The sequence below is a fragment of the Thermobia domestica genome, chromosome 16, assembly GCF_964235325.1.
Source record: "Thermobia domestica chromosome 16, izTheDome1.hap1.1, whole genome shotgun sequence".
In the NCBI taxonomy this organism is placed as follows: domain Eukaryota; kingdom Metazoa; phylum Arthropoda; class Insecta; order Zygentoma; family Lepismatidae; genus Thermobia; species Thermobia domestica.
The window spans coordinates 180395790-180539968 of NC_137469.1; the positions used below are offsets into that span (position 1 = coordinate 180395790).

Genomic DNA, 144179 nt, shown 5'->3' on the forward strand with positions numbered 1-144179 from the left:
TATTATAGCCTCCAATACCGAAAAAGTTATTTTTCGATACTTGTCCATCTGTTCGTCCCTCCATTCGCTACTCTTTTCTGTGCACTCGCCTAGAGGCCATACCGTTCAACTTATCTGCACCAAATTTTAGTGTAAGATCTTCATAGTATTTCCTATAGCTTTTTTATATCCCTCCTACTCCCAAAACAAGGGTAGTTTCCTGTACGATGAAAATAGAACAAAGATATTTTCTCATACCAGGCTCTAACGATCTTGTTTTTTTCTTTTTTTATAAATCAATATTTAATTAGCAACCCTATTTTGTGGTATAAGGCATTTATCTGAGAAAAAATTTACAAGGGGTATTATATACTTAGGGGTAAGTTTTTTCTCAGTAGTTTTCTCAAAATGGACTCAAGTGTTTTCGTTCATATTTCATAAATAAATATTTCTATAATAACTTAACAATATGGCATAACTCGTTTGTCCTAAAAAAATGCGAGGGGTAGATTATTCTTGGAGTGTGTTGTCTGGGCGATTTTCTGAAAAACGACTCAAAAGAGTTTATTCATATTTCAAAAATAAATATTTCGTTAATAACCGAACAACATGGCAAAACTCGTTTGTCCTGAAAAATATGCGAGGGGTAGTTTACTCTTGGAGGTGTTTTTCCTCCACAGTTTTCTCAAAAATGAGTCAAGCAATTTTGTTCGTACTCAAAAATTAATATTTCATTAAAACCCTAATAGTATGGAATAACTCGCTAACCCTTAACCCCTTGGGGATCTTATGGTACATTTTGTACCATACGCATTTTTCATGGTACATTGCGTTATTTCTCTTCTATTTGAGCTTTTTCGTCCGTTTTTTTTTTTTTTTTTTTTTTTGCTTTTCAAGTCCAGAGACATTGTAGGAGAAATTACGTATAGTTTCAGACCGTCCTGCGTCCAGACATAGGAGGTGATGACGTCATAATTTTGAAATAGAAATTTTCCCTTATGAAGCCTATGTTCATTATTTTTGGGGGGGCTTATTTTTTCACGTAGAAGATTGAAATTTTGCACAAACATTCAGTCCACTGAGTAGTATTTACCAGATTTTTTGTTCTGATGTCAGTGCTAAAACAAGGGGGAACCAGAGGGCATTGTGGGAATTTTTGATAAAATCTCTCCCGCCCTTACTATTCAGGATAGAAACTTGAAATTTGGCACACACATTCAGTATATCAAGTACTATTTATCAGATTTTTTAAATAGCTACGTTCGTACAGGGGGTACAGGGGGGCCAAATTTCGAGGAAAAAATGTCGCCCCCGAAATTTTCACTTTGACATTTTCCCCGCTTCTGGTATATGGTATGAGCATGCAAGTGGTACCATTTGAAAGCCCACTCTATTCTGAAGAGAATGAGGTATGAACCATGATCCTAGGATAAATAGTGACGATGCGGTAGCTGCTTGACTGAAAGTCTCAAAAATAGCTCAAAAAGCCATGATCCCTAAAAGGTTAAAGAATCCTCAAGAGAGAGTTTATTCGGGGAGTTATTTTTCCCTCTCCATTTTCTCAAAAATTACTTGGACAATTTTATTCATAATTCATAAATAAGTATTTCATTAATAACCCTATATTTTAGTATAAGTCATTTCTATGAAAAACAATTACGACAGATAGTTTATTTGGGGAATCAAGGTTTTTCAACAACTATTGCATTAATTGCTCTATTATATGTCTAATGAAAATGTGCTCAAAGTGTGAGTTAGTTTTGTAGTGTGGATTTTCTTCAATCGAAATTTTTTATTCGATAATCTAACATTCGATGTATTTGAATAATACGATAATTTTATTCGTATTATCCAAATACACACTTCAATAACAACTGCGGCTTAACACAGTTAAGAAATTGAATTGAAAAAGTTTAGTGCGGTCGCCCTGTAATTGAATATTTTTTGTTAAACTCCCTAGCTTTTTGTAGTAAACTCAGGCTTTTATTTTTCGAGCGACGAATGAGAGAAGAAAATATGGTGATTGTGAAAATATTATATCAAATTCAGATTTCAACGGATTTACATACTTCATGGCGTCCACATACCAAAAATGTGATTTTTGGATACCCGTCCATCCGGTCCGTCCGTTCGGTACATTTTCCTGTGCACTCGCCTAGAGGCCATACCGTTCAACGTACCTACAACAAAGTTTAAACTTAGGGTTTACATAGTATTCCTACAGGAGAATTTCCAATTTTTTTCCTACCGCCTAAAATAAGTGTGGTTTACTAACAGCCGAAAATCGAAGAAACCTATTTTCTCCAAAATGGTTTTAACAATTTTGTTTATTTTTCATTAATGAATATTTAATTAACAACCCTATATTTGCAGTATCAGATATTTCTCTTAGAAAAATTTACGAGGGGTAGTTTATTCTTGGAGGTAACTTTTTCTCGACGATTTTCTCAGAAAAGACACCGGCAAATTTTGTATACATTTCATAAATAAATATTTAACCATGCAACATGGTATAAATCAATTGACCTGAAAATATATATGAGTAGTAGTTTATTCTTGGAGTTGAATTTATTCCCAGTGAGTTTCTAAACACGAGATGTTGGCAACCCTGTATTTCGAACCCGAAGCTGAATTCGAAAACTGCAAGAGAACCATTTGTCTTCTTTTGATGTTACGAATCATCTCCCGAAGTTTGTGGACATCTTTCAGGTTCACCCTTAATGAAGCTTCTTTTCGAAAAGTTAACTCTAACTTTAGGACTCACATTATCTCACATTATCTTTTTTAAATCACAAATGCCGTTATTAATTTTAAGGCAGAGAGCTACTTTTGAGAGAATATATCTTGAAAAGTAATTCTAAAACTTAGACTTTTGTTTTCGAGACATTCCAGACAAGACGAGACATTTTAAAAGCTATCTCGTGTCCAAAACATTTGTCAAGCCTTATTTTGGATGTCACAAAGCGCATCTCGTCTCTTTCTCGAGACATGTCTTATCTCATGCGCATTCGTTAACACTTGGAAAGGATTATCTTTCTACTCAAAGCATTATTTTTATAATGGTTGCATATTTATGATAATTGCTGTCAACATAAATTACAGTCCTTTCAGTTGAATTAATTGTTTATTATTATTATTGAAATAAAAATAAATGGAATATCTAGTTTAACGTTACACGATTATGCACCTACGCTAAGGGGGAATTATGATGAATGAAATGGTGAAATGAAGAAAGTGGGAGGAATATAGAAAATCCCAAGAAAACCCATGCACACGGTATTTGTCCACCTCAAATTTCACTTGGCGCGAAGTGGAATCGAGCCACGGACCCCATACACCAAAGGTAAAACTTTATTATTATTATTATTATTATTATTATTATTATTATTATTATTATTATTATTATTATTATTATTATTATTATTATTTTATTAATACTAATAATAATTGAAGCGAGCTTAACGAGTTTCAATCGTCCGACTCAACCAACGTTTGGGTGCCTGTGCGTTCGTCTGCTCCATGACAACTTCTCATAAAAGACATTTCATTTTAATGAAACTAGTAAGTGCCTTCTTTTAGCTTTGCGAAGTAACTATTGCTTGGAATTTGACTCTGCAAAATATAATAGGTAAACTTAACCAAATGGTGCAAGTTTCCAATCATGTATACAAAACAATTTTGCAATGTCAACTACGTGAATCTTGCACCATAAAGAAATGAAATGAAATTTTCTAGTGTTACGTCCCACGGTTATGCCGGTTAGGCTAAAGGAGACGGTGATAATGAGAGATGAGTGAAATGGTGGAGTGAAGAAAGTGGGAGGAAGCGGGAGAACCCCGAGAAAACCCACGCACACGGTGTTTGTCCACCACAAAGTTCACTTGGCGGAAGCAGGGGTTGAACCCGCGATCCCAAGAACCAGAGGTGAACGCTCTACCAGTGAGCCACCGCGGCACTTGTTCCATAAAGAAGCCGGAATCCCTACACCGAAGAGCCCTACGAGATTTGATCATTGTCCACACGGACTGAAATTGTCATTTGAAGCCAAGACTTTAATATGAAGCCAATAATTTCTTTAAAATTGACGAAAAATTGGAAAGTTATAAACATTTTCATATTTTTGCCTTTTCCCATAAGGGAGCTGTACCCCCTATACTGGAGAGCCCCCCTCCCGAGATTTGATCATTGTCCACTCGGACTGAAATTGTCATTTGAAACCAACTGTTCAATACGAGCCCAAACATTTCTTTAAAATTGACGAAAAATTCGAAAGTTATGAACATTTTAATATTTTTACCTTTTCTCATAAAGCCTACAATGAAGAACCCCACGAGATTTGATCATTGACCACTTGGACTGAAATTCTCATTTGAAACCAAAACTTTAAAATGAAGCCAAAAATTAAACTTTTACATCGATTTAAACTGACTGGGTTTCGGTTCACCTCACAATTATGTTTAGTTTAGTTAAGTGGTAATTTGTGACAACTTTACATCATCAAAAGAATCTTTCACTCCCCCTTCCCGTAGGAGTTCGTGCTGGATCCGCCACTGGACATATTCTTTTTGTCACCCTTGGTTGTGTAGGGCGGCCTCGAACAAATAAAGAAGAGGTAATATTACAGTCAAGGGGCTCTATAGATATATTAGGTGTTTCTTTTGCTACCTAACCATAACGGCCTAGGGACGTCTTCGGTAGAATAAAAAATGCTACGTGATATTCCATTCACGAAGAAGGAAAGGATACTCTAAATATATTTCTTGTTCATTTTGTCTGCCCTGCTTATCAGAAATTACTTTCTATTGGAAGGGAACTGAAATGAGAGGGGCAAAATAAAACGTCGTAACCCCTCCTACATGGTTGCTCAAATAATCACTAAAAAAGCATTTTAAACTAAGATATCTAAGATTTAAACTAAGATACTAAGGTATCCTTACATTATGTAAGGATGGCATATTCATTATTATTATTATTATTATTATTATTATTATTATTATTATTATTATTATTATTATTATTATTATTATTATTATTATTATTATTATATGAATGTTTTTGGAGCACCGAAATTTTGTGAGACGAACAATGGTACGTAGAGGTTTAAGATGGGTGGTCATAGGGGAGGGAAAACAGGACGTTTTTCTGTCTGACTCTCTAACGTAAAGATTATGTGCTGAAGGTAAGAAGTATCATCATTCTACAATAGGTTGCTTTTACGTAGAATATCAATTACCTGAGTTTTCCTCCTTCGGGCTACTCATCTCATGTGGTAAATTCAAAATTTCAATTCAATATAAATACATTGTAAAACTTTTCCGTAATTAAATATATATTGGGAAAATTAAACATTTAATAGGGAAATCTGTTATCAAAATATCTAAAAACAAGTAGATAGAAGACTGTCTAGTGAGAAATATTGTGAAACTTTATAAAATCTTCCAAATTAGAATTAGCATTTACTGGGAAACATTCCTTATGCGCCAGCGGCCATGTAGTGAGCAGTAAACACAGGGCAAATAATTACGAAACTGTTTGCAAACAAAAATAGGGACGCTAATGTAAGTGCGACATCTACGTTTTCTCTTCTTTTGGTATCGTCATGAGTTTTACACATATGTTACAATTTGATTCTTTCCCAGATAAAAAAAATAAATAAGATAACCATAGTAATAAAAATTATAACAGAACTTCCATGGGGTTAGAACCCACTACCTTCGGCATACAGACTCGTTGCTTTAACTAACTGAGCTAAAGTGGTAAAGGTTTCTTAGGTAAAGTGAGTCTGTTCCCGTAAAGACTATTTTCATTATGGTCGCGCTACCAATTCGCCCTTTTCCATAGATAATTTCTACTTTTTGCCCTATCTTTACGTTAATACTTGGCATATATTCATATATTTGAAGTTTGCAGATAATGCACGTAATACGACATATTAGGAACATTTCGTTAAAAGTTTCGTTTGTAGATTTAATCCACATTTCTCTCAATGACATAGATGTCGCTGCTTTGTGTTGAACTGCAGAATTCCTTCGTGTTCTTGAAAATTTCCTACTTTTGCAGAGTTGGTTATTCTCGAGATTTCTGTCGATTTAATGTTTTTTGCTTCTAATGTATTTATTTTAAGCTAATATCTAACACAAATATTAGAAACGGGTTTGTTATTAACCTGTCCTGCTGGGGGACACCTTCCGAAATTTCGAACATATAAAAAAACGGAGATATTTTCAGAAAACTTCAAAATAAACAGACGGTCATTTATTTTGTTCATAGTAGTATATTGCGTGCAGCATTTAGGGTGTGTAACATTTTTTCTTTCAGTCTGGTGAATCAAAATGAGATTTAAGCTCATGCCACTGACTAGCTAATCTTGTAACTGCGGTTTCTATTGGCAACCATCTCCTGTCACAAGCACGAGGAATTTTTAAGGGATCATCACCGTCGTTCATTGTTCTGTAAACTTCACGTTACATCTGTTGACGTGATGTAGATCGAGAAAACCAAGTATACGTTTCACTGACTATATACCGGTAATCTAAATTTCTTGGTAAACACTCTGTTATTGCTGTAGATGAATGGAGTGACAAAAACAAATTATCATGAATCAGGTATGGAACGCTCTCTTTTAAAATTTGGTATTCCCCGTTGTTGATTCCCACCATTACACTTGCCAATACCCTGTAGCTTGTTTAAATCTAAAGTGAATTCACTAAGTGTTTGTTTTAATGTTGCCACAATCCCGTGGACATCAAAACAAGAAAGCTCAGCTAATTTCAGAATGAAGAAACTACGTTCTTACACTTTTTACTGTAATAAATAATAGCTATACCGAGAAATTTTGTAATGTTAATCATCGTAGATTCATCAATAAGAAGACTGAGCATACATTCAGCCATGGGCGGCGATTAGGGTGGGCAAAGGGGGGCAGTTGCCCCCCACTTTTTTGAAGCAACCCATTATTGTAAATACCGTAATTTTATTTGGAAATATAAAGTTTTTGTATGTATTACTGTTTCATAAAAAATGGTGCTATATAATATTTGCCGTTGTATGAGTACATATTGGTTGTCTTCCCGTGAAGTTAAGAATGCTACAGGAATTGCATTTTAAGTGCGACGGAAAACAATCCAAAAATTCGAGCATATTTTCAATCCAGAGGTATTGAAGCCAAACCTGCTAAATTCCTTTTCAGTTTTGTCAGGAAACAAAGAAGTGATGCCCTTAGGTTTCAGAATTGTTGAACAATTTTCTTGTTTAGTGGTCCCTACTTAAAATAAATCAATGAAATCAACCACTAAACAAAAAAAGTTGTTCAATAATTCTGAAAACATGAGGGCTTTCTCTTCGTTCCCAGACAAAATTCAAAAATGGATTTAGCAGGTTTTGCTTCTATATCCCTTTCTTATAAGGGCTCGATATGTTAGTCAGCCGCTTTGAAACTAATTGAGAATACATTTTGCAAAACAAAAAAAATCACAAGTTATTCTTTAATTGCACAAAAATTGACAATTCCTAAAATGTCTTCTCTTCTTTCTAAAGTAAGGAATATTGATTAAAAAGAGAGTAATAAGAAACAACTACATTTTCCATTATTTTGTAATACAATATACGAGTGAAGTGGTGTGTGTTTAGGGGTGTAAGTGTATATACAATTAAATTTAGTGAATTCAACATAATTCTAGCTTTCAGGACTATTTTGTATAACTGGAGTGTGGAGTGATTCTAAGTATTGTTGTGTTTTGATGTGTTCCAAGAAAGTGAAAACTGCACCTAATGGCAACGAACATATTTTGGGAAGCTGCAGAAGTATTTCCTTAAATGTCGTAGCACATACTTGAAGTATTTTCTAAGAGTAATAACATACATTTAATAGCATATCTGGAATTAAAAATTAAGTTGTTCAATTACCCCCAGTTTCAGTATATCATCTACAAAACAAGACTCGTTATTCATTACTATGATTAATATTGTCCTTTCTATGTATTTGGTTTGCAAATTTGTTATTAAATAATCTGATTACACAATTTTCCAGACAGAATTTTAAGATGTTCATGAGCAAGGAATCAAATCTCTTCTTACACTTTCGTTATTTAAGAGTACAGGTACAAAGGTCTATTTGCGTTAGTCTTGTCAATTTACTTAATAAAATATGAAATACAATATATCTTATTTTAACTGAAAGAATATAGTATCCTATTAGTTATACAACCTTTTGTCAACTGAGGTGTTAGAAACAACCAAGGAAACTAAGATTGATATACAAATATTCAGATCATATCCTGCCCCCTACTTTTAACGTCCAATCGCCGCCACTGCCTTCACCAATGTCCTGTTTCAAAGCATTCACAAAATGAGGTCTTAGTGCGTTTTCTTATAACAGCACTACATTTAGTACGATGCATATGTAAATCTTTCGCAGCACTGCTATCTTTGAACTTCGATTTTTACAAGTCATTTAGACGATCACACGCAAGTATTGCACAATTTGCTGAAAGCAAGACATCCTTCTGCATTATTAATATCTAAATTTGTCAGCACTGGCTTAAAATGTAATTTTGTTTGAACTACCCGAGGCTAAGTAGAAGTTGCAGTTTTGTGCTTTTTGGTTTCACAATGATTTACGAGATCGGAAGAGTTGCTCGTAAACTGCTTCGACAGTATTTACAAAACGCTCTTGAAGTATCACTTCCATAACGAACATTCCACCCAACAAACTTCGAATCGGTAAGCCACTCGTCTCGAAATTTCTGAGTATATTGACACAACTTTTCCCATTATATATTTAATATTTACAAAAACAGTTCAAAATCAACTAAGTACATAATCTCCACTTCCACCTGCATAAAACCACTCAACTTACTTTCCAAATATAACCAATACAGTATACAAATGATTAACTACTCACATTACTATGCCTTACTAAACACTACTAGGTACCGCTCCTTATTTTAATCTAACAATACTAGCACGAAGCCAGTCTTTGTACTTTTTGCTCCTGGCCTACATGGGTCGTTACTCACATGTCAATAAGGAAAACCCCTGGCGGTAAGGTTGCCAGTTGTTTCCGAAACGATGATCTGTCTAGTATTCAAGATGATGTTATTTCTTTCACTAGTGGCATGGAAAAGTAACTTCATTCATTTTAGTAGGGAAGGAAAGAAGGAAACGTTTAATATTTGTTACCTCTGCAATTACTAAAGTAAATTTAACGAAGACTGCTCTACGAACTCTTTGCAATTCTATCTTGCATAACAATAAAATAATATTGCGAGTCTTTTCCTTTACACGCAAAGTTGTGAATTCGTTAGCAAAATTTTCAATTTCCACTCTCTTTATACTGGTTGAAGTTGTGAGTTAGGGAGGAAAGGGGTAGAAGTGCAGATCAACAAAGACCTTGCAAGTTGCAAAGCGTGTAGGGGCTGCGAGGTTTTATCTACCTTCTTATCGGAATAGTCAGTTTCTTTCCAGGGTTCCAAGTATACGAGTATAAAGTTGTCGAACGCGTTTTGTTCTGCTAGAGACGTATTATCAAACACACCACCATTGCAGACTTTCAATTAAATTTCATCTACTATATGCAGAGTCTTTTTTAAGTATGATTAGAACCATACGAAAGAGCTGATTACTGCAGGAAACATATGTTAGTCGAAGTTTCTACTATGACACTGATCATTCCAGAAAACGACTCTGCATAAGGTCCACAATATTTTTTAAAAAATGATGAAGACCAAAAATACAGAAAGTCATCTTGATTCACAATCACAGAAGTTCACGAACCACTAGGTTTTAGCACTAACCACCAAATGGAAAATTTGCCCACTTAACAGGTGCTCGAAACCACCAGATTTGGTGGGAAAACTACTGTATTGGCAACGCTGGAGAAGAAGAAGCAATTTACTCTCTTCCCCGTGACGTCACACAAACACCAATCAATTCACATCGCCAAATAGTGTCAAACCACCTAATATAATATAGAATGAAGATGTGGCGAAGATGAGGAAGTGTTGAGTATTAGATAATTAGGATATATACACTCGATCACATGAAAAATTTACTTTTAATTTTAAAAACCTCCTTGTGAGATACACAAAAGCAATTTTACATTTGCTGCTGATAGGATGTGTGTCTAAGGGTCGTAATTTGTTAATTATTACTTTTTTTTGGAGAAGAAGAAGAAGAAGAAAATAGGAAATATGCTGACGTGAAATTAAATATATTTATAAATCAGGTTAGTGAATCACTGGAAAGATTTCTTACTCTTACGGCCCTTCTCATTGTTCCATAGGATTAGTGGTGTAGTTTCGCTATACGGATCTATAGATTGTAAAATACACAAAAAAATATGCGGAAGTGTTTATCTTGGTCATTTTATTGGTAATAGTATACATGAGAGGTAATAGTATACATGAGAACCCCCTGTCTTCCGTGCGCGAGGATACTTCATTTTATATATTTATACGTTACAAATTAAATCATTGCGTTGTCTTCATTATATGTGCTTAACATTCTATTTTTACTTTCTAGAATAAATTTTGTTGATTTCGATTCGAAAAATGTTAAATATTTTTAAATTTATATCATGATGCAGACCAAAATCCTTGTTGCATATAATGTAATGCGCTATAGCATATAAAGTACAAGGGCAAATAGGTACGTTTTTTTTTTTTTCGTATCAGTGGATAAGTAAATGAAAGTGGGTTTGTTACCCCCTTTCTAAGTTCGTAGATACTCAATGAATAATCCCTAAAAGTATGAGCGTCCAGCTTCTTCTGGAACTCGGACGGTCTTACGTATACTATATCTTTTCGCGAGCAGAATCCAACAAGCCCCTGCAGGTTTTCTAACCCGTTCCTATGCCTAGCTCTACTACCAACGCGTCCTGTATACAACGGGTCCTCATCATCTTCTGTGCGCGTGGATACTTCCTACTGTTGCACTACGTATAAAAATGATTTTATTACATTTACAAGTGGTAATAGAACACGCAAGAAACCCAGATCATGTTGTATTCACACTCCAACATGAAGTGTGAATACACCGTGTTCTGCGTTTCTTATGTGTTCCATTACCACTTTTACATCAAATAAAATCATTAGTGCAACAGTAAGAAGCATCCACGTGCACGTGACATGCGATATGTGTTTCAAATGCCCCACATATACACAACGTACAAGGGCACATTATTATTTTTCGTATACTATATTTAAAAAAATCCTAGAAAATCATCTTTACGTACAAGGGCCATTTCAAGAATGCAATAAAAATAAGGGAGGGAGTACCAAGCGAAAACGCGCACAGAATAAGTACAAGGGGCATATTATTGTTAATCAAGAAATATAAATCATTGTAAAAGTTAATGCCTACAATGACCTACTGAGCAACATACAAGTGCTTACCGCCCACATGATGAAATTTTCTTAAAATATTAAAATGTCAATCCACAGAAAAGAATGACTCATTAAGTAGAATAAAACACTCTATTAGCAACATTTCAAAGCACGAATATAAATACAGATAATAATTGTACATCTTACATGTGTTTCTACTGCCATTTTATTAGATGCTTCCTCCCAGCGTACTTCCATCTACATTCAGAAAACAAAGCACAAAATACATAAATGTGCGCAGAACCATAAAAAAAATGGCAACTCCACGCAGGCGGAACCTCTAGCTAAAACTGCAGGGCCCACAAGAAAATTCCCGAAAATGCAAATTACCAGTAAGTGAAAATAAACAACAAAAAAACAAACTTCGCGTTGCGTTCAGCTCACAAAAACATCTACGCAATGACTCCAAACCTTCACGCAAACCTTTACGGAACAAACCTTCAAAACCGGTAATCAATGACGGTGGACCTGCTAGTACTGCATACAATTCTCAAACAGTTGAACAGAGTACGCCGTCGATCAAAATAAATACGGAGTACGATGACAAAGGTGAAATACGTCTCTTGATTTTATATTCGTATCACCAGGAAACGGAACGACACTCGCTTCGTTACCCCTATTTTACCCTTAGTTGGTAACATCCAAAAAATAAGCTATAACAGTAATATCCGCCTGAGAGACGGACACACACAATTGAGACGTTTGAAGCCAAAGTGGTGTAAGTCAGTTTCCAATAAGGTATAGTTACACCCAGAGAATTCATTTTACGTAACAAAATTCATTAACTGAATAGTGAAGCACGTCTTAATTCACTTGTGTATGTACCCATGAGTTCAATACAACATGCGTCACTGCTGAGAATCTATTTCTAAGCATATATCTTGTAGAATTTAATCAACACATATTTGTATCTCCATAGAATATGCCTTCTGGGAATTAGAAATGATCTGATTAAAACAAACACACTGCTGCTGCAGGATTCTTTCTTTTTCTTAGTTCACGAGAAGCTGTATCGTGAAACCTAAGAGCCACCAGCAAAACTTTACATCTTTTGAGAGAGACGGTAGCACGAAAGCATGAAGTCCAGTGCAGTCAGTTGAAAAAACTGACACCAAGTTTTCAAGCACTGATTTGAAAATCTTAGCGTGACATAATTAAAATCTATTTCTTGGTTGCTGACATGACCAGTTGTGGATAAATGATCTTGTTCAGGAACATACGAATCATCGGATCTGTAATCATAATCACTTTCTGATTACAGCCATCTCTAATTGTTCTATAGCCAGTTGTAGTATAGCCCCCTACTCCTTTGTGGTATACCTTTTCTACTTGACATCTTAAAATATTGATTTTCGAAACGAAAAAAAAAAAAAAACACACACACACACAAACATTAATAGTTGTCAGTATAAAGTAATATCCGTCACTTAGACGGACAAAATATATTACCTTTACAGTAATATCCGCTTGCGGGACGGCGTATAATAACTTTATATACTTCGAAGTTTGCGCGACCACCGGCACGACACGCGACCACCGGCACAAAACATCATGGTCAACCCACAACTAAAGCATAGGTGAACTGTCAGATCAAACCGTGAATATGCGTACCAACTCTGAACAAAAAAATATCGTGTATCCGCCTGGGAGACGGATATTACCAACTAAGGGTTAAGTTCCTAGATGTTCAATGAATAATCTGTAAAAGACTTCACTTCGTGCGTCCTCGGGAAGTCATGAGTACGTTACGTAATCTATTAGTCCTTTCTCTCCCGATCTTGCGCGTGTAAGATCTTTGGTTTTCCTTACTTCACAAAATACAGCTGAGCGAGCGAAAGCGGTTAGAAGCCCCGCAGGTCTCGTGTTCTATCATTATTTCGAATCTTGAAGTATTATCCGATGAGAAACTTAAATTTGCTTGTCTCATCACTTTTACTGTTAAAGAGTGCTATGAGAATGAGGATATTCTGTAAAGATTTACTGAAATGCGCGATCACAAATCAGTCAGTATTTCATTCAAAGTCTTTGTTTGACCAAAAATTGAATATTGCTCACCTACATGGAATATGGTCTGTTTTTCAAACTTATTCCGTTTTGATTCTGTCTTTAAATTTTTTTTCTTTGTCATTGCCAAACAAAGAGTACCATTATTGCGTAGTCTTAAACAGAGCTCCTGAGCAAACTCAATATTTAGACTACAGTGAATTAACACACATGCTGGCGTATTTTTTGTTCCTTCATAAAATTATCAAAGGTAGAATTAGTTCCAAATTAGTGGTCTTCGTTCGCGACATTAACGTACTTTCCCGCTTTACTCACAGTTACTTGCGTATGTAAACCCAGATTATCAATTATACAAAGTTCCTTACACCTTAGGCTATCACCATTGTATAATATTTTGTCAGATGTTGATACTTTTGAGGGATAAACATTTGAAAACAATTTTAAGTCTGTAAATATGGTACATGTCCTATGCGTATATAAATATTTCCTTAGTAATTCTTTTTATTTAATTTTTTTTCTTTTTTCTTGTTATTTCTTATATACATTGTTTCAGTGTAAAGTATGTCGTGATTTTTATCCAAAACATTTTAAATAAATGACAAAATTTATCACAATTTAGACATCGGTCAGGAGCCGTGAAACGAGTTTGCGCAGATTATAAATGCTATCCGGTAGTAGTAACAAACTAAGATGTAAAACACAAACGAACTTGTGGTGAGTATATAACTTGTGCGTGGTTAGTAATCATTTCTTTTGAAGTACCAAAGTTCACCCTACCGAAGACAATTTGGTCAAAGTTCAGGGCACCCAGAAACAAAGTGACACCATTTATTCCCTTACCGAAAGTTTTAACTAACATCAATTAGTGACTTTCAGTGAAGGAAAACAAAATAAATAGTTTCGTTAAGTTTTGGGTTAGTTATGATAATGGGCACAAGTTATGCCATAATCTTGCATCAAAACAGATGTTTTACTGAGCTGCGCGAGACAAACACATACAACATATTCATATGTGACATGAAAATAAACGTTTCTAGATATATGTTTTATGGCACCTGAAAAAATATCTCTTCAATGACATATGCAGTTTACTCACTCTTAACTTTCCTTTCGTTTGATTTTAACATAAACCAAAATTTATTCCACAGTTATTGAAATTTTATTTTCACGAGCACCCAAGGAACATTACACTATTTCAAATACTTATTAATTGATCTAATTCAGCTTTTGGCCTTGGTAAAGGTTACGAACGCAAGAACCGGCGGTAAAAGGCCTGTGGAATATTCGAAAGTTTTACCTGTGGTGAGAATTCCTTTGCAGTTAATCAGTGTGCTGCGCGTAGATGATCACTATTGTGTCTTTTATAAACATTGTTGGTCGTGTGTATTCCTTCGGATTGCGGTGCTCTTCCTAACCTTAGCGGATCTTCAAGGCGAGTAGAATCTAAAACATTACATTATTAAAATAGTAATGCAAAGGACTTTTACGTTATTTAACCACTTTGTGGATTCTTAGCTAAAAATTTTGTCTACGTTTTTTTCTTTTACTTATGATAACACACGAGAATATTTTTCTTTTTACTTCATGTAACAAGATGATATCATTTGGAATCTGCGGTAAATGAATATCAATACGTAGGGTCTTTCTCGGTTCCAACAAAGGATAACTAACGGATATATTGTTTCTGTTAGAGTTAGTTCCATTGGAATTTAAACATTCTGCAGTTAAATATGCTTCTGCTAAATAAATAATATACACAAAACAGAATTATTAATACTTATTCACGTGATAAACTCTCAAATATCCCACTTAGTCAAATACTAATAATTAGGACAATCATAAAGCATAAAAATCAGTGAAAGCATAATGGAATTTTTCACCTATGGTTGATACCATATTTCTGATTTTGACCACTTTGCATATCCAAGTTTGCTAATTTAATAAGCATAATAAAGAGTAATTTACAGAAATAAAGCATAAAGCATAATAGTTAATGCCTTTTATTCCAGAACCTTGTTCATGTGTACATTAATGAAAAATTGTTAATATATTTTGTACCGAAGAAAAGGAAAGATCAACAAAGGCTGTTATAAATGCTTTAAACAATGGAAATGAACTGCCATTTGCGCTTAAGCGTAACAAGGGAAAGTTCGATTATTCCTCTCCGCACCTTCCGCTGGGAAGGACTTTTTTGTTTCTTCACTGTAAAAATAAAATCTTCCAGCTTTACGTCTGACAGTAATGGCGATTAGGCTAAAGGAGACGGTGATGGTGAGAGATGAGTGAAATGAAAAGTGGGAAGAAAAGGGCGAACCCCGAGAAAACCCACGAGCACGGTGTTTGTCCACCACAAACTCCACGAGATGCGAACTAGGATCGAACCAAACACCCCAATCACCTGAAGTGAATGCTCTACCACTGATCCACCGCACCCCCTTTGCTTACCATGTGTTAAAAGGCAGATAAGACTGTTTGTGCTTATTCCAAGATAATGATAAAATCAATAGTATATGCAACATCAGAGGGCAATAGAATTTCCACTGACCATTTCAGAGTAGAAAGTAGTAATTTTTTTAGCACTCTTTGTTCTGAATTCTTAAATATGAGAATCGTACTGTGCAGGTGCATGTTTCTTCTTCGAAACACAGCTTAAGGGTAAACTGTATAAATGAGGTAGTATGTTGTACTGATGTAATTTTTAGTGGGAAAAATGAAGTTTCATATACTTTTTTCAATGCTTGTGTAATAAAAGCGAGTAAAATGTACACATATGTAATAGAAATGGGTAAAAATGAAGTATAATTCAAGGAGCGGCATATTAAGGCATAATTTAGGAAAAAGCATAATAAAGCATAATGTAAGGAAATATAAAGCATAATATACAGCTGTATAAAACGTAAAGTTGGTTGAACTACTAATTATTTTTCTAAAACAAACAAACGCAGGCTTCATTACAGTAGTTGGTATATTTCATAGGTGGGTGTTTAAGAACTCATTCTTGACTCAAAAGCTTTACCAAAGTTGCAGTAAAAGTAGTGCAGACGAAATTCTCGGAAGAATGATTTAACGGGAAGGTGATCCAATGATGAGAAATAAAATTGCGTGTACAATGAAATCGAAATCCATAGAGCAAAATGCTTTTAGCATCATTTATTCCTTCATAAGTAGCCACTAAACAGCAGGAATGCTATGTAACTGAGCCAGGCAGTTCGAATCTAGTGAAACCGTACGACAACTCAGGTGTGCATCCGTAGGAAGAAGACCTGCATTCGCTCATACGCGATAACTGTAAAAGTGTGTGAACAAGGTTTTCTGCAGAATGCTCTGCCATTTTCTTAGAGTAATGTTTAGTTGCTTAAGGCCAGGTTTTTTCTAGAATGCAAAAAATTACAAGTTCGCTAATTTCTGTTAATATTTGGTTAGGTGAAATTCTAAATATTTGATCCCCTTCTTCCAAACATAAATTTTTCATATTAGAACTATTAGGTCTCGAAACTTAGGAGTGCAAAAATTATGTACACTCATGTACAAAATTATTGGCGCATATCTATAAATATGTTGTTGCAGAAATATAATTTGACAACGAATTCTCGGGGTATTTCTTATAACATTGGTATGTGTATAATCGGCAAAGACATGTATGTGGAAAATTTCATGTGAAAAGAGCAGTAAATAAGAACAATAAAACGAAAATTAAACTTTCTTGTCTATTTTGTAACATTTTATTCTAATTTTCCGTATTTATAATTGTTTTCCAATGAAATTTACCACAAACATACATTTCCCAATTATACACATAGTATCAGTATTAAAAGTACTCTGCAAAATAATTATCAAATTATATTCTTACGAGAAGACAGTTATAAATATGCGACAATCATTGGAACGAGTGTACGATACATAACTGCAGAGCTAAAGGTTTCCTCTTTCTTTTTGTATATAATGTTATATATTGGTAGAGTATGGCAATATTAGAAAGTGCACTACTTATTGGATAAAATTGAGAAATAATAATAGAACTAATAATAAAAATAATAATTTAGCAAGACAGACATGCAAGAACGAAGACTTGTATTAGATTACATCTACTGTATTGTATGTATTACTAATAGATTTTTAAAAAAAATATTTTCACTCTACACTGTATCGATTCACGAACTTTTGTCATAAATTAGAAAAAAGCAAGTTTCGTTAGATAGTTCGAATTTTGTGGTGGAGTTTTGTGTAAAGTATGTTTTCCTGAGATCAGCTTAGTAATTGAATACGTTCAAAAGCTTTCTGTGTGAGGCCTTTCGTTTGTAAAGTTAGTCACTCGCAAGTAATTTTCACATACTCAAAAGGAATAGTTTGCTGATTGTATTTCTGTTGTACAGTATACAAATATCGAAGCAAACGATTGGAATGTATGAAATAGCTCTGCATGAAAAAGAATTCTGGCACTTTCCCCTAATTCCTGTTCCCCATTTATGAGTAAGACATCCACAAACAAATTTTCTCGACATTTTTGTCGTAAGAAAACATCAACATGGCTTTCTGATACACCAATAAAATAGTGACGAACGCTTCCGCATTACCTAGTAACTAAATTACACTATTTGAAATCTAAGTATAATCCAAAATTGCTAGGTGAGCTCATCCGTGGCTAAGCAATTAGCGTACGCTCCTTTGGCGTGGGAGACCCGGGTTCGATTCCCGGCGGGAGCTCATGTGGTTCGGATTCCACGTTAATCAGTAGGTCCACGTCTCATATAGCCTCGCTGCTAAGAGGGGCGCTAAACTAAAATCAACTCAACCCAAAGTTGCTAGGATTTCTGTACAAATATGAAAGAGAACAAAATACATATTGATTTGAAAGATGTTTCTATGTGTCATCGAAGTCTATATTTTCGGCCGCTCTGTGTATATACGTAATTAGCACTCAGTGTTAATATGTCGTTCGAGTAAGTAACTGTAACAATTATGAATTTAGAATGATTCTCTCTGAGATTGGAACAAATTCTGGGAGAATACTGGTAACCCTGGTTAGGTTGTATATGAAAAAAAAAATCGGCTTTGGGCATTTGGTAGCTCTGGCAGATGGCATGCACTGTGTCATGAAAAGAAACTTCTTTTACGGTTTTGGGAGAAGTTTGTGTAACAACTTTTTTTAGAAAGTACCAAAAGTTACGTTTGGCTCGCACCAATATTTATAAAACACAAGTAAAAGAGTATTGTTTATTTGTAAGTTAGAAAAACTGGCCGTGCCAGTCGTAAAGAGGAAATAAAAACTATTTATGTGAGTAGGCCTCTATTTTTGTAAAATACATTTATATTGAAAATTTCACTAAGTAAAACGTTATATAGTTCGGTTAATTAAAAAAAATAGAATTTTTCGTTAACACCGATGTACCGATAGCACTGTTCAGTGTTAAGATTTGGTGATATTGACGTTGATATTTTAAATATTGAAAAATATAATTACATCGCAAAACAAAAATACTTTGAGAGTGGATATCGTTTTGTGTCATGTTTCAGTTCAGTAATGTATATCGTTTACCTACGCGCGTAATATGTTTGTTCTTTCAGTAATTTAACGTAGGTATGTAATATACTGTAAAAGGACTAAGTGAATATTTGTCCCATTACGTCCTATACAAGAGCTCTCTAGATGCACTTTGATTCGTGTCAGCGTCTTCTGTGGGAAAGATCCGTTCAACTCTGGTAAGGAGTCATGTTGTTAGGACCCATCATTAAGGCATAAATCCATGTTTCATGTAACATTGGTACAAAAATGCACGCCATACACCCATACAACTAAAAAATACCATAAATTACTCGAAAAAATATCCAGCGAAAATTAAATAATGGAAAACTGGAAATACGGAAAAACGGCAAGACATGTGAATTTAAAGGCAACAAGAGGACAAAATAAATTTAAATAGAAGTTACTAGTTGTGATGTATTTGAGTTAAGACGAAATTTTGTAGAGAACATGTTAATTTGTATTTAAAATATTAGAGTAGGTGCTGAAAATGTGATCCACTTTTAAGTGAAAGGTATGTATCACATTGCTTTCATATACTAATCTAGAATTATAAGCTAGTAATGTAATTTTAGTATTGGCATTTTTGTCTTTATGCAACAATGATCGTACGTTGAGAATTCGTAACTTTATTCAGAAAGAAATTAAAAAAAAAACTCACAAATCCTCCTGCGGGAAATTGTAGGTGTAACAAAAACAAATATCATAATGTATATGAAACAAAATACTGCCGTGTAATATACTTGTATGTAAATTAGAAAAATATACTATGTTTTGCTTTAACAAGATAGAAAGGAAAGAAAATAACGGATTTTGTATTTCGTTATTTCGGTACATTTTTGTATTTTCGGTAATTAAGTATATTGATAGTTTTGTACGAGTTGTACGAAAATTTCGGATACTTTAAAATACTAGTTTCAGTACATTTTACATCTTCAATCTGATCCCAAAGAAATCTGCTACCAAATTTCATTTCATCTAAATGGAAATTATCGTTATTTTCTCGCGGCATGTTCATAAATTTTGTTTAAAGTAATAATATTTCTTTTATTGTTTTCAGATTTGTTTGTTTCCCTTTAACATTCAATACTGAACTTTAAAATCACCAATTTTAACAGTTTTCATGGTTGCAAAATGTCTTTTCATTTTTTGAACTTCCCTAGTAATAAAGTTGAAGTGAAAACAGAAAACATGCCTATTAAAGTTGAAGTAAAAACAGAGAAGGAGCCATTTGAGGAATGTAGTTATATACTATGCGCTAGTAACAGTAATGATAATAAAGATCCTCTTGCAATATCTTTGGAATGTAAGGAACGAGAAAGTGCAATGGAAGAAGAATATATCGCTTCAGTAAGTAATAAGGATAAAACAATATCAGATTGGAAACTCACTTCGGAAGAAATATGTCCCGTCAAGTGTTCATCAACGGCTGAAATACTTATAAACAAGAAATGTTTCCAGACTATCATCAGGCCAAAATCACCTGATTTTACTCACAACACGGAACAGTCAGGGAGTCACATCTTTGCCACTATTGTAGATCAGAACAGTGAGGAAGGAGACGTTGAGGAAAATGATCGAGAAGCAGCTGGCAAGCCTCAGGGCCTCAGGTACGTTTAATGTCTTTATTTTACCACACCAGACTTACGTCTATTTAAATATTTATTTTTATCACTTGCAATTCATAATTAAATATTTCTTTTCAGTTTCACTTAAACTGTCGTGAGTTATTCTAATTGCAAACATTTGAGTACATAGAAGAACGCAATTTAATTCTTACAAGGGAATTACTTGAAGTGGTACGTGGGGATCTGCATGTGTAATATATTGTTGTAGGATCTCACCGAGTACAGCTTACATGTGAAATATTTATTTATTTATTGGACACCTATTACAGGAAAAGAATATTCCCATTTACAATAGGCTTACATAATTACAAGCTTTATAAATATTGAAACACACAACAAAAGAAAAAATAAAATAAACATGCAATTAACATTACGAACATGAGAAAACACAAGTAAGAGATATATTTGTATTAATTCCTTCAATAAGAAATGCAAATATACAAATAGAACCTAGTAAAGACTATGAAATCAGCCCTTCGTGACAAAAAATGAATAAAATGCAAACAAAACATTACAAAAATATAAATATCCAAAATACAAATGTTGAAATAAGATTTCTGTCAAGAAGCAGAAATGTTTTCATTTAATAGAAATACTCTTTTAATTTCAAAATACCATAATCAATGTCAGGTTCGAATTGAGAATCTCTCTTAATCAAAAATTATATTTAAGTGTTTTTACATAGACTGAATAAGGCATAGCAAAATCTAAGTCGACATTCTCCTCTATCAGCTTTTTGTATAATCGACAAATTCTCGTAATAGGTGAGTTTAAATGTGCCAATGTTTGAGACCTGTTGCAGATAAAAGGTAATCGATTTCTTAATTTTTTTGATTTTATATTAAAATTCAATAGCTTTAGGCACTCTGAACTGTCGACAATTCCGTTCACTAATTTGTAGAGGAAAATTAGCTGCGAGCGCTCATGTCTAGTTGCCAATGAGCTACAACCAAAAATACTCAGAAGAGTTTTGTACGATACCTTTGCTTCATAAGAATTAATATTAAAAACCTTATAATACAGATATCTGAAAAATTTGTTTTGGATACGTTCAACCTTGTTAATATAGTTTTTGTAATAAGGAGCCCAGACTATAGAAGCGTAATCAAGTCTACTTCTAACAAGGGTATTAAATATAGTTATTAAAGCATCCATATTGTGGAAGTCTCTGGTGTTCCTCATTACAAATCCCAAATGCTTAAAAGCCTCATTACATACTTTCTCAATATGTACATTAAAAGACATCCTATTATTGATAATAATTCCCAAATCATTTACATCTTGGCATCTTTTGATATTTAAATCTTAATCTTATAATCAAAATAAGTGGGATTATTTTTTCTTGAAAAGGTTATTGCAGTACATTTATTGATATTGAAATGCAGTTTATTTTTAAGACTCCAGTTATAACAGCTATTTAAATCATCTTTAAGCTTCCAAACATCATTAGGTTCTCTTATTTGTCTATACAGTTTCATATCATCTGCGTACAATAAGCAATTTGAATTTTTGAGAACAGACGGCGAATCATTGATAAATAATACAAAAAATAAAGGTCCTAAGTTAGATCCTTGTGGCACACCTGAGTAAACATCAAATAAAGTAGGTCTTTGATTATTGAACACCACATATTGTTTTCTGTCTTTTAGGTAAGATGAAATCAATAGAAGCAATTGTTCTGAAAATCCAAAACTAGAGAACTTCATAATTAATATATCCTGATCCAATTTGTCGAAAGCTTTTGAAAAATCTGTATAAATTGTATCAACTGAATGATTATTATTGAAAGAATCTGATATATACTGAACGAAAGTAACAAGGTTTGTAACTGTTGATCTCCTGGGATAAAAACCATGTTGATAAATTGATATATATGGTTTAACATGATTAAAAATTTTATTATAAAGGATGTGTTCAAAAACTTTAGCTATTGTAGAAATTAATGAGATTGGTCTATAATTTTCTATTGCTGTAGGATTTCCCTTCTTTAATATAGGACGGACTTTGCTAATTTTCCAAACATCAGGATAGAGAGAAGTTTTTAATATGAGATTATAGATGTGACATAGAGATATCTTCAGAACTTACCCACATTCCTTAACAATGTACGAAGGAATTAAATCAGGACCAGAGGTTTTAGACGACTTTAACTTTTTAATGGCATTCACATAATCTTGTTCCGTAATGGAATTGATCACAAGACAGTTATTAACATTTAGGATGGGAGAATAATACCCATTATAATTTGGACGACATGAAGAGTAAACGCTTTTGAAATATTGAGCAAAATTATTGGCAATGGCAGAATCAGAAGTAAGTATTTGATTGTTATATACCATATGACTGACTTCTAAATTATTACTCTTTTTGCTCTTAAGGTAATTCCAAATGCATTTAGGGTTTCTCCTTAAGTCATTTTCTGATTTCCTTAAATAAAGTTCGTAAGCCCTATTAATAAGAGTTTTAGCTTGTTTTCATAGCTCCTTAAATTTATTCTAATTATAAACTGAAACATGCATATGTTTTCTATAGTAAATTTTTTCTTTAAGTATACTAACAATTTCCTGCGTAAACCAGCAGGGGTGACGGCGCCTTTTGAATATTTTCTTCTTGGGCACATTACTATCGATAATAACATTTAAAATATTATAAAAGTAATTTACTGCTAGATTAACATCTTTTATAGCAAGTAACTCTGACCAGTTTTGTTGCCTTAAAGAACTATATAAATTAAGGAAATTAGCTTTACTAAAGTATATGCAATACAAGTAGTATGTTTGATACGCGAATAGTGTTATTAAGGTACAGTTGACAATGTAATGAGGGATGATGTTTATCTTCTTCTAATAAGGGATACATATTTCTAGATATGTTAACTTCCAACTCAACACTAGAGAGAACTAAGTCAAGAGTTTTACCATACGCATTCTTTACTGAGTTAATTGATCTTAAATTATGAAATGAGATAAAGTTTGCCAAGGACTTACAGATAACGTCACCATCTAACAAATCAAACGAGCAGTCTATAATTGAAGGAATATTAAAATCACCAACCATAACAATATTATGAAATTGTATATGAACTATTTGTTCAATTTTTTCAAAGAATTCAAGATATTTTTCCACTTTAGTATTCGGTGGAAAGTATACAACAATGACATAAATATATTTAGTTGCTATTTTAACTTTTATACATGTTGCTTCAACATAATTTATAGCAATTGGAATTTCAGTAACATTATAGTTCCTTAAAATTGCTATAAGTGCACCTCCATCTTTGTGAATTCTATCATATCTAAATACATTATACCTTTCATCAATAAATTCATTATTATATATACCGTCAGACAACCAAGTTTCGGTAAAAAGTATTATGTCGAAATTACTGGCAGCAATACGCGTGTACAGTTTATGTAATTTGGTTCGAATACCCCTAACATTTTGATAATTTAAAAAGAACGTCTGATCATTGCTGTTCATATTTTACGTTAAACTTCTGACTTCATCAATAGTAGTGAGAGTATATACAAAGGAGTCATCAGCCTTTTTCCTTAATTTGATATTACCCGCATAGTCAACCCAGAGGAAAGCAAAGTTTTTCTCTCTTAACTTTCCTGGCCTCACTAAAGATTATTCTACGGTGTAATGTTAAACTCTGGTTGACATAAATAGTCCCACCCACTGATAGACCCAGATCCTTACAACTGAGATTTCCTTTCACTTTTCTTTTTGCAATAAATTTATTCTTATCTAATCTCCTAACAAATCTAACAATAATACCTGGTTCTGGTTGGCTGGGAGATTTCTTCCTTGAATGAGGCCTATAGGGGACGTTCCGACCATTTGAACATCAGAATAAGGCAAGCTCCGAAACACCAGGAAACGTGGACAAAATTTGGAAGTATAATGAAATTGTTTTCAGACTTTATATGTGTAGTAAGTTTAAAAGGTAGCTGAATCCGAATCTGACATCAAATGTTTACAAATTAAATAGCGGATTCAACATGGCGGACACACATTACAAGAAGCAAGATGTTGATCTGAAATTAGTCATATAGAGATATTTGACATCGCTATTTATGCATCAGCAACCAAAAGTAAATTTCAAAATGGCGGATCAGAGATGGCGAGCAAAATGTAAACACTGCTATGGAACGGAAAGCTAGTAGATAAGAATTTTTCGTGGTCGAGGAGTACGAATCCAATAGTAAAAGGCAAAATGTAATACGGCAGACAAAAGTTGCAAAATTACAGAATGGACAGGTATGTATCGAGTCAAGCCTGGACTCCGTCTTGATCTCGTCGCGATTTGGAAAAATACATCTCGGTCTCGAATTAGAGACGAAATGGAGATTAGTTTTGGTGTCGGTACCAGCCCTACTGATGAGAGTGGGCATTTGTCATACATATGGCTCACATGTGTACACAGCATAATGTGAAACCGGAAAGACAATTATCAATGTATAACGATGTTTTAACGCGCAATTTTCAATTTCATTGTTCGAATTTTCAGATGATATCTGCAAATAAATGTAACATACCCTACAGACGACATTGAAGCAAGATCTTACATATACAAACTGTACTCGTTGCGAGATTTTCAACGATATATAATGCATGCCGATCATCGCGTATCTTAATGACAAGGGGAGGAAATTTATAGTAAATAAATTTTGTTTATGATAGAAACCTGTACGTATCATGAAACGTTCATATGTGCTATAAAACCTGCCCTGCATTCCGTGCCTCAATTTTGGAATTATTCTATAGCAAAGACGCTCCCTGTTTATTGTAAAACATCACCTACCCGTACTTGTCCCGTTAAGGGCTGTAGGTTTTTCTGCTAAATGTGTAACAATCATATGTCCGTTCTGCACACATTTTTTGTCTTTTTGGTCCGCGACATTGGATCAGTAATATTACGTTTTAAACCTTTAACAATGAATTCGTACTCAGCGACCACAAAAACCTCTACACATTTGCCTTCAGTTTTATAACAGTGTTTTGTATTTTGTATACCATCTTGGCTCCACCGTTTCGAATTTTACCTCTTGGTATTCGATTCATAAGTAGCGACGTCGAATATCCCTATAAACCTAATTTCAGATCCATAGCTCTTTTCTTGTAACTTACGTCCGCCATGTTGTATCCACCATTTGATTTGTAAACATTTGATATCAGATTCGTATTCAGCTACCTTTTAAATCTATATATACCACGCCCCAAAACAATTACATCATTGTTTCCTATTTTGTCCACATTTTATGGTGTTTCGGAGCATGCCTTATTCTGATGTTCAAATAGTTGCTACACCCCTTACAGGCTCTATTGAAGCCAGATATTTCATGTGAGGTGTACTCGGAGAGACCTTTCCAACGATATATAACACATGCTGATCCTCGAGTACCACTCGAAGTATTTTCGTAGTTAGACGTTAACCAGATAAAAGTAGTTCATAGATTAAGTACATAGTCTGTTTATTGAATTGTGGAAGGAGGTGGTAAGTGCAACAAGGCTGATCTCTTTGTTGACCAACTGACCTGGGTACACGCATACCCTAATAATCCGGAGCTCTTTATTGCATATAAACTTATGTTCTTTCAATCAAATTTATTTACATAAAAGACTGAAAATCAAGTGTTGCATGGATTTCTGGGTATATTGCTCACCTAGTCAAATAAATAATTTAGTTAATTATTGATTGGTATTCACATAGATTTTCGTTTAAATATTCGTTACCATTTTGTATTGCAAACAGACATATGCTTTTTTGTTTGTTCCTTTATCTTAAAATGTGGAATACGTTTGACAATGTTATACATTTTTGTCTGACGTATTAAAATAATAAAGTATTCAGTACTAGAGAGTATTAGCCATACAGGTTCCAGGCGTTTTTTTACTTTACAATCTTTGTTTCAGGGTTGAAGTCATTACATTGGGATGTTATAAATTAATCTCGAAACGTGTTTGTTATTTAGATATACTTGGCGGCACTTCGGTGGATTTATTTTTAGCTAATTGAACGTGTAAAACATCGAAATTAAATATCTCCTTGCCGTAAACGTCGCCAACATCTAGTGGCCCGGTAAATGTCGATCGTCGATATGGCGACGCGTCGAAGGATTCCAGCTTGTGTACCGGTAGTTGGAAAGCTTCGTCGAGTCGGAGCAGATATCTAAAGTCTGTATTAAAGTTACGACCTCGTAGCAGCGAGGACTTCATATTGATGGGTGCTTCATCAATTCGTCGCGGAGAATTGCAATGGGACCGACACGAACTATTGCCAGTCATGAGCATGCAATTACTATTATATTTCTTTTCCTGACGATTTGTTACTAAAGTAAGCTCCAGAGGTCAAAACCAATCTGTGGCAGTACATCATGAAGTGAAAAATGTTGTTATATGTACATATAATTATATGAGTCTAGCTGGCAACTGTCGCCGATCATTAGAAACTAAATATGAGAGCACTATGGGATAAAGTAAATAGAGGCGTGCCATTTCGTAATAAAATCACATGGCTAATGCATTTTATCTTATCGTAAACTGATATTGTCTAATATACACGGTTAAAGGAGCACTGTGAGTAATTAAATTAAAGAGATTTGAACGATTTATCCCTGTACAGCCGATGTTTCCTTTATAGGCTCCGTAGAAAAGTTGGAAGAACACAAAGCTAGTAATCATCAGGTTGCTGGTTCGCGCCCAGCGTGGGTTTTTTTTTAACTTTTGTAAAAATGTTTTTTAAATTCAGCTTAATCTAAACAAATCACACATACAGGCGATTTGACTTATTTTGGGAATTATTTTGTGGTTCATTAGCGTTCCGTTGCGTCTCTTCCGGCTGTGGTATAATTTTCAAGCTGGAAATGGGCCCACAGTGTATCGTCGCTGCAGGGCCGCCAAGTTATGGCGAGATGTAGCTAGTTGACCATCGGTGGTCCAACGACGCTTACGGCTTGGGGGACCCTATTAACTTTATACCTTCCAGCTGTTATGAGTAATTATTGCTGAGTGCATAGTAAACATCATGCTTGGAACCCATGCGGTTACTTATTATTATTTTATTATGACCATTTTTATTAGGTGTTGTTTCTTTTATTGTTCCCGGGACTAATGAGGTGTATTGTTTGTAATTTGTTTATACTTAAGTTTGGACCTGAAAATATTTCTTCCATGTTTCTCAATCTTCAGATTTGATTTTTAATTTCCAGTATTTTCTTCTAATTTTTAAATCATCCATCAGTTGCATTGTTCTTCCTGCTCCTCGCCTTCCTTTCGTCTTTCATTCTACAGTAGTATAAAGAAGATAATTTCTTCCCAAGGTGTGTATAATTCAATTGGGCTTCCTACAAAGGAAACTGGCTAACTGCGAAATTTAGAATATGAGTTATACGTTCAATTAATTGTTATTCACGGTTGAAATTGTTTAGAATTGGAAACTGTACCTTTTGTGCAATTTCGCATACAATTCTCACACACTAAGAAAGAAGGCAATAAATTCTTATATGATCAGGTTCTGTAATCCTTATTTCTCTGAATTTCAATTGTAACAATATAACTCTTAGTGAAGAATTACGGATTTTCAAATCTTTAAGTTTGTCTCTATTAGCTCTAACAATAGGAACTTTTGGGGTTGTACTGTATGCATTTTCCTCCATAACATATTGATTTCGTTCGTTTTAGCCGTATGGGAAATATTTTTCTCTACTCAACTTCTCTATAATATTTTTACTATTCAAAGTAGTAGAAGAAGTAGTAGTACAGTTCACTTCGATATTTCTGATGATGACGATCTTCACTCGTTACTTATTGGATACGATTGTTCTGAGATCATTTTCTTTACAAGCCACCACAAGGATATTTGCGTTTTTATTTGGTAAAATGTTTAGACATGGTGCTAGCAAGAAATTTCTCCTTAATAAGTATAAAAATTCTTACTTATTCAGCAGTAAGCGAAAAAACAAAATTAAGGAAATGTTTTGTCTTATTGGTGTAACGTTTATTCTAACTTTCTTCTAGATTTGCGCTCAGTTGGATACTCACGTGCGCACTGAAGGTTCTCTAGGCTATCGAGCTCTAAACTTCAAACTATATCGCGCAAAGGAAATAATTATAAATAAATAAAAGTAATGAATTTATACTAATGAAGAAAAAAGAAAAATTTAAAATGTCAGAACCTTCCTCGCGCCCTAGTCAACCTGGGGAAGCACAGTTCTAGCAGGATAAAACTTGAGTTTATTTTATTTCATACCAAACTATAATCAGAATTTATAGTTATTTATCTTACTAAGCAAGGGAAATAATTTTATTTAATTTCAATGACAATTACTTGGATAAAGAACATAAACAAATTTTATCATTATTGAACTTACAATGTCGTAACTCTCCTTCTTGCGCGGGGAGAAAGAAGAGAACGTGTTAAAATTGTGTTTTGATGTAAATATCTATTAAGTGTTTATCTTATCAATTTGAATATATCACAAAGTCCCAATAAAACCAACATGAAGGCACCTCTTAGATTTACAAAGTACGACTTCTGGTCAAGGTATGGTTAGTTAATTTAATACAATTATAAAACGATTGAATTTATTTAAGCAAATTCAACAAAAGGTTTCAAATTTCTAATATCCTGTGTTACATTTAGTAACTCATAAATTTTCTTTATTAGCGGAATTAGTACTACAAGTGAGTTTCATATTGGATATACTAAAATTTTGTTTCTGTTTAGTTTAAAGATTCCACATCGCAATTCAAATTTATAACATCAAGATTCAAATGAAGAGGGATGATAAACTTCTTGGCCCGCTGACATATATAAATAAACTATTGCAAGCTTCATGTAATATTCAGTAGTGTTGTTTACAAAATTACATACAATCCTTGCTCACTAGCTAATTAATGGCAGAATACAACATGGAACTGGCAGCGATGGAGATAGAGAATGACCGGATCAAAAACTACACTGAAGAAATTGCAACCTTCATTGCGAGCTTGATAACCCGTCCGTTTCAGGTGCAAAACTTCTCTGCATACACACCATTTCTCAATTTAGTAATCGGGGGCCGCGGTGGCTCAGTGGTAGAGCGTTCACCTCTGGTGCTAGGGGTCTCGGGTTCAAACCCTGCTCCCGCCAAGTGAACTTTGTGGTGGACAAACACCGTGTGCGTGGGTTTTCTCGGGGTTCTCCCGTTTCCTCTCACTTTCTTCATTCCACCATTTCATTCATTACTCATTATCACCGTCTCCTTTAGCCTAACCGGCATAACCGTGGGACGTAAAACTCAAAATTTCATTTCATTTTCATTTCAATTTAGTAAACAATTGCGTCCATGGCCTCTCATTCATTTAAGCTTTTAAATTAAATTTTAACCATAATCTTTCACGATTATTTATTCATCGCAACGGCCAAACTGCACACTACTGAGGCAAACATGTTTTATAGAAGTTCACTGTTAAGGAAGCTAATTTCCTAAGATGCCGGGTAAACTTATAACAAAATGAATCAACTAACGTCACCCTACATTAATTTTATACAGTATACCATCGTTACGGTAAACTCATCGAATAACAACATTTATGACTTTGCCACTTCGGAACCATACGTTGCATCAATATTATTGACTCAATAACTAACCTAATCATAAAAAGTTTACCACACTACTAAATCTGAAATAATATAAAGAGGTACTAACCGTTACCAATTTAATACTTAAAAAGTGAAATATTCAGATAGGATTACGTAAGGTGGGCGCGAAGTGAGGGGGGAGGGAGGCGGATCCCATCCTCCCGGCGACATTATCATTATTCATAAAAAGAATCCAAATGAAACAATTTTCTATATTAACCATTTTGAGCTACAGTAGCTAGGAAGAGGCCAAGACATTAAGTTTCAATCTCTGTTTTTTTTTTTTTTTTTTTTACATTTAAAATTTAGTATAATTTTGGAAAATGTTAATGTCCTTATCAACGGTTACTTCCAATGACAGGCTGGACAAAAATTTTTAACTCCTAATTCTTAGCAATGACAATTCTATTCATCCTAAGTCACGTGACCTCCATTGCCCATTTACCTTCCTCATTAACTTCCAGGATTTTCCCCATTCACGAATATTAAAATGAAGGTTATCTTTAGTTCCAGAATCGTCAGCTCATGTAACTTACAGCATCCTCCTGACAACCAGTCCTTTTACTATGAATTAAGTCTCTCCACACACAGTAAAAGGGTTACCACATATCAGAAATTTGACACTTTTACATTTTAAACTCTAGAAGTTAGTGGCTCACTCTCCATCTAGCCACGACACAAAGGGTTACTTCATAGAACTACATGCTCTTCCTTTACAGTTGCGAACGCCAAACTAAACTTTGAATTACTGTTCCTGAACATTAAATTTTTAGCTACAAACCACCATATTTTCTTGCTCCCTATATGCGAATCGCGCTTTTGTCCGCTTCTTCCTCGCAATACTTACGTGTGATTGGTGCGAAATTTACCGCTATAAAATTCTAAACTTTTACTTGTTATTCAATAATATTTTACTTCATATAAACTTCGTTTAAAATATTATGGCTGCGATAATATTTTAGACACAAATAAAAAACAAAAATAATTCTAATTTCGTACCCGTTTAGTACGTTCTTCTTGGTACAGGTTTTTAAATTGGTTTCGTAAATATGTTTTCTCGCTAGGTGGGAGTACTATCACGAACTCTGGCTATAAACAACTGAAACACGCTTTGAGTCGGACTCAACGAAACGTGCTATTTTGTGTCCTAAATTTTCTATAATGTTTTCCTCCTTTTTGAAAATTATTATTATTATTAAATATGAGCGGAAAAGAGACCATCCCATTGGTCAGACAGGAAGATTAAGGCAAGAACGTGGTGTCCTTTAATTGACCTCAGCTGAGTTTGAGGCATTGCATGCAAAATTGCTTTTCATCTCTACAGTAACAAATAAGACAAAATTATTCGAAGCCTCTGTGAGTAAGACACGCACAGACTTCACTATTTCGACTCGAAATTACCTTACATATATACGAGCCAAACCATCGCTGAACTGCATTATAGTCTATCAGTAATTTGTGTACTGTCGGGAACAGAAGCTGAAGTGTGAATTCATCTTGAAATACAAACTAATCAAGGTATTGTGAATTTTCCTTCTATTACTGTTTCGTTTGTAATAATCCACCTGGATTCTACGCTTTCACTGGGAGTAACAAACCAGAGTCCTTCATACGAAATGGGAAAGTACATCATTTTGAAATATTACTAAAGGCACTACCATTTCAGAAGCACTTGTATCTCTAAAACATTTTTCAGCTGTTTTCGAAGAGGTCAAAAAGGCTTTGCAGGTATTCATATGTTTCATACATGGAAAAAAGAAATATGATGTCACCAAACCTCGTTTGAATATCTGTTGCATATATTAGCCTCGAAATTCGTGTAAGCTATTTGGGGATATAAAAGCAGGTGAACTATTGTTATTTTTTCTATGTAAATCATATTCGGCAACTATTATTTTCTGGTTAATTATGTTACATATGTGTGGAAATTACTATGATTTCAAATACAGTGCAGCGGCATTCTGTCAGAGCAATGGATTAATGTTTAGTGAGACAATACACAAATATGTATGGTTAACTGCAGGAAGCTGTTCCGATTCTTTAGATGCAATTACTGGGCTTAACAACGGTTGGATTGGATTATATTTAAGTGTAGCGTCCAGTTGAGATGCGGGGCTATATGAGACGTGAACCTACAGCCCAAACTGTTATATGAACCACATAACCTCCCACTGGGAAAGGAACCCGGGTCTTACTCGCGTACGCCAACTAGTGGGGGCTTGTTAGGGGAACGAGGACAACGAGAAGTAAGCTGCTCGATATAACTATTCTCTAAATGAATCATTCATATATGTATTAAAGTGAGTAGCTTTGGAAGCCTATGACCGATATTTGTCCTTCAGTCTTCAAGTAAAATTTTCATTCATGCCAAAGAGTTTTTGCGTGCACTATTATTGTAATTGTCATGTTTAAATATCTTTCCGATAACTCTACATATTCAATTCTAACACTTGTTTCACGTTACCTGGTATATCATATTGGTTTTAGTTCCATTCTCGTATTTCTTTTCCGACATCAAGCAAAAATTCCAGCCTTTTACTACCCACAGAGTAGGTTAATTAGTAGAACTCCCCAACCTATTGTCTTCCTTTAGATAAGATTCGTACGAAAACAATATTGTGCGAACAGAATGCTATAACTAGGAGTGTAGCTTTCTGTTTCTTGTTTCCGGATACCGCGAACACTCTTCTGTTAAGGAGATCAATGCTAATTATGCGATAAAAGTGGTAGCATGTTACGTCTTTCGTAGCTGTACACAATAATGGATATACATGTGGTAAAGATTTATATATTAAGTTTTCCTTTCAATTCGTTGTAACAACTATTTTCATAAATTATTGATGTCATCATCTTAAGTTCCAATGCCTGTAATTATCTAATAATTTCCTATTTAATAATGTTATCCTGATAATTCTCTTTGTTGTGATTTTTGTGGTTGAACTTACTACATACAAGCTTTTAAAATGAAAACATTACTTCAGCATTTTTTGCATACACCAAAAAAATATATTGTAAACATACATACGTATTAATTTTCTTGTCTATTTTGTGATAACTCTACACCAAATTTCAAACGAGATATATTCATTCATTCTAATGGAGTAGATTCCTCATGTATTCTTGTATGCTAATGCCAATTTTCGGAGTAGATCACTTTTACATATGTTTAGAAACTCTTTTCTGTTACTTTTCTATAGTCTTAATCAACTCTGTTCTTTGTACTTTTTCTCAAAAATGAAAAAGAAACACATATGTTTTGTACGGACGAATTGTCCTAGGTTTTGACTACGTGTCTAATTTCAGACACTTTCCTGTTTCTCTGTCGTATTGGTGGTGTTTTATCACTACAGATAAAGCAGCATTTCACTTTTAGGTTGAGCCATCCTGTGACGTTAATTTTGGTCAAATTTAGGATTTAGTTGCGTTTCTTATTCAGATATACGTTCGATTACTTGGTATTACTTCGTATCTGTACCTCTAATTACAACCTGAGCTCCCTCGTGGCTAAGCGGTTAGCATACGCGCCTTTGGCGTGGGAGACCCGGGTTCGATTCCCGGCGGGAGCTCATGTGGTTCGGATTCCACGTTAATCAGTAGGTCCACGTCTCATATAGCCTCGCTGCTGAAAGGGACGCTAAACTAAAATCAACTCAACTCTAATTACAACCTAGCCACATATTTTATGGTATGATTTTTGGCAGAGTTGGGATCTGAAGACAACAAGTAACTCGTTAATGTTCCTGTCTGATCAATAAGACAGTTCTTTCTTACTTTCCTTTGTCCGTCTATGGCTGGGACGTGAGAACTTTCCTGCTGACTTCCATTATATATATCCTCTTTTAAACCATTAGGAGACTTGAGTTTTAAGATTGAATTGATTACTTTTGCTTATGCAACAACGATATTTCGAACGATATGTTCTGCTCTTTTCGTGGGTTCCGAATCACACTGGAACTTGCGTAATTGGCGTGTAAAATTGTAAAGTTTTCCCACTCTTCAGCTAACAAGGGAAACCACTCTTCAGCTAACCAAACACGTGCCGTGCGTACTACGCTTCTACCATTGTACAGTATTACGAAGGCATAGTTTACACCACAAATTTAAATGGGGAGGGGGTGAAATCGTACTGAGAAAACACTAATAATAAACGTTGTTCATTGTCGGAGGTCTGCACCGAGGAAAATTTCGTAACGTTTGGAGCGATATAGAATTTCCTCATTAGCCATCTCTTGAGAATGTCACTAGTTCATACAATCCGGAAAATATAAAATAGCCAATAGTATCGAATGTCGGAATGTGACGTCAGATATTGCTAACTTCTTTCGAAGGCTATGTGCTCCATCAGTGTTTGAATAAGGGTTACGATTATGGGGAGTATGTGTTAATCCGTCACTCGTAAGTAGTTAACTTATAATATTAAACAATGTTTATAATGTGTTTGAAAGGAAAGAATATTTGACATATTCCAAAATACAATATCCTATCTGTTGATATAAATATATGAATATATATATGGTTAGGGTGTTTGTGATACACTCTGTCTAGAAAAGAGCGTAGTCACATAGGGTGTGTCTGTTTTCAGATAATATTTCGATCAGTTGGACTGGCTAGTGTCAATAAAACTAACTTCTTTAATTTTATTTACAAACGAGTCTACTGAACGAAAGAAAAACAATGTTTCATGAATAGCATTCGGATATGGCAGCCTGATTTCAGGCAGTGTTATAAAACTAACCTTATATTTGGTTCCACCTATTTTAGAAAGGAAGAGGACCTGAATTAATGATTTTGTCGTTTAAGGCAACACGGTTTCCGTATCGGTAACATAATTTCAAGGTAGAGAAAATCAGCTATTTTCAGAAATTATAAAGTATGTTTTTTTCCTCCTTTTTAATTGAAAAGTTTTGATTTTACTGGAAGATTGCCCTGACATTAAGTACTTGAGGAGTTGTATATGTTAAAGATCTACAACAGGGAAATCTTGTTTTGAGAAAATTGCGTGTATACATTTCAAACACAGACACACACACACACACACACACACACACATATATATATATATATATATATATATATATATATATATATATATATATATATATATATATATTATTTAACGTTCGTACATGTGCACCCTACAAGAGAAACATACATTTATTCTCTTTCTTCTACAAAGTACAAAGAAACTAAAGGTTCGTTCCTCTATAAGTACGTACGTTTAAAAAAAAGGCTTTTATAAAACTACTTTTTTTTTATGAAGAACAACTTTTTTTGCGATTCTCTTGTATATGTATCAGAACAGTCGTATAAGTTTTGTGATAAATGAATAAAAGAGCATAATTACAAAGTAAGGAACACATATAAAGTCAACAGAACTATATATGTGTGTAACAACAATACATTAAATTAGTCCATGTATTATGTAGAATCTGGAACTGGTCTTGAAACAGTCCTTTGTACCAGAAACAGTCAATGCATTATTCGTAGCTGTTAAAATCTACTCATGAAGACCACCCTCTCCATCCCCCATGTCTAGCTTGACGGAACACTTACTCGTACCAAACAATAGCATCTTTTTCCACAAAGCGGACAAACTCCGTACGTATAGTCTCCTTAGGTAAATTCGGTTGCAATGGTTGACATTCTAACGTAGTACCTACAAACATATTCCACTTATTGCTACATCGTTGTTTAGCCGTGATGTGAGGTGGAAATTTTCTTTTATGTTTTTCCGGAAAATTTTCCTTTGTTGATAAATACCAGTGATCAAGTAATAATTCCTCAGTATTTATAAAATTGATTGAATTCATGTATAGAAATATTAAAAATTGAAAGTTCGTTTAAACAATCTGATTCAAATAATTTAAACAACAATTGAACAAACGTTCAATTAAGCTGGATTACAACACACTGTAACAAACCCAGGCTATCGTATTATGTAGTTAGTTATTAATACGCAGAAAAGAAGAACAATTAGTTTTCAAAACGAAGTTTTGAGGGAGGTACTAAGAGTGACCTGAATTAAGATATTTACCTCGCTATAAATACAGTTGATCCTTACTCTCATGCTATTACAACAGTAATGTCTAAGATAAGTGAGGCACGTCGTTTACGTCAGTAATACTCATAAGGATTGTAAAATTCTTGTTAAACTGTTATTTAGCAGGTTTAGAAGTTCAAAAAACCATAACAATATTATACAACAGGATCGTACTAAACTGGGGTAATAGGAATCTAGGATGGCTTGGTTTAGTCGATGTCGATATTCAGTAAACAAGTTGTATTTCTGAGTCTATGAACCATCGACTTCAGTTAATCGCGGGCTGAATGAGTTTAGTGTATGATCCAATGCGTACTAATGTTTTACCGTAAAATGTATATTCTATTTTTTTCAGGTTTTAACATTTCCTGCTAAAACTACACACTGTAAATTACAATCGAAACTTCAGATGAAGGCCATTGCTGTTGCTTTATTCAACTCTTTTTCGGTTTCCATTCATACTCTCGCAAATGTATGCACAATAAGTTTTTTATCTGTTTGTAGGAAGCGAATCACACACCTGATCATGGGGGAACACGGGTTCGATTCCCGGCGAGAACTCATGTTCGGATTCAGGAGCCGCGGTGGCTCAGTGGTAGAGCGTTCACCTCTGGTGCTAGGAATCCCGGGTTCGATCCCAGCCCCCGCCAAGTGAACTTTGTGGTGGACAAACACCGTGTGCGTGGGTTTTTTCGGGGTTCTCCCTTTTCCTCCCACTTTCTTCATTCCACCATTTCATTTATTACGCATCATCATCGTCTCCTTTAGCCTAACCGGCATAATCGTGGGACGTAAAACTCAAAGATTTCATTTCATTTCATTTCATGTTCGGATTCCACGTTAATCAGTAGATTCACGTCTCATATAGCCTCGCTGCTGAAAGGTACGTTAAACTAAAATGAACTCAACGTATTGTTCCCAGTTCAGGATATAAAACCTTTGAGTTTTATGTCCAACGTTATTGTAGCTCCTCGATCTTATTTTTTACTGGAGTGAAAAGTTGATCAGTTTCCGCTCAAATTTATAAAGAAAAGAACTATCTGTGATAATACAAATGAAATATCTACTTTCAGAATGCGTTGGTAAATATAGGGAAAGAATGGATTTTGTAATTTTTTCTCCCTCAAGTGTATGTTTAATATTATCATGTTATATATGAATCCCTTAAAAATACGTAGATATACTTACAATGTAAGGTGCTCCGTTGTAACACGCCGATTGTGATAAGACTGAACAGACATAGTTATGATCGAAAAAGAAGCGAAACATGTGTAACTATATCAGCCAAGAAGCGCATTGAAAGGTCAAATACGAGCATAAAAATGGGGTCCAAAATCAATTATGTTGAATACTGCGAGAACGAGAAAAGATATCGGAAAACGTTGAACGTACGAAATACTACCCATAGTCGATGCAAGGTATTGAGATAGAACGAATCCATGCGAAGAAAGGAAAACATCCGGAAATGGACAAATCACGCGTACAACATTGTCACAAAATGCTAAAGGATGAGCGAAGAGGGTGGCAAGGAGCAGAAACAAACAAGGAACGAAAACAGGAAATATTACTCATCGCACGAGTCTCTGCATTTGTTTTCTAGTGGCGCTGATGTTGTGTTTATGTTTTGGCACTGGGAGTTTTGGGAGGGAAGGCAGGAATGGTTTTCTGTATTCCTTTATAGGGTTGCCAGGACGTCTTACTACAATGTAATAGGCGTTATGCCTCAGCTAGATCTTCCGCCGTCAAACACCCCCGTTTCCCTCATAGAGTACAACATGCATATCATTTCCCTATTTTATTCTCCTGCCGGCACCATCAACACAGTGTTATGCGCTACTGAATGAAAATGTTCGTTTGCCCTTTTGACATTCGAGTAATAAAGGAAGAGGGAAGGGAAGCGCTTCCGCACATTTCGTGGTCAACCGAACATACGGTATTTGTGCAGCCTCTCCTGTTTCTATGGCAGCAGCGTAGATGTCTTCATATTCCATTCACTTAAATCAGAGGTGTGGCCTACTCATCTCTTGAAATAAGATATTTCCAACTGCTGCCAAGGTTGGTTATTTGGACGCCTTTAGTGTAACTCCTGATCGCTGTATCGGTAGAGTAGTAAAGTCTATAGACACAGTCCATTTGTTAGTTTTTTGTGTTGTTTGTGGTGTGTTGTTATGTTGTTATTTTGTTGTGTTAAAGTGATTATTGTAAATACAAGTGCAAAATAGAAACGCCAAATAAATCCCCACGCAATATAAGTCGGTCTGATAATAAAAGAACTATATGTAAAGTATTGAAATTTTGTAGAGAAGAAAAGTACACTGACTCATATTGCCATTAAATAAAGCAACAGAAAGAGCTGCGAGAGCGGTAGGCAGAAGTGTGAGAACTGTTATTAAAATTAGTAAAGAGTGTAAAAGGGTAGAATTGTCTGGGCAAAAGATTTCTACTCCGGGTGAACGGCGACCGCGAGAGAAAAAGCATTCACTCGATAGTTTTGAATAGTGTGTTGTGAGAAGAACATTTCTTGAATTGTACGAAGCAAAGAAGGAAATACCAACAATATATATATATATATATATATATATATATATATATATATATATATATATTAGCAGCACTCAAAGAGAAAATTAATTTTCAGGGGGACATGATACATTTCGGAGACCTATAAAGTTCTTGGGTTTCCGTTTACGAAGTGTAAAAATAGGCGGCTGGTTCTGATGGAGCGCAATGATATTGCTGCATGACGGGCATTCTTTTTACGAACTTAAGATAAACGAAAAGGGGCCAAAGCTGACAGTTGTCTATACTGATGAAACTTGGGTACAAACGCACTATACTATGGAAAAATGTTGGCAACATGGAGATATCCCTGGAGCTCACGAGAACAAAAGTGCAGGTCAGAGGGTTATCGTAGTTCATGCAGGGGGTGAAATGGGTTTCATTGAGGGGCCTGGACTTACATATTCCTCTAAATCGAAGTTAGAGAACTACCATGATAAACTTAATGGCAACATTTACAAGAAATGGCTGCAAGAAAAATAATTCCAAACCTTCCACCAGGTTGTATAGTTGTTTTTGATAATGCACCCTACCACACTGTACAGGAAAATAAAACGCTCACGAGTGCTAACAAGAAGAATGAAATTTTTACCTGGTTAAAAAATAATATCTCTCGTGCCGTATCTCACCAAATGAGAGTTATTATCAATTGTGCGTCACAATAAACCAGAGCCCTTATACACTGTGGACAGAATCCATCAGGAGAAGGGGTTTACTGTTCTAAGGCTTCCACAGTATCATTGTGACTTAAACCTAATAGAGCTCATTTGAAATATGGTAAAGCAGAAGAAAGCGTCAGAAACTCGGGCTTTATGTCATTGACAACGCTGAAGGAGCTGACTGGACTCTGCATAAGTGAAATTACAAAGGAGGACTGGATAACGCATGCAAGTATGTGAAGGAAATTGGAGAACAATATTAATTGCGGGATGCTTCGATGGAAGAAGAGATAGAAAGAATCGAAGTCTATTTAGATTCAGATAATAGTGATGAAGAAGAGGTTGATATGTGTGCGGTTTCCGCCGAGAGTGATAGCGGAGGTAGTAGTGATGGTAGCGATGATGATAATTTTCGTGGTAGCACCTCAGATAGAGCTGACAGTGGAAGCTCAACAGAAACAGCAAGTCAGGAGGAATGTGAAACATCTCTTTCAGGGTTTCAGCCTTTGTTTTTGTAAGGTGATTCTCATCTTGCTCTAAATGTAATAAAATTATGTGTATTCTTTCCACCTGTTTACGCTTGATATAGAGTATTTTATTCAATCGTACTTTGCACAGTACGCATATTGAAAAACCCACAACTGAATTAGGGAGGGTGGCTGATGCTACTAGGCCTTCCTTTTTAATATAGTGATATCAAGCATGGTGTTATCAGGTGTTAAGATAAAGACTAATATTGCACTTCCTGTCTACATATTGCCAAAACTTTTCAGGGGAGGACCCCAAACTCCCCAAATGTGTAAGGATTATTAAAATATAGCCTAAAATTGCGTTTCCAGTTTACACAATGGGACACATTTTCTGGTATGAGCCCGGACTCTCCCCGAAACGAAATCCTAGCTACGCCCGTCATTAAGATGTATATATTTCTTAAAATTAAGGGGAAATGGCTCCCCACCCCGGGCCGCGGTGGCTCCGTGGTAGAGCATTCACCTCTGGTGCATGTAGTCCCGGGTTCAAACCCTGCTCCCGCCAAGTGAACTTTGTGATGGACGAACACCGTGTGCGTGGGTGTCCTCCGGATTCTCCCTTTTCCTCCCACTTTCTTCGGTCCACCGTTTTCATTTATTTCTCATCACCACTGTCTCCTTTAGCCTAACCGGCATAAACGTCGGATGTAAAACAAAAATTTCATTCCATGATTTGCTCCCTGCTCTCACAAAATGACGCCCCTGATTCAATATGCTCCAATTGTGATCCGCATTCTTACAACGTTTGTTACAATTTGTCACAAGAGGCAGGTATTGTGCAGTCATGTTTAAAGACTTATTTCTCAGAGGCTCTACTTTTAACCCTAGATAAAATTTCAACAATTTTTATGTATTGTGTTGTTTGTATTTTGGCTCGCGAAATGAAAGTAAATATTTGATTTTTAAAACATATTGAGCTCCTGCTTAGCCGAACTCTAACGCACGCGATGTTAAAATGCGTAGTTCATGGTTTAATTTCGCTTGGAATCACTATTTTCTGCTATTGACTCATTATCATTAGGCAGTTGGGAACTTATGTGAATTAAGAGGTAGGAATCTCTGGACGAGAAAGCCAGAAACAATGGCGGCTGAGAACCGATACACTGGCCACGCATCACCCAATTGAAAATGTTACGTATGGCTAGCCATAGCCCATTTATGGGCTGAAGCCCCGGAACATTTATTGCTTTTTCTTCAACTTAAAACGAATGAGCAAAGCGTACTTTCAGGCAAAATGTCATCGGTGATACGTTGACTGTGTATCGCCTCTTATTATTGTATATATTAGTCGATGCGTTTCTTCGACATGGCAATTATTAGTTCCATTTCTCCACGTATTAAGTTAGTGCGTCTGTGGCAATTAAGTTAACCATCTACATATTTCAATGTTTGATTCCATGTGAAATAGTTCTACATATTCCTCGCAAAACGACTTGAAATATGTACACACTACTCTCACACAAAATTGATTCTGTTCATATCCTTTTAATTTTATCGAAAACTTGACCATAAAAGAAATCTGTAGAAACTAGTACCTCTGGCAACCCTGCCATGTTGCTCTTGTCATTTTTAAACAAGGAAGTTAGTTCCCAACTTCTCCGCATGAAGAGAAAAATCAGACTAGTAATACATGTTTTTGCTTTGGGTCCATACATCGATAGTATGCGAAAGACAGAGATTCATCTCAATGCATGAAGACGGGAGAGTTCGCTGGAAGGATGCAAACACATTAGTATAGGCAGCCAGCGATGCAACACTGTACAGTGGGTTGCGTAAATATGAGAACCTCAAATTGAGTTGGAGAGAAAATTAATAGATGAAGGAATACAAGGTGAGGTGATGTCGTACATCATGACACGTGCAGGCACTGTAATGAAAGAAAGAACGCGTTGAGGTTGAACACAGAAGTAGGTGTTAATAGTCAAAGATTGTCACGCATTGTACGTAATACGAGCTAGATTGTGCACGCAAACTTCCCAAACGCAAAGTGTGGAGCCACTAATGTTTGTATGTCCTTTTGGTGGATTTGCTAGCGGAGGCTTGTCCGGGAACATACTATGTTCTAAAACCACAAGTGCTATGGAAAATTTATCTCAAGGACTATGCTTTCGGCATCCTGGAAAGTCACATGACAAACGAACACATGTATGTTGACATAAAAGAGGACGTATTATCAAGTAATAGATCAGTTATCTCGATTATGCATAGTGAAGATGAAATGGAGGAGTGAAATGGCCCAACCATCTTCAACGTACAGACAAGGTGAGTCAACAGGAGTGACACTGTCAACGTGGAAAATGAGTAGAAAGCACCATCGTTTTGGAAACCTGGAAAGAATAGAGAGCTACTTGGGAAAGCTGTACAGAAACACTTCAAGTGTGTCAAATGCCGTAGAGAACTATATAGATGGAAGAAACAGATAACAGAAAGTGGAATCAGACATGAAAATCTATTCGTGATAAACTAAACTACGTATGAGAAATTTACAACAGTAAACCAGCGCATCCAATTGTACATGACACAGATATGCAATGTCGGGCACTAGAAGCAAACCAAACAACGGCTATTGTTAATTTCAAAGCTTTGAATAAATCATTATTGCGCTCTATGTACATCACGATATGGATTAACGCAAAGGCAGAAAATTTGTATCAGAATTACAATGAAGATCAAGGAATTGCGCATATGCGCCAACACTTTCGTCCTAAATGTACCTTCTCTCATTACAGATCATGGCCAGGATAGTTTAATAATACAAATCAAAACAGTTTTACTTTGGAATTTCACTCTGGACGTTGTCTGGCGTTACGAGGCGAGAAGAATATCACAGCAAAAATGCAATCTCTACCGTCCATTGCACATAGCTGCACAGTGCAGCTTGTTATATCTGCCAGTGGAAAGTTACCTTCGCCCATGCTCCTAGTATTGAAAGAGCTTTATTGTCTGTTTGAGCCACGGATTCAACAAACAATATGCCGCCCACGAAACTTATATATTTGTACACTTTCATATGTGAAAGCCACAAAACATTGTGACAAAATTGTGCAATGATTGGACTATTTCCGAATGTTTTGCTTTCTTCGCACGGGTGCATTTAACCTTCTTACTTTGAGTTGACTATAGATAGTGTTTCGTATATTCAATGCTTTCCAATATCTCTTTTACTTCTCGCTATATTCCACATTATTTCATTTTGTTCCTATTTTTGTGTTTCTATTTCATCCTTTCAATGTCCTTGTTCACCAATATAAAAAACATATCGCTTCTTGGTCATCTCTATATCTGTTCAATCTTATAAAAATCGGCATATTAGAGTGGAGTACACTGCGTTGTTCGTAAGGAGTGTCCAGAAAGTTGTTCTCATTAACATTTTAGTGTAATAACTCCAGAATGAAACATAATATGAATGTGAATTGGGCAGGGATAAAGTTTGGTACATTCAGTATTTTTCCGAAGAATAAGATTACCTCCTTTAGGTAATGGAACACATGGGAAGCAGGTAAATACCGTAACTTAGAACAAATATGATTAAGAAACTTTGTTTTCCGTATAAGATTTCTCATATCCTATACCAGTAAACCTGCAGTTTTAGAGGTTACCCATGTTAAAATATCGAAACATGTTTATTTAGTGTGTGTGTGTGATGTATATCGGTTTAGAGCTGAAAATATTTAGCAACATCTGAATAACAACATAGTTTTCCAAAAATTTTTGGTATTGCGTGAAACTATAACCACTAAATTGCATACAATGGGTGATGCATGTCTCTACATTATATGTTAATTTTGTATGGTGTCTGTATTTTATTACTAAGGATACTACACAATGTGCCCATTTTATTCCATAAAGCGTAGAGCACTCGCCCACGAGTTTGCACTAAATATTTTATGTATCTAATTTCACCACCCTGCCATAATCCTTCTTCAGATACCGTCTTTGGGTGTACGATTTAAACCCGTACTATTACGCTCAGGATGTTCTTTCTAATGAACGTAAAAATAAATAAATAAAAATAAATGAAAATAACCGTTTGAAGAAAAGTGCTGCATCCAGTCTAAAATTTAATTTCAAGGGATTCACCAGTTTTTTGAGCTAATGATACAAGACCCAAGACCCAAATGTCAACTTCATGTATTGGGAAATAACGTGCTCATCGCCACATTGCTCTTTCTAAACTCCACTTCCCAAAAATTAGTTGCACACGGAACTTTATTATAAATTATAAGGTTATGTGCTAAGGTGTCTGTCTCTATAACCATTTCAGTGATAGTAAAATAACAAAAACCTAGTTGAAGGTAGAAACTCAGCCTTTTACAAATAATTTTTCATACTGTTGAACCTGATTTACTTTTTACGTATAAAGTATAACATTTTACTTTCATTTTTTTCCAATATACAGAGTTGAGAAACATTGTGGAAAGAGATTTATTAGAAAATCATACTTGGCAAAACATATGTTAATGCATACAGGTGCAAATCCTCACAAATGCCGAGAATGTGGAAAGGGATGTAGATCTAGTTCACATTTGGCAAGACATTTGTTAATACATACAGGCGAAAAACCTCACACGTGTTTAGAGTGTGGAAAGCGATTTAGTGAAAAGTCAAATTTACGAAGACACATGTTATTACATACTCTTAAAGGAAATCACACGTGCCAAGAGTGTGGAAAATTATTTGCTGATAAGTCAAAATTGGCTACGCACATATTAATACATACTGATGCAAAACTTTTTATGTGCGAAAATTGTGATAAGGGATTCAGCGTAAAGGCAGTTTTGGCAACACACATGTTAATTCATACAGGTGAGAAGCCTTACATATGCCAAGAGTGTGGGAAAGGATTTAGAGTTAAAGGAAATTTGGCAAGGCATATATTAATTCATACGGGTGAAAAAGCTTACACGTGCTGTCACTGTGGAAAACAATTTAATGATAAGCCTCACTTGATAAATCACATGTTAATACATACAGGTGAATAAACTCTCAAATGTCTACACTGTGGTAGGCCATTTAATAGCAAGTCAAATTTCGCAACAGATATCTTAAGACATACTGGTGAGAAACCTTATATGTGTCAAAACTGTGCAAAGGTATTCAAGCAAAGGTCTGCTTTGGGAATACACAAGTTAATACATACGGGTGAAAGGTCTTACATGTGTGACGAGTGCGGACATGCATTTGCCGTTAAATCAGCTTTGGCAACACACATGTTAGTACATATTTGTTAAAGAACTCACATGCCAAGCGTGTGGATAGGGTCTTAATAAAGCGTCAAATTTGCAAACGTACATGTTAAGACTAATGGATACCTGAAACGTGGTGAAAGTGTAGAAACAAATTTAGCTTAACATCACAATTATAAACTTATGAGTCAACAACACACATGAAACAGATCAGAAATGCCAGTGATGTGGAGCGAAATTTTAGCAAAAGCATATTAAGATATCTGGACAACAAACTTGTTACGAGAGAAGTATATATATGCTCGCTAATGTTGCTAGATTTGATCTGCATATGAATGATAGATTCGCAGATTCAAAAACCTTATAACAGCAAAGTAAAAATTTTGTTGAATTTCAAATATTGCAAAACAAGAAATAACTCCCACTCGTCAGAACTCCATAGGCCTCAACATTCTTGGAAAAGACTTGTTATAAAATAAAATTTCAATGTTGGCTATAAACGATATACTACTGACTTTATCATGTCATTAAAGGTCTAGGTATTTTTCTGCTGTGTATTATAATTCGCAACTTTGTTCCACTATGGAGTATCCAAATGATACAATGGACGAGAAATTTTATCTCGAAATGTTGTAACTAACGCAAAATTTTGTTTTCAATCCAAGTCGATTTGTGAGCAATATAAAACGTTATATTATTTACATAGAAATTATTAATTCCACTAAGTATTTTTTTAAAATTATATTTAACGCCTTTTCAAGCCTATTACAATTCTAGAAGCAACCCTACTTACACAGAATTTTTTTTTTTATTTAGCGCTTATTTTTGCAAATAGGATAAAAAATTTCAGGATCAGTAGAGTTTTTCAAGTGGCAGGCATATTTATGGTCATTACTATTCTGTCGTTTGACTGAGTTGAGTTAGTAAAACCTTGGGGAAACTTCACTCAGCATACCACAGTAAGAACTGCCATACGTATTTGACATAGACAGGGTTTGAGAATAAAATTTAAGTAAAAAAAATCTCACTTCTTACAATGGAACCTATCATGAATTAATGCGTTGCATCATAAAATATACTAAATTACTTGCATTGCTTTTAAAACACAATCGTTTCCTAATTAAGCTATCGTAGTATTTAGAAACCGTTATATAATATTTCCCTGAATTTCTAAACTCCTTAGCGTACTTATTACGTTATCTGAATAATTTCTCAAATTTTTCTGGTTTGTTGAATTGCATTTTAGTGCTTTTCACAGCTTTGAGAATATATGACACGTGGACCCACAGCTTTGCGTAGTATAAAATGAACATGATTACTCTGATCATATCACTACGAGTGAGCTCACTTCATTCTTTTTTATAGCTTTCTGCCAGTTTTGTAACCACATTCGCGAATATGTAATGGTGCAGTTGTTATCTGCTCGTTTGAAAGCATAAGACGATATATTTTTTCTTTGAACGTTTACTATCAACCATATAAATAAAAAACGAAAATAAATGAGTAATAAAAAGTACATGTGCTGCACGATATTGATATTATGTAGATAATTTGCTAGTAATTTGGTTTGATTCTGTGTTGGGCCACCGTTCTATAAAAAGTGATTTTTTTTTAATATATTGACTGTGTATTGTCCGTTTTCCTAGGATCTTTACGGATCCCTCACTACTTCGTTTTACTTTTGAAATACCAAGATATGGAGATAATTTGCTTCGAGTCTTTGGTGGACCACACATAGTATTTTCCACTCATTTCCTTAAAAAATTTATACATTGACTCCGTTTATGGTCTGTTTCCGTAGAATCTCTATTTATCCTACACTTGTTCTTTTTCCGTTTGTAAGATGACTGTATGTAGATAATTTGTTAGTGGTTTAGTTCGATTCTGTGGAGGGCCACTGATGGTAATTTCCATTCATTTGCATAAAAAAACTTATTTTATTATATATTGACTTTGTTTATTGTCCGTTTTCCTTAGGATCTTTACTGATCCTCCACTTGTCCGTTTTACCATTTAAAGAACATTATAGATTGATAATTTACTTGTAATTTGGTTTGATTCTGTGGGGGTCTACTGATAGTATTTTCGACCCACTTGCATAAAAAAGGTACTTTTTATATATATTGACTAGGTTTATTGTCCGTTTCCGTACCATCTTTACAGAAACTTCACTTGTCCGTTTTATGCTTGAAAGACGATAGGATGTAGATAATTTTCTAGTAATTTATTTCGACTCTGTGGGTGTCTGTTGATAGTGTTTTCGATTTATTCACATAAAAAAGTTATTTTTTAATATATTGACTCCGTTTATTGTCCGTTTTCGTAGGACCTTTACCGTTCCTCTAATTGTTCGTTTTACGTCTCAAAGATGATTGCTTGTAGATAATTTGCTAGTAATTTGGTTCGATTGTGTGTTGAGCCACTGATGGTCATTTCAATTCATATGCATAAAGATATTTTCTTATATATTGACTCCGCTTATTGTCCTTCTTCGTAGGATGTTTACACATCCTCCACTGTTCGTTTTACGCTTTAAAGATGATGATATGTAGATAATTAGCTAGTAATTTGGTTCGATTCTGTTTTGAGTCACTGATGGTAATTTTCAAGCATTTTCATAAATAAGTTTGTTTTTTTTTATTGACTCCGTTTATTGTTCGTTTAAGCAGGATCTTTCCGGATTTTCCATTTTACGTTTGAAAGATGTTAGGATGTATATAAATCGCTACTAATTTGGTTTGATTCTGTGGGGGGGAGGGGCATTCGTAGTACTGTCGATTCATTTGCTTAAAAAAGGTATTTTTTAATATATTGACCCCGTTTATTCTCCATTTTCGTGAGATGTTCAGGGATCCTCAACCTGTCTGTTTTACGTTTGAAAGACGATAGCATAAAGATAATTTGCTAGTAGTTTAGTTTGATTCTGTGTTAGGCCACTGATGGTAATTTCCATTTACTTCCATAAAAAATGTTATTTTCTTATACATTGACTCCGTTCATTGTTCTTATTCGTAGGATCTTTACGGACCCCTAGTCGTCCGTTTTGCTTTTGAAAGATCAAGATATGGAGATAATTTGCTTCGTGTCTGTGGTGGATCACACATAGTATTTTCCACTTATTTCCTTAATTTTTTTTAAAATATATTGACTCCGTTTATGGTCTGTTTTCGTAGGATCTCTATTTATCCTACACTTGTTCGTTTTCCGTTTGAAAGACGATTGTATGTAGATAATTTGCTAGTAGTTTGGTTCGATTCAGTGGTGGAACACTGATGGTAATTTCCATTCATTTGCATAAAAAAGTTATTTTTTTTAATATTGACTCCGTTTATTGTCCCTTTTCGTGAGATCTTTAGGGATCTTCTACTTTTCGTTTAACGTCTAAAAGATGTTAGTATGTAGATAATTTAGTTCGATTCTGTGTTGGGTCACTGATGGTAATTTCCATTGATCTGTATAAAAAGTTATTTTTTTTTATACATTGACTCCGTTTATTGTCGGTTTCCGTAGGATCTTTAGGGATCCTCCACTCGTCCGTTTTACGTTTGTTAGATGATAGTATTTAGATATTATGCTGGTAATTTAGTTCGATTCTGTGTTGGTCCACTGTTGGTAATTTGCATAAAAAAAGCTATTTTTATTATATTGACTCTGCTTATTGTCTCTTTTCATATGATGCTTACGGATCCTCTACTTGTCCATTTTCCGTTTGAAAGTCGCTTGTATGTAGATAATTTGCAAATAATTTGGTTCGATTCTGTGTTGGGTCACTGATGGTAATTTCAATTCATCTGTCTAAAAAGTTTTTTTTTATATACTTTGACTCCGTTTATTGTCAGTTTCCGTAAAATCTTTAGTGATCCTCCACTCGTCCGTTTTACGTTTGAAAGACCATAGTATGTAGATAATTCGCAGGTAATTTGGTTCGATTATGTGTTGGGCCACTTGTGGTAATTTCCATTAATTTGCATAAAAATTTTTTTTATATATTAATTCCGTGTATTGTCCGTTTTCGTAGGATACTTACCTGTCCTCCACTTTTCCGTTTTCCTTTTGAAAGATGATGGTGGTAGATAAATGTTTAGTAATTTGGTTCGATTCTGTGTTGGGCCACTGATGGTAATTTCCGTTCATTTGCAAAAAAGAAGTAAATTTTTATATATTAGCTCCATTTATTGTCCGTTTTGGTACGATCTTTACATATCCTTCACTTGTACGTTTTACGTTTGAAAGATGACAGTATGTAGATAATTTGCTAATAATTTGGTTTGATTTTGCGGGGGGCACTGATGGTAATTTGTATTGTTTTATGTACAATAGATTTTTTTTATTCACTATTGAATATCTATGTTTGTTGTCAGTTTTCTTGCGGTCTTTAAGACATATTCAGTTTTTCGTTTTACGGGTCAAAGATAATTATATGCAGATTATTTGTAGTCAATTTGTTTCGATTTTGTGTGAAGGTAACCTAGTTATGTGTTTTCGTACCTAATTTAACGAACGAATTTTTTTGGATCACTGGCTACCCTCCTTTTGTGATTTTTGGAGCTGGCAGAAGTCTGCCAAAATCACCGCGGTTAAAATAGTTTGCTACGAAAAGGTTTTTTTTTTTTAGTATTAGGCGTTTGGGGAGTTATTCGGGGGCATGACGGACATTGGCCTCCAACTTTTTGGCAAAATATAAGATGGATACCTACCAAAACCCTCGAGACAACCAAAAGGTCTTTCCCCCAGCAGACAATTCCTAGCTCCGCCGCCTATGATAATACGACACACTTGTTTACTTCGTACGTTGCTTTTCCAGAAAGAACTTCGGTCTTCCAATCAAAAGAGAGCTTCATAACTAAAATAATATGTTATGTGAGAAATACTAAAAGTAGCAACTGTTCCACTGAACACTATCTCAACGGTAGCAGTAAATCATGCACTAGCAAACCAGTACAATACGAAAGAAACCGCAATCATTCATCTCACACATAACATAATCCCTTATACTTCTTCTGTGCCAGATTTCACCATTGATAAGTAATATCTAATGCCCATTACGCATCACCATTCAACGTACGAAATTATATTCCATCTTAAGTTAATCTGTTTAGTAGCCAGTATTTTTGCTTAATTCACTTCACTCAACTCCACTATTTAATTCACAAAATCGAATTGTTCACCAAAAACCTCTGTTGTTTATCGGACACACACAGTGCAGCCTGTATAAACTAGTTCTGGAATGATGGCATTTGAGAAGTAAAATACATCATTTCGGCTTTATCGTATACAGTACTACCAAAACTTTGAACCATATGCGTGCGCACGTGGAGACAAGTGGGGCCGATCGACCCACCTAATGTTTTGGCATTGCGTTTTATTCGATATTTTTTTAAATTTTCTGAGCTAATAAGCATTATATTTCACTAAAACGGGCCCAGAAAGACGTCTGTAATCATCACTGTACAAAGTTACATATTGAACTTCGTAATACTCGACCAAAATTTCCAGATTTAAATATTTCAGTCTTTGTTCCGTTTGTTTCCTTCCAGCAATATATTAACACACACACACCTAACACAGTATCTGTAGGCGCCGACTTTAAAAGGGGGCAAAGCTTTCCTTTTCCCTCTCTCCAATCTAAAGGCAGAAAGCTTTTGCTCTTATAATTTGAATGTAGAGTAAACTTCCTTTATCTCTTCTTCTTTAGTGTACACAGAGATTGTTTCCAAAATGCGTAAAAGGCATGTCGTAGGCTTTATCTATCTTCAGGATTGGAAATTCCGCCATTTGAGAACTTGAAATGCAAAAATGTGTCATTATAGGCAGCTTCCGACTGTCAGCTTTCAATGGAACAAGGTATGACAACTATTTTTATCCTTCTCAACACAAAACACTGCTGGTCCTTTTTCAGAAGAATGTTATAGATCTTTAAAACTTTCAGGTTGAAAGAAATTTCACCTTTCGGCATCTTCACCGTAGATAGAGTACCCATGATCACTATGGGTCACGGACGACTGGCTAAAACCATACACATATTGGCCTTTTGTTGTCACAGTTTCCCCTAATTCTTGTTTGATTTCGTGGCATTGAAACTAAGAACAAATATACCGTGTTTTCCTGGAATTTCTTACCCGGGCAACAGCACTTTTTTCACATTTCTGACTGGGTAGGTGCCTCATTTATCCTACTCATTACCAGTGCAACTGTTCGTGCAGTTTGTATGACAGAAGAGTATGTAGAACGGAAGTATATAATCCCTCTTGAGTGTCAGGTTATAAGTCAAGTGTACACGATTGGGACAATGTGACTATGTCAACGTTGTCAACGACTATTGTGACTATATCATATACAGTATTTGCCAACACATAATAATAATAATAATAATGGCCGTTCTATATTACGTAATCGTAATTTTGGCTATTTTAGACCCCCCTCCCCCTTGTAATCAAAAGTAATTAATCATCAGACCCCTTTCTCTAATATTACGTAATCAAAAGATAAAACTACATTCTCAAAATACATTTTTAAGATTAAGTTACACTGAACTGTTCTAAAAGATAGGTACAGGGTGCGGCAGCGTTCATAGCGTAATTTGACTTGCGTAGTACAATGACGTACTGCATGAATGCGCGCCAGCTCGTGCCGCATTCGTCTACCAATGAGCTGCCATTTCGAGTGTGAGAGATATAAAGCGGTGGAATGCACAGCATCGTGCCTTTGCTGTTGAAATTTATTTCAAGAATAACGACTCTGTTTTTGCTACCCATCGTCTATTTCGGCAACATTCCAACTTGGGACGTCATGCGAAAGTTCCAGATGCACGGAACGTTGTGAGGTGGGTATGTGCATTTCGAACAACAGGTTCTGTTGCAATGGCAAACCGGGAAGAAGTGAAAGAACTGTGCAAACAACAGAAGCTGTGAAAAATGTTTGGGCTGCAATATTGCGTAGCCCAAAAAGATCTGCTCGTCGTCATTTTCAAACTGTGTATATGTCCGATCGCTCATTCAGGAGAATATTGCACGAAGATCTCCATTTTCACCCATATAAGCTGCAGGTTGTTCAGGAAATTAGGTCTCGCGATTGGGTTTTACGAGAAACATTCTGCTTAACCATGCGTGATCTACCTCGCCAAAATCCACATGTTTTGCACCATCCTGACGTCAGATGAAGCTCATTTCGATTTGTGGTTCAGTAAATAAAAGAATATGTGTTTATTGGAGTGATGTAAATTTCCCAACAACAGGTAGTTCGTTCTGCAGTTACGAAATACATAGTGTATCGTTTGCAAAAATGCGTCCGTCATTGTAATTAAAGACTGAAATGTTTGTGTTGTTAGTGCATCAGCTATACGAATAATTTGTCGCTAGGTTTTTAACCAAATGGATAGAGTACGAAGAAAAAATCAACAGATGAGGAGTCTATTCCTCTTACAGGTTCCCTGTCTAGGTCATTGAATCGTTTTCCCTCAAAAACGCTTTGAACATTCACTATTTGTCAACATTTACAGAAAATAAGCAAAAAAGTACACGTTTCCCCATACTCAAAAATAACTTAGGATAATGCACAGCAATAACTCTTAAAGCAGCTACCTTCTTTTCATTTATTATATCTAAAGTGCGCATTTATTTATACAGGGTATCGTGTTGCTATGATATTCCGCGACAATTTGTCACCAACAGGAATGTCATGAATGGCACTGAAACTTCCAGAGATGGTTATACACTTAATTGCTTTCGCTGAACTTATTGGTATGAATGAATAATCAATCTAGAGTTTAAATTAATGAATGGACAGTAGCCTACGGAAATCTACCGATATTCTTTGAATCACTAACTCTGGTTTGATGTTTTTAAGCACTGTTAGCACTAACTACTTGTATCGAAAAAAAACTATTGGTAAGGTGGACTAGCATAATATGACTATGCCACAGAGGAACGCAAAAAAAAAAAATATCTACACCAAAATTTTCATTTCTGTAACGTTTTTAGCTATTCAAATGTTAAAAGAACAATCACTTGCATTTAGTCATGCACATTACATTAGCTTAGGCCGCACCTCCATTCCCAGCACGTTTAAAAAAAATTGGAGTTCATCGACTAGTTCCGACCTGCGAATTGCGAAAACTGAAGAAAAGATGCGAATGCGAACGATTCCAACATGCTGGGATAGTTCGTCCGAATTTGTGCGAATGGAGAGTCGTCTGCAGAAGAATTGAGCGCTACGTGAGAGAAGAAAGTTTGTTTTGGTGACAGCAGACGTCGTTGTGAGGTGCGGAGCTAAAGAAATAAATAAAATTAAAGATGGAAATAGATATTAATGCTTTAATAAATTGTGTTTTTGATTAAGTCCATTGTGGAACCAAGCTGATCCATATTACACAAATGATACGTCGTGAACAAATTATGAGCAAACGTAAGACAGGAACCTTGAGTGGAAGATATGTGTGTTTTCTTTTGTTTTTTATTTAAAATATGAAGATTTAATTAATACACGAATCGCAACATTTTATTCGATTTATATTTCGTTTTTGTTCCTCAAATAATGATTTTACGAATACATGAAACTATTGAAAAATTTGTTTGAAATAGCAAAACCGGGTTTCCTTACTTATGGAGAACATTTTCTTAGAAAATAGGTTAATTCTGTAAATAGTAGCGGTTACCACGGAAGCATAATAATAACGGGAGCGACATTCACTTAATTTTGCACAAAAAGGAAATTAATAGATATATTATTATGTAACCTCTCAAGGCTTTAAGGTACGAATTTTCAGACAAAAGTATTTCACATTGAAGCTTTGAAAGAGAAATTGCAAGTTGATTCGCATTCGTAAAACTTCAGATGTACTAGAGGCACATGAATTCGCAGTTCACATTCGCATTATCATTCGGAAGCAATGAAGGCGCGGTAGTGTACGTTACTTTACGTATAAACATATTCGTCCGACTGCTCCGAGAACAGCTTGAAACCCTTCCTAAAAAAGAAAAGCTTTATATAAGGTTATTCTCGTTTACATAGACATAAATATGAATGTATGTAAAGTAAAGTAGGGCAAAACCGAAGTAGGTAAGAACGAAAGTCGAAATAGATTAGGCAAAAAGGATTGAGCTTTTTCGTAGGTTTGGTAATGTAGGGATAAAATAGAATACAAATGCAGTTAATCTGCAAAGTTGGTAGTGTGAATTAAGTAGGGGAAACCGTTGTACCTTGAGCATAGTGTACCTTGGAACACTCGCATATTTCTGAGTTGCTATACTATCTTGTGGTAATTCAATGAACTATATGATGCTTTGACGTTGTCAGACAGTCCCAAAATGGCTTTCGTTGTGTTCAGAAGCATATGCGATTTATGAAAGTGAAAAACTTTTTTTCAGGGATAAAACAAACTATTTACAAATTGAAATATTGTTTTTTAGTGCCATTACTGTTTGTTGTTTGTTTAATCTGTAATAATCTATTAGTTCAGGGGGATTAGGTGAGCATTTTTGTGACTTCTTTTTCTACGCTGAATGTAGCGTTATCATTATTGCGGCATTTTAGTAATTGTCTACAGCCTCTTGTACCATGAAACATAAACATATCTTGTACCTTGGAACATGTTCCAAGGTACATGAACTCATTGTCAAGTATATTTTTTGAACATTCTTTTATTCTCGTTGCAGGAATCGAAATGCCAAGAGGCAGGATGGAAAAGAAAAGGCTTGCCATTAGCCCAAATTCAATGAAGAACACAATTAAAGCAGTCATTTTTGAGCCTGGGAAGCGTATTTCCATTCGTGAAGTTTGCAAATTTTACCAAGTGTCTTTAGCTATTTTATCCCGACATCTGAAATATTTTAGACAGTCAGAGGAAGAAACATTTGAGTATAGTGTGAAATATGAGGACGGAGGGGAGAGATTAACTACATACATAACAAATGTGGCCAACGGCCACATCGATAACCATGGAACGCACTTACCTGTCGAGTCTTTTCAGATGACTCCTGAAGCTGGAGTTGTCATGCTGGCTCCCAATTCGCATACTTCAGGACTACAACCTCTGGATGTGGCTGTTTACGGTCCTTTTAAATGTTTTTTTTTTTTTTTTTTTTTTTTTTTATAACCAAGCATTCGAAGAATGTTTACATAATAATCCGGGGAAACATTTTGATATTTATGCTTTGGCCGAAGTGTTGGAAATTATTTATCGGCGCGTGCCTTCAGCATATCAAATATCACCAGTGGTTTTCGCCTTTCAGGGATTTATCCTATAGATACAATCATTTTCTTGGAGTTAGACTTTTTACCAGCTTCACTAACAGATCATCGGCCGGATTGTCATCTAAATGATATATGTGAAAACGATAACACTCTGTTGCATGAACGAAACGAAACAATTGTGCAACTCGTGCAAGTTTTGCCTTCTACATCAGTCTTTGAAGAGGAAGTACATTCAAACCAGAAAGCACAAACTCCGTAAAGTACAAAATGTCGAAGAAAGACTGTCACAGGTAGAAGTAGAGTAGTAAGAAACACACTTGCAAAGCAAGAATTGAAGGATAAGAAAGAGCACACAGCCACACAGAAAGGGAATAAGAAGCAAAAAAAAGGAAAGAACAAATCCAATAGAAAAATTAATTTCGAAACATCTGATGAAGAATCTGAGAACATAAGCCTGTATGAAAATTATGATAGTGATGTTATGCTTGCAGAACTGATGAACACAGAAGTTGAATTACACGAAAGCATTGAATCCATAATGTCAATCCGGAAGACTATGTTTTTGGTGCAGTTTAAAAAACGAAGCATTGAATTTTATGCAGGAAAAATTTGTTCAGTTGAATCTAATTACAACGAATTTAAAATCAAGTTATTTAATCATATTTTAGGTACTGCAAATAAATTTTATGAAGAGTTTGCAGGACAGTCTGGAGTGAATGCATTTGGTATTATAGTGGAACTGCCACCACCCGTTCGGCCAATAGGCTCCAGTAGAATGTCTGAACAATTGTGGTTTCAAGTGAATTTGGTTCGTATAATTGAGCAACATTGAGGTACATAAGTAATAGATCACGCAAGCCGAGACCGTTTCCACGAATAAGTCAATATTTCCTAATTTAGTAATTGCATATGTTATCTTCTGATAGGCCTGTCTACTTTACGTGCAAAGAATTAGAAAATAGTATGCTCAACATATGATCGATTTTGTAACTGTTCTAGAGCCTTAATTCTTTGTTTTTTTTTTTCCTTAAGGATTTTGAGAATAGACTAACAAATAGAATATTGTTATAGTGTCCTTTTCATACTTTAGTTGTTGCTAAGCTTACGAATTTTTCAATAAATAAATAAATAAGGTTAACCTTCCGATTAATATTAGGTTCAATATGAAGGTAAAAGCCTGATTAGAATAAGTATTAAAATTTCCATTCTTTTTTTCACACGCTTCTGTATATCAAAAACAACAAATCTGGATATACAAAATAAATCTTAGAATAATTATTTGTGACTTTATTTCTGTGAATTACCATATTAAAAATATATGTTTCAAGGTACATGAGGCTGTGTTCCATGGTACATGAGTATTTGTACCATGGAACACTTTCTTGGGAATTTTTGAAAGCTTAAAAAGATAACGAAGAAAGGAAATAAAAACTTAAATAATGACACGATTTCATTCAGAAAACATCCAAGTTTAAATGCGCTGCAATAGTATTGCAAAAATAACTGTTGGTAAGATTATATCTTGGAAAACGCAAAAAGTGTTCAATGGTACAACAGTTTCCCCTACTGTAAAAATCTTTAAAAAAATCATACTGTAATCACAACTCAACCTCAACAGTGGCGTTCTACTTACCGTTAGTGGTGTGCAGACTCAGCTGTCAATTAACTTTGCCTGATCATGGACTTCAGCCAAGTGTAAGTACGCAACCATAACTCTGTTTGCTATTGTAATAAAATATGCATATGGCAGTCTTAGCATAAGGACGAGAATATGTAACCCCGCGTAAATCAAAATATTTATCTTCTCCATACCCTCATTTACTTTAAATGTTGTTCATTTTTCTCTTACTGTTTTGGTGACGGTCATATATTATGTATGCATATGCAATAAACCCACGTTTTATATTATTATTTCCTTTCAGGCACTATGCTAGCTGACTTCTGGCACAACAATGGTGTTTTTTTTTTTTTATTATTTCTTAAGAAAATTCAGCTTCTTATCACCGTGAAGAAATACACAGCCGGTGGAAAATAACATGTAATAGAATCATCTTTCATATGCATTCATTTATTTTATCCATCGTAAAGCTCTTAATGATTTAACACTAGTAACCCCACACTTGTAAATATAAAATCCAGCTGTATTACTTTATATAAAATTCTGTCGCCTGCATAACCTGCAGGAATGTGTTCAAAGTATTCAATTTTATCTTAAGCCTTCCAAAATGTGGTACGCCAAAGCTACACCAGCAGCGAAAGTGATTCTAGTTCTTTGTTTACTGTAGAGTTTTAAGAGAGACTATATGAGAAGGCGGAGGAGGCAATTTAGCGGGAATAAGGTACATCTGGAATAAAGAAGTAAAGAGAAGCGTTTTATCATAGCGGTGTGTCACCTGTCAACGCTGTGTGTTTTTGTGTAAATTATATAATGAAAGTGGAAGAAACACATGCCTTGCGGGGCTGCTAACCCACTTCGCTCGCTCGTTCAGCTGTTTTTCTTTTAAGAAAAACTTTTTTTATCATTATACAATGATATGTTTCTAACAACTGACTTGGCATGACTACACAAATGCCACTTTACCGTACTATGTTTCTTGTAGTACGTATTTTTATTCCCTTTAATTCCCTACTGTACATTTGACAATCTCGAAATTGTAAAAGAAGGCTTTTACGGGGAATAGAGCTTTTAAAACGAATAGTCCTAAATGTTGATGGTGCGTAGTGGTGGGTAGGCAGTGTTTCTTTCATAAAAAAATTTCCGGGGGTATTTAAAATAAAAAAAAAATATTTAGTTTTACGTCCTATGGTTATGCCTTGTAGACTAAATAAGACGGTGAGGATGAGGAACGAATGAAAAAGTGGAATGAAGAAATTGGAACAGCAGAACCTTGGGAAAATCCACGCACACGGTGATTGTTTACCACAAAGCCCACTTGGCGCAAGGTGTGATCGAACCAGGGATCTTACACACTAGAGATGAACGCTCTACCAGTGATCCACGGGAAGATAACGAGTGGGGAACATAACGTTGGAAACCAAAAGTTCAATTATTATATATCTGACGGTTATAAATTTTGATCGTTCTCAAGTGTACTAAAGTTCAAATTTGGGTTGTTTCTTGTTTTGAATACTAAAAAATATCTGTTTCTTGACATTCTTACATTCTTTGAGAATTCCCCAGTGGTCCAAAACATTGGTGATTTACAAGAGTGTAGTCTAAAATATATCATTAACTATAACCCGCTGTACGTACAGATTTCCGTAACTTCGTGTTCAAAATTCGACCAACAAAGTTATTTGTATAGCTGCTAGGAGCTGTTTTCTCTAGTGGAAGTACGATGTTATGGTTGAGTTATTATTTAACTGTTTGTGAAACTTTAAGAATGCTGAAAATCAAAGGGTGCCTACTAGATAACAGCACGAAACGCATTTACATTTCGAAATTGGTGTTAAGGGTGGGAGTTAGCTAAGATTTGGTATTAGCTGATTTCGACTCCAGTGTGGCTACAATACTTAACAAATATTGTGATCGTGTATAACAATGAACATTTTGTTTTCAGTTCGGAATGATTCCTTGAAAGTGTTGATCTGTAAATGTTATACGCAGTATGGTCAAATTTATAGTGCATTGCTGAAAGGACTGTAGTTCCCCCAACAGCACTTCTCATTTACTCCATCCGGTTTACTATATTTTTCTCTTTCTCCGATTTTGAATGCTAGCAAGTGAGTTACGTTACGAAACATAACTCAGCGAGCGAAGAAGGCGCAGAAGCCCGGCAGAGCACATTCGTTTCACTTTTGTCACAATTCGAGCCATGGAATAAGTTTTGGTAGATTCTAAATGCAATTCCGACCATCTTCAGCAAATTGAAGCCTGAAAGTTTCCATTATGTATATTTCATTATAAATGATACATTGGCCTACTATAGAGGCTGGTAACACTTTCGATTATCATCCTCTATCCTACGATGTAGGTCATGATATCATATCCGCCTGAATTTGAACCAAGATATGATCGAACGTGAAATATTTTAATTCATTTCCGCTGAATTAAGTACAGTTTAATATTGTATGCAGTTTTCTTTTCCTATTGACCCAAAACCTCAATGTTTATGACTGTATAGTTTGATTGGAAATCATAATTTTTTTATGAATGTAATGTATTGCATTTAGACATTTTGTCAATTTTCAAGTTCAAAAGTCTGCCCGCCCCCACCATTTCCTCATTCTCCGTTTCTTCTATAGTCATCGAACATTCAACCATTTGAGTAACAATCCTCATCAACTGAACAAATTTCTTGCTTCCGGAAGAATATTGTATAAGGGAAAGTGGGGTACAGTGAGACACAAAATTTTTAGATCGTTGTAACCTGCTTAATATTTACGCAAACATTTTCAAAAAAAGTGTTGAACTTTATTGGTATTTCTAGTATACATCAAGACTACAATTGGTTCGATACATGTATATGTAAGTGAGTGAGTGTCACAAAAGCCTGGCAAAGTGTTTTGTCTCACTGTACCCCAACCATGGGGAACAATGAGACACCTCACATATCATGAATATCACCAATGACACTTAAATCTATCTTACATCTAACAAACTGAAGTCCACATTAAAGTTTAAGTAGGACTGTTGTCGTTTTGTTTGCCCATGCATGCTGGGCTCAGGAAGTACCATTTTGATATCTTCTTCAATTACACTCGCTAAATCAGGGACACTTGGAAAAACAAACTTACCAGCTACCTTTTCACTTTTTCTTAAGAAAGAGACCTCGTAAGTCTTTCCTTCGGTACTTTGGAGAACATTTCCAACATAGTAAACTTTCTTTTTTCCACTAAATTCGCCAAGTACGAAACTATTATCACTAATATGATGAATATCTGGAAAACAGTCTGGATCAATAATTGGAATATCTTCGTCAGAAGAAAGTAAATCCACATCATCATCATCATCTGTTTCTTCAGTGGGCTCATCAAATAGACGCTTGTTGGGTTTATTAGGATTTATTTTGTTTCTACTTTTGCTTCTCCTGAGCTCCAGGATTTGCTTCTCTGGTGTGTCAGTTGCTATGATACTTCTGCCTTTTTTTCTGGAGCTACCCAATGTTTTCGATTTTGATTGCCGTCTCGGATACCCTAGAAATTCTTGAGGGCTTACAATTTTGGGGGGATTACTCGATTTTCCAGAGAGTAACTTAGACACCGTTTGTGCAGTGTCTTCTCCTGAGTTTCTGGGTGGATCTTCTTCTGTTAGCAATATTATATTTGCTCTTTCAGTAGAAGCTGAAGGTGATGAATCCATTACTGAACTAGGAAGAAAATCTTCGTTGCTGAAAACATGCCTGTCGAACGGGTAAATCCCAGTTTTACGAAATGCAGAGGTAATGTTTGAGATAGACATAGCTTTCTCGAAAGCAGTTCCAACACATGATGCGACTTCATAGATTTTCAGAGTATTGCCTGGATGACGCATCATCCAGCTCTCGACAGCAGCAGTATAATAGGAATGAAAAGGTTTGAAAACACCCACGTCTAAAGGCTGGAGACGGTGAGAAGTGTGAGGAGGAATTGTGAGAATAGTAACCCCAGATTGTTTTGCTATATCTAGGGCTTCAACTGATAAATGACTTTCATGATTGTCATAAATTAGGAGGGAAGGGTTTTCAGGAGAACTACCGGAATGTTTAGCAAAGTGTTCAATCACCTACACAAACAGTTCAGTGTTCATCCAACCACCTTTCGCTGCCAAACCAAGAGTTCCTGTCGGAGCACCATGAATCATATGTTCTTGAAAATGAACTCTTGGAAATACCATAACCGGAGGCAGAGTTTCCACTCGCACTTACAATACAGCAAGTTGTAACCAGTGTCCCTTTCTCTGAACTTTGCACTTGGTTAACCTGTTTGATGCCTTTCTCGGTTATCACTTTTTGGTGTATCGGAACAGTACTTGTTGCTGTTTCATCGAGGTTGAATATCCTAGTGCCGTCGGAGAAATTAGGATGTCTTTTATAGATCTCTTCTAAGTTATCAAAAAATTTGTCAACGTTTTCTCGATTAAAAGATGATGCTCGCGACAAGCTACAGCCTTCAGGTGATCGCAGACTTAAATTCTTGTGCCGCTTGAGAAATCCCTGTAACCAATCTAGTCCTGCCTTCTTTCGTTCAGTCCAGTTGGAAGGTATTTTTACATTATTTCTAACAGCCATTTGAAATGCCAACAATCTACATTGAATCGTTGAAAGTCCATAGCACATTTTCGAGCACATAACAATGTAATCAACTAGAACACGTTCTTCTTCATCCGTGAACACCCTCCTAACGTCGTAGTGAGGTCGCATTAGAATCTCTGATGTTGGATGTTGACGCTTCTTTCGGACATACCTGTAAATATACGAAAAGTACGTTTCCATTAGAATAAACTTTCTGATATACAGGGTATTTCAAAACAACACCGACAACGTTTGGGAGGTAATTCCTGACACAAAGATAAGACAAAAGGTATAGACCGATCTGAGTTCACAATTGCTTCCTTTCGGAGCTACGGGCATATAATTTGAAGTACTCACCAACTACATCTATAAAAATTGTTGCGAAAATACCACAGGATTCTGGAATATGGATATTTGGATAGGAGTCTTACTAGTTCTTAAGTGAAGTCTTGACTGACTACAGTAGATTCCATAGTTTTGGAGCCATGACCTCTAAAATTCATTTTTTCATGTTTTCGACAGCCTATAAGATCGAAAGGAAGCATTTGTGCACTCAGGTTGGTCTATAACTTTTGTCTTATCTTGGTGTCAGGAATCATCTTCCAAACGTTGTTGATATTGTTTTGAAATACCCTTTATATGAAATTACGTTTCATAATTTAAAATTCATTTATTGAGTTGAGTTTAATGTCCCTTTCAGCAACAAGGCTATATGAGACGAGGATCTACTGATTAACGTGGAATACGAACCGAATAAGCTCCCGCCGGGAATCGAACCCGCGTCTCTCACGCTAAAGGCGCGTACGCTAACCGCTTAACGACGAAGGAGCTCAATTTCAATTATTATAATAATAATCTGCTGTTCTGTCTCCCTGAAAATCATGACTTCCTTGATTACGAATCGGAATGAAAGTTCGCCCAAAAGTGGCTATTTGCAATACAATATGTTGCTTGAGTGTGAAAATCAGAATGATCCGTCAATAAATTTCAAAAATAAATAATTTGCGCAATTATGAACCAATCGGAACCAAACTTAGTACAAACTTGTTATTTACAATAGCTTAGTTGAGTGTGAATATCAACACGATTCAACGAAAGCCTATAAAATGATGTCTGTTTGAAATTTTAAAAATCTACCTGTCCTTTGTGGCTCTAGCAGACTAGTGAAAAACAATATCATAGAAATATTCTTAACTTATCGCAATCGACTTGCATTAATCCCAGAATACAAATAAATAAAGAAACATATGTATAAATGTAAGTTACCTGAACAATGTTTGGAAAGCTACTCCCTTGATCTTAGCTGCTTGGCAAATGCTGATATTATCATTCAATACAAGATTAACAGCTTCAGACATTTGTTATTCCGTAAAGGTACCAATATTTGTTTTCCTTGGCTGATGTCGAGGCATTCTGAAATGCAATGCGAAAGAATGATTTTATGCGGTTAATACATATTTTTTTCTAAACATTAATTTTATTGTAAGTGTACGTAACATTTTACTTCCTCTAAAGATAAAATTAGGCTTTGTTTGGATCGACTTCTTTTTTGGATTACCTATATTTTCGGTGACCCTGCTACAAATACTGCATCCAGGAAGTATAATAAAGAAATAGAAGTGAAATATTTGGGGACGTATTTTCTTATCGAACTAAACGACGTGGAACCTAAATTACGCAACAGCAATTTAATTACAAATTAGATATGTAAGTTTTATTTACTTTTAGAGTAAATATAGCATGCAAAACACAAGTAAGCTTTTCGTTATTAGAAAGAAAAAGGCCAATTAACAAAGAAAGAATAAACTGTATTAATTGGGGTACAGTGAGACACGTCTCACTGTACCCTTTTTCAGTTTGTCTCATTGTACCCCTATAGCTACCTGCAGTTATTTTTCTTATTTCAGTGCTTACAGAAAGGAAGATTTTCGAAGTAACTTGGGCAATAAAATACTTTATCCTCCAATGCAAAATAATCTTATGGTTTAAAGTCTGATTCGTCAAAAGATTATGTTTTCTATGCTGTGTAAGAGAACACAAATAATTTACTTTTCTTACCTGAAGACTGCTGAAACGCAGCTGCTCACAAACCACCTTCAGCAACTGCGACGCAACTAGCATAACAAAGTACGATTGCTGTGCGCATTATTTGAGGCTCATTGTTGCAACCTTCTTCCTATAAATTATTCACAAAATCCATATGTCTCACTGTACCCCCTTTTCCCTTAGAATTATAGATTTAGAATTACAGATTTAGAATTATAGATTTCGTTTGTGTATGTGTGTGTGTGTGTGTGTGTGTGTGTTTATATTAATAATAATATTTGTATCATTTGTGAGTTGTTAGGATCAATATTTCGTGATGAATGTTGAGAATGCAGCTGGAACGATTATCCTGCTAGATACCAATTAACTTGCAACTGCTGTTTATCGCGGTGAGTCACAGTGATGAACTCCTCGGGAGTGAGGCATTTTGATACTTGTATATAGAGACATTGGGGCTTGAACCAGTGAATTGACACATGGAGTAACCCTACGTTAGCTCTAAGTTAAATATGTGTCTAAGAGGAGGAAACCTTGAGAAATAACACATTTACCTTCAATATTTGTCTTTATTTACTCTTGGCAAATAAATACTTGTGGAAAAACTTTCCATCGTTCTTCAACTTAATGGTATGTCACTGATAATATTGTGTCAAGTATCTAAATTCGCATCATTTGTACCAAACGAAATCTTTTTTTTTATTATTCTTAGAACTCATATAAACTCATAGGATGGGGTAATATAATACCACCTAAAATATACCGATGTTCTGAGAAAGATCCAAATTTGTCAGTGCTCTAATGTGTTACTATGTGAACTGTGACAAAATTTCATGTTCCTCACGTTCACAGAACTGTAACTATAAATATTTTAATATATGCATGTTTGGAGCATTTTTCACATTTTCAGTGCCCTCTATTTTGGAAACGTTGAACCATGAGCATCTGACACTTCGCATTTCAACACCTCTTTTGATACCATATAACATAGCAAAAATCGATGCAAAATTGGTGACGGAGCAACTACAATATTTTCCAGAAGTAACTGATTTCACTTGGACTGCATCTCTTGTAACCTCCGTTTGTAAGTTTCTTTACAGTTACTCTCAACGTAGTAAAGCTGGTTGTCGAGTCTGTAGTATATTTTGTAAGTTTTAATGTTATAATTTGTCTCAATAGCGTTTCCTAGTCACTTCCGAACTTATTTGTTTCCATGTTTGTTCTCAGTTACAAGATATAAAATTAACATTGGCGTTAGAATCACGAAATCCAAAGTGTAATTTGCTATTTTATAAAACAATCGTCATTATTTTTTATTGTCTTATCCAAATGTTAGATTTACAATTTAAATTTTATTACCATTTTAATAGATAAATAAAGAATGAGCTAAATTACGCCATTGGGAAATTTACGACAGAACCAGATAATCCCAATGTTGTAGTGCCCATATCGCGAATAAACAAGATGCAGATGGAATACCACCAAAACAAAAAAGCACATAGCGCTCCGCTTTCTGTAATCAATTATTTTGTATTAATACTGTATTTGCATTAATATTCACTGCATAAGCTGTTGTACTTTTCATTTTACTCTTGTGAGTTTTCAACCTACAGTTGCAATCCTGTTATACCTCCCTGTGTCGAAGTCCTAGAAAATTGGTGATTTGTCCTTTTTTGGCGGGGCGAAAGAGTGTGGGAATCCTGTACTCTAAAAGCTTTATCTCTCATCTTGACTTTCCAACCGGCTTGGCTGAGTAACAGAAATGCTGAATGGTGAAAAATATTGTTAAAATACCATTTGGCATTTTTCTAAATTTGACATATCATCTTTACATGGGAAGCCGAAGGAAATGTTCGAACAAAAAAGTAAATTCTCTTTCATTAATTAAAGATCCTAACAGCAACTGTTTGCCTAAAATACTATTTGCATATAGTTCCACTGTACTTTCTGTATAGTTAAAAGTAGTAGAAAATGGATCGATCTGGAACACCTTCGGACAACATAGCTCAACTCACGAGCCCCTGGGAAATTGAGCACCGTACACCGTGAGCCCACGGTCTTTTACGACCTCCATTTTAGGGGTGAATTTGTTCCCTTTTATGACCACTTTTAGGGGGTGTATTCGTTCTCTTTTATGACCACTTTTTTAAGGGGTGAACTCGTTTCCTTTTATGAGCATATTTTCCAACCCCTATTTTAACATAGCAGAAATTACACTGAGATAGAAGAGCACATAAGACTATGAACGCACAGCAGATACATAAGACTCGTTCCACCCTTATTTGAACATGGTATATTTTCCAACCACTATTCGAACATAACAGTATGACTACGAAACATAGTGAACTCGTTTCCACCCCTAATTGAACATAATGAACATAGCAGAGAATAGGGGTGTACTCGTTTCCAACCCCTATTTTAATTACGAACACACAGCAGAGCAGGGCTCATTTTTCAACCCTTATTTTACCATAGCAGGGATCCACCCCTATTTGAACATGGCAGAGATTATTTTCTTTTACGGGGGTAGCAATACCCCCAACTCTCCTCCTTTCTCATCCAGGGCTTGGGACCGGCAATGGCGGAGTTTAACAAAATAACATCATCATACTCTCATAAATGAATAAAGCATAATATCATTAGCATCAATAGTGGTAAGTGAGAATTTGTTTAAAAAATCGTGCATCGAATAACCAGATGCACGACATGCTAGATATAAAAAACAGTAATGTGCACAAAATTGAGATAAATCACCTTGAATACGTCTATTATTCCATGTATAATACAGACAGTTTCGTTTTAAAAACCTTATATGATGTTGTATATAGGGAGGTATACCATAGCTATCGAAATACTCTCCCACACACATATTAGATATATAAACAGCAACCCAATGCTCACCAGGCTTATTACTAGAATCAGTATTTATAATTATAGCGGCTGGAAATGTATGAATAAACGAAGGTAACTCATCAGCAGCATATACACCAATAAAATGATCTTTAGGTAAATTTTGTTGTAATGCTTCATAAAGCTCAATTGTATTTAACATTTTTTAAAATTAATATATATTTTTCTCTGGAAATCAATTTCTAATTCTGAAGAGAATTCACCATAAATAATTGTTGTTACAGGAGATGGCAGTGCTTCTTTAAAATGAACCTCTAAACGTACACTTCCTTGCCGTTGTGGGCTAGTATGAAATGCAGCACTTGCGCTTGATTCAGGAGTTAAATCAAACACCAGTAGAGTATAACCATTAGGATATTCAGCACGTGAAATATTATTACCTTGATTAGAATAATAAATACCTGAACCTGTAAATAACGTAGAATATGCTTGTACATATAGATTATTATCAAAATCCGGTTCTAATGGTTTGAAGGGTACTGCCGTTCCATCAACATACAATGTAAAAATGACATATTAAAATGTTGAAAATTGAATGGATTTGTTTGATAACTACCATTGAAAGCAGTATTAGTAACAAAACCAATAATAATACGTTTAGGCACTATGCATGAAAACAGATCTGGAAGTGTACTATCCATACTTCCTTGTGGCAGAGTTTCTGTCTTCACCTGCACTTTTGTTATAGGATATTTTATTCTAAACTTAGGATTTTGTAATACTTTATTTTGTGCTATTTTAACTGCTGGTGATACATCAACCTTTTTCACAAGTAATGTTGCATCTGTAATTACAACTTTTCCATCAGCATCTGCGTCACCCATTAGACAAAATGTAGGTTTAGCTGGAATTAGTTTAATACGCAATTGTACACCATTCAGTAAAAATTTCTCCTGATTGAAAATATCAGCATGAATATAACCCAATAATTCAAATGACTGACTTAAAGCAGTGAGAAGAAAACGTTTAAATCCTACATTACTATCGGTCACACTGTCCATATGCCCTGCAGTATCTTTAAACCACATTGATGTTTGAAGATGCATTGTTTTAGCTTCAGCATTATAATTTAGTAGTTTTTTAATATACGATCGATATGGATATGTATGTGAAGAGTAGGAAATAATTTGATTATTTAAATATAATTGCACATCACTGAACATGGCATTGAGAAAATCATTTACAGGACCGATTTTCTTATCGGCAGAAGTTAAATTAGAACCATCTGATTTAGTAATTTTACCTTTAACATATAACATTGTGTGCGGTAAGTCAATATACTCATCCTCATGACCGGGGACTACAAATTCTATTGGTGCATTATCAGCTATCGAAGCCACAGGCTTATATGGAACTATTTTATTACCTATAATACTGGTTTGAGTGGGTAAACCAGCAAATAAATCTAATTCTGATTTCATACACTCACACTGCATTTTCGTTTCTTACTATTAATATTCACACATGGTAAAATTTACAATACCGTATTACGTCTACGAAAATGTAATTTTACACATACACTACCATATTGGAAAGGAAGTGGATTACCTGTACTATCTCTTAAATCAATAATAATTTGATCAAATTGTTTACGTTGCACTGGCACATAATGAGGATTATCAAAAATATGTACATCATTAATACCATGCTCTGTAATATTTGTATTTATAATACGTAACAATGGAGCTATGGTGTCACCCACCATTTGTGGTTCTACAATGTCACTGCAAATATATAAGTGTAGGTAGCGCTTTTTGTAAATCAGGTGGATAACGAGCATGATGAACAACTGCAATATCTTCTTGTTGAATATGATCAAAACCTAGTATTCTGGCTAGTTCAGGAGATAGGCGTACTTCTATATGCTTCTCTTGATCCTTTATTACTCTATTAACCTCAATTCGTTTTACAGATGCTTTGACTTTTAATTGTAGATTTAATATATCACTTTTATGATTAATTTGAAATAGAATATCATCAACATTATAATAGTGTCCTGGTAAGATTTGAGTTATGTTCCAGTTTTTTGAGATTCATGATACGGTAACAAATATTATTTGTATATTTGGAAACATTCTGAAATGAACTTGTATAATGTACTTCAACAACAGCTGTTTCCCACACTCCCTTCTCCAGTACAATAGGTTGATATAATTTAGTAGAATAACAAGCAAGAGTATTCTGAGGAAAATATTTCATAGAACTATTGCTAGGAAGTGTGAGATAAAAACTATCACTTTGCTCCATAATCAATCAAAAATATCTTTGGATCTTTTTATCCGTTTCACACCACCACTAAAATGAACTTTCTTTCTTTTTCTTCTTCCAGATCCTTCCAACACCTGATTTAATTTATTTTGAGCTTTATTTTTTAAATTTGTTTTAGCTTCTTGCCATTGATCATGCAAAGACTCTTCAATAGGTCTATTATTATCTAGTACATCTCCTGCTACATTAATTCCTGTACGTATCAACTCTTTACCAACAGTTTTTGCACCTTGTTTTAATAAAGGAAATACAGTACGGAATAAACCTCCTAGAAAACTACCAATGCCATAACCTTCTTGATATGCTGTACCTCTATACACGTTATAATCACCTCCTGCTTGATGTGTGTAATAATTAAGGTATGGCTCATTCATCTTTCTTTCTTTCTATATACTTAAAAATATCAATAAATTACAATAGAATATTAGTATTATTGCTTATAAGTACACCATTTGCGTTTACGGGGTGGAGGACCATCCTTTTTGTCCTCTTCGTCTTCTGTTAGTTTTCTAATATAATCTATTCGTTGAGGATTACCAATGTACTCTAAGGGTATATTGGCTTTTGCCAATATTTTTCTTACTGAAAATATATTTCCAACTGAAATATTTTTCTTACGACATCTAACAAAATCGGATATCAAATCCACTATATTTCCACCTGGAATTAATTTATTATTAATATTCACATTTCCATTATCGTCCCATTGAATATTTGGATTTTGTTTCAATTTACGTAATAAAGGTCTTGCTTTACGTTTACAAATTTCAGGGAGAGTAAATATTATTTCATCCTCCTCATCCTCTTCTTCTTCTTCCTCCGTAGTAGTAGTAGTAGTAGTTGCTGTTGTTGTAACTGCTGTCGGTTTTTGAATTATATTTAAATATTTTTGTAAGACTTCTCTATATCTTGTCCATTTTTCTTCTGCATTTAAACTTTTATTATTTAAAATTTCTTTCATTTCATCATCAAGATTAAATATCGTTTGATAATGATGTAATTTTTCTGGTGAGATTAAAATAAGTTTTTGTGCGTTTTGCATAATTATTTAATTAAACTAGATAGTATACCTCCTAAAATAGGTGCAAGCAATACAGTAAGAAAACCTCCTTTTTGTATAATTATTCGTTTTTTCTTTTGTTTTAATGATGGACCTTTTTCCACCAAATATCTCAGTTCCTTTTTATATTTTTTTAGCTTATTTATCTCTGTTTTATTTAATGGAACATTTCCCTGTAATACGTTATAGGAACATTCAGAAATAGAGCGAATTAAATCAGGATCTGCATTTTGTAAAATTGCCTTACGTGCTTTCGGTTTTGACTTTGCTAAAAGTTTTAACAAATGTGCATTTTCCTTGCTAATCATTTTTTTACGGCTATTAAAGCACAAATAGTTGTTAGAATATAAACCATATTGCAATTATTTTTTTTACAGGCACATAAACATAATTAAAAGAATCTGTTGGAAAGATATTTGTTCGAACTCGTTGCTCATCAGGAGTATTTTGTTTCAAATCAAAAAGTAAATAACCATGTGCAATTCGAGTTGCATCTTGATATGCTTCTTGAATAAATTTTGTATTACCTGGATACAATTGTCGTGCGATATAATTAATTTGAGCTTGGTCTCTAGGATTTTTAAAACAATATAATGACAATTTAACGAAATATCCCGCATTCCTTTTTGTTGATGGAAAATATTCTGTGTTATAAATATTACACTTATATATGTATGATGGCTACCCTTAGTAAAAATATCTACAATCCGATGGTCACACTCACGCATTAAATCATCAATAATGACAAGATGTGGACCATCGTATGCTTGAAATTCATTATTTTGAGGTAAACCTTCTTTAAACGTGCAGTTTGAAAGAGTATCATACAATGGTTGCCATTCACCATAACACCATACAATATTTTTAAATAACTTACTATAATGGTCAAGAAATGTTTTAACAAAATATGATTTTCCACAGCCTGTAGGACCTGCTACCATACATGTAAAAGGAATTTTCCATCTCTATTACAGATATATTGCATTTATTTTGCTTTCTTTTCTCCTTTACATAAAAAAAGCGTTTGTTGAAGAACGAAAATTTACAGTGTTGCTAGAATTTAAAATACTTGTGACGACATGCTTCACCTATAAATTCTTGACTTCTCTTTTTTTACAATATAGTATGTTTTAAATCGATCCAAGAATTTTCACTTTTTGGCAGACCTAACCATTTCACATAGGCCTTATTATTTTTCTTCCGCAAAACTTTTTCAATCAAATACGTATGAGGATATTTGGTTTTCATTAATTCCAGTTCATAAAAACTTCCCTGTATAGGTTGTTGCTTGTTATCTTTTAAGTGGTAGGTCGGTGGATTTGTCAGGAATACTTCAGCTATTTGAAAGATTTCAGTCGTCCAATTACGAGTAAATTCTCTTTGAAAATGCTTGTTCGCCTTACTTATTCTAACATAATCATTCACTCTAAATTTTGGTTTTCCTTTAAAGGAAGCAAATTTTTTACAATACATGGTTGATAATAAAACCTGTTCATGTTTTTTGGTTACATCTGCAGGTCTCATTTTGATAGTGCTATGTTTAGTATGATTATATAGTTTTAGTAATTGTGGTAATATATCGAGCCATTTATAATTACCTTGTAAAGTAAAGCGTTTCCACATTAAATTACGCAATGTTTTGTTAAATCTTTCGACAATACTAGCTTTTATTTCAGTATATGTAGAATAATGCTTAATATTATATTTTTTCATTAATTGAGTAAAGTATGTGTTGTTGAATTCTTTCCCTCTATCCGCCTGAAGATAATTAGGACTTATCTGATTTTGCTTTAAAATCGACTCAAAAGCTTTGGCAACATGTTCACCAGTTTTTTGTTTCACAGGCACCTCCCATGCTTTTTTACTAAATGTATGTATGAAAGTTAATAAATATTTGCAATTTTTATTAATTTTTGCTAGACCTTTTAATTTCCCACTATTCATTTCTACAAGATCTGCCTGCCATAAATCGTGAATACCTTTGGTAATAACAGGAATTCTAGCATAGTGTTTTCTAGCAGATTTATGTAATTCATTTATAATATTTTTTCTTTCATCCTGATATCATTTCTATATATTTCTCCTAAAATATTATTTACATATTTTACATTGATTATCATTGTGCTGTTTCGATTGAAAAACTTACTTTCTTAAAAAATTATTTTACATTTTACACTTATCACAATATTTCAATGGTAACTGATAATGTCCCCATGGCAATGTATGAATGTTACAATTAAGAATACATAGCTTGTCATCATGAGGATCTAAAGCAATTTTATTAACAGATACTGTAAAGATTTCATGTTGTTTAGATTGCAACTGGGTTTGTTTCTTTCTAATAGTTCGATTATTGTTTAAGCAATCCTTAAAATCTTTGATAGAAATCATACGTGTTACATTTTTTCTTATACCCTTAATTTTTTTATTTCTTTATCAGATTTAGTGCGAATTGCATAATTTTTTGCTCGTAAACCAACATATTCAATGATAGGAACTCCATTTAACTCGTCTTTCATTTTACCCAAAACGTGTTTATTTTTTGTGTTATATAAAGCATGATTTTCTGCATAATTAAAAGTATCAAAATACTCGTTCAAGTCTTTTATTTCTTTATAAATATCGTCGGTTTTAATGTAGTAAATGAAAGAGTCAGTATCCAAATAAGTAATGCTAATCTTATCTCCATATCGAGGTTTCATTATATTATAATGGAATTCATACATTGCTAATTTTGATAATTCTAAAACTGTAGCTCCTACATAGATCGGTTTATTTAAAGTTACAGATTTTTTTTAACATATGGAATAATGCAAGATTATCTCCTAATTTTACCCAATTTTGAAACTGATCTTGCGCTACTAATTTTTTACACTTTTTTCATTGTTAATTAATTTTATATCAATGCGTTTTCGTACATTCTCCATTGTCTTTCCGTATACACAATTATTTAATAACTTATAGAAATCTTTTTCAAATTCAATTGTAGCATTTGCACGGCGTGGAGTATTTTCTTGTATATATGATGCAAGCCATTTAGATTGACGAAACCATAATATTTTATGTACTTTTACCAATATTAAACCTTGTTTTAGATAAAATTGTAATACTCTATAATGCAAGATATAATTCGATTTCGATTTAAGTGTCAATAGTAATTTTGAGTATTTACCATTTGGTGGAACTTCATTAGTGGGAGCACACGGAAATTCAGAATGGTATTCGTGTAAATAATTTGGATACTCTAAGTCCACTTCTAGAAAAAAAAACATTCACTATCCGTGGACCAATTGATAATTTTATTCTTGTCTTGCCAATTGTCAATTTTATCCTCCCACCGAAAATCACCATATGGTAAATAGTCAATCATTGATAGTCCGTACAGATTGTTCATGTCAATATAGAGTAAATAAGATTTTTCTTTTTCCGCATCAAAATCATGTACGTAAGGATTATTAGCTTTGGCATACCTTAACACAGCTTGAGTAATACCTCCGCGAATCGATTTTTCTACAAACATATACATATTGATATCTGATAAAAGTTGAAGTTCAATTTTTGTTTTATATAACATGGCTTGCCATGCCAACCCAGGTGCAGTAAAACAATTAATCGGATCAATACAAAAAGCATTTAAACATGTCTTTCGAAAATTCTTCAACACATCTGCTGTGAGAAGTACATCACATTTTAAATATAGATCGTGGTAGTCCCCTAAATTTTCACGTTTAAACACACGCCAAATCAGATTTGCATATTGATAATCAGTCTCGGAAATTTGTGTTCCATTCAATTTGCTATTAAATGCCTCTCTTTCAGGAAATTCAATTTCATTAAATGTATCTAAATTTGTTATGTAATCGTAATAATACATTCCCTTACGAACAATTAAAGGGAACTTATCATCAGAAAAATATTGCTTTGTATAGACGAATTGCTCAGGTTTTAATTTTGACACTAAATTTTCGAGACTGTACGGCAGGAATTTAAATAGGTCTAGAAAACGTAACTCGATATGTCTACCATTAAAATTAAAGTGCTTAGAGAATGTGATGTATTTCTCAGTGCTTTCAGCAATTACAGAAATATTGCTAGGGATGCAACCTAATTCTTTCACAAATAAATGTGCATCATACCCAGACAAATTATGGAAGAATACAGGGATAAAATTACTTTGACGTTTAATTTGTAAATTGCAAGTGTTGCACACCGTGGCAATATATTGCCCAGTTAAATGGTTATGATGTTTAACTTTTCTATTGTTACTCGTATATTTGCTGTCGCAAACAGAGCATTCAGTGGATAGATTAAACTCCTGTAACTGAGAACTATTTAATGGTATTAATGGTTTTTGTTGATCTAATATGTTTATGATTTTCTTAATTCATTCTCCATAGCAGACATAAACTTCATCGATACATTTTCTCCCCGATAAATAACTAAATCTGATTTCATATATTTGTTACTCCAACATACAATATAACCAAAACTGCTTGGTATATGTTGCTGAATTTGTATTGTACTAGATCCACTTTGTTTATTTATAGGTTTTAATAAATTCAAAATCTGCAACTATTATCACATCATTCTGTAATAACAATTTCAAATTTCGAAATTTTAAAACTTCCCTTGTTTCGGCATGTTAATTTTGGTTGGAGTGTGTTCTTTACATAATTTGTCATGTTCATCTAATTTTGATTTGTTATAAAAAGATACTAAACATCGTCTACAAATAAATGTTTGATGAGTACCTAACTGCTGTCTAACTAAACCATTTAAATTTGTAATTAAACAATAATGAGAGTTTAAATATAATAAATCTATATGTTTAAATACACCTGTATTTTCGCTTATACGTAACGGAAAAATTGTTTCATTATCATAATTAATGCCATATATATTAATAGAAATTTGTTCTTTAGTAAATACAGAATTATACATATGTTCAAATTTGCTTATGTGTGCTACTTCGACTGGGAATTTTATATTAGTTTTTTCAAATAACGGTAATAAAGTATTAATATATTGTATGTAATTATTCACACGATGTGGATTATCTTTTACTGGATATAAAGCAGCTAGAATGCAGTACATAAAACATCTATTATCGTTATTTTCAATATTGATAACACATTTTGTGGATAAAATCCATTGAGGCAATTTTACATAAGTTTTCTCTTTATGACTTTTTAATAACGCATTGAGATTTTTTATAAGACAATAACGACTATTGTAATTTTCTTCACAATACAGTAAATCTATATGTTTAAATACAGATGTGTTTTCGCTTATACGTAACGGAAAAATTGTTTCATTATCATAATCAATTCCATATATATTAATAGAAATTTGTTCCTTAGTAAATACGGAATTATACATATGTTCAAATTTGCTTATGTGTTCTACTTCGACGGTGAATTTTATATTAGTTTTTTCAAATAACGGTAATAAAGTATTAATATATTGTATGTAATTATTCACACGCAGTGGATTATCTTTTGCGGGATATAAAGCAGCTAGAATGCAGTACATAAAACATCTATTATCGTTATTTTGAATATTTAGAACACAATTCTTTTTAGATAAAATCCATTGAGGTAATTTTATATATGATGAAGCTAACAGAGGATCATATTTACTGATTTTAATTTCTAAGTGATGGTTTGGTTCAGAACATAAAGACCACCCTGATTTCTTAATTGCTCTGTTTTCTTGTTCAACTAAAATTTTATTAAATAGTTTTTCAATTATAGAATTCACATCTGTACTCGGTAAAATAATTTCGTTACCACTATTTACAAAGAATCTACATGTTTCTAAATCTACTGGTTTTACAAAAGTTGTAGCCAAAGAAAAATTTACTTTAAAAGATGTATTAGTTTGTTCTTGTTTTAACATATCTACACAGTCTTTTCTTTTATTATTTAAAAACATCCACTATCCTCATTTAAAACAGTATCACATTTTAAAATGATTTTTTTCAAATTATTATTAAATAGAGTATCAGTTGGTGAATTGATAGTATTTAGTTTAACCTTTTTTGTTGCCTTTTTTTAAATAACTCATAGTTACTATAATAATTCTGAAGTGAGTTTTTATAATATATTATTGTTACAAAATGTCTTACCTAAAAAAGAAAACAAAACTACACTAATAATATAAACACACACACAATAAAATCTGAACTTTACACTTAAAACACCAAGAAGAAAGTGATTACAAAAAAATATTTCGGTCAGTCTTTTATACCTGTGTGATCGCATTACGTCATATTGCGCAATAGGGATGAGTCACGGTCGGGGATTCCCCTCTTTTTTTAATCCTATCGTTGAATGACAAGTTATACCGCGAGCGATCAACATATTACGCAATAGAGATGATATAATCAAATCACGTTCAGGGATTCCTTTTTTTAATCCTATCGTTGAATGACCGTATTGTCTGTTAAAGAGAAAACTAGCTCAATGTTTTTTTAAAATCCGGATGAATGACGTAATGAGAATTATCCATATATGGCGGAAGTTATTATGTAACTGATAACAAAACACGGAAGTTCGCATTCCTCTGCAACCTTTAAATATAGGTTAGAACAAGTTCACTCCTTAAAAGAATATTTGCTATAGGGTTCGAATGTATTATCTGTTATGTTCAAATAGGGGTTGAAAAATGAGCCATACTCTTTTACTAGCCCTGCTATGTTAAAATAGGGGTTGAAAAATATGCTCACAAAAGGGAACGAATACACCCCTATTCTCTGCTATGTTCAAATAGGGGTGGAATACACCCCCGTAGTCTTATGTAATTTCTGCTATGTTCAAATAGGGGTTGGAAACGAGTTCACCCTATCTGCTATGTGTTCGTAGTCTTATGCTATGTTAAAATAGGGGTTGGATCTGTTATGTTATGTAGTCTGATGCTAAGGGGTTGAAAACGAATACACCCTTGCCATGTTATGTGTTCGTAAGGGTTGGAAAAATGAATACACCCTTGTTATGTTAGGTAGTCTTATGCTCTGCAATGTGTTCATAGTCTCACTGTATTTTCTGCTATGTTAAAATAAGGGTTGGAAAATAAGCCATGCTCTTTTATAAGCTGTGCTATGTTTAAATAAGTGTTGAAAAAGTGATCATAGAAGAGAACGAATACACCCTTGTGTTATCTGCTCTTCTATGTGTTCGTAGTTTCTGCTATGTTAAAATAGGAGTTGGAAAATAATACACCCTTGCTTTGTTAAATAGTTGTGTGTTCGTACCCCTTTGCTATGTTCATTGTCTGCTATGTTGAAAAAATGCTCATAAAAGAGAACGAGTTCACCCTTGTTATGTTATGTGTTCGTAGGGGTTGAAAAATATGCTCATAAAAGGGAACGAGTTCACTCCTTAAAATATGCTCGTAAAAGAGAACGAATACACCCCCTAAAAAGTGGTCATAAAAGGGAACAAATTCACCCCTAAAATGGAGGTCGTAAAAGACCGTGGGCTCACGGTGTACGGTGCTCAATTTCCCAGGGGCCCGTGAGTTGAGCGATATTGTCCGAAGGTGTTCCAGATCGATCCATTTTCTACTACTGTTAAAATGTATAATCAGCATACTGTAAGGTTGAAAACAGTAGCGTAGCCAGGACTTTTGTTTGGGCGGCCTTAGTGTTGGAGCATATTATATATATATATATTGACAACCATTACTGTGTTTCGGGCCTAATATGCAGGGATGTACAACTAAATGACACAGTATCAGTTGCTTCTACCTACTATCTGAAGCAGGTAGGAATACATTGAACTCCTTCTATCTCCACCAACCTACAGCGTAGGATTTTTATAGAACAACATGCGAAAGGTGATTCAATTAATTATAAATGCGACTGTTTACCTTTAGAGTATTCATTATTTAAGCGATCTTTTAAAGTAGAGTTTAATAGGATGTTGTGATGTAAAATATTAAGTAAAACTGTTAAATCACATTTCATAGAACTGTTGGTGAATTGGTCAATGTTAGAATATCAGAGATGTATTATAACATACCTCGATGAACTGGATTCGAACTTCTGGCTACGAAGTTCGTCTTCTAACTTCCTCACAGTGGATGGATGTCCACTGGCAATGTTGTTAACAGCTGATTCCCAATAGTGACTCTATCGAGAATAATCCTCGAAGACTAGTCCAAGACTGATCCTCCTACGGGTCTCTCAGAACTGATCCCAATTCAGTCTGACATTAGCTTTTTATCATCGTGTTCACGATGACGAATTTGTTGTTCCTTGATTACAAATTCTGAAACTTCTACATCTCTGAGCCGAAATTGTGCTGAATCACAATTTCTGCATTTTATCTCATTAACCAAATTCTCCAGACAGCTTATGTCTGCGAAATTCACACTTTTACCTAATTTTGATAATGTTTACATGTTGACATAAATTCTACAACGTTTTACATTTATTTGTTTCGTATTTGTTTTTGTTATTCTTTTGACACTGCAGACTCGTGTCTATTCCTTGAAGAAAACAACAAGCATCAGCAATGCGTAATACGATGTTATAATATGTCTGCAACCTAATTACAACAATTTAAATCATAAACAAACATTTTACTATTTCCTTCTGAAACCAATTAATGAGATTGAATAAATTTAAATCTTAAAATCTTCCAGAATTTCAGCGTACCGTGACACTCATCCCGTGACAATATATATATATATATATATATATATATATGTTCGTTTGTTGAGTCAGAATGTTTATTTATATTAGTTATATTATTATTATTATTATTATTATTATTATTATTATTATTATTATTATTATTATTATAGTTATAATAATAAATTTTTCTCTGAAGTGCTGGCTCCTTTAGATATTTCTTCGTTGTTTCTCGATTGCTGTTTTCGGACATTCCTTCGCCAAAATTAACTCAACTACTGTTTTTTTCGTTCTAATCACTTTTCTACAGCTTTTTTTTGTCTTTCTCTAAATTAATGTCTTGTTTAGATTTTTCTCCGTTGCTTTTTTTTGGTTTCTTTATTTGCGTATTTTTCTAACCGCTGTTTAACACAAGCAAATCTTTTGAATTGCTGTAACTGATCAAACATTAGAGATTAGAAATTACGAATATGAAAGTAGCAAAGTACATTGTCGGAACCCTTTGGGGGGCCCGGCATCCTGGGCCCTCCCCTTCCCTACGCCACTGCTTGAAAATAACATGTTTTCCACTTAATATTGAACATGAAAACATTTAAGTTTGACCTGGAGATTCAGTCAGGTAATTTTATTTCTCGAGATGGGTAGCAATTTTGTGCATTATATTATTCTCTTGTTTACTTTATACAGCTATTCAGCAGCAAGATTAGACCTGCTAAAGACAGATTTAGCATCTAATTTAGAAACAGATCCAGAAGAGGAGGTGGTTGGAAGACCTAAACGGAAAACAAAGGTACACAGAAAATTGTACCCAGGTGAAGAGATAGAAACATGTGACGAAGATGTGAATGGTGTCTCACAACAGAAGTCCCATGCGTTTCCTGTATTGGAAACCTTTTTTTTTTCTACACATTCACCTTCCAACGTACCGCAGGATACAAACTCTGGTTCAAGTAGTGCTGAACAGAAGGATGAAGATAGTGGCATAGGAGGAAATGTGATTATAGACAAAAGGAAGACCAGCGGAGTTCCGTCTTCTAATCACTCGACGATAAGTAGTAAATTTTTAAAAAGTAATATAGTAATAAGTCTTTATTTGCGTCCAACCTACTCAGTGCTCCATTAAAAAAGCACTATGAATCTTATCTGCAATCTTTGTTGAAGGTTGCACAAAATAAGTGTATCTCTTTAAACCTTTTCTTTACCATTTCGATTTTATAGTTTAATGTTCACATTTTACATCTTGCGTAGGAAACATGTACGACCCCTCCTATGTTATCCTTATTTTCCTTCGTTCCAATACCATTGCCTTAATTTTTACGACATTTATCTTCGTTTCGTAGTCTTCACAGCTATTTCTGAGTCTTATTAATTTCAATTAAAACTCTGCGAGAAGAGGAGCAATATCAATTTGAGTAATAAATTTTATTCCTTTTTTAAAAATACATAATATCCTAATTTTCAAACATGTTATTGAGACAGACTACAGTCGATAACCATGACTTTGTAACGCACTTCGGTATTCTATTTCAATAGTATAATGTAATTTACACTGTAAGAATAAGTTTCTACGTATAGTGCCTTATTTCCGGCATCTTAAGTTTATTGTAGTTTGTATTGTAGCCATTAATGGGTGTAGACTCAAAAATCATTTTAACTGACCAATAGTAAAAAAAAGAAAAAACATTATTTTATAAGTACCTTGTAGATTTTCTGAACATCAATGAACCTTAGTGACACGGTATACCCTTTTAATTTCGAGGCCCTGATATGTATGTTGTAAATTTTATTTTGACATTTCAAAAATTTTCTTCCGTTGATAGTGTGGGAAAAAGAGTGGAAAAAGCACTTCATTACAGCATTAGCTACTTATAATTTATTTCTTTTTTCACAGATGAAAGTATATTTGAAGAATTACTACGCCTTCGATCAACGGTAGCAAATGTTTTCGCTAAAGTTACATGGATAGAAGAAGAGTGGAAAGAACGTTCGTGTAGCAGTTTGTCCTCTTCCGTGGACGGAAATGACCAGTTTGACGTCATCACACTTCTACCTTTGGGAACGATGAAGGAATTTACACTTGTCGATGAGAAATGTATTCAAGATAGAGAGCAGCGACTGAAGCTGGTTAGTAACCTAATTTGATAGTTCAATTATAATGATGTTTAAAACCTTTTAAAATACAATTAACTGTTAACAAATTACGCAGCGGATGATGGTGAAGAAAATATTAAAATTCTTCAAATAACTAAATAATTACCGCCATTGACAAAATGCACAAAAAGATATTTCGGAAGGTACTTCTTCCTTCATCAGCTTGTAATTCAAAAAGTTCGAACTTGGAAGATTGAAGATTATTTTCAATTTTACAAGTCCATTTCTTTTGTGTTTTCAAACTGATGAAGTAAAAGTATCTTCCAAAATATGTTTCTGTGTAATTGTTATCAACAATGGTGTTTAGAAAGTTAGTTGAACGCTTTTCATGTATAGTTAACTTTTGTTTGAATTTACGGTTAATGACAGTGATTATTTTCTTAAGAAAGCAACTTTCTACTACGATCGAATAGTTAATGTTTTGTATATTGGTAAAATGTTTGCTTTATTTATTTTTGTAATTAATATTTGTCTCGTTCCTATTGGTACTTACAATTTTCCTGAATGTTAAATATTCCACATTAGTTTCCTTCTTGATTTTTATTCAGGATTTTGTTCCGGCGTCACTTAATGCCGCATGTTGTGGAAAGTTAACGCACGTTTGATTTGCTTTTTGGCTAAAGTACCAGGTTATCATAAAATCAGTATCGATGTTCAGAAAACTCTGGAGACGTAACCACACGACAGAATGCAATCACACTTAGTAGTAACATATTTGGGAATTTCTAGAAGTGAATGGTATAGCAAATAAAATTAGTTCCAATTTTCACCACAAGAGGTAATTTTGGCGCTGTACAATAAGGGACACTTGCGGACGGTACAGCCATATGGAGATTTACGGTAAAAGTGCTCCACCAGTTGAGTCAGAAGCATTTGCAGGGAAGTATTACAACCGAATTACCTTTAAAGGAAGGTGGATGACATAATCGCCAGGCACTGAAAATTCCCGTACACTTGGGCGAAACACAAACTACGGTATACAGCATCATTTATCCAAAATGAGATTAATCTCAGACGTGTAGTTTTTAATGCAAACATGTTACTTGGTATATGTCCTATTCGTGAAGATCAAGGGCAACCAAAAATTAAAGTCCAATCCTCTTTCCGTAGGAATGAACACTCGGAGCCTGAAAAAAAATATTCTGTCACTTCAGGGCGTAGGAAGTGCGAATGTTCCCCTCCTACAGTATGAGAACATATACTTTTAATCAAATGATTAGCGAAAATGAGCCCATTGGTATAGCGCTTTCATGATTTGAAGTTTTGCTCCCAAGTCATCTTATGTCATAGCTGACGACATAGGAGAAAGGGAGATCGAAATATAATGAAGGAGAAATACACTCACATGTGCATAAATAGAATTGAAAAAAATGATCAGATAGCATCTTATGTTGTCGCAAATTTCGATTTTGTAAGTAGACATGTAAAAGCTCACCCGAACCTGAGAGCATCCCACTACCAATTGCTGAATTCAAATGGAGAACTTTGTTGAGAGCATCAAATGATTACGGAGGGAGAGAAACATCTTAAGGTATGGGGAACGAAGAATGAAAAAAATGACAACTTCCCTGGACCGGATTCGATCCCTAAAACTCACGATTACCAACCAACCTCTCTGCTCACTCATCCACGGAACCACACAGAAATATAGACAGTCATGGGCCAGGCACGAATCTTTCGTTACGACCAGTGATTTATTTGTTGGGAGAAGCTACGGAAATTCCCCGTCTCTAGTTTTTCTTTCCCTTGCACTAACTTAATTACTATTGTCCCAGCCTGGGAGAATCTTTTCCACCTGTCTAGAAAATTTACCAACAATTTTCGTACATTTTTAGCAACGCAAAACATTTATTCATGGCTGTTCTGCATAATTATACTTACACAAAACAATTACTTCTAATTGTATGAATTCCAGCACCAAGTAAACAGAAGTACTGAGTATGAAATTCTATATCACGCGAATAGTTTTCCAGATAATATCCAAACTAAATTTTCTGTTTGAAATAGGGGGAAGCACACGCGTGGTACTTAGGGACAGATTGCGCCCATAAGATTTGTTTTGGGGATTAGGGGACATAAATTTATGTACAAATGGCAAAATCACACTTTTAATTATACTATAATTTTACTTTTAAGTGCGCCAAATGCTTAGAACGAAGGCATTCTCTTTGGCTTGGAAGAAAAAAATATGGCTGAAGGTGGAAGAGAAAAGACTGATTATGATGAGGAACAATGGGTGCTAGCAAGCAGTGGCGTAACCAGGAGATCTGGAACCTTCGACATTTGTAAAAGTTGTTAACATAATGCCTAAGATTCAAACTTTTTCAAACTTTTCCCCGGACAACCCCCAAATGAACGTTTAGCTAGCAGCGGTCCCCTAGCTAAGCCCCTAATACCAAATGATGTATTGTCTGTCAGATAAGAAAATCACGTTCGCGGGATACTATCTTTGGTCCTTACTATGAGATGGAAATTGGTACACATTACTTGCTACCACATCGCGATTTAATTAAATGTTTTAAAAGCTCAATTCCTAATCAAATCGATATCTGCATGATCTCATTCTTTACAGCTCACAAAAGGCACTATAGAAATATCGTAAACCTCAATAAAAAATGTTCTTTCATAGCGTGAAGCATACGGTTATTGCCATATATTTATAGCGTACATGTCTTGTGTATCTTATTCCGTAGCTTATTTGATCCGTGCAGAATTCCTGTTCCCGCGACCCCTGTTTCAATCTTCGTGTTCCTACTTTTTTTTTTATTTCTCCATTGATCAGGTAAGACTCGAGTAGAAAGAAACATATGATTACAGTTTATGGTGTGATTCGATATTCTGCAGGTATTTATTTATTTATTTATTGTCAAGCGAGAAAATGAAGTAGAATTTTACAAGAGTTAAACTGTTCTAGATTTGAGTGTTAATTAACACTATGAATAAGTTTACAGCTCAAAAATAAATTGACTTCTCTTCAATTGTAGTTGATAATTAGCTATGGTCAAGGAAATGGATTTCAGCTTTTTTGTGTGTGATCAGCACATTGACTTCCATCATTTCTATTTCTGGAAATAAAAACCACTAATTTTGTTTTTCGTTCATATATAAGATTCTCATCTTTTAGTCGTTAACAAGATAGATATTATAGTTCAAACTGTCACTATGGCATTACATTTCGTCATAGAAAGAAATGATATATAATGTTTAACAATATATATATACTTAAAAATCTCGAAGATAATATGGCAAACATTTTGAACAATTTTATAATAGAGGTAAGCAATGGTTTATAATAAAATAAGCTGCAATGAAATGCACGGTATTTGAAGTTAGCGAAAAGATTGCCAGTAGATGCTAAAATATAAGTTTATTGAACATATTGTGACGCTTCAACTTGGAATATATAGCTTGGATTTTATTCTCGATAAAATCTGAAATATTTTAAGAATTTTAAATCTTGAAGAACGTAACACAACTTTGAATCCCATGGTTATAATATTGAACTTACCAATTCACGAGCGATAGTGGCTTATTGAAAGAATTCCTGCCTCCCGAACTTTTTATATAAATCAACCAATCTAAACCGGATCTTTGATCAGAAGATATTTTCTCCTTTGTGTATACTTCAGGGAGAATATGTAACGTGAATTTTTTCTTAGAAAATGTAGCAACTGATCAAATTGAATAATGTCAGAAATAGCTTACTTTGCTTGCTAGAACCTATGTTTGGTAGATGTTCACACATCAATCGTTTGTGTTTGTTTCATTTTTCTTTTTTGATTTCTTATCTTTCTGAATACTTCGGAAGATTTTAACAGAATGCTTGTTATTATACTCCGGCTGAGTTAATTTTAGCTGGAGGCGAAAAATTGTGGAACAAGATACACAAACTCATTCTCCTTATCTAGAACAAGGAAGAATTGCCACAACAGTGGAAAGAATCATTGTTCCAATTCACAAGAAAGGCGAAAAAACTGACTGTAATAATTATCGAGGCATTTCTCTTCTGTCAACATCCTATGAAATGCTTTGAAATATTCTATTAGCAAGACTGACTCCATACGCATATGAAATTATTGGAGATTATCAGTGCGGATTTAGACGAAATCGATCAACTATCGACTAAATATTTAACATTCACCAAATCCTCAAAAAAAAGTAGGAATATAATACCCCGGTACATCAACTATTTATTGATTTTCGAAAGGCATACGACTCGGTTGGGAGACAAACATTGTACAACGTTCTTACAGAACTTGGAATACCGAGAAAGCTAATTAGATTAATTAAGATATGTTTAACTGAATCACAAAGTAAAGTCCGGGTAGGAAAGTTTTTGTCCACGAGCTCTCACGTCGAAAATGGCCTGAAACAAGGAAATGCGTTGTCGTCATTATTATTTAACTTCGATCTGGAATACGTTATAAGGAACATCAAAGATAGCAACCAGGGCCTAGAGTTGAACGGTATTCACCAGGTTATGGCATATGCTGATGATGTAAATTTAATAGGGGATGATAGGAGAACAATAGAAAGAAATGCAGAGATCTTATTAAACGTTTGCAGGGACATCGGTTTAGAAGTAAATGCAGAAAAAAATAAATACATGGAAGTGCGTCGGGACCGTAATACAGCAAATTATGGATGCGTTACAATATTAAATAATACTTTTGATAAAGTGGATACATTCAAATATTTAGGATCAATATTAACAGAAGAAAACCATATTCACGGAGAAATTAAATGTCGACTAAAAGCAGAGAATTCGTGTTACTATTTGGTTCAAAATCTCTTGTCGTCGCGAATTCTGTCGAGCTCTTGTCTGTCGCGAATTTAAAGCTTAAAATATAGAAAACGATAATCATGCCTGTTGTTCTGTATGGTTGGGAAACATGGTCACTTACTCTGAGGGAAGAACATAGACTGAAAATATTTGAAAACAAGATCCTGAGACGAATATTCGGTTCCAAGAGGAACGGGAACGAGGAATGGCGGAAACTTCATAACGAGGAACTGCATAATTTATATCGTTTACCCAACATTGTTAGGGTTGTTAAGTCTAGGAGGCTTAGGTGGGCAGGTCATGTAGCTAGAATGGAAGAAAGTAGAAACGCTTTCAAAGTCTTGACTGGAAGACCAATCTGGAAACGACCATTAGGAAGACTCAGGCGCAGATGAGAGGACAATATTAAGATGGATCTCGCAGAGATAGGAATAGAAAGTAGAAACTGGATGGAGTTAGCTAAGGATAGAAGTCAGTGGAAATCTTTCGTGAATGCGGCATTGAACCTCCGGGTTCAATAGGCCATAGAGTTGGTTAGTTAGTTAGCTTGTTATTATACATTTATGTTTGTCCTGTTTGAAACGAAAAAAAGTTTTATAAAAATGGTCTGTAGAGCTCCTCCTTGAATGTCTGTTATTATTGTATTAGTTGATTTGATTTTAGCGTCCCATTCAGAAGAGAGGCTATATGAGACATGGACTTACAGCTTAACGTGAGATCCGAAACCATAGGCTTCTCTCGAGAATCGAACTCCGTTTTTAGAAAAAAGTATCTGAAGACAATCAGTTCTTAACCGTTAAGGTTAGAACAGACTCTATTATTATAGTGGTATTTGGAAGCAGTGATAACTGATTACGAATTTTGTGACCTTGAGGCAATCACACTCATGTCTTGGTATGACCGGAACAGACATGGAGACCACGAAACGTCGTCCTACACCATGTGAATTTGTATGATACTGTTAAACTTTAAACTTAATACACCATTTTTATATTAATAAATAACTTAAATAAATAAGTGAAAAGACACTCCCAATACTATTAACATATATCTACGTAGTATATAAATAAAAAATACGTTGTCTACAAAACGAAAAATGCCTGAACCGTTTGACATGAATTTTCTGAACATAGTTAACACCTAGCTTGGACTAGGCCAAGTAGTAACGAAATACACGGTTCTAATTGGTTGACGTTATCTGTATCTTGCCACCTAGCCTATACCTATATATGTAACAGACCTCAGACGCTTGTTACTGTCTGTGCTCGTGGCCATGCGTGCTAGCGCCGTAGGTTGGTAACAACAATCGCTTTTGGCGTGGGTTTCAAACCCACGTTAAGCTTTTTGAAACCCACTGGAAAGTATTTTAATTTTTTAAAATCGTTCATAACACTTTCAATAAAGTATGATGAAAAGAGTACTCAAAAAGGCGATTTACTTACTTTTGTGCAGATAAGTAGTAGTACAGAAGGGAAGATATATATTTCCATGCTATCATGAAAGTCAAAAAATGACTTCCACCCCTACTCAGAAGGTAGGTATGTTGGCACGTGTCGAACAGAGTTGGCGACGTTATGTCCTCAGGCAAACTACTGGTGATCGACTAGATAAAAGTCTTAAAGGCCACCACGAAGAAAGAAAGTAAAAGATATCCTTATTTCATGGGGAGAACAAAATAAAATAGTCTATCTGCTCCTTGACATTAAGTGTTTGAAACCAATGCTGTTATGAATATCCATTTTCTAGTTTCCTTAGAACCATTAAAGGGAAACGTTAATTCTCCTATATAAGAAGAAAGAAAAATATATCTCATATATCACATAGATAACGAAATAAAATAGCATATTTAACTAGGCCTTGGCGTTAGTGCTTTAAATTGTTCAGAATATTTTTCCTAATCCCATAATAAAAATAAAGGAATAATTCCCATAGAAAAAGAAAGAAAAATATAATTACTTATTAAACATACTTATTAAACTTTTACTTATTAAACATAAGGATCGAAATAAAATATAATCAGTCTGTCTTGGCAATTCCAAATGCTTAGAACATAAATGTTTGTTTTACTTTTTTCTTCTGCTCGTGAACATTTCATGTCTTCAAACTAATATTCATCTTTAACAAAATACTTTCAGTAAACATAAAAATCATAATTTTAAACCTAATAGCTTGTTCACGCACCATTATGAACTATCACGGGATAGATTCGACGAGGCATGGAATTAATTAGTAACGAACATAAGTCAGGTCTTCTAGGGAAGCTTTTCCATACTTCTCGGTCATGTTTCTTCAGAGCTTCAACAAATTTCTCCCGTCTAGGTTCCCAAATCTGCACAATTAATGCCCACATATTTTTCGATGGGATTAAGGTCCGGGAATTTAGGTGGCCAATCGAGCAAAGAAATGTCAGGATATCTCTGGAACCACTGTTTAGTTATTCTCGAAGTATGGATACTGCTGTGATCTTGGATGTATTTAATGACAGGCATTTCGTCTTCCGATATATGGCCCTGACGGTTGGTAACCTGTCGTTCTAATATTTCCACATATTCTCCCGAATCCATCCTAGGAGATATGTCTGCTAATTATCCAACTCCTGCTGCTTATATCCAATCACAGAAAGCAACGCTAATTCTTCCACTTCTTTTCCTCTTTAGATATGTTCTGGAAAATAACGGGTGCAATTAAAGCGCCACAGAGACAGTCTTCCGTCTTGGGCGGAGAAAAACACTTTGTCGTCTATCCAAATCACGGTATGCCAGAACTCTTTCGTAGTTGGCAGATACTGCAACGAAAACGACATTCTTGAGGCACGTTGTTCCACAATCAAATCTACTTTTACGGCAGGAATTCAGTGATGGATTCCCTCTTCATGTAATCGTTTCCTTACTGTAATTGCAGATATGTTCAAATGCAGGTCTTATCAAAGAGTGGAAGCATGTTGAAAGGGATTTTCTCGCCTAGCAGAGACGAGTGAATTATCTTCCTCTGCTGTAGTTATTCTGCGTCTTCCTGATTTTGAGTGGTTCTGTAATCCCTCTTCTTAATATCGTCGGATCTAGTGTTGAACACGCTTTGGTTCGATTAACCGTAATAGCAATATACGATCACTACGACCCCATTCCCACGTACCAACTATACGGCCTCTCCTTACTTCTGACGTATAAGGCTTGGTATCCTATTAAGCTGTAGCTCACCTTCGCTGTATTAACTCTAAGCTATCATTTATATATTTTTGAAAGTTTATATATACCTATCATACTCTAGGTACTGGCTGCCCCCAGTTTTTACTTTCTACATCCGCTGTTGTGTGTAATATGTAGGGGAAAGTCGGATAAAACTGGGACCCAAAATGTTTTTGCTTGTTCTTCAGCATTTATGTGGATAGTATAGCTTGAATTAGTTTTCAAATGCTACATAGATTTGTTATTGACACAAAAATGTTTATTTCAGTGGAAAAAGCTGGTAAATTTCGAGAGCAAAAACATTTTAAAGAGTATGCAAAAACCCGGGGTCGGACAAAACCGGGTGCGTATAAAATTATTATAAGAAACGTTTCTTTTACAAGAAAAATATATAATTACTCCAAGAACCAGTACAGTAAGAATCAATACAACTGAAAAGAATATATGAGCTAAAATGGTACGGAAAATAGAAAGGGCTAGACTATATTAAACTAATAACATAGAAAAATAACTTCGGTCACGATTTTGTTTAATCTAAAAACAAAACTCACAAATAAAAATTTCCTCATATTCGTCCACATTGCTACAAATTCTGTGCGCCATTCTTTACATTTAAGACACTGTATCTAACTTTCTCGGCTTTACACTGTACTATCCGGTTCTGCCCGACTATTGATGTCCCGGTGTTATCCAAATACGCCATTATTAAGAACTACAGGCCTAGCATCTCTCAAAAAGCACAAAAAACCTGATTCAAAACATGAAATAACAGCACGAAGCCTTATTACTATATGTCGTATACTTACATAAGTCAATCTTCCAGTGGTTAATATCAGCAGCATATTTTTATAGGAGACAACTTAAAACTTTTCTACCCAAATTCTTCAACACATCGCCAACAACAAAGGAGCCACTTACTCAGGTTTCTCTTAAACTAAGAATGACATGGCGACTAATTGCATGCGTTGGCCGAGGGATAGTGACACTAATATAGCACGAAAACCCATTTTACGCTTTTATCCACCTACCCGGTTTTATCCGACTTTCCCCTATATTACATTGAATTTAGTGTGTCACGTTAGTTGTGAATTAGTAGTAAAAGCATGAATGCTAAACATTGTTCAGTTTCAGTTCTCAAGATATTTTCTTTCAACTTACAAAGCACTTGTACTTGACTTTTGCATGTATAGAATTTAACATTTTTCCCATATACCTTTCTTAACGTTCAAGTTCTTTAGGCTAAAGGAGACCGATGGATAATATAAAAGTAAATTCTAGTTAAAGTAAAATTTTAATTAATTCTTAACGGGAATATAACACGAGACTACAAGGGACAAAAACACACGGGCTGGACACAAGAGAAGCAGAAACCATATAAGTTCTACTAAGAGAATCATAACAATTCGACGTGGGTATAACTACGTTTTGTCGTCTCCATGTCTGTTCCGGTCGTACCGGGCCACGAGTGTGATTACTTCCAGGTCACGAAATTCGTAACCAGTTTCATCACTGCTTCCAAATACCAGTATAATAATAGGGTTTATTCTAACCACAAAGGGTAAGAAGAACCTGAGAACAGGTAAGAACTGAGTGTGGTAAGATACTTTTTTCTAAAAACGTATCTTATGGTTTCGGATCCCATGTTAAGCCGTAACTTCACGTCCCATATAGCCTCGCTTCTGAATGGGACGCTAAAATCAAATCAACAACTACAACTAATATTAGACATTCCAGAAGGAGCTCTGCAGACCAATTTCTTTATAATAAACATTTTTTGTTTCAAACAGTACAAACATAAATGTATAATAACAAGCATTCTGTTAAAATCTTCCGAAGTATTCAGAAACCTAAGAAAGAAAAAACGATTTAATGTATGAACCTCTACCAAACGATAGGTTCTAGCAAGCAAAGTAAACTATTTCTGACATTATTCAATTTGATCAGTTGCTACATTTGCTTATAAAAAGTTCAAGTTACATGTTCTACCTCAAATATACGCAAAGGAGAAAATATCTTCTGATCAAAGATGCGGCTTTAGATTGGTTGATTTATATAAAAAGATCGGAAAGCAGGAATTCTTTAAACAAGCCACTATCGCTAGTGAGTTGTTAACGACAATATTATAACCATGGGATTCAAACTTGTGTTACGATCTTCAAGGTTTAAAGTTCTTAATACACTTCAGATTCTATCGAGAATGAAATTCAATGTGTATATTTCAAGGTGAAGTGTCCCTATCTGTTCAATAAACTTGTATTTCAGCGTCTACTGGCAATATTTTCGCTAACTTCAAATACCCTGAATTCATTGCAGCTTATTATATAATAAACCATTGCTTATCTCTACTATAAAATTGTTCATGATATTAGTCATATTATCTTCGACATTTTTAAGTATATATATATATATATAATGAAATATAATGCCATAGTGACAGTTTAAATCTCTGTTTTGTTAAGGACAAAAAGATTAGAATTTTATATATAAACGAAAAAACAAAATTAGTGATATTTATTTCCAGAAATAGAAATGATTGGGGTCAATGTGCTTTCACACTCCAAAAACTGAAATCCATTTCTTTGACCATAGCTATTTATGGACTACAATTGAAGAGAATTCAATTTATTTTTGAGTTGTAAACCTATTCATAGTTTTTTATTAACAGTGAAATCTAGAACAATTTTACGCTTGCAAAATTCTACTTCATCTTTTCGCTTAACAAGAAATAAATAAATAAATACTTGCAGAATATCGAATCACATCTTAAACTGTAATCATATGTTTCTTTCTACTCGAGTCCTACCTGATCAATGAAAAAATAAAAATAAAAAAGTAGGAGCACGAAGATTGAAACAGGGGTAGTGGGAACGGGAATTCTGCACGGATCCAATGAGCTACGGAATAAGATATACAAGACATGTACGCTGTAAATATATGGCAATAACCGTATGCTTCACGCTATGAAAGAACATTTTTTTATTGAGGTTTACGATATTTCTATAGTGTCTTTTGTCAACTGTAAAGAGAGAGATCATGCAGATATCGATTTGATTAGGAATTGAGCTTTTAAAACATTTAATTAAATCGCGATGTGGTAGCAAGTAATGTGTACCAATTTCCATCTCACAGTAAAGACCAAAGATAGTATCCCGTGAACGTGATTTTCTTATCTGACAGACAATATATCATTTGGTATTAGGGGCTTAGCCAGGGGACCGCTGGCTAAACGTTCATTTGGGGGTTGTCCGGGGAAAAGTTTGAATCTTAGGCATTATGTTAACTTTTACAAATGTCGAAGGTTCCAGATCTCATGGTTACGCCACTGCTTGCTAGCACCCATTGTTCCTCATCATAATCAGTCTTTTCGCTCCCACCTTCAGCCATAATTTCATTTTTCCAAGCCCAAAAGAATGCATTCGTTCTACGCATTTGGCGGTCTTAAAAGTAAAATTATGGTATAATTAAACGTGTGATTTTGCCATTTGAATGTAAATTTATGTCCACTAATCCCCAAAACAAATCTTATGTCCGCAATCTGCTTCCTAAGCCCCGCGTGTTTGCTTCCCCTTGCTCCAAATAGAAAATTTAATTTGGGTATTTTCTGGGAAACAATTCGCGAGATATAGAATTTCATACTCAGTACTTCTGTTTACTTGGTACTGGAATTCATACAATTGGAAGTAATTGTTTTGTTTAAGTATAATTATGCAGAACAGCCATGAATAAATGTTTTGTGTTGCTAAAAATGTATGAAAATTGTTAGCAAATTTTCTAGAGAGGTGGGAAATATTCTACCCAGGCTGGGACAATAGTAATTAAGTTAGTGCCGGGGAAAGAAAAACTAGAAACGGGGAGTTTCCCTAACTTCCCCCTACCAATAAATCACTGGCCGTAACGAACGCTTTGTGCCGGACGTATGACTGTATATCATTCTGTGTGACTGCGTGCATGAGCGAGCAAAGGCGTTGGTTGGTAATCGTGAGTTTTAGGGATCGAATCCGGTCCAGGGAAGTTGTCATTTTTTTCATTCTTCGTTCCCCATACCTTAAGACGTTTCTCTCCCTCCGTAATCATTTGATGCTCTCAACCGAGTCCTCCACTTTAATTCAGCAATTGGTAGTGGGATGCTCTCAGGTTCGGGTGAGCTTTTACATATCTACTTACAAAATCGAAATTTGCGACAACATACAGATATCTGATCATTTTTTCCAATTCTATTCTTGCATATGTGTGTGTATTTCTCCTTCATTATATTTCCATCTCCCTTTCTCCTATGTTGTCAGCTATGACATAAGATGACTTAACTTCAAATCATAAAAGCGCTACACCAATGGGCTCATTCTCGCTAATCATTTCAATTAAAGTATATGTTTTCATACTGTAGGAGGGTAGCATTCGCTCTTCCTACCCCCCTGAAGTGGCAGAATATTTATTCAAGTTCTACAAAGTCATTTCAGGTCAAACGACTGAAAGAGTGTTCATTCCAACAGCAACAGATTTGAGTTTTCATATTTTCTTGTACTTTATCTTCACGAATAAGACGAATATCAAGTAGTATTTTTGGCATGAGAACTACACGTCTAAGATTCATCTCATTTTGGAGAAATGATGCTGTAGACGGTAGTGGGAATTTGACGCAAGTGTACGGAAATTTTCAATACCTGCCGATTATGCCAACCACTTACGTTTAAAGCTAATTCGGTTGCAATACTTCCCGGCAAATGCTTTTAACACAATTAGACATTCTTGCCGTTAATCTCCGTATGGTGTACCATCCAGAAGAGTCCCTTGCTGTACAACGCATTGTAAGTGCAGCACGGAAGAGAAACGACAATAGTTATGCTAAATGATAAGAAAGACTGTAACTAGCTCTGCAGAGCTTACACACGGCTGCATGCGTTTCAGTGATACGGCTTTCAGGGCCACTATGTGTCAGAAGTGAACTGATGGTGATCCGATGTTTGCTTCTTTTTTCTTCCCACACTCTTTGCGTTGTGTTCGAGGGGTGTCTTGTTCGATTTCCGGTGAAGACACACGTCAGTCGGATCCCACTTTACCCTGCAGGTCCTCTCCTTAGAACGCCATCATCATCTCATACAGTGCTAGTCACTTTTCCTTCCTCCACATCTGCATCATCATTCATAACAGATCGCTACACCACGGGATTATTAATAGAAGTACAAATCAATCCACGAGTCTCATGGGGCATAATTACGGCCTACCTTTAATTGAATATCAATATAATTTGTTTTCCATACCGCACTCACCGTACTTAACACTGAACAGACACACAATAGCCTCTGGAGTCGAGATTTGACTCTAATCTTTTCCTGGAATTTTGGGGAGAGCTTGCATTTTAGGACCACAGGAAACACTAACATTTAACTTCGTTTTTGTAAGATATCCAAAAATTTTAAAGAGACGCTTCAGTTCAAAAGACCACTTCCCCGTAAATCCGCCACTGGCCACGCGGTATTAATAACATTAGTATCACTAGTGTCCTTTTTCTTCCACGCTGCACTTACTTAGTGTTGTATAACTGTGAGCAAAATAAATGACACGTCTCTTTCTCTCCGTTTTCTTTATATGTTCAAAATTTCGGAAGGTTTCCCCAGCATGAAACGTTAATAGCCAAACCCGTTTTTAATATTTGTGTTATATATTAGTTTAAAATAAACAAATTAGAAGCAAAAAACATTAAATCGACCAAAATTGCAAAAATTACCAACTCTGCTAAAGTGGGAAATTTTCAAGAAAGCGAGGGAATTCTGCAGTTCAACACGAAGCAGCGACATCTATGTAATTGATAGAAATGCGGATTAAATCTACAAACAAAAATTTTACCGAAATATTTCTAGTGTGTCATATTACGTGCATTATCTGAGAACTCCAAATATATGAATCTATGTAAGAATTAACAAACAGAGAGAGAGAGAGAGAAGAGTTTAAATTGCTTATCGAAAAGAATGAATTGGTAGCACGATCATAATGAAAATCGTGTTTACCGTAGAGCAAGTTAATTTCACGTAAGAAAGTCAATAGCTCAATTAGCTAAAGTAAAGAGTCTGTATGCCGGAGGTAGTTGGTTCGAGCAGCAATGAAGTGCAATTTTTATTTTTGTTGCTTCGGTTATTTTACTTTTTTATATGGGAAAGGATCAAATTGTAATATATGTGTAAAACTCATAACGATGCAAAACAAAAAACAAAAATTCGTTGTCCTACTTGCATTATGTCCCTAATTTTTGTTTGCAGACAGTTTCGTAATTATTTCCCCTGTGCTCACTTCTCATTAGGCCTACATGCTCACGGGAGCATAACAAATGTTTTCCAGTAAATGTTAATTCCAATTTGGAGAATTTTATAAAGTTTCACAATGTTTATCATTGGATAGTCTTCTATCTACTTTTTCGAACACTTTGATAACAGATTTCCCCATTCAATGTTTAATTTTCCTTATATATATTTAATTTCGGAAAACATTTACAATGTATTTGTCTTAATGGAAATTGTTTTGAATTTACCACACGAGGTAAGTAGCCGGAAGGAGGAGAACTCAAGTAACTGATATTCTACGTAAAAGCAACCAATTGTAGAATGATGATGCTTCTTACCTTCAGCACATAATCTTTACGTTAGAGAGTCAGACAGAAAAATCCTGTTTTTTCCTCCCCTATGACCACTCATCTTAATGTTCTACATGTAATTTTTCGTGTCACATAATTTCGGCGCTTGAAATACATTCATATTTAATAATAATAATAATAATAATAATAATAATAATAATAATAATTGTTATTATTATTATTATTATTATTATTATTATTATTATTATTATTATTATTATTATTATAATTATTATTCCTGAATATGCCACCCTAACATAATGTAGTAACCTTAGACATCTTAGTTTAAAGTGTTTTCTTTAGTTATAATTTGAGCAACTACGTAACAAAATATAAAATGAAGGAGGGGGCACAACGTTTTATTTTGCCCCTCTCTTTTCAGCATCGTCCCAACAGAAAGTATATAATTTCTGACAAGCAGGGCAGACAAAATGAATAAGACATATATTTAGAGCATTTTTCCCTCCTTCGTGAATGGAATATCACGTAGCATTTTTTATTTTACCGAAGATGACCTTACACGCTTATGGTTAGGTAACAAAAGAAATACCTAATATATTTTTAGCGCCCATTCGCTGTAATATTCCCGCTTGCAACCAACGGTGACAAAAAGAATAGGAAAAGTGTCTAAAGATTACAAAGCACTTCATATTTTGGCAGAAGCAAGGCAGTGTATACAGAGCATTGCTTTCGTTAACAAGTGTTTTGTCTTTGAGTCGCTTATAAAATTAGGCAGAATAAACTTTATGCTCTTTCGGAGTCCCCAATATCTTCTACCAGAATTTAAGGAAGGATGCAAAGCCCAATTAACCCTCGTCTTGTAACGCCACTAAAATTAAATCTATCTGATCGTAAAAATAGTAACGAAAGTTAACAGGGTCTGCAGGAGTTGACTTGGACATTTCCAACATATTTCCACTGTTTCAAGTATCAGACACAACCTGTTTATAAAAGGAACTATAAACAGGAAGCATATCTGGAATGCTGTATTTCCAGTTCAAACATTATTATCATAATGATAACACTTTGATATAAACTACTTCACAGTCGCTTCAATTAAATTAATTTTAAGATATTACGTTATCACATCAATAAGAATAAGAACGAATAATAATAATAACCAATAATCAGTTTTCCTCTCACTATTAATTTCTAAGTAATATTAGTGGTCTAAAAATTGTTGAAAGTGTATAGAGAAACTTCTAGTATCTGAATGTAACAATGATACGGATGGGGACAATGTGTTGAGGTACTTAGCCCTGCTATATTAAAGCCTGAGAATGTAACGTTTAGATTCTGTACTAAATTAGCTCTGTACTAGATTAGAAGTAAACGTTTTAAATAAAACAAAACATCTATTGTAGACCTATAATTATGCCGAAACTATCTCCAGAAATACAAGGGTGAATTCAAGTAGTACAGTAAACAATAACGCCAATTAACAAATTGGAAAATATCACTGTCTTTGTTCCACATTTCATGTTCACAAGGAAAATTTCAGTTCTCTCCCTCTTGCCTATTCACAAGTGTATCACAGGATTTTAGGAACTTCTGGGTTCTCAGAGACAGATACAGAAAAGCACAGGTTTACTTATTTGGTCTCTAGTACCGTCACCTGTCAAATTTTAACAGGAAATGTCGTACAGCATTTGGGTATTGTTACCTATAGGAACAAGATAATAGAGTGCTGTAGAATCTCTGGCCTGATTAATTCAGATTATTGTTAACTGAAAGTAGATATTGGTTTGTGAATAACTTTTTCATTGCTTTTATTTGGAAGAAGTGTATTGGACTTAAAGCGCGAACAAAATATATTTTATCTATTTCAAATTAATGAAAACTGAAACGCGTGCCTTTTCATCTTCTTCGTTATGTAAAGAAATGTGTGAAAGGTAATATGCGCATGATGTTAATATAGATCTATGGTCTGAGATCAAAATGATTGCATGAGTAACTGTTTTTAATTTCGTAAACCTTTTACTAATGTAAGAAATGGAAATGTCGTGAAAGCTAGGCGATTAATTTTGCATACTTATATGCGAAGAAAATTATTTTAAAAGTACTGGAGAATTAAATAAATGGTGCAAGATGCTTGATATGAAATTGTTAATGTCCTTTGGATGGATGGCCAACACCTTGACCGTGGTCTACTACTAGGACGTAAATCCTAACAGGTAGACCTCGGGGCACTGTGTCATACTGTCTAATTCAATCAGGCACACCCTTTTCGATGGACAAATTGCTAATTTCTGACATATTTACATTTTTGATCATATAAAACAAAACAATTATGTTTGTTTTAAATATTCTTCAATTTTATGGTATTGGCATTTATTATTTACTTTTTATTAGGTCCTCGCTATTAATTTATATCAGTGATTCTCAACCTATTTCCTATAATGATCACTCTATATAACATCCTGTTATCAGCGACTGTTACATCTAAGTTTCTGTTCTTAAGAAGCGTTTATGTCAGGCCCGTGCTGGCCCACCGGGACACCGGGACGTGTCCCGGTGCGCCCTCCAAAATATCACAATATGAATAAAGGTACAAGTTTTTAGTAATAAATTCTTACAGTTTTATTGATAAAGAACCCGTGAAAGGTGTAGTGCGCCCTTTACATTAGGCGCCCTTGCGAGACCACATCAAAGATGAACGATTTTATTTACTCTTTTGTATATCACAGTTCTGTACAATAAATACATACAGTTACTGTTGGTAAAGAACCCGTGAAAGGTACAGTGCGCCCTTTGCATAAGGCGCCCTACGAAACATCACATTATAGAGAAATGATTTTAGTTATCCTGTATACCAGCTTTGTATAATAAATTCAAATACTGACTGGTAGTACAGAACCTGTGAAGAATACAAGGCGCCCTTTACCTAAGATGCCCTGCGAAATATCACACTATATTTCCTTTTAAATTTTATTCTTCTGTATTTCAGTTTTGTATTATAAATTTATTAGTTGCTATTGGCAGAGAACAGGTAAATTGTATAATCACTTATTATAAAGCTATGTAGCTATAAAACGAAACACTGTGATACATCAAGAATTGTTCGGATAGTCAAACGTACGATGCATTTATGTAATACTACACTAACACTAGTCTCTAATTTATGATTTTTACGGCATCGAAGCTTTCACAGTCTTAATTCCCATCCATATATCCGAGCATATTGATTGTTCCTGTGTGTTTTAAAGCAGTGTTCGGATAAACAGTACCTATTGTATTTCTGAAATATAGCTATATTAATTCCCGTAAAATGTGGTCTTCCTGTCACCACGGCACGGCACGTCCTCAAGTTGTGGATTGAGGAGGTGGCCTCTGGGATATAGAGGTTAGCTGCGAATATACTGAATAAGAAGTCGCGGACAGACAAGGGGTGATCCCCCACCTTGGGAATTTGATGTGGGGCTAACAACCTTATCCTGTAAAAAAAAGGAGGAGGATTGTTCAGATAAGTTCGCAGAATCCCCAGATCAGAACTGATAACTTGGCACGAACTCAGCACAGTAAAATCGACATGAGATTTGGAACATGGGATATAAGAAGTTTCTACAGGGCAGGCGCGTTGAAATTTGTAAATAATTAGTTTAGAAATAGAGGAGTCAAGTCGGAAAATTTTACGTTCATTTACGAGGAACGAATTAAAAATTACCAACTAGGAACAGGGCTTTTTGTTCACAAACGAATACTTAATATCAGCAATTACATGGATTGAATTTGATAGTGATAGATTTTCTTTTACTTATCTTAAGGGTCGGTGGTGTAATATTATTGCTTTAAAAGCACATGCCCCAACAGAAAATAAAGATGGCGATTTAAAAAATATAGTTTTGACGAAAGAATAGAACGGATATTTGATCATCTCCTGCATTGCGATATGAAAATTCTGGTAGGTGGTTTCAATGCGAAGGTCGGACGAGAGGGTATTTTCAAACCGATTATAGGGAATAAATGTTTGCATAAGGAAGGTTGTGACAACGGCTTTAGACTCTTGAACTGTGCAACATCGAGAAATCTTATCGTGAAGATTACAAAATTCCAACATCGCGACATTCATAAATATACTTGGACTTCATCAGATGGAAAAACACATAATCAAACTGATCATATTTTAGTAGACAGAAGAAAACAGTCTAGCACAACTGATGTTCGGTCGTTCAGAGGAGTTGATTGTGATAGTAAGAGGGAGAGTATCGTTGAATAAAGGAATATTCAATATCTGAAATTAAATATTAAAAATTAGAGGAGAGTCGGGTGAGAGGGGAACCAGATTTAAGTATCAAGTAGATTCTCAAATTTAGAAGGTTCGGAGTGCACTAGTGTTCAGGATACTTGGTTCAAATTAGAGATAGCATTAAAATTTCAGCAAAACAAATATTGGGGTACGCAAAAATACGTAGGAACAAACATGGTTCAACCAGGAATGCACTAAAGTAGCAGAGAAGAGAAAACAGAAGAAACAGCGTTGGCTACAAAATCCGAACGAAATAACTACATAAAATTTCATTCTCATCTGGCAGAAAACTTCCAAAACTTTTAGAACAAAGAAACGCGACATTTGAAAGTTTTAATTAATTAACTTGAAGATAATAGTAAAAACAAAAACATTCGGGACATGTATAAATGCATCAACTATCTTAAGAAAGGCTATCAACCTCGTGTTTATATATTAAAGAAAGCTACGGAACAGTTCTCACTGATCAGGATAGCATCTTAAATAGATGGAAAGATTTCTTTGACAATTTGCTTAACACATAGCCAAAAACTAATGCGCGTGGAGAAAGTGAAATGCATACAGCATAACCGTATATTCCAGAATCTAACCAGACAGAAATAGAAATCGCTATTTTAAAAAATTAAAGAAATACACATCTTCGGGTGCAGACGAAATTCTGGTTGACTTAATTTTAGCTGGAGGGGAAAAATTGTAGAGCAAGATACACAAACTCATTCTCCTTATCTGGAACAAGGAGGAATCACAAGAGTGAAAAGAATCAATCATTGTTCCAGTTAAGAAGGAAAACAACAAAACAGATTTAATACTTATTCAGGCATTTATCTTCTCTCAACATCCAATAAATTCTCTTAAACATTCTATTAGCAAGATTGACTCCATACACAGATGAAATTATTGGAGATTGTCAGAACGGATTTAGATAAAATCGATAAACTATCGACCAGATATTTACCATTCGACTAATACTTGAAAAGAAATGATAGTACAATATCCTGGCACATCAATTATTGACTTTAGACTCGGGTAGGAGGGAAACATTGTACAACATGCTTACAGAATTTGCAACATCGAAAAAGGTAGATTAATTAGGATATGTTTAAATGAATCCCAAAGTAAGGTTCGAGTAGAGAAATTCTTGTTCACGAGCTTTCACGTTGAGAATGGCCTGAAACAAGGAGATGCGTTGTCCCCATTATTATTTAACTTTGTTCTGGAGAACATTATAATGAAAATCAAAGACAGCAATCAGGTGCTAGAGCTGAATTGTATTTGCCAGGTTATGGCATATGCTGATGATGTAAATTTAATAGGGAATGATAGAAGAATAGAAAGGAACGCAGAAAGCTTAATTAACGCTTGCAGGGATATAGGCTTAATAGTAAACGCAGAGAAAACTAAATAAATGGAAGTTTGTTGGGCTCATAATACTGCATTTCATGGATGTGTCAAAATACCAAATAATATTTTCTTTCGACAAAGTAGATACATTCAAATACCTAGGGTCATTATTAACAGACCAAATCCATAATCACTAAAACATTTAATGTCAACTGGAAGCAGAGATTTCGGGTTATTATTCAGTTATTTTTTTTATTTTTTATTTATTTTTTTTATTTTTTTATTTTATCTTATTTATTTTTTTTGTTGAGGAATTTGTAGCTCAAAATATAAAACGATAATCATGCCTGTTGTGCTGTATGGTTGCGAAACATGGTCACTGACTCTGAGGGAAAATCGTAGACTGAAAGTATTTGAAAACAAGATTCTTAAACCAATATTCGAACCCCAAGAGGAGCGGGCATGGGGAACGGCAGAATCTTCATAAGGAGGAACTGCATAATTTTATACCGTTTACCAAACATTGTTAAAGTCATCAAGTCTAGGAGGCTCAAATGGGCAGGTTAGGTAGCCAGAATGGAAGAAATTAGAAACGCTTTCAAAGTTGTAACTGGAAATCCAAATAGAAAAACGACCATTAGGATCACTGAGACGCAGGTGGGAGGACAATATTAAAATGGTTCTCGCAGAGATTGAAATATAAAGTAGAAACTGGTTTGAGTTGGCTAAGGACAGAAATCAATGGAGAGCTTTTATAAACGCGGCACTAAACCTCCTGCGTCCATAGACCCTAGAGCTATATCAAATTGTTGATACATTTAACTTCTTTTTATATGACAAAAATGTTATTACAGAAACTAAAAAGTTTATATATATATATATATATATATATATATATATATATATATATATATATATATATATATATATCCGTTTGTATGGGCGCCCTTTTAGTAGACTTGTCCACCGCCCTCATTAGTATCCCAGCACGGCCCTGGTTTATGTGGGGGTTTTAGTCTACCTATTGCAAAGGGATCACGATATTAGTTAGAAGAGGCAATTTAGACATTTTTTTTAAATTGCACACATTACGGAGAAATGCTAACGAGTATAAGGACGTTTTTGTTTTACAAGCCACGTTTACGTTCGGTGGCCAACAATCTTAATAAACAAGTAAGAGTTTTCGAATCTTTTCCTCTTTTCCACTAGGAAAATGCTAGACAAGCACTATTAACGTAGATTTTCAGCGGTCTTTTGCTTCCTCTTCCTTTTCCATTGTTTTTTGGTTTGATTTCAGTGTAGCGTTCCATTCAGCACCGAGGCTATATGAGACGTGCAACTATAGCTTAATGTGAAATCCGAATAACATGAGATTCCGGCAGGAATTGAACTTGGTATACCTTTTCCATTATTATTGGTGTCACTACTGTTCACTCATTGCTAAATATTAGAATGCAATTCGGATATACAGGTTGTATCAGCAACTCTTTAGTAAATAAAAAAACAAAACCCTCCTTACTAAATTACACTGAAACAACAACGAGAGTGTAAGTGAGGAATTATATCGACATTGCAATAAAGATTTCATTTCACTCGTAACTGTAGTTCCTATATATTGTCTTCCGTTATATTTATTATCAGTTCACTTCCCTACTTTTAGAATATACTTGGTACAAGATGTCACTAAATTACGAAAGAGTTCTCAGTCTGTAGGGACAGTGTGAAGGTGTTACTTCATAACGTACTCCCTTGGTCTAGTTGCTACTGCGTGCTATTCTTGAACGAAAGGTCGGGGGTTCGATTCCCAGTCGGTGAGTATTGCGAGTATTTTTTGTTAAATTTATCATTTCTCCATGATTGTTAGAAGATAAAATTTCAGTAGTTAGGGGTGGTTACTTCTGGCGCATTTTCCTCCCTCCAAATATTTTTGACCAGCGCAGAAGAAGCCAGCTAATTATACAAAGTTAGACGGCGCAAAGTATTCCCCTAACTACAATGTTAAAGTGAGATTGAATATGCTTTTATGACATTTGAAATCAAATAGGTAAAAAAATATTTTCGGCTACCTCAATTTCGGCTACCTTTTACAATGGAACTTGCACTCCGATCTTACATACAAAAACTCTCCACATTGATCTCTTTTACATTGGCGCATTAGCTTACGCTTCGATCTTACATACAAGTCTCTAAACTTTGGAGCTTTTACAAATTGGCTCTTACATACAAGTCTCTATACACAATACTTTTACATTGGAGCTCAAATAGGTAAGAAAATACTTTCGACGGCACTAATTTTGGTGGCAACTTCTACATACAAGGCTCGCCATTACAAAACAATCTACCGTTACAGAACTCCTTACATATTAGCTATTACAGAACAACTTATACATTTGCGATTTACAATACACACACACGACTTATACATTTACAACTTGCTACAGATATAACAATAATAGGTTGCACACAATACAGATGGATCTTCCAATTGGCGTTACATTATAAGACGGATTCTCTAGACTACACACAAGACTCTGCACATTGAGCTTACCCACAGAACTCTAAACATTAGCCTTACAGACGGGATACATAGATTTTTTACATTGGATCTAACAAACAGGTCTATACATTGGAGCTTTTACATAGGAGCCCACATACGGAACCCCACACCTTGGAGCTTTTACGTTGGAACTTACACATTAGATCTTTTACTTTGGAACCCCTACCTCTTCCCCTAACCAGATACATACATCTATTTGGGATAGCCACTTGGAATCGAAGATTATTTTTAGTTTTTTTTATATAATAAATGGTTGATGAAATTACCGTTAACAATGCTTCTACAACTTTTTCTGCTACTACTTCTACTACCAAAACTGCTTTTACAATTCGAGAGCTACTTGGTAAAGATAAGACAACAGCTGAGAGATTTAACCAATGGCTACTGCTAGAAAATAGGTTCTATAAGGTTCCAATATCTACTATGTGGTCTAAGCTAACCAACGTCCTAGAAAATAGTTGTCTTATAGTTAACAAAACACAAGGACTCTTAAGCTATGTGTACTGGGGAAACTTGCATACTAGTAAGCTGACTGGACTGCAAATAAAGCTGCCTGGGGACCCAAATGTACAGGAAAAACAGATAAGATTTGTGTTGTCTGCCTTTAGTTTAAATATGTTACCAATTAACTACATTACAATTACAGAAGAAGGTTCGAAATTAAGCTTTTCCCAGAAGTGTTATTTAAAGGAGGGCAAGACGTATTTTACTAAATCTAACACACTCTTTTCCACTATACCAGCAAGCATCAATCTTACGGCTTTAGGTTTGGTACCTACAGAGAATGTTATTCCAGAAGTGTTTCGAAAAAGATTTAACATTAAGAGTACTCTATATCCTTGTACTATTAGAGAGATTTGTCCACCTAAAAAGGTTTACCTAAGATCTACCAAGGCACGAGCTGCAGAACTAGAAGAACTTTCCATACAGCGAGAACAACAAACTTACAGAGACGCCTATAGAGAGACCCGAGAAGAAGCCAAAGAGAAATACAAATGTTTAATACAACAGCTTAAGGAAAAAGAGGAGAAAGAAAACGAGGCGAAGCTCTTATTCTCTTTACCATGGACCGATTTGGATTTAAATACATCCTATCGATTGTTTGCGGTTACAGTTCGAGAGCACAAGACATTTAAGTATGTTGGGGCTTTAGTAAGTAAGTTAGGTACAGAAGAAAAGTCTGTTTGTTATGTTAAAGGTTATTGTAAAAGTCTATTCTCTAATCTCCTTTCCAAGCCAGAGTTTCTACAAGCTAATGGGTTTTCCTTTCTACAGTTAAAGACATTAACAGTTGTTTACCTTCCTACATTTGCTCCTCTCGCTAAGATACGAACTGGTGGATTAAGCACCTATTGTGGTCATTCTTTTCCTGCAATTGAACATTTTGATTTGTGTGACCGCCTCCTCCACATGTCGGCTCGTGTAGAATTTGATCCAGATTTACAAAAAGAGGTCGATAGCATAGCAATGGGCAGTTTGGATTCGCCTATTAAGGTTGTAGATTGTAGTAGGTTAGAGTCTTTAGACGAAGGACAGGAATTAACAATAGTAGCTCTTAAAGTGGTTGAGTTTAGAAAAAGAACACGTTACATATTACAGTTTTCTTCTCTTCCGAGTTTGTATGTTTCCAATTACTGGCTAGAACACAAAATAGCCAATGAGCGTCCAGATCTAAGTCTTAAGTTTAAAGTAAAGTTAGGTCCAATTAGAACAACACCAACTAAGAAAAGGGAACGATATGTGTTTACTAGTATTTGAGTGTGTGTACTTCGTTTACTTTAGCGTTAGTTCTTTTATGATCAATGTTTATAAAAGGCTGTGTGTGTGTGTGTGTGTGTGTGTGTGTGCTCCTAGTTCTAAACTTAAGTATCTAAGTGTGTGTCCGAAAACTCTAAATGCATGTGCGTAACTCTTAGCTTCTAACTCTAAGTCTCTAAGTGTCTTTGTGCGTATCCAGTCCAAGCTTCCAATTCTAGTTCTCTAAGTGTATCGAAAACTCTAGGTCTCTAGGTGTTTGTCTTGTAGTATTGTTTAACGTGTAATTGTTTTCTCTGTATAATAAATGGAAGCAGTGGTCAAAAAGTTAAACTCCCTGCATACATCTTCTAAACAGTTCTTAACTCTTAGGGATCTCCCAACTAACAAACGATTCTTAGTTAAACATGTAGACCTGCAGGACACTCGGATTGGAAGAAAGATAGTTTTACATGTTTCTAAATATTTGGTGTCCCTTCCAGATCGATACCTGACGCTATTTGACCAAGGATTAGTGGATAAGATAAATAAGAGTAAGGAACGCTTGTATCTTGTGTACGAAGGCAAGCAAGCATTAGGGCCAAATAAGAGTTACCATAAGATTACTTTTGCTACAGACCAAGATTACGACTCCGATGGTTCTGCTATAAGCTGCTCGACTGTAGATGGAGATAGTGTAACGTGCGAAGAATTAGAAGAAGAAGAGAGTCCAATTAAGCCCCCAAGAAAGAAGAAACAACAACAACAACTCTCCGAACCGTAATGGTTAAATGTTAGATTCTTTATGGGTTTGCCTATCAAGAAGTAAGGATCTTAGACCAAAATTAGTCTGCAAGTGGGATCTATCGTTTGTCCGGTGAATTTCCCTCCTACAAAACTTAGACAAGGGCCACCAGCACTGGCCCTCTTTAACAAAACTTAGACAAGGGGGTTAGTTACAGCTTAGTTTCTATTCCACTTTTAGATAAGGTTTAGGGACACAAGATGTTGTAAGAGTGTTTGGTAGTCTTTTGCTAATAATAAAATGGAAAGGGAACGCTTGTTAGAGGAAAGGTTAAGTGCTTTAGAGAGACAGGTTGCCTTGCTACAACGTAGGACAGATAATAAGAAGCTTAAGAATTATAATAGTTTGTTTGTTGTTAGGAAGAATAAGCAAGAAGACCCCTATCCTTATATTATTGTTTGCTGCAGAGAGAAAAACTTGTGTCCCATTTTTAACGAGATAGACTCTAACTTCCCAGACAACACTGTTATTTACGAAAGGTCTAGAGATCCTAATAGTCGAAAGCTGTATAAAAGAGTAAGGCGAGAATTAGTTTTACAAATGCACGGAGAAAGAGAGTTTAGTACATCTCTTACAGAAGCAGAACTGATTAGAAGCGTGGACCAGATATATAGCACAATTTTAGATAGAGAGACAAGATGTTCCAGAGTGTACTTTTGTTGCTTAGAGTTCTTGTTTTGTTTGTAGAAGCCTAGGACCACAAGGGGATCAAAACGATACCCTCCTTTAACAAAACTTAGACAAGGGGAGAACGAAATTTCTAAAGATCGGTGTGTGTGTGTGTTCTTAAGTCGTTGGAAAGGAAAACCTAATTAGCAGTTTCTTTATGGGGAGTTCCATCAAGGAAAAAGCACAAGGAAACGAAACATTTCCAAGAAAGGCTATTACACCACTCCAGCAAGAAGTTGCAATCAAACCGAACTTAACATTGGAACTAATGCACCACCCAACGGAAGCAGTCGCAACGAACCCAACATTGGAAATAATGCACAACCCAACGCAAGAAGAACGATTCCCGGAACATGGTGCAATCGTGTGTAATGGCTTTCGTTTTTTAAGAGCCAAATGGAAAGAGAGGAAAATTACGTTGCTTCTAAAAATAGTTGTTGTTGTAATTTCGAACCAATAGCAAAGCAGAAGTTAAGATGGTACAGCAAGCAAGAAGTCTTTTAAAAGGGCTTTAGACAAGAAAAATCTCCCATTCGCTTCCCAGCAGCACACAGAAGAGCAGCGAGAGGACAAGGCGAAAGTTTTTGTGTGTTAGTGTTTGTCCCTCTGGCCTTAAGCAACTAGGGCTGGAGGGGGACTTTGCAGAAAGAACTTAGTAGCGAGAAAACTTAGAAGAAACTTAAATCACCACAACAAACTAGAGCTTGAACTGGTAAATCGACGCCAATAAGTTCGGGCAGTTGTGGTTGCTGCGAGAAACTGTGTCTTGTGTGTTTGTGTGTTTGTGTGTGTGCTACCTAATAACTAATGGAGTACTACGATTTCGACCATCCAGAATTAATACAACCTAACGAAACTACTTCTACAACAAATCGGGAATTAGACTACGAACTTAAAATTATTGGACAGCAGTTATTTGGAGAAGTTTTTAAAATTACAAACCCAGAAGAGGCTTGCCGCAAATTCCTAACTACACTAAAACAAGAGAAGCTTATTAGAAGACCTGCACCGAGATTACGAGTTTCGCCTTTAAAGCCATGGATCACCAAAGGTATTCGAACATCCATCCAGGTACGCAACAAGCTAAGAAGAAAAGGAAATTTAGAACTAGCAAGAAAATACGCTTCCAAAATTCACCACTACATTAACATCCTCCGAGAGAAGTATTACCGAGAAGAAATTGTTAAAGTCGATTCGAACAAGATGTGGAAGTTAGTAAACGAATACCTAAAACGTGATCGGTCCATCTTACCCTCTAACGAACTTGGTCTAAGGAAAACACCAGTCCAAAATAACTCTATACCGTTTAAAGGAGATGTGGAATCGCTAAATAATTTTTTTACCTCGGTTGGAAAGCAGATACAGGACTCAATACCAATAGGAAAGAAGACTAAAGAAGACTATCTACAAAACACTTTAACATGGAAACCCATAACGGAAAAAGAAATAGAAGAACGCATAAGGAAGATGGACTGGGGGAAGACAACTGCAGAAGATGGTGTTAGTGTATCCTTTCTAAAAAATTACAAAAGTTTAGTGTCCAGTGTTTTGGCTTACATCTTTAATTTGTGTTTGCAAGAAGGTTATTTTCCCAAAGTGCTAAAGAAAGCTACGATTACCCCAATCTACAAAGGACAAGGCAGCGCAGAAGAAGCAGGTAACTTTAGACCAATAAGCATCTTGTCTAATGTAGCCAAATTATTCGAGAAGTGCATCTATATTAGGCTAGTGGAGTATTTAAACAAGGAACACTTCTTCTACAAGTACCAATTTGGTTTTAGAGAGAACATATGTACCGAAGACGCTGTTCTACAATTGGTTAAAGAGATACAAAAAGACAATAACCCAAAACTAGCTATCTATTTGGACATTAAAAAGGCATTATACCGTCTGCCACAAATTACTTGTTACTAAGCTAAAAAACCTAGGCATTAACGGAAAAGTCTTAAAACTCTTTGGTTCGTTCTTAGCTAACAGGTATTGTAAGACTAGAGTAGAAAACAAGCTATCTGGCTATTCCAAAGTAACGTGCGGTGTTCCCCAAGGCTCTTGTTTGTCTCCCTTGCTATTTCTTATCTATGTAAACAGTATTGGAAACCTAAAATTGCATGGTAAACTTTTGTTATTTGCAGACGACATGGCATTTATAGTAGAAGGTAGTAGTGTAGGTAGCTTATATAAGAAAGCAACAGAAGACTTAAACAAAATTAGAAATTGGTTAATCTCGAACAAACTGTGTGTAAATGTTGGCAAGACAGAGTACATGTCCTTTAACGCAGGTACAACAACAAACAACCAACTATATATACACGATAACGCCTGTACTGGTAATGATTGTGCATGTCCCCCACTTAAACAAGTAAAAAGCTTTAAATATCTTGGAGTTTACGTAGACCAAAACCTTAATTGGAACATACACATTGAACATCTTAAGAAACAAATTAGAAAGCACAGGAAAGTTTTTAATGTGGTTAGGAAAAGATTCCATCGCTCGGCAGTGTACCATGCTTTCGTTAACTCTTATATACAGTACTGTTTGCCAATCTACTACATGGGAAATTCTTCTGGTTTATTCGCATTACAAAAACACTTGGTTAAGAAGCATAAAATTACAACAGCTATGCCCATTGGAACACAAATACTGCTTAGAAAACTGTTGCTTGCGGATCGAACCCAGGACACTAGCATACTAACAGAGACGCAAGATCGGTTGTTTAGAGACTTAACAAAACCACGAAAAGACAGCATAAATCTTAAATTGGTTAAGCGTTATCTGGAAAAACTGGAAAAGGCAAGGGAAGCATCCATACAAAATGCAAAAATTAACAGAACACTACAAGCACAAAAAGTTTGTCCATGGCTAAAACAATATTACAAGAGGAACAATAAACCTACAACAAAATTATCTTCTTTCCTTTAACGTTTAAAACAAGACAACACGATATTACTTTCTCCGCGAACATAAACAAGCAACTAAATCCTCCTTCCTACTTTTTAATTTTTTTTCTTTTCTTGCATAACAGTACTACGAGAGTGAGTGAACCGAGTCAAGGTCAACTACTATGCAATAGATTGACTTCCCTGTTGGTAGTTGCTCAAGGTCGACATACATTGGCTCTTGCTGGCAGCTGTCCAAGTCTAACTAACAACTGAACCTTATCCGTTTTCCATACATGCAAGAGAGACACGGTAAACAAGACAAGGCGGAAAAGATGCAAAGTGTATTTCGTGTTATGCTTTTAAAATTTACTTTTCACTTTGTTCCTTGTTAATCGGCTTTACCTAACACAATTATATAAAACAACTATCCATGCATACAGAAACTTTAAAACTAAACGTAAGAACAGGGTGTTCGGAAAATAAACGCTAATACAGGGTGTTCGAGAAATAACGTATTAATATAGGATGTTCGGAAACTAATTGGCAGAAACGTAGAACGTAAAGGAACGTAAAAGGAACGTACGTTAACGTGACGTTTATTGTGCGTTCTAACATGTTTTTACGTTCTAGGTTTTCGTTTTTGCGTTCTACGTTCTATATTTACGTTGGGACATCTGCAATTTTAATTGGCTGGGCCAGAGGGACAAACACTAACACACAAAAACTTTCGCCTTGTCCTCTCGCTGCTCTTCTGTGTGCTGCTGGGAAGCGAATGGGAGATTTTTCTTGTCTAAAGCCCTTTTAAAAGACTTCTTGCTTGCTGTACCATCTTAACTTCTGCTTTGCTATTGGTTCGAAATTACAACAACAACTATTTTTAGAAGCAACGTAATTTTCCTCTCTTTCCATTTGGCTCTTAAAAAACGAAAGCCATTACACACGATTGCACCATGTTCCGGGAATCGTTCTTCTTGCGTTGGGTTGTGCATTATTTCCAATGTTGGGTTCGTTGCGACTGCTTGCGTTGGGTGGTGCATTAGTTCCAATGTTAAGTTCGGTTTGATTGCAACTTCTTGCTAGAGTGGTGTAATAGCCTTTCTTGGAAATGTTTCGTTTCCTTGTGCTTTTTCCTTGATGGAACTCCCCATAAAGAAACTGCTAATTAGGTTTTCCTTTCCAACGACTTAAGAACACACACACACACCGATCTTTAGAAATTTCGTTCTCCCCTTGTCTAAGTTTTGTTAAAGGAGGGTATCGTTTTGATCCCCTTGTGGTCCTAGGCTTCTACAAACAAAACAAGAACTCTAAGCAACAAAAGTACACTCTGGAACATCTTGTCTCTCTATCTAAAATTGTGCTATATATCTGGTCCACGCTTCTAATCAGTTCTGCTTCTGTAAGAGATGTACTAAACTCTCTTTCTCCGTGCATTTGTAAAACTAATTCTCGCCTTACTCTTTTATACAGCTTTCGACTATTAGGATCTCTAGACCTTTCGTAAATAACAGTGTTGTCTGGGAAGTTAGAGTCTATCTCGTTAAAAATGGGACACAAGTTTTTCTCTCTGCAGCAAACAATAATATAAGGATAGGGGTCTTCTTGCTTATTCTTCCTAACAACAAACAAACTATTATAATTCTTAAGCTTCTTATTATCTGTCCTACGTTGTAGCAAGGCAACCTGTCTCTCTAAAGCACTTAACCTTTCCTCTAACAAGCGTTCCCTTTCCATTTTATTATTAGCAAAAGACTACCAAACACTCTTACAACATCTTGTGTCCCTAAACCTTATCTAAAAGTGGAATAGAAACTAAGCTGTAACTAACCCCCTTGTCTAAGTTTTGTTAAAGAGGGCCAGTGCTGGTGGCCCTTGTCTAAGTTTTGTAGGAGGGAAATTCACCGGACAAACGATAGATCCCACTTGCAGACTAATTTTGGTCTAAGATCCTTACTTCTTGATAGGCAAACCCATAAAGAATCTAACATTTAACCATTACGGTTCGGAGAGTTGTTGTTGTTGTTTCTTCTTTCTTGGGGGCTTAATTGGACTCTCTTCTTCTTCTAATTCTTCGCACGTTACACTATCTCCATCTACAGTCGAGCAGCTTATAGCAGAACCATCGGAGTCGTAATCTTGGTCTGTAGCAAAAGTAATCTTATGGTAACTCTTATTTGGCCCTAATGCTTGCTTGCCTTCGTACACAAGATACAAGCGTTCCTTACTCTTATTTATCTTATCCACTAATCCTTGGTCAAATAGCGTCAGGTATCGATCTGGAAGGGACACCAAATATTTAGAAACATGTAAAACTATCTTTCTTCCAATCCGAGTGTCCTGCAGGTCTACATGTTTAACTAAGAATCGTTTGTTAGTTGGGAGATCCCTAAGAGTTAAGAACTGTTTAGAAGATGTATGCAGGGAGTTTAACTTTTTGACCACTGCTTCCATTTATTATACAGAGAAAACAATTACACGTTAAACAATACTACAAGACAAACACCTAGAGACCTAGAGTTTTCGATACACTTAGAGAACTAGAATTGGAAGCTTGGACTGGATACGCACAAAGACACTTAGAGACTTAGAGTTAGAAGCTAAGAGTTACGCACATGCATTTAGAGTTTTCGGACACACACTTAGATACTTAAGTTTAGAACTAGGAGCACACACACACACACACACACACACACACAGCCTTTTATAAACATTGATCATAAAAGAACTAACGCTAAAGTAAACGAAGTACACACACTCAAATACTAGTAAACACATATCGTTCCCTTTTCTTAGTTGGTGTTGTTCTAATTGGACCTAACTTTACTTTAAACTTAAGACTTAGATCTGGACGCTCATTGGCTATTTTGTGTTCTAGCCAGTAATTGGAAACATACAAACTCGGAAGAGAAGAAAACTGTAATATGTAACGTGTTCTTTTTCTAAACTCAACCACTTTAAGAGCTACTATTGTTAATTCCTGTCCTTCGTCTAAAGACTCTAACCTACTACAATCTACAACCTTAATAGGCGAATCCAAACTGCCCATTGCTATGCTATCGACCTCTTTTTGTAAATCTGGATCAAATTCTACACGAGCCGACATGTGGAGGAGGCGGTCACACAAATCAAAATGTTCAATTGCAGGAAAAGAATGACCACAATAGGTGCTTAATCCACCAGTTCGTATCTTAGCGAGAGGAGCAAATGTAGGAAGGTAAACAACTGTTAATGTCTTTAACTGTAGAAAGGAAAACCCATTAGCTTGTAGAAACTCTGGCTTGGAAAGGAGATTAGAGAATAGACTTTTACAATAACCTTTAACATAACAAACAGACTTTTCTTCTGTACCTAACTTACTTACTAAAGCCCCAACATACTTAAATGTCTTGTGCTCTCGAACTGTAACCGCAAACAATCGATAGGATGTATTTAAATCCAAATCGGTCCATGGTAAAGAGAATAAGAGCTTCGCCTCGTTTTCTTTCTCCTCTTTTTCCTTAAGCTGTTGTATTAAACATTTGTATTTCTCTTTGGCTTCTTCTCGGGTCTCTCTATAGGCGTCTCTGTAAGTTTGTTGTTCTCGCTGTATGGAAAGTTCTTCTAGTTCTGCAGCTCGTGCCTTGGTAGATCTTAGGTAAACCTTTTTAGGTGGACAAATCTCTCTAATAGTACAAGGATATAGAGTACTCTTAATGTTAAATCTTTTTCGAAACACTTCTGGAATAACATTCTCTGTAGGTACCAAACCTAAAGCCGTAAGATTGATGCTTGCTGGTATAGTGGAAAAGAGTGTGTTAGATTTAGTAAAATACGTCTTGCCCTCCTTTAAATAACACTTCTGGGAAAAGCTTAATTTCGAACCTTCTTCTGTAATTGTAATGTAGTTAATTGGTAACATATTTAAACTAAAGGCAGACAACACAAATCTTATCTGTTTTTCCTGTACATTTGGGTCCCCAGGCAGCTTTATTTGCAGTCCAGTCAGCTTACTAGTATGCAAGTTTCCCCAGTACACATAGCTTAAGAGTCCTTGTGTTTTGTTAACTATATGACAACTATTTTCTAGGACGTTGGTTAGCTTAGACCACATAGTAGATATTGGAACCTTATAGAACGGAGCATTAGCGAAGTAACACCTAGTATCTTCCAGTAAGGCTAAACAATCGTGTATAGGATCCCAGCTCTTGGTTGTGGTACCTAAGTGGTTGTTGTTGTAATTATAAATAGTGGCTTCCAACCTTGTAATACCGTTCTGTCGGGCTAGCTTAGATTGGAACGTAAGCTGTAATCTTTTATCTGGACACTTAGCAAAATGGAGGAGGTGAGAGCCCAATGTCTTAGTTACACCTGGACTGGTTATTTGACAAATGAACTTGTTGTAGATTTTAACGGAAGAATTGTCTGTATTCCATCTTAAACAATCGATTCCAACAGTGTTGTCGTTTTTACATATAACCTTAAGAGACTCTTCGTCGTCGTAATCTTCTGCAGTAACATTCCCTTCCATCTTAAAACTATAATTGCGTATAAGGTACTCTTCCATCTCTCTTTTCTTAAACACTCCTGCAAAGTCTTGTGTTATGTCTAAATCTAAAAGGTAATAATGTTCTGCCTTTATTCGTTCTAAGATGTCTGGTAATCGGCTAAGTAGGTCTTCTATTGGTACATCCGCTAACTCTATTTGTAAGGAACTAGGATAGGTTCTTTGTATTGTTTCTTTATTTGTTTTAGGTATGGGGTAATCACTTCTAATACACCTTTTGCTCTAGGAGTTTCGGCACTTAAGAAAAATGGTAGCTTAGCTTTTACACCGTGCAATGCCAAAGAGAACTCGCTAAATTGTGCCCTTAAAAACGAATTAAAGGAACTACAGGCTTCTTTCTTAATTAAAAACTTATTGTTAGTCTTCTGCCCTTCGCAACACAATTCCCAACTAGAGACCTTAACAAGCATAATGTTATCGCAGAACGGTGGTGTAATTGGTTTTAGAGACTTTAGTCGTGGTTCTCCTTCTGCATATATAATGTCTCCAATATTTGTAAGTAAGTTGTTGTTGTGTAAATTTTCTAGCAGTAGCCATTGGTTAAATCTCTCAGCTGTTGTCTTATCTTTACCAAGTAGCTCTCGAATTGTAAAAGCAGTTTTGGTAGTAGAAGTAGTAGCAGAAAAAGTTGTAGAAGCATTGTTAACGGTAATTTCATCAACCATTTATTATATAAAAAAAACTAAAAATAATCTTCGATTCCAAGTGGCTATCCCAAATAGATGTATGTATCTGGTTAGGGGAAGAGGTAGGGGTTCCAAAGTAAAAGATCTAATGTGTAAGTTCCAACGTAAAAGCTCCAAGGTGTGGGGTTCCGTATGTGGGCTTCTATGTAAAAGCTCCAATGTATAGACCTGTTTGTTAGATCCAATGTAAAAAATCTATGTATCCCGTCTGTAAGGCTAATGTTTAGAGTTCTGTGGGTAAGCTCAATGTGCAGAGTCTTGTGTGTAGTCTAGAGAATCCGTCTTATAATGTAACGCCAATTGGAAGATCCATCTGTATTGTGTGCAACCTATTATTGTTATATCTGTAGCAAGTTGTAAATGTATAAGTCGTGTGTGTGTATTGTAAATCGCAAATGTATAAGTTGTTCTGTAATAGCTAATATGTAAGGAGTTCTGTAACGGTAGATTGTTTTGTAATGGCGAGCCTTGTATGTAGAAGTTGCCACCAAAATTAGTGCCGTCGAAAGTATTTTCTTACCTATTTGAGCTCCAATGTAAAAGTATTGTGTATAGAGACTTGTATGTAAGAGCCAATTTGTAAAAGCTCCAAAGTTTAGAGACTTGTATGTAAGATCGAAGCGTAAGCTAATGCGCCAATGTAAAAGAGATCAATGTGGAGAGTTTTTGTATGTAAGATCGGAGTGCAAGTTCCATTGTAAAAGGTAGCCGAAATTGAGGTAGCCGAAAATATTTTTTTACCTATTTGATTTCAAATGTCATAAAAGCATATTCAATCTCACTTTAACATTGTAGTTAGGGGAATACTTTGCGCCGTCTAACTTTGTATAATTAGCTGGCTTCTTCTGCGCTGGTCAAAAATATTTGGAGGGAGGAAAATGCGCCAGAAGTAACCACCCCTAACTACTAATTTCTATTTCTATTTTTTTGGAATTTATTAATGTAACACTCAAAAGGGCTGCTTTATGTAAAGTCGTCTCCAAATTAGTAAGACGTCCAATTGCCACCTGCATCAATAACCACTTGTATTCTTTGCGGCATTCCATCAATAAGACGACGGAGGTAGCGTTCGCTTTGAGCAACCTCCTCCCATGCGTCTTCTACTAAGTTCCTGAGAGCAGTTTGTGTCGTAGGTGGCGGATTAGGAAAGCGTTCCTTAATCATTCTTTTCACCTCACCCCACAAGTTTTCGATCGGGTTCATGTCAGCATCACGTGGAGGCTAATCAAAAACATCTATATCAGCCTGTTCTGCTAGCCAATTCTGAACTACCCGACATGTGTGGACGGGAGATCTGTCGTGCTGAAAGTTGACTACGCCATCAGGATAAAGTTCTCTAATAGATGGTAAGATGACATTCTGAAGAATGTGCAAATACTGCGCACCCGTCAAACGTCCCTCTATCCGACGAAGTACTTCTAGGCCCTTTGATGGCAAGAATCCCCACGCCGACACCGACACATGACCACAGTGTCGTCTGTGATGGATATATCGTTGGTCATACCTGGCTACGCGGACAATACACAACGACTGGTCCTGAATTTTCAGAGACGAACACGCACTCGTCGGTGAAAAGAACATCGTTCGAGTTGCGATGCCTGTTCGCTTCTGCAAATTCAAGTCGCAGTCAAATATGATCTTCCGAGAGGACTTCCTTTTGAGCCGCACGACGAGAAAAAAGGCCAGCTTCCCTAAGCCGTCTTCTAGCAGTGAACTTAGAAGCTGGGAAATTTGCTATTCGAATCAGCTGTCGAGAGGTCGTGTGAGGTTGTTGCTGTGCAACATCAATGAGTTGATGGTCTTGCTCTTCTGCTGTCACACGTTTTCTCCCACAACTGGGGCGTCTACCAGCTTGCCCAGGCTCTCGGTACCGCTTCACCCACCGTTGAGTTCTTCTTTGGTTAACCCCAACACTTACTGCTGCTTGCGAGACACTGTACCCCACGTTAACAAGGGCGAGAATGCTTTCCATTGTGTTGTCTGCCATTGCGCTCTATCAAATGATTACACGTCCATCTTGGGTTTGTAAAATATTACTCCTAAGAACAAAAGTGATTGGGAGATAGCAATACTGAACAGAACTTCACAGAAATGCATGCTAAATTTACGTTTATAGCTACCCTTTTGTGATTTGCCCTCAAGGTCAATAGAGCAGTAATTCAGTTCCATGTGTGTTCTTAATCCAGTTATGCCTGAAAAAATTCTATTATTAATTGTTTTAATATTTTTATTTTGGCTCATATTACTCCCTTATGACAAAAAAAGGCAAAAAAGATGACCCCCACTTCCAGTTTGACCGGGAGAAGGTGTCCTTTGAAAAGGACAGTAGGCACATGCTCATATAATAATAATATATTTTTGAAAACTAATCTTTTGTCAACTATTTGGATATGTTAAGTACACAGAAAGGACGAATGGAAGTAAAGTAACGAAGTAACGTGTAATATATGTATAGCAATTGCTATACATATATTTATTCATTACAGATCTTTTTTTACATATTCTAGTATATATTACATATTATTCTTCAAAATACAAACTTTTAGTGATATCAAAATGTACATTTTTCAGTCGTATCCTTTTCTTGCACTTCTGTTTTCATTTTTGGCGTGTGGTACGCATCAAACATCCACGGTTACATCATACTTTACACACTTTTTTGACACTTTCCTGTGGCACATGCGGCATCTTGTCTGCTTTCCCTGAGACACCAGCTTACAATCCAATCGATCAAATCGCATGTCTGCATTTTCAAGACTGGACGGGCGGGAGCGTTTACTTTTCCCTCTGGATTTGTTGGATTCCAAAAGTGCCAGTGCAATTCTCCGAAATGACAGTTGATCAAGTTTTCCTCTCCGTTGTCTGTGTAACTGCCATGAGTTTTCAGTTTGCAGTGTGTAGGAGGAAAATAATCAATGGGAAGTACTATTTTTTCCCTCGAATTGTAGTGTGATACAAACTGCTGTTTTGATCGGAACAATCAATATCCCCAATTCCAGTGTTGTACACATATATGTTGTGGGGCTGTTGGATTATAACATTCGCCTTCTCCATTCGAGAAAATCTGGAAGCAGTATGCATCGGAGTTGCTGGTATGGCATTTGAAGCCACAACTACAATGTTGTTGTCATTCCACTTCGTAGTTATGATTTCTCGATTGTCGATAACTTTTGATGAAGAATAGTCTCGATACTTCTGTTTCATTTCAATATTAGATATAATGGAACATTTTGATGTTCTGTTCTTACGACTCAAGAAGAGGAACAGTCGTGAAGAAATTGTCAAAGAATAAGGAAATTAAGGAAATTATAAGGAAATTTTGCAATAGATGAGAGAATTTCAGCATATTGCAATACAATAGATGGACCTAGCCCCAATAACTTATATTTTTAACTTATGTACAACTGAGCTCGCTCCCTGGTATGGTTCCATACACACAATGTACCTGCCGGATGTAGCTCCAACCCACAGCTTGTATCTATACCTTATTGGTTTTCCCCTTATAAATTGTTTACAACCGTGATGTCAAAAGTACGGCACCATTGTTTCATCCAGGGAGTGATTCTCCTTGAATGGAAGGAAAGTGAAAATTTTCATTTACCATACTAAAAAATGGACGAACTTTAGAAAACCTGTCGTTTTTATCTAACTTGCCATTATCACAACAATTTAAATTTGACATTATAAAGTCAAACCTATCTCGAGACATAGCAGTAGCTACGGCTACGTTGTAACTATCTCTACTTCTTTCCGAGTACATTCTTCTTCTAGTAAGTGAGCAATAACAACTAACCAACAAAATTCCAATAAAATAATTGATTTCTTCTGTCGCAATATTTCCTGACTTGTTTTTCAATTCGGCATAGTGATTGTTTTCTGACACTAACAATGCAATAACATTTTCACCAAAAAAATGTTCAAATATTTGTACAGGAGAATCACAATTTTCATGTCCTGAAACCTGTGGCCATTCAAATACAGGAGCTTCAAGTTCCTTGTTTACCCACTTATAACACTTATTCTTTAGTGGAAGCCTGTCTCTTTATCAGTTGTGTCTTTAACCTCTTCATCACCTTCAACATTTACCTCTGTGTCAGTATCCAGGAATTCTGCCTCAGACCTCAACTGTGAACCAGGTAAATTGTTGATATTTATAACATTCTTGTCCCCTGAGTCCTTGTCTGTCAAGTCATCAGTAGCAGTACAAGGCGGCTGAATAACTATCTCAACTTCAGTCTTCGTACCTTCATCACCATCTTCTAAGACGGTCAATATTTCATCGATAGTCAAACCTCTGGAAATAGAATATAATGTTATATATAATTAGTTTCAAAAACAAATAGCAAAAGTATTGTGAACTTTTAAAAAAAATATAATACTTATTATTACTGAACAATGCATTTCCAATATGGAATTGATTCCAATTGGCGTTTCGATGTTGCACCCAGAATATTTCCATACAGGTAGTAAAACATCAAATCGTGTTTATGCTGTATAATCTATGGAAGATATTACATTTCCACATGGAACGTAGAATTGGTACTTCACATTTGTAGGGTACTGTTGAACACTTGTACAGACTTCACGTTTTATGTCAATCCATTGTCCGGCCATTTCAAATATTACGAAATACACAATTATTGACGATACTTTAGCAGACGAAAGCCAAAAATATAATTCAACTTAGTTGGTAAAATTAGGTCAGTTTGAGGTCACAGGTAAATTTGCGTATGATGGGAGGAGTACGTTTATTAATATTTTGTGCCTTGTACGCCATAAAATGCAATTTAATCATTCAACATCTAAATTAAAATTTCTTAAGGAACGCTAGGGTAGTTTACTATAGAATAATGCTGATAAAGAGTTAATTATGTTGTGAGGAATATAATTAAATAATATTTGGCCTTGTACTTCAAAATATGATCCTGACTGGGAAGAGAACACTAATCCACATATTTTAATAAAAATATTTCATATTGCACATTATGCAGTTAAATGTTATGTTAGTAGCAGAAATGAAAACTGTATAAATCAACACGAAGCACAATATTTGATTTTCGAAATTTTTTGACTCTCATGTTTCTACTGTCCTTTTTAAAGGACACTGACATTCAAATTGAATTACAAGAACGTTAAAAGCAAAATTAAATAAATATCATTACGGGCATTATACTTCATCTTTGTTCAAGCAGCGCAAGGCTTCAACAATGAAATAAATTCAATAGTATTTATAAAATCATTCCTTTCAGAACGACATCTGCTTTTCCCTGCCATTTTTTAACCACATATGTTGAATATGCGACCAATAGACATCAATATTTAATACAAAAGAAAGCAACAGCGCGCAAGTGATTTCTTGAATATTCTCGTAAACATAAAAGCCAGTAGAAAGCACATTGGATTGATAGAGCATAGACGAGGGCGCCTTGAAGTCAGATTGCAGAGCGTCCTTCTAAAAGGACAGTAGGCATATCTGGGTTAAGTCGTGTTCGTATTGCTTCGAACAGTTTTGACGTATTTGTTGCAAAAAGAGTAAATTTACAGCACGATCATAATGAAAAGAATGCCTCGTAATATAACAGATTTCTTTCGCGGAAGAAATAGAAACTCAGTTGGTCAGAGCAACTATTCCGCACGAAGCAGATTGTTGGTTCGAGCCCAGTATAAGTAAAAGTTTTTATTATCATGGTTCTTTATGTCAGGAAGAATCAAATTGTGACATCGCGATATCAAATGTATTTGGTTAGGTAACTTTGTCTTAGCTAAACTTTAAATATCAGTAACCGTCTAACTTATTTCATTGAGATAAATGTGGATTAGATCTGCAAAAACAACTTTTAACGAAATAACGACGTATGTGTTAACTACACCAGGTCTATATTACTCTGATGTTTAATTTGGTTACCTCACTCATTCTGCTCACAACATTTATCATGATCATAAACGAAATTATTTTGCAAACTTTTAACTAAATTAATTTAAGTGTATAATGTTTGTCCGACTATCGAAAATGTATATTTGTCTTCTTTACTCTTCGTTTTTTCTTATACATGTCCTACCTTTACCTACTCTATCTCTGTATAATTGATTTCTAAATAAAGAAGATAGTGGGGCGAGTCTGTAAGCAGGAAGTAGTGGGTTCGAGTCCTGTAGAAGTGAGATGTTCATTTTTGCTTATCCCTGGTAAATAACAAATGCTTTCCAGTAAATTGTAATTCTAATTTAGAAAGTTTTATAATAGTTTTCCCAGCTCTTATCATTAAATTGTCCTCAATCTCTTTGGACAGTTTGGTAAAAGGTTTCCTATTAAATAGTTATTTGTCTCTGTTTTGTCATTCTGTCACGGGATTACCCGAAAAGTGGGAATTGCCGAAAATTGGGTATTCCCCCAAAAGTAGGGACTTCCAGGAAGTTGGAATTCCCATTAATTGAGGATTCACTCAAAAAGTGAAAATTCCCAGAAGGTGAGGATTTCCCCAAAAGTATGGATTCCCATGAAGCGAGGATTCCCCAGAAAGTGCGGATTACCTAGGAAGTGCGAATACTCCAAAAAGAGGGGATTGCCGGAAACTGAAGTTTCATCGAAAAGTGGGAATTTCATAGAAAGTGGGCTTACTCCAAAGTGTGAGGTTCCATAAAGTGTAGGGACTCCATAAGAAGTTGGAATTCCCCCAAAGTGAGGATTTCCCAGAAAATGGAGATTCTTTAGAAAGTAGGAATTCCCAGAGAGACAGGATTCCCCAAAAAGTGGAATTCCCTCAAGCAAGATTCTCCCAAAAAGTGGGTATGTCTAGGAAAACGGCATTTCCCAAATAAGAAAAATACGGACTCCCTAGGAAGTGTGAATTCCTACACAAACAAGAACTCCCTAGGAAGTGGGATTTCCCCTACAAAGTGGAATTCCCCAGAAAATTGGGATTACTCATTAAAGTGGTGGTAACTTGAAAGTGAGGATTCCCCAGAAAGCGGGTATTCGCAAAACTGGAAATTTTCTAAGAAGTGGGTATTGCCCAGGAAAACGGTTTTCCTCTAAAAGTGGAGTTCACCCAAAAAGGGTGTATTCCCATTAAAATACAATTCCGTATAAAACGGAATTTCCCTTAACATGGAGGTTCGCCATAAAAACGGGATTTACAATAAAAAGCGGATTTCCGAGAAAAACGGATTTCCCATCAAAACGAGGTCTTTAAGAAAGCGGGATTGCCCAGAAAAAGTAAACGGGATTTTTCCCTAAATGGGATTTCCCAGGCATCTCTGATATCCCAAGAACGGAATGCATAGGAACAGAATAGGAGGAAGGGGAAGGAAATGATCGGGACGCGAAAGCGCCCCCCTTAGCAGCTAATTTGCTTTATAAACTGCTTTTACGGAAAAGTTTTGCAATAATTTTAGTTATGTAGCTTTGTCTTAGCTAAACTTTAAATATCAGTAACCGTGCAAAACGTTTAACTAGCTGATTAATTAGTGAACATATCAAGCACTCTCTCACTCAATTCACTAACAGTTTCAATAATTTACTACTAACATGGAAACGAGAATATTTTTTCTAGTAATCCAATGCTCGTGTAACGTGGGTTCCTGTCACCACGGCATGGTGCGTCCTCAGATTGCGGGTCGAGAAGAAGGCCTCTAGATATAGAGGTTAGCTGCGAATATACTGAATAAGCACTCGCGGACAGCCGACTAGGAGTGGTCCTCCAGCTTGGGGGTTTGGGTAGGGCTAACAACCTCATCCTGTAAAAAAAGCACTTGTTCAGAAATATTCACAAAAGCCTCGGACAAGGACTGATAACTTTGCATGACCTCAGCAAAAGAAAATGGACATGAGATTTGGAACATGGAATATTAGGAGTCTTTATAGGGCAGGCACGTTAAAATCCGTAATGAGAGAGAGAAATACAGGATGGACCTAGTAGGAGTTCAGGAAGTTAGGTGGGAAGGAAATGGATCTGTGAATTCCGGAAATTTTACGTTCTTTTACGGGGAAGGAAATAAAAATCACGAGTGAAAAATCACAGGGTTTTTCGTTCACAAACGAATATTACCAGCAATTAAACGGCTTGAATTTGTTATTGACAGACTTTCTTGTATTACTCTTAAGGGACGGTGGTGTGATATTATTGTTTTAAATGTACAAGCCCCAACTGAAGATAAAGCTGAAGATATAAAAGACAGTTTTTACGAAGAAGTGGAACGGATATATGACCAATTCCCGCGATACCATATGAAAATACTATTAGGGGATTTCAATGCAAAGGTAGGACGATTGGATATTTTCAAACCGATTATAAGGAACGACAGTCTGCATAAGGAAACTAATGACAACGGTGTTAGACTCGTGACTTTGCAGCATCCAAAAACCTAATCCTGAAGAGTACAAAATTCCCACATTGCGACGTTCATAAATACACTTGGACATCACCAGACGGAAAAACACATAATCAAATTGATTACGTTTTAGTAGATAGAAGAAGGCAATCTAGCATAATTGATGTCCGGTCGTTTAGAGGGGCTGATTGTGACACTGATCACCACCTGGTAGGAGCGATAATACAGGAGATTATCGTTGAATGAGGGTAATATTCATTGTCCGAAAACGGAAAGATTCAATTTAAAGAAATTAGAACAGTACCAGGTAAGAGGGGAATACCAGATTGAAGTTTCGAATAGATTCTCGGCTTTAGAAGATTCGGAGTGCACTAGTGTTGTGGATACCTGGATTGAAATAAGAGTTAGCATTAAAAGTTCACCAAAGAAAAATTGGGACACGCGGAAATACGTAGGAACGAACCATGGTTCGACCAGGAATGCATAAAACTAGCAAAGAAGAGAAAACAGGTAAAATTACGCTGGCCACTAATCCGAATGAAATAACTACACAAAATTTCGCAGATATCAGGCGGGAAACTTACAAAACTTGTAGGACAAAGAAACTCGATTTTCTGAAAGCTAAAATTAAGGAACTTGATGATAATAGTAAAAATAAAAACATCCGGGACATGTATAAGGGAATCAACGAATTAAAGAAATCTGACGGTACAGTTCTCACTGACACGGATAGCATCTTAAATAGATGGAAAGATTTCTTTGACGATTTGCTTAAAACGCAAAAAAAAACTAGTGTGCGTAGAGAAAAGGAGATACACATCACAGAACCGTATATTTCAGAACCCAACCGAATAGAAGTAGAAACCGCTATAAAGAAGTTAAAAAAACACAAATCTCCGAGTGTATATGAAAATACGGCTGAGTTAATTTTAGCTGGAGGCGAAAAATCGTGCAACAAGATACGCAAACTCATTCTCCTTATCTGGAACAAGGACGAATTGCCACAAGAGTGGAAAGAATCAATCATTGCTCCAATTCACAAGAAAGGCTAAGACTTACTGTAATAATTATCGAGACATTTCTCTTCTGTCAACACCCTACATAATCCTTTCAAATATTCTATTAGCAACATTGATCCCATACACAGATGAAATTATTGGAGATTATCAGTGCGGATTTCGACGAAATCAATCAACTATCGACCAAATAGGTATTTACCTTCGCCAAATACTCGAAAAAAAGTGGAATACAATACCCCGGTACATCAACTATTTATTGATTTTAGAAAGGCGTACGACTCGGTTAAGATAGAAACATTATACAACGTTCTTACAGAACTTGGAATACCGAGAAAGCCAATTAGATTAATTAAGATATGTTTAAATGAATTCCAAAGTAAAGTTCGGGTAGGAAAATTTTTGTCCACGAGCTTTCGCGTCGAAAATGGCCTGAAACAAGGAGATGCGTTGCCGCCATTATTATTTAACTATGTTCTGGAATACGCTCTAAGGAAAATCAAAGATAGCAACCAGGGCCTAGAGTTGAACGGTATTCACAAGGTTATGACATATGCTGATGATGTAAATTTAATAGGGGATGATAGAAGAGCAATAGAAAGAAATGCAGAGATCTTATTAAACGCTTGCAGGGATATGGGTTTAGAAGTAAATGCAGAGAAAACTAAATACATAGAAGTGCGCCGGGACCGTAATACAGCAAATTATAAAAACGTTAAAATATTAAATAATACTTTTGATAAAGTGGATAGTTTCAAATATCTAGGATCAATATTAACAGAGAAAGATCATATTCACGAAGAAATTAAATGTCGACTAAAAGCAGGGAATTCGTGTTTGTATTCGGTTCAAAATATCTTGTCGTCTCGAATTCTGTCGAGGAATTTAAAGCTTAAAATATACAAAACGATAATCATGCCTGTTGTTCTGTATGGTTGGGAAACATGGTCACTTACTCTGAGGGAAGAACATAGACTGAAAGTATTTGAGAACAAGATCCTGAGACGAATATTTGGACCCAAGAGGAACGGGAATGGGGAATGGCGGAAACTTCATAACGAGGAACTACATAATTTATACGGTTTACCCAACATTGTTAGGGTCGTCAAGTCTAGGAGACTTAGGCAGGAGGGTCATTTAGCTAGAATGGAAGAAAGTAGAAACGCTTTCAAAGTCTTGGCTGGAAGACGAATCGGAAAACGACCATTAGGAAGACCTAGGCGCAGATAGGAGGACAATATTAAGATGGATCTCGCAGAGATAGGAATAGAAAGTAGAAACTGGATGCAGTTAGTTAAGGATAGAAGTCAGTGGAGAGCTTTTGTGAACGTGGCATTGAACCTCCGAGTTCCATAGACCATAGAGTTAGTTAGTTAGTTAGTAATTCAATGTGGGCCAGGAGCGAAAATTATAAAATTTAATATATAGTTTATATGAAGACACTACAAACATGTTTCTAATCTACAAAAAAGATGGTCCTAAGATCACAAAGAGTAGAAATCAGTTTTCAAAATAACTTTAGTTATCCAGGTCTTGTCCAATGGCGCAAATCCCGGGGAATAAGGGGACATGTCCCCTGCAATCTTGGAACTGGGGTTGACTGTCCACCCAATAATCCGATTCGAAATGGGTTTTTTGAAAAAAAATGTGATTTGTGTCCGATGGCCACAAAGGAAAGTGAGATGAAATTGATGTCCCCCCAGAATAAAACTCAAATCTGTCCGCCTCCCAATGTTAAAGACAACTCTGCTCCCTGGCCTTCCACTGGATTTTTTCAACTTCACAAATATTTTGAGCATTGTTTAAAAAAAGAAAAAAAAAGAAACTTTCTTACTTGTCCCCCCAATATTGAAGGCAGATTTGCGCCGGTGGCTTGTCTGAGCCAAATGTATTATTTATGTTCACACCAATAGAAAGAGTTGTATTCATTGGCTGTTGTTCAAATCAAAGGCTGTTTTCATGGACAGTTGGTTCAAGACATCGCGTCCAACGATGTATTTCGTTTTAACCTACGCATTCTATTACTTTCGATACTTTTACTGATTTATATGTGACTATGAATAAACTATTTCGCAAGTAGTAGCGAACTGCAACATTACAAAGAAAACGGGGACTTGAATCTACGTCCTTTAGATTACAAGCATAATGCCTTAAATGCTTGCGATATTTTGTTGGTCTACAAACAGTTCGCATAAACCGTGAAGTATCGAAAATAGTCTTCCTTTTTCCCTTGTCCAGGCAAAGCGTTTTGTAATGTATAAATTTACTGTAGTTTTCATTAACTCTTCGAGTAAACGTGTAGTGCTTCCATAGATGCTTTCGTGTTTTAATTAATGTTTCTTTCTTTTCTATTTTTATTTCCTTTTTCTATCCAAATACATTTCAACTGCCTTTTTTTAAAGAAAAAAAAAGAATAATGAGGATTGTTCTTCGCCACAGAGCAAACCTTTAGTGAAACGTATTCTACCTAAAAGGAACTCATTTTGGAATGATTATGCTTTTCATCATGATATGTTTTATATATAATCATTTTCTGTGAAAAGGGTGTATGTGTCCAAAGTTTGATATTTTTCTTGTAGGTTAACAATAACTTATAGTTACATCCTAACAAGTTAATAAACATTCAATACCAATATGCATTTACATATGCTTTTCTTTTTTTCATTAGCCAAAATAAATCGTGAGAAATTAGTTTTCTCTCATTTAACGATACTTTTGTTTATTGCACATACGTCCTTTTAACAGAAAACGATTCAATTCAGTATATGCTTCCTACCCTTTTGTCAATTTCGCTGAAAGGGAAAGATGTCGTATGAGAGTACTCCATGCCGTGAGCGTCGGTGGACGAACGATAGGCAATTAGCGCATGTTGCCAAAAATTGGCGGCCCCTTAGTGACGATCGGCGGTGGCCCCACTTTAATACCACCAGCGGCACAGAAGCCACGGAACGCCAAAGACCCACAAAATTATTCCACAAAAATACGTTAAATCGCCTATATGCGTAATTTGTTTGCAGTAAGGTGAGAAAAACATTTTTAAAAAGTAAAAAAAAAACTAGTGCTCCTAGCTGGGCGCGAACCACCAACCTTAAGATTACTAGTCGCGTGTTCATCCGAATTCGCGACGCTGGCGATGAAAATAACACACCTTGTGAGTGATAAATCGTTGACGTCTTTTTAATATTTCTAATTAGAGTGCTCCTTTAACCGTGTATATTTGACGGTAACTGTTTGGAATCAGATCAAATGCACTCACCATGTAATTTTATAACAAAATGGCAAGCGTCTATTTCATTTTTTCATAATTCTCCCATATTCACTTGCTAGTGATCGGCTACAGTTGCCATCTAAATTCATACAATTATACGCACCCATCTCAAGATTTTTCACTAATTGATGAAAAGGCAGGAGCTACTCTTGATCCCCGGAGCTCAAGTATTGTCATTATGATAACAATTCGTCAGGGTAAAATAATATATAATAATAACCGCATGTACATGACTGGCGATATTTCGTGTTGGTCCCTTCGCGACTTTCCGCGACAAATCGAAAGAGCGCGGACCAAAATTAAGTCCTCGCCGTTACGTGATGGTAACGTCAATACCCTCGACTCTAGATATCTCCTTCGATTCGACGAATTCCTGACACTAGTGGCACACTAGCGGCAATCCTTCGACGCGTCGCTATATCGACGATCATCATTTACCGGCAAGTGGCCCGCTAGGTGTTGGCGACGTTTACGGCATGGGGTAACTACTGTGTGTTTCAGATGTAAAGCATCACGGGCAGTGGCCAATGGAGCACGATATTCCGCGCAGTGTTGCCGGATTTCGGACTCCCCTTTCCCTTCTCGCTCTTCCTCCAGTTGAGATTATGACACATACATTGGCAACATTATTCACAATGTTAATTTACTATTCCAGCAAACTCAAGAATTTTGACTGTGCATCCTAGAAGTATATATAGCAACTAAATTACTTACATGTTAACTTTTCCAGTGAAAATGCTAAACACTTGTCTTCAACACTACTTTCACTATCATCTATGTCAGTTAATATTTCGTCTTTGTCTCTTGTAAATTATTTTTATGGGTTCCAAAAACTGTAAACACAAAAAATAATTCTTCGAGCTTGACTTCGTAGCACTTGAAAGAAAAAAAACGGAAGACAGAAAATAAAACTTCTGCTGTACTCGGTTTGCTTAAAGACACTGTCAACTATAATTTTGGAGAATAAACGAACTACCACGAAAGAAAGCAACGAGACACTGATGAATTCTCTTAAGTTAGTTCCTACACAACTAGCCTCTTTGTTGGTGTAGGTGCCACGAAAGTAATCCATATGATTCCTAAGCAACTCGATATGCATGAGTTTGTTTTGGGTTATGATAATTTATGACACCATTCAGACGCCTGATGCTTTTGATTCCCTTATAGAGGAGAAAAGAGGGTGTTAAAAGTCGCACATAATAAGGCAGTGGAACGTGAAAGAAAAAAAAGAAACAAAACATACTGCGTTCCTTCTGTCGAATAAGAAAGGGTCTATCTTGAAGTAAATTTCAAAACAAATTACAAACTTCCCATGCTTTATTCTTACGATGTTAGGCGTATATACAGTATATGAATCAGATTGCAAAGGTATGTAGCCACGGGGGAAAGGGGGGCTCTTGTCTTTCCGAACTATTTCCAGCTCCAAAATGAGGTTGGTCTGGTATATGTTTAATAAACTTATTTAACAGTTAATGCAAATGAAGGACTTTATAATAAAATACGAAATTTTTTTTAAAAAAATCAATCATCATCAATACGGTTTCTATACCTAATTGAAACAACTAAAATTAATCATATGCTTTATATTCTCATTTCCCTAACTGGGTGCACTGTGAACTCACTACTATATTATTGCATAATAATATCGGAGTTAATATTTTTTCGAGTTTTTTTTCCTTTAGTATTTTAACCTACATAAATACAAAGTCAGATAAACAGACTGCTATAAACAGCATTTATTTTCTTATGAATAGCTTATTGATTCATCTTTTATACTCCGGATTTTAACTTCAGTACTGTCACGATCCGTCTTTTGATAAGGAAGAATTGTGAAAATATAATATGCGGATAGTATGTATGTATGTATGGTGAGTTAAAATGCTTTCATGTTGTGAAAGAGGTAATTTGTTCTGCTTTTAATATGTGAAAAGTTTGCCTCCCCCTGAAAATAATGTTCTCCTAGAACAATCTGCTGGCTACGCCCCTGATTATCCTGTAATAAAAGAGGTAAGTTCTATTTGCAAATCGAAACAAAATCCACTGGATATTAGACGCGGGACTTAACGCTCGTTTTACTAATTGTTTTATATGGTAACCTTTCAAAGCGTCTATCGTGACAACCAGTTGACATAGAAAGATGTAGTTTTCACGTATTTGTTCGTAATTCTTTTCTCTACTTGGTAAAGTGAGCAGTTAATGTGCTAGTACAATATTTCTAAGTAGCGCCTGTGATATTGTCAAGATTCGCAGTAGCGCGAGAAGACAGCGTGCAGAACTGCTTGTCGCGAACTGTCAACACCGCTCAATGCCAATTGGACGCCGTGTGAAGCCAACTCAAGGCCATGTCGTTTCTCATCTGAAATCTGCTATAACTAATTGAGTGTAAAATGCACCAGTAGCAAAAATTCCCGGGTTACTCATGGGGTCATAGTAATTTCCATATCGATCATGTAGAATATAAGTGTGCCCAGCAGAGCCCAAATGGGCCCCCTTACAGGCCCATGCTGATAAAAAATATAGCTCATATTTATTGATTTGTGCAGATTCTGCCGAATTGGAACGTAAAGAACTAATTCGTAATTCGTGTGTTAACGTAACTATAAGACGATTTAAGCCAATGTAGCAGTCGATATGGGGCAATGTCGTTTAATGTCGTTTTACCTATTCTAACCCCATCTCTCATGTCATCTGCATAGCAACGATTTCAGAAGAAACCATAGGAAATATTAACCGTGTGTTAAATAAGGCGGACACTTCACCGAAGAAAAGAGAAATAAAAACATTCCAGGAAAAAAATGAAATGTCTTTAAAATGGGATGACATGAGTATGGCCGTTAGACTAGGAAAGAAAGAAAGGAAAAGAAAGAAGAAGAAGAAGAAGAAGAAGAAGAAGAGAAACAGTATGTAACTTGTCTACATAAAAGAATAACCCTAAGAGAAAACATTTTTAAAAAAGTCAACTTTGCAATTTAAATTATTTCAGTATATCCTTTTTTCAACCAGTCACCGTTTCGACGATTACTCCATCTTCTTCTGTGCTATACAGCACTGAATATATATATATATATATATATATATATATATATATATATATATATCATATTTAGATGAGTAATAATATATTCATAATTTCCATTGATACTGTTTTCAGTGCATGCCTAAGCTGGGTATAGATTTTACTCTCATATGTATTCATTCACTGTTGAAATATTCTTTATAACCAAATCGGAGTAAATCCACACCATCACATCAACCTAACATATATAAATATACAAATAAATTAAAATCTTACTAAACTACCATTAGTTACTAGGATGCATTGGTCTACAAATTATAGTAAATAAAGAAACATTTTTCCAGCTGGAACTTTTATTCACATTTAATAATTTGACATATTCAATTTTTTTTAAAAAATTATTAAACTCCGAAATAAACACATTAATATTTTTCAAAATGGAAATACCTCCGTCCACAACGGAAGTAAACAGGGAAATGGTTTTAGCAATATTTCACATAAAATTTGCAGTATCAAATGATTTTCAAAACAGTTAATAGTTAAACAAAAAAAGTCTTTTATGGCTTTACTAGACAAAGAAAGTTTCATGAAATTTAAAAAAAAAAACATTGAGTAAAATTGCACAAAAAAAATTATAGCACAAAATTTCTGAACTTTAGTTCTCAGGGAAGTGTTCCATCGCATTAAATATGGTGAAATTTTTCCATATTCTTCCAAAATTATTGCAGAACAATGTATATATATCTTTAGACCAACTAATTGCAAAGAAGACGGTGTGTTTATGAATAAAATTTAGTAAATCACAGTTCCTGTAAATTATTAATTCCTTGCCACTACTTGTTTCACTGTAATTTGGGCATACTTAAATTCAAGGTGGTTCATAATCTATATATCTTCTTAGTACATTATTCCTGTCTATCCAAATTAATATAGTAATTTGTTTCCAAACTTTATTTTGATTCCGGCATATTGGGATATCTGCGTTAACCTGTCACTATTTGCACTTCTAGAATAAATTGGATGTGATTTCGCACTATGGCAACTCCCAAATGAATAACTAGGGAAACACTGCTCTATAAAGATGAACGTACTAAATTGACGCAAATTAAACTTTCAAGTTGGGTGTTGGGTTTTTCTTTCGGGATGGAATGATTATTACGGATTCTTCACTGATTACAAAAATTTTCATAGTTCCTGAAGGTACTCTCACCCGTACAGAGAAATCATATACAAAAATATTGACTTTACCTGGCAATATCGAATATAAATGTTACTATTTTAATTTTCCATCAATTGATACTCTTTTGCTATAACTGGCAGAAATATAATCTGTGGAACCACTATGAATATCGGATTACAGGTATATTTAATGGAGACTAATTTCTCAGCAATATGGAAAACGCCTTCCAAGATCATGAACCCATTTCGGAACCAAAATCCCAGAACCTAAGTTATAAGTTCTATTAAACGATATATATATGTCTGTTAGAGATGTCTCTATTATAAATATAAAAATAATACTTATATCAAGGAATATACAAATGGCAAATATTTAGTTCGAGGAAAGAGATAAGAAAGACAAAATCAAAGATCGAACATCGAATGCCTCCAAGGCGATAAAATATCAAATAACTTAAAATTTATCCTTTCCCCATTCCAAATAACGCTAGCTTCTTAGATTTTGAATAATCGACGTCTTGGAGTCATCGTTGATCAGAGATACAAGGAAAAGAACCGAAGTAGCAAATGAAAAATCGAATAATTTTAGATCGTCGAAGTTAATAAAACTTGCAACCATTTGTTGACTTAAACCGAAACAGTTAGACGTAGATCCCAGAAACGTACGGTCCTCACAATACAGACCGATTATACTATCCTGAAACCCGCTAGAAGTCTGTGACCAAGCAGAGATACGAAGGAGGACCACCGTTAGAAAGTTCCTCCTTAGTACCTGCGCCCTAGTTATTCCGTCTCCGCTAGACGACCTTCAGAATTGGAATTTACAAGAAAAATTTTATATAACAAACAATCTTCGTTACCACCAAAAGTCGGTTAAAAGCAAAGGAGACAATAGAAAGGAAAACTTTCCAAAAAAGAAAAAATCGCGTTCAATAAGATGTAAGTAAATAAATAATATAATCAAAAGATGAACTAAGTAAATACATTCTTTTTCTCTAAATCACCATCATTATCAATTCTTCATCCCGACATATGACATTAGATTAGCGTTATTGTCAAAGCAGTCAGAATGTCAGCAGGCTTCAATAAGAGATAAATTACATGTCCGGAGGTAAGCTTGGAAACTAAATCGGATAGTTATAGTACAAGTCCATCGGTGATGTAAAATAATGTTAAACTTTCCCACTGTGAGCTCACACACATGTCCCCCACATCACGACATCGCTCTGCCCCGAAGGAACCATGACAAATGCCATGAAGTATACAAGGAGATGAAAACTTCCTCTTACATGAAAACAAAGTAGGAAGAAAGTACTTAATTCTTATGTTTAAAAAACTATGGAAATACCGAAATAATAAAAAAAATCTATAGGATGTGTGAACCTGTATTACTTTTTCCTCACCGAATATTCCTCGTTATTGGAAATATTGTAAAAATATAGTATAATAACATTACTAAATAATATGCGTACGTATTAGGAAGTTTCGCAAGATATCAATACACATCGAAATTATTACACTATTCACCTTCACTTCCACACCGAATTGCGAATAAATTCCACTCAACCCAATCTTATGAATTAGCTTTTCCGAAATTATAATATTCGACGATAGGTCTGGGAGACTCCGACCGCATTCACACACTCACTTGATCTAGTGGCCTTCATATGTATATTCATTACTGGGCTTATATTTGTATATGTTGGGTTCCTATTATATTCTTAATATTCATAATCACAAGTCAACATATCTATAATCTCAAGTACTAGTCAATACTACGAAACACCAAGCAATTCACAAAATAGCCCATAGACTCGATAATCCTATACTATATGCTTTTATAAATATATATATGCCACTATTTGTATTGTAATAAAGATTGTCATATGTACACAATACCACCGGGGTATTGTATACATATAAAATATATATATATACTCCACGAAAACTCCCGTTCCATTCATCTAAACTAATATTATGTATCATTCCTACTACTTTCAGCTCTTCACATCTTACCATACTACTTCGAAAATCGCTAATTAAATTTCAGGCTTACCTTCCAATAAACAAAGCATTACAGATTTAATGCGAAAACTAACCGATACGCACACTATTCGGTAAGATATTCTGCTATTTCTATCAATAACTTCTGTTAAATATCCTTGTACTTAGTATCTAATAATTTGCTCTGTATATCAACAATCAGCTTTGAATACGACGCTGCTAGCGCCACATCTACAACTATGAACGGACCCTAAACTATCCAAGAACAACGAAGCGATTTAATTACTACAATAGTTAACTATTGAAAGTTAAAATTTACGTAATAACAGATAAAATTTTTAATGACACGTTAAGTACTCTCGAATACCACTTTGTCCAAGGAAAATGAATATTCGATATACTCACAACGACTCGTTACCAAAATTTCCGAACACCTGGATTTCCTTACTAAATTACAGTGGTTCACATCCTTTCGCCATCACCAAATTATCCATGATGCAGTATATCACCATCCCCACGAGACAAAGAAACATCACACAGCGAAGAAACACGCATGAGAACTCACAGTACGAACCAGACTAAATATCTATATACGGAAATTCGAATTCAGAGTGGTTACTAACACGAGAATAATCCGGCACTAAAATTTCAATACAGAAGTGACCATGTCAACGGGCTAATCATGTATAAACAAAATAAATATGAGTCCATTATAATCACTAGTGTGTATCCCAACCAAAGCAATAATAAATATACACTACAAACTTATACACTACACATAAAACTATCATTAACCAAATAATTATTAATCTCCGATGGATGGTGGGATTAAAATTCTTGCTATTGTTAAAAAAATATTATAAGACGAGACCATCTTTGAATTGTTTTGAATATATGACAAACATGCGAAAATGGGGAGAGAGAGAGAGTGTGTAGGTTAAGGTCCTACTATTTCATAATGTTCTGATGTTAAGAAAACAACACAAAACTCACCTAGGAACTGAAGGTTCCTAAGGAGGAAATGAAAACTTAGCCAGCCACATTACACCCTTTTTGGCACTCAACACCCTCTTTAGCCCCGTATGGCTACGTGTTCAACCTTCACATAAACAATACTTCGAACCATTTTGAACTTTAGTCACATAAAAAAATAATAATTATGTTTGCTTTCAGTTATACGTAAATCAAACGTGAGCGAGAGTAAAAGTAAATCAGAAGAATTTTATATTTCAACGATTAGACATGTTCAATAATTTCCAAATATGGCTGTCTCTAATCACTGTAAGAATGTTACAGTTCTCGGGCCTGACAGAACAAAATTTTGATGTTGATTTACCGACCAGCAAAATTTTTCTTGCACAATAAATATCATAACCCTATTAATATACCCGCAAAAATATCAAACATCTTACATAACATTACATACACTCTAAACTTATTCTACTTTTGTTGGGAAACGCACTATAATGATTACTTTGGATAATCCTTAAGTAATTTTTCGAACTTTTCCTGCGTACAATTAAATGTTTTTAAATTTTGAAAATTATGTGTTCCAGCACTATTACCCTTCAAGGTGTGTAAAACAGCACAACTTCTCAAAATCTTATAGACTAGATATGGACCAGTATATAGTTTCATCCATTTGACAAGATCGTTGCTATTGTAATTTGTTGTTTGTATAGCTGTCTCGTTGCCAGTATAGTTCGGTACCCTAATACTAAGATTACCTTCTTCTCTATTAGTTTCGTTCCGGTTACTGTCTCTATTGTTACAATTATTCATATTGTTGGCATTACCACGACCTCTTCGTCCGTTTTCTCGTCTATTATCACTACCTCGGAAGTTTCTGTTATTGTCATTATTGCTATTATCATTATTATCATTCTGGCTCCATTCCCTATTAGGTCGGTTGTAAGGTTGATAGCTATCTCTAAATCGGTAGTTGTTATGTAACCTTCGCCCACCATTGAAATTCCCAGAATTAAATTCTCTCGGATATCTGTATCCTGCTTGCCTAGAGCTCAAAAAGTCCGTCTGACAACTTGTGTTCACTTGCGTGGTTACTGGTTTGTAAACCTTGGCCTGCCTAGCGAAATACTTCCGAGGAGGAGGACGTGAATCAAAACTCAGCTTAACTGATCCTAATGCAGCTATTCGCGAAGTCAATTCTGAGATATCTTGACACAAATGCGAAGCTATAGCTCTAGATTCCTCAGGTGGAAGGCAATTTGTTACTAGATCCACAACTTCAGCTTGATTCGGATTATCGGAAATGCTATAGTATAACTCGATTATTCTGCACGAGAAATCAAGAAGAGATGAATATCTGTTTTTATCATAGCGCATAAACTGAAGTGCGCGTATTTGGGCCCGCTCTATACGATCACAGCAAAATGTTGCTTTGAATAATACTACAAAGTCATTGTTTTAATTTTGTGCTTGTTGGCTTGAAATCAAGCAAAAGCATATGATGTTAATGACTGCTCTACTATGTGCAAACGTTCTTTATCAGAAAAGGGATACATAGACAAGCAATGTTCAAGATTTCTCAGAAAATGCTTCGGAATTCCTGACGAAATGTTACCTTCAAACTTTGGAAATTTGTCAAAATCTCCTATTTTGACTTTCGAACACATATACGGTACATTAAACACTAGTAGTTTATTTTTTTAAAACCTTTTTGATTGCTTTAATCATTTCAGGACCATTTCCGGGACCAATACGCATACCGTGAAAAAATATCAATACAATATAAAATATATTTATAATTTTTGTTATACTTTGCAATATTTTGCATATCTGCTAAATCCATTTGCAATGATTAATTCGGTGCACTAACATATTGTTTACGTTCAAACACTACGCGCTGGTGCATGTAATGTACATGCAACTTGAGATGCTAAAAAAATTTTAATTTTCTTTTATTAATTTTGTTTTCTGTTGTAATGTATTAATACTTGATAAAGCAGGATTCGTATAATCATAATATATTTTTGACAATTTTACAATTTTTACACTATATAATCTTTCCAATTTTTATATATATTCGCTACTATTGCAGGACTTGTTGATTTTTAAGTGTACTATGTGATTTTACTATTGTTGTAGAAATAAATTTACGCGGCACATTGAGTTCATCTAATAAGCTTTTAAACACATGAATACCTATTGGATTTCTTGAATATTTCCGTGTACGTACATCATTTATTAAATCTATAATATTAGAACCTGGTATTGTTTTTTCTTGAATACGTACAATTCCCGATTGATCCCAATGAATTCTATTTGGACTTGTCAATTGTTTTAATAATAGATCTGTTTTTCTTCGATGTGCTTTGGGTACTAATTGTAAAATGTCCGATACAAAGGGTAAAATAGAATTATTTTTATCTTCTTCAGATACTATTTCTAGAACTTCTTTTTCAATAATCGGTAATGTAATCGGATTTTGTGAAACTGTGGAAGTATAATTTAAATATTGATGTAATGCTTGCTGATACAATTTCCATTTTTCTTCAATACTAACATCAGTACGTTTTAAGATATTATTCATTTCTTCATCTAAACGCGATTCATGTGTATTTATAGATTTCATATTTGCATGCATTTGTTGCATAGTATTTTCAGGAACTAAAATCATTTTACGAAATTCCGAGATAATTTACCTTCCAAATAAAGTACTTGCTACTGCACCAAGTAATGCTCCTAGTATTAATGGCACAAAAGCGACACATTTTGTAATACAATTTTCTTCTTGTTAAGTGCTGTACGTTGTGCCGGCAAAGCACGCAAGATCTTTTTATGTCTACGTAAACGCTCCTTCTGACGTGAATTCAACGGAATGTTTTCTTTTATTGTATTTTTAGCAACTTGCGAAATAGTACGATTTAAATCACCGGATGCAAGACGTATATTTTTTCGCTTTGCATTTTTGCATTTGCACAAAGCACGGAGGGTATCAATGTGTTGTTTCACCTTCAACATCTTCAAGTAAACTAAATGTAAACTACTCAATTACTGTCTTTTACATTTGCATATACATACAGTGTTTCATCAGGAAAAATATTTCCACGCAAACGAAATCCATCATTTGTTTTTGCGTTAAATCAAATAATAGATAAGTATAAGGTTCAAGTTTTACAACTTCGATCACGTTTACAATTTGTTAACTAAACCGTGCCATAATTTGTGTAGCTAAGTATTGAATTTGCAACTTATCACAAGGAATTTTAAATACTATAATATAATGTGCATTTAAACTTATATCGTGTGCATGTTTTCCTTTCGGAAATAAATTTTGTACAATGAATATTACAGTTAAATTTTTATCATGTGCATATTTTGTAAATAAGATTGCAACACCATTTGTTTCAGACATTAAATGATCTAATATTAATAAGGAATTTTCTTGCATTTTAAAATTGTTCATATCTAGAATACGTTCGAAGAATCGTATTTCTGAACTTGCATCCAAGTTTGGTATTACTGCACCATAGCACCAAACAATTTCATTAAATTTTATAGTAAACATTTGTTTACGTTCATTTAATAAGCGATCTACAAAACAGATTTTACCTGCACGAGAAGGACCAGAAATTAAAATGGTAGACGGATGTTGAAACTTTAACATATTGTGAAAATGACGGCATAGAACAAATACTTTACTTTATATACATACATAAACTCACTGGATTATAAAAAATTAAAGCTTCAAATGAGTAGATTTAATGACTTTCCACGGGAAAGGTGAATATAAATATTCCCAAGGAATTGATTAAAGTTCACAACAAAGATGTTCTATTGACTATTTTATTTCGAGAAAATAAATTATAATTATTTTTGACTTATTTGATTTTTTATACTTACGAAAATGTGATTCATTTGAAAACTATTTTCTCCTCTTCTATTCTTTTATGTATTCAAAAGTTTTACATTTATTAATAAAATAGAATATCTTTAAAGAAAAAACATTTTTCTAAACATTATTAAAAGTCGTATAACAGTTTTAATTTTAAAAAGAATACTATGTTATAAAACTGTTTATTTTTCCTAATCTTATTCAATCAAACAGTTTTGCAATAGCAATTATTTCGTTGCGTATCAAATTAAAGTTTTTTTTAAAATTTACTTTGTATCCTCGTCGCCATAAGTGCCTTTACATCGCAGTGACGGGTATGTGACCGCGCAGTACTCAAAGGTAGGGATGGTTGTATAAGAATTTTTTATTAATTTTGAAGAGTTTTTATTTTGACTAGGGAATTAACATAGGTATAGGGAGTAAAGACACAGATTTGAAGCATCAGTGCACGAAAAGATTCGTATTCTCAGTTTTTCTATTTATTGCTTTATATGTTAAGTTAAACACCACAATATGTATCACTGATATCGCAGATCGTATTATTTTGTAAAATCGTGTCTGTAACCTATTGTCAAAACATTCATCTCAAGACATGATGTAGAGAAAAGAGAAAGAGATAAGACATCTGTAATATATGTATAATTACTCAATAAGCAATTATAAGTAAATTAGACTCAATAAGTAATCGTAGAAATTAGTTAAAGGACACGTAAGAGAGCGAAAAGGAGGTCTAGAAGTCTGAACTTTTTAGAAACGTTCTAGATAGGTGAAAATATAGTTAAAAATTGCAAAAGGTATCATGTAATTTATCTTTCTTTTCTTATATCCTAGTATACTTTTTTCTTTCACATTAAAACATCTCTATTCAGAATTACGAGATAAAGATGAAGAGAGAAACATTTCAATCTCAAGAATTATATCAGAAAAAATCTTTTGACTTAGGCTAGATTCGAACTCGTAACCCTTGAATCCATAAGTCTGCGCTCTACCGATTGAGCTAACAATTTCTGTTGCAAAAGCCTGATTTCTACAACTACCGGTTGCTGAATGGTGTGTATTAACGAAATTGGCCGAGACAATTGCTTCATATAGCTATTGCAATAATAATAATAATAATAATAATAATAATAATAATAATAATAATAATAATAATAATAATAATAATAATAATAATAAAGATGATGAACAGAATTTAAAAAGTCGCATTGTTAAAAGTTTGGTGTGCGAAGTTAGTCCTAATATGAGATTTTATTAATTATATATAATAAATGTAAACGTGGTTTATTCGTGCGTGCTACTCAAACTGCGCAACTCATAAGGGTTGTACGCGTATGGTACAGTAGCCTTGCGTCCTCCAACCGTGAAGAAAGATTCGGTTTGAACGTATGCGTGTCCTAGAGGAAGGAGGAGATTCAAAGAAAGAGAAGTGGTTTAGAAATTATGCAAAAAATAGAATATCTCACGAGGTGAGGTGATATAGAGTTCAGCGTGTCTTATACAAGATGTGCATCTACGACTTAACGTGGAACCCGAACCACACGACTCCTGCCGACACAAGGGCGCCCATATTGTGGTTTTCAAAAGGGTAAGTATAAGCGACTTTTCAAATATAGTTCCAAATTTTGGGGTATATATTCAAACAATTTTTGGGTTTTTGATCTTGCAAAGTATAATTTCCTCTAGAGGGGGCAATCGCCCGTCTTACTCCCTTAATGGGCGCCCCTGGAGACACAGGGACATGCAAAAATAATCGAAAATAAACGATATTAATGTTAAATCCATAGCTTTTGAGTACATGAATTATGAAACCTTCTATATCGTTCACATCAAAGTTTAGCATTATCGGCATGGAGGTTTAATGGGAGGGGTGAAAATTTAATAATTCTTAATTGAAAGATATGAGTGTCTATTCAATAGTTTTCGGGGTTGCTGAAATTAATAATTACATTCCACATACCATTAAAGCCCAAAGCTTTACTCTTTCATTAGCAGGAAGGTTATTGATTTACTTAACTCAGGAGACCTTAAAGTTAAGGATATGAAACTTGATGCATATATTTTTAATTCAAAATTATTAGATACGTATTGTAGCTTAGACTTCTAAGGAGGGGAAGGGCTAATTTATGCAATGATTTCCTTCACATTCGAATAAAATACTCTTCCATTATATTGCGAAAACTCATTTCGAGTAGTGTCATTGCTAATAGTTTTCCGTATTTGTTTAGACCCCTACTCATTTATAACAGAATCTCACTTTTCCTGTAACACCTAAGCAAGCACTTAGTAAAGTAAATGCCATTAAAATCTATATTCATAGGACAGTGGTGCAAATGCAGTTGAGCTCTTCGGCAATCTTTAGCATGGAAAGAGAAAAAAGCCACCACATTGATATTGGAAAAGTAGCTAATGAATTCCTCCCCGAAAAAGGTCACCCGCACATTTATTTTACAGATGGTGGTTTATAGCTATACGTAAGTTTGTTGAAATTGCTCCATAGTTGTGCGGGTGAGACACTGAAGCCATCCGTAATAAGGGGGCAAGTGGCATGTAAAAGTACTCAATATGAACAATATTAATATCGAAATCGTTATGGTATTAGTTTTCGTGGTCGCAGATAAATAGTGATAAATAGAAATTTATTTGCTTAAGTTTAAGTTAAGCCTTGGTTGGCATGGAGGTCAGAGTGGGAGGGTGACAGGCAAATAAATAAATAAATAAATAAATAAATAAAATCGAAAACATCCTTTATTTGTGTCGAATATATATTTTTCGGGATCTCTGACATAAACGGTAATATTCCATATGTGGTATATGACCAAGGTTGGCCCTATTCGCATGCGGTTTCAGAGGAGAGAACCGGTGAAGATTTCAGAACAGTTCCTTTGACTTAAGTTTCAATACACTTAGAGGTATGATTTCTGGGGAACTGTCGTTGCTCCAGGGAGGCATTACCCCATGATCAGTCCCTAAAATTCTTACTGCTTTACAGGAGCGTAGGCAGGAATTTATTTCAGTGATCGAAAGCATTTTTAGGGTTAAATTGTTCAGATGGTAATGTATACGTATAGTAAACTCGTTTGAAATCCCTCCAGGATCCCATGTTGCATCGTATGTTCAACTGTACTTTTTTCTGAATCAAAACTTTCTCTCTCTCTCTCTCTCTCTCTCTCTCTATATATATATATATATATATATATATATATATATATATATATATATATATATATATATATATATAACAGTAACAGGATCAGTTGTAGACATTTTGTAAGTGTAAATAAACAATATTTAGTCGCCCCCGCCTAAATGATAATAAAAGAATAGAATGCTGTAATGGACAAAAATTCTTCAGATAATTGTTACAATTACAAATTTCTTCAATATATAATAATTCAGTCTTCCTGTGAGTATTAAAGGAAAATGGCGAAATTAAACCTAATTAACTGTGGATGAATCATGACCAAAGTTCCAGTTTTAATAATTTATATATTTTTTTATTAAATAAGCACAGGAAACAACTAAAATGTATTTTGACAAATACAGTTGAAACAAAAGTCGAAACAGAATAAAACTAATGAGCTTTAAGTTTAACATTATCACAGGTTTGATTTTGACAAAGAGATATGCTCTTACACTTCATTAAAAGCATATTTAAGTAGTGTTTTCCAGTGATACAAATATGGTAGTTAGCTTAATTTCTCGTTTTCTTTGTTACTGTAAAGTTCATGTTATAAAGACACTTTTCTGGCTTTCAATTTGGCAAAATCTCTTATTATTGCATCAATATCAATTTCATTCAGAATGTAATTTTCAATGGCCATCAAAGCTAGTCCATTTAATCGTTCTTGAGATATACTTGATTTCAAATAATTCTTTATTAATTTTAGTTAAACTAGTTCAATACACAACAAATGACAAAAGTGTGTCTTAATTGATATTTAATTTGTCCTCGATCCCGTGGCAGTACTTTAAAATCAGGTTCCTTCGCAAAAATTCTTTTCAGGGCCCCTTAGGCCTATAGAACAATTCAATTCTTTCATGTTTCTTTCCAACATAAACGTACGAAATGAGGCAGTAACACAAGATTTTTCTTTCGGGTTCGAAGATTTTTTGGAATAGCCTACAAATGCAAATAATTTTGTGTATCTGCCCCTGAAATTGTGCTAATTGAAGGATCCAGACTCTCAGACTACCTGTACAGTGTTTCGTCCACACATATTCTTAGGGGGCCACTTTCCCCCGGGAGGAGATCAAAATAATACGTCTGTAATATAATAATAAATAAAAGAGTAGCAGCAGTGGCCCTCTGAATACTAAGTGTACCCCCCCCCGGAAGATTTTTCTGAAAGGAACACTGCACCTATTAGGGATGCCCACGAGACAAGATGTGTAGCTGTCTCGTCTCGAAAATGTGTTGTAAAAGTGATGTATCGACTCGAAAAATATATATTTCTCTATTGGAAGAACCGTGTCTCGACTCGAATTTTGTCTGGAAAATCCTGTCTCGATTCGTCTCGTGCACATCCCTAGCACCTATGTCGGTGCATCCCTGAACACAAGTAACTAATAATCAAAACTCTACTTTGCATTAGAATTATTACTAATTTAAAATATCTCTCCATCTAAATTTAATAACAGAGAATGGATTAATAATTATTGTTATACTGTTATAATAAAACAAGCATCTGTATATGCTGCTATGATTGAAAGTGAGAGTACTAAAGAAAAAAACTACTTGTCATCTAAATGACCTTTCATCGCTTTCGATTATATCCTTTCAAGTTATATACTTATATGCCGCGTGAAAACTAATTGTAATCAAACATATTTTGAAATACATGAAATTTAATTCAGACCCGTAACAGAAATGACCGTATCGTCCCATTTTAATTCAACAATTAAATTACTGCAATCAGGTAAAATAACCTTACAGTTTCAAAAGAATGTCGACCTGCTAATGCTTCGTTAACAGTGACTGCTGTTGACAACTCCCCACCTCAACATTTGTATGATTTTGTCCAGAACGCGAAAGAAACCTTTTAGAGCCTTCGGTTGCCTCTTATCTTCTTTCATGTTTTGTAGCTTTTTTTCGATAAAATGCTCACTTGGTTTTATATCGTTGCTTATTATTATTACATGAAAAACAAAGTACTATTAAAAAGTGAAAGCACACATCATTATAAATTTAAAAAATAAAACAAAAACGAAATGACTTAGGATAGAAATGAAAATCTTGATGAACGACAAATGAACTAATAGATATTAAACAAAGTGAGCATTAAGCAGTGGACAGCGATTTGAGCCATTAGGAACTTAAGTTAAAATTTCCCTCAGAAATGATTTTTAAAAAATCCATTTGTACCGCCCGTCTTTTCTTAGTATTCGCTCCACTCCCTGGGCGAATGGACAAGAAAAGCCTACTTGCTTGCATGGGTACCCGAAGAATTTTTTAGAGGGGTCATCTTCCTGGTTGGTATATTACGTTTGGTATTTTTATTTGTATTAAGAAAATCTTAAGAAATTATACATATATATTATACTTGTCGTACGCCATGTGGGGCCCGGCCCCCTCGTCCCCTTTTGGGCGCCCATGCTTGCTTCAACTTTGATAATGTGAATTTCATTTACGGTGATCTTTCTCAACCCTTACCTGAGGTCATTGAACCAAAGTACTATGCGAAGACACTGTTTAAGCCAAGATGTAGGAGCACCCTTGGAGACATTTCTTTTTACTGTGATAATGCCACCCAATCCATAAACAATACTTGCGGTTGAATTCCTTTTTGTTGTTGATCAATTCGGATTTTAAAGACATGTTTGGCAATGATATTCTCTAGCAAGGTGTCGGAAGGATTGTTGAGGAAGGAA

At 35.0% G+C, this 144179-nt stretch overlaps 1 protein-coding gene across 4 annotated transcripts; it reads left to right on the plus strand.

Annotated features, from left to right (window-relative positions):
- The first annotated feature begins 9899 nt into the window (after positions 1 to 9899).
- On the plus strand, positions 9900 to 80641 carry LOC145673524 (uncharacterized). 4 transcript variants are annotated; one of them, XM_081743305.1, is made up of 3 exons: positions 9900 to 10204; positions 19949 to 20498; positions 79125 to 80641. In XM_081743305.1, exons 2-3 carry the CDS (start codon positions 20023 to 20025, stop codon positions 79558 to 79560), a joined length of 912 nt encoding a protein of 303 aa, XP_081599431.1. In that variant the 5' UTR covers positions 9900 to 10204; positions 19949 to 20022; the 3' UTR covers positions 79561 to 80641. The 4 variants fall into 4 exon arrangements, with proteins under 4 accessions (XP_081599431.1, XP_081599432.1, XP_081599429.1 ...); XM_081743306.1 differs by lacking the exon at positions 79125 to 80641 and adding an exon at positions 54772 to 56587; XM_081743303.1 differs by lacking the exon at positions 79125 to 80641 and adding an exon at positions 44332 to 45065.
- The last annotated feature ends 63538 nt before the right edge of the window (positions 80642 to 144179 follow it).

Excerpts from the sequence above, each read along its gene's own strand:
- LOC145673524 (XM_081743303.1), top strand. The coding sequence starts at position 20,023 with ATGTCTTTTCATTTTTTGAACTTCCCTAGTAATAAAGTTGAAGTGAAA. Across the intron at positions 20,499-44,331 it reads GGCAAGCCTCAGGGCCTCAG|AGTTGAGAAACATTGTGGAA; the intron begins GTACGTTTAATG and ends TCCAATATACAG.